The sequence below is a fragment of the Apostichopus japonicus genome, chromosome 21 (genome assembly GCF_037975245.1).
Source record: "Apostichopus japonicus isolate 1M-3 chromosome 21, ASM3797524v1, whole genome shotgun sequence".
Taxonomy (NCBI): Eukaryota; Metazoa; Echinodermata; class Holothuroidea; order Aspidochirotida; family Stichopodidae; genus Apostichopus; species Apostichopus japonicus.
Genome location: NC_092581.1, coordinates 5,042,714 through 5,184,945, shown reverse-complemented (window position 1 = coordinate 5,184,945; position 142,232 = coordinate 5,042,714). Strand labels below are relative to the sequence as shown.

Here is a 142,232-nt window from a genome sequence, read left to right as displayed (position 1 = left end):
AGACACACGTTTTAGGAAGGAACCATTGGATAGAATTGAAAGTAGGTTGCATGCATGGTTTGCAGTGGGAGTAAGCAATGTATCGAGCTTTTTTTCAAGACAATTTGGGCCCGGTAAAAATTAACAGCAATCATTCAATTAATGACATTATAAAGAGCAAAATTCTTGAAAGTTGTAACAAAAGTACAAAAAAAAGACAAAAAACAGACAATTGCTGCTAATTTGCATCCTGAAACGGGTGGGCTTTCAAAACTCTTGAATATTCAATTATTGAATATTTCAATATCTTTGAGGCATAATGAGAAATGAACATTATGAGCTCCGATGTGACAGAGTCGAAATGAAATCAAGATATAGAAAATTCGAACTTTCATGGTTACCAATATTTATTACAATAAAAACCAGGCTGTTATACAAAGAATTTGTAGATTCTATAAGACAATTTTTTTTAACACGATTAAAATACATGGATGATACAGTGGCTGGCCGGTTGTGACGAAAGGTATTGGGTGATTCGTTTGTTTAAGTTCTTAACACGGTTGCCATTACGTAACCGACAGCGCGGAGACGCACTCTTACATATTTGTACCATGTCTTGAACGATGTTTCCATATTTAATTATATCTGTTTGTATAGATCATTTAGCAATCCAAAGAGGGTCTGGGTTGAGGTTTTGGGGGGGGGGTGACCGGGCCGTCAACCGAATCCACGACGCTATTATTTTAAGGAATGCTACATGCGCAGAAAAGCATCCTAACGAAAAATTACAATAGCACTAATGCAGGTTTGTTTCTTAATTAACTTCTCCGAGATATTATGAAATGACGTAATTTATTACAATGCTTTTTTTTTGTTAAAGATAAAAATATTGCGATAACGATAGCAGCTTATATTAATATCATATTAACTCTTGTTTCAGTAATGAATAATTTATATTCATGAGAGGTTCAACTGCGTGGACAGCTTGCAAATTGCTCTAAAGATTTGGTAGTGCAAATGGTGTACGGAGATATGTAAGTCAGTACATAACAAGTGTAAAATAATATTAACATCTAACAGAGTTTGTTACTTGATTGGCTAATGTCACTTAAAAATCGACAGGCATGATCTATAAAGGCTATAAAATCGTGTGGATGTTGAGATTGCTATAAAATCTTAGTTAAAAATAAATGAGGAACAATAGAATAATAATAATAAAAATTTGGACATTGTTAGATCATGTTAGCAGAATGAAAAAGTAGATATAAAAATATGAAGCGTATATGTGGAAGTCTTTTTTTTTTAAAAACCTGCGAATTATTCGATATTAAAAACAACATACAGTTAAAAAAATGTTTTAAAAAAATGCCCGACCACAATTATTGGACGAGATATGAACCTAAGCATCAGTCGATCCCAAAACCTCTTCATCGTTATCTGCTATTGTAATCAACATACGAGGCCCTTCTTGAAGAGGGAAGGAGTTGCAAATACCGGCACTGGTGTCGTTATGAACGGGTCCGAACCAGGTCTTCTGCACGTTGACAAATTTACTTTTAAAGTAATAATCGTCTGTATCGGCTCTGATTTCAGGATGAGTGATGATAGTTTTCTGATCGTTGGATTTCTTTCGGATCATCTGGATGAAACCGAGGACAACCACAACAAATATGATGATGACGACGACGCAGATACCGACTGCTGCGATGATGTATCCAGTCATGTTCACAACAGATTCATCCGGAACCAAACCGTCGGTATTATCCTTGCGCGGTGTATCGACATCGTTCTCCTGGTCGACGGTGTCTGGTCGAGTCGGTGCCGGTGTGCGCAAGGCCGTCTCCGATAGAGTGAGGGTCGTCTCCTCGGACAGGGTGTCTTGGGAAGTCTCTACGATACACGCCACGATACTGCCGTCTAGTCGCCGCGCTACGGGGTCGATCTCGAGGATGCTGGAGATATCGCCAGACTGCACCGAGAAACTAGAGTCGGTGTAGTCGACCGGAACACCGTTTACAAGCCAAGTGAAAGAAGATCGGATCGGTGCTGATTGATGACAAACGAAGGAAGTGGATCCACCGACCTCGACGATCTCACTCAGAGGAACGAGGACGACCCGGATTTGGTCAGTGATGACGTTGTAGGGTCCCATCTGGCAGTTCCTGGTCTCGGCCCACAGGTCATGGCGACCTTCGCAACGGAACGTGGCCCCTTGATCATCTTCAGCCACGGTCCACGTGTAAGACACGCTCTCTTGGCTTTCGTCGTTATGTTGAAGCGTGTGGTAGTTTCGGTAGATGGTTATATCAGGCGATGGACGACCGCCAGGGACAGTACACGATATTTGAACAACTTCTCCGATAGCGACTGAAAGCGGGGCGTCGGAGGCGCAGTCTGGGAGGTCTGAAGTTGGTGGCGATTGAACTTCCAATTGGGCTGAAAATTAATCAAAATGAAGATGAAGTTTTCATCTTAAAATTCGATGTTCTCTTCTCAACTTTTCTTGAAAATGTTTATAACATGTTTATAAGTTAAGAATGCATCTGTTAATTTTCGAAGCTTGAAGTTCGAATTGCCAGCTGCCTAGTAGATCACTGTTCTTACTGTTTCACCGGGTTGACTTAACAAAATGGTAATTATATATTTACTAACATGTACCACAACACGTACTATACAATTATCCATTGGCCCTCGTTTAGGACACATAAAGAGGGCGACATTTCAGATTTATGCCTGCATGATGACAAACTACCAGTCATAGGCATCATCAAACTTATATGTTAATACAGGCTGCGAAGGCTTGCACCAGTGCACAGTTATGGGCATAGGATTAGTGATTTCGACTGTTTCCAGTTTATGTTTATGAGAATGACATAACAAGCGTTCAATGGATATAATTGAACAATAAAACATTACATAATCAAACAAGGTTTTCACAGTAATTTTTGGGGGCAAATTGTTAAACATAGACAGTAGTCTAGTCTAGATAAAGGTTACCGACTACTGGCGACAAACGTACCAAAAACAATATTAGGTTTTTTTTTGTTCAGGGAAAGGTGTTTCATGCGTACATGTAGCTTACCTTAAACAGGTAGCGCGCCACCTGAGTGAACCACCTATGCTAGAATATTATAGATATAGTTCAGGTTTAGCTAATTGCTCTACACTATACTCTGTTTAATCTATGGTGCCATACCGTGTGCTAATTTATCACATTTTTTTGGGCCAAGCCTCCCTCCTCCATACCCACTCCCTGTTAATTTATACCCTCCTCATACCTGGGTCGGAGATAATTCCCGCTGTTCCTGTGGTGACCACACATTTGTAGCTACCAGCGTCATAGGCCTGGAGGTCTCTGATGTGGAGGTTGTAGCTGGTTTCTCCACCGCCAATCGAGTATCTAAATATAAAGGGAAAATGGGAGATGAATGCAGTGGTTAAATATCACAACTTAGGCCAATGTTCCTTCATGTAGGGAGTTGTTATCGATAACAGCTCCGTGGTTCATCTTGAGGGTGGGGGGGGGGGGGACATTTTACGTTAAAAAATTTATGTAAAGTTTCAACAGCCACGTAGCTCAGAACAAAATATATATTGTGATAGGTTTTTCAGCTAAGTAAAGAAAAAAGCAGTCTATAACCATGAGTTTAGAGAAATATTGATTTAAGTACGAAACTATTCAGTATCACGAACATGTTTTTATGAAGATATTTTCTAGAGTTATAAGTTAGGCCTCTCAACACAAAGCGAATGTGTTAACATTACAATCTTGACTGGGTCATTGATTTAGCCTTATTTTGGAAAATGGAACTGAACGTAAAGGAATAACCCATACAATACTTTTAATTTCTGGTTTTACTATGTCGACAATTGCCTTATAGACAGAAAATTCCTATCTAATTCAGTTAGTGGTTGCGTACGAATTTGTCTGTCTGAGCAAATTATAGGTAATTATATTCACAAATAATTAATAATTGGATACCGCCCTCTTTTCACAATGACATCTCTAATATAGTATTTCGTATGCTCCACCAATATATTTGTGTTTTGCAACCGTTAGTTCAACTACACACCGTTTATATGGAGCTAAGTTTAGTTGAACTACAGAGAGTATATAGATTATGATCGAAAAACACAAATTCGATAAAGGCTACAGCTGAAGGTTATTTTGACAAAAACAGGAAATATTGGCGGATAAATGCGACCAGTGAATGGTTATGAAACAGCACTTTTAAGGGCGGCGTTTCCTGTAACCTCACTAGCATATAAAAACCACATATAAAGACTGCAGAACGTTAGCTTTAGTCTAAGAAGAATTGAATTGTGAACAAATTGTGTTACTATAATATTTCTGTATCTGTCCAACTTTAGGATAAACTTAATCAAAGGAATGCTCCTTTAAGGTTAAGTTGATGATGAAGTATAAATTAATTGCTTTATCATATTTAATAAATAATTTAACCAATAAATAAACTAGGCTTTGTCATTAATACAGCACACTGGGATGACATTCCAACACGAGATGTTGTCCTTGGCAATATAATGTGTAATCCCTTGACATGTTATTTGAGGCCATAAAAGTATGTCTTCCTGTATATGAGGTTTTGAGATTCATTATAAACGTCGCCGCTACCAGGTTTTAACTTTTACTTAACTAATTTTTCGCTTCCCGGCCTTTTGGCTAAGATCATGTGTATTATCTGTTCCCTTTCGAGGGGAATGGTGATGCACACCCGACGATGATCACACAGTGACAGTCTCGATGCAAGGGGACTGGGGTTTGAGCGGATCAGTCGTTCGGTAGTTTGGTTTTCGCGTCCAGGTTCTTTTCTGGGCGACTTTTTTCTTAAAAAGTACTTAGCTAATTTTTTATATGAAAATTCAACAGTAATAAAAAAAGCTATAGATAAACTGACGGGGAGGGGGTGGGGTAGAGATTGGGGCGCAGCGGGTAACAAAACTATGTGCGAAAGTGGCTGACTAAAGGGAACATGTTATATTCCTGAGTAGCATGTATTTGGGGTTTATAGCATATGTGAGGTTGGAACCGATTCACTTTTAATAACTGGTTATTCTGCATGTCTTAATAAGAGCGTATCTGGCATTAGCTAAATAACATTTTGTAACATCTTCAGGTCATTTTAATTGTCTCCAATACTGAACGAGTAGAAGATGTTGAATAGAATATATTGGAAACTGTTAAGGTTAGCTTTAGCTCAAAGTTTGCAGGTTAGAATGGTGCAAACCTTAATTCAAATTTGACCAATAAACGGTCAAACTCCTCTTCGTAAAATATTTAGACCATACCTGGAAGGATCCGGGAGGCTCATGATATTGTACCCCTGGCTAATGATAACGCCATCCATGATCCACATGTATCGACTACCCGGCTGATTTATGGAGCAGTAGAGGGTCACAGTTTGGCCCACACGGGCGGTGGTGTCTCGCGGTGTCGACAAAAAGAAGAGCTCTCTCGAGGCTAGGCCATTTACAGCTGAAAGTACTGCTAAGAGTAAAACAACTTGCTGTACTGTTGTCGCCATTTTGGGGGGAAATCCTTCGAAACTTTGTTCCTCTTGCAATCACCTTCCTCTTAGAAAGACTTCTTCGTAGTAGAGGAAATGAAATATCAGTAACTGTACCGTCCCAGCTCCTGTGTGATCAACACTGTGACTCCGAAGACGAATATGCCTGGCTCCACACTGCTGTGTGCATCTTCACTGTTCATATAACGTAAATCCTAAAGGGCGTACTTCTTAACGTACCCGAATTCTTGGCTCCTCTTTCCTTTATCCCCTATTGAGCCTCTAAATTTAAATAACAATAGTCTCAGTGAATGACCAGCAATATCTTTAAACTCGTCGTGCCGGATTAAATTCAAACTTCTCAAGAAAAATTACTTTTGGTGACTCTTTCCTTCGTTCCCAATCTGACGAGAGATCTAAAATATTTGTTGGATAAAATTAAATTTCTTAAAATTGATGGATTCATTTTATTCTCATTGCATTAGAAGGTGCAGAAAGTTATAAGCCATAATGTTTGCTCTTCCTTGTGGATTCCTCAGTGTAGAAATCTTTAGCCTGCACTTAACCAGTCTTTCTTCCAGTTACGTAATCAGTACAATAGATTAGTGCATGTGGAAGATCTCGAATTTGTTCAACCGTTACGAAGTAAATCGAGAATAAGAGAAACAGGGTCATGCACTCCTACACTGTCTCATGCGTGTGACCTCATTTTTCACGTACCCCGGGGTCTTCAATCTTTTGTTCATGGCTTAATTCACCGGGTTTTTTTTGTGTTTTTTTTTCTTGGCAAAGCATCTTCGATTCTTTTCAAAACCATGGCTCCGATTTATTGGCGTTTACCAATAGTCCGAGCACGAAAGAGAGAAAGAGAAGGGAGATGTTTTTGAACATGATGGGCTGATGGATCGCGAGAAGACTTAATTTGAAGGGAAATTTGTAAACAAAGATTTCTAATGAGGTTATCGGTTAATCGTGCTCTTTATGGACCGCTCCTATATCCAGTCATATCCTTCCCCATTTTGTGACCATCATCATTCCGACAAGGTATTGAGCTAGCAGCATTGTATATGAACTGGATAGTGACGTACACATGAGTTTAAAGTTGATGGAGGAGGGGGCTATACATTTACTATGTGTAAAGATAGATAAGGCCAGGACTTCCGCCAACCAGACGAGACTCAGTTGCAATTAAACATTAAAACGATGTATAGTGAGTTAGAGATGGGAGTGAAGAATAATGAAATCAATATTGTGTTTACATATTTCAGCGAAAAGCTGAGTATGACTGCATTCAAACGATCGTGTCACATTCAGCTTTTCGGGGAGGGGGGGAGGGGGAAGGGGGTTACATAGTTGTTCCTGGGCCCGAACTATATTCGACGCTCCTGCCGGTGTATTGGAGTCATAATCATAATCATATTCATATCCCTATACCAGTGTACATTATTTGAAGCCTTCGTAAATTCATGATATATTCATAGGTGTATATGAAGATTTTATTTTGCCTATTCTAACTTTCTCATCTATAAATTCAAGCAGATAACAATAGTTTATTGTTCTCTTCCTTTGAAATTGTAATTATCTTTTTCTTGCTTTTATTGTTTTTTTCTTCAGTTTAGTTGATCAAAGCTTGAAAAAGTAAAAAAAAGAAACGAATGCGAATAAATCATTTTAACAATTATTTTATTTCCCAATCAAAAGTTGTGCAATAATCAAGTGATATGTAATATATTCAATGCCATACAGTAAAGTTGTGAAACAACAAATAATTCACAATATTTATATAATATATATATATAGATGTATATATGCATATTATATTATGAACAACGTTAATGGCATGGATACATGAACACACTAAGCATAACCGAAAGACATATTATTCACATGATCTTAACTTAATTGCACATCAAACTAGAACCAGAGAGTATAACTATATGACGTGATACCACTACCCCGTGTTATCGTTACCTGCATGTTAATTTCTAAATACATTAAATAACGTATATCACTTTTAACGCTTTAACATACTATGAATATTTATTAAAATATGAGAAATATAAGAAAAAGACGCATATATATATATATATATATATATATATTTATATATATGTTGAATTCCTGATGCTATTTTCTTCAATTCATTGCTCCTTCAAGAACTTTCAGTTTTGTGATAATACCCTCAATTTCCTCATACATCTAGGTTTTTATACTTATATAGCTAACTGAAGAAAAAAACATGAAATACATAATTACAACGCTTCATATGTTGAATACGAATAAATGAAAAAACTAGTTTTTAATGCCTTATTTCAATATAAATATTTGAAATTAATTTTAATGACTTACAAAACAACCCGTTTAAATTTACCAAAATACCATATTGTTTCATACACAATGCCTTTTACAGAGATGAATTGCTATCCTGACATGGACGTAAAGATACCCGAAATACTTGCTTAAACGCCTACTTTCACCGAGCATAACAGATGTTGTCGTTACCTGCATGTTAATTTCTAAATAAATATAATACCATATATCACTTTTAACCCTTTAACTTGTTGACTATGAATATTTATTAAAAAATGAGAAATATAAGAAAAATACGCATTGAAGCGCAATATATATATATATATATATATATATATATATATATATATTGAATTCCTGATGCTATTTTTTTTTTCAATTCCTTGTTTGCAAAACAACCGGTTTAAATTTACCAAAATGCCATATTGTTTCATACACAATGCCTTTTACAATTGCTATCCTGATATGGACGTAACGGTACCCGAAATATTTGCTTTAACGCTTACTTTCACCGAGCATAAAATTTTAATGTTAATATGTGAGAATACTTTCCAGTACACGCGTGCATCATATTGATGCATATACTCTACGGTACTGAATTTTGGTATAATGCCTTACAACATGCTAAACAACATACATATTATTCATACGCGTTACTACGACCACGTGACTACCAAGGGTTGTCGTCATCATGCGTGATTATTCAAAATGGTGTCGTCTTTTTGCTTATTTCTCTCTTTTGTTTTACCCCTTGGCTTATGTCAGTGATATGTCAATCTGACAATACAAACTAAAAATAAATATATTACATTTTTTTTCTCTGTTTGCTGGTAGCACAGAATTTGAAAGTTTCTTTTCTCTCAACTTTTTCTCTGTCATCTTTCAACCGACATTTTGTCCTTTACACATCACAGGACGCCATGATATAGTAGGCTTTGTAACCTTTACATGACCGGCCATTGTATCACACATTTTCCTCTCAATCTTGATTACCATTTTGGTAAACATAGAAGCACGGTAAATGCAACCTGTTTCTCTAAAATGGCATTAATCATTTTTCCTGAATATTAGGCAACTGGCTCTTTGCTAGAAACCATTAAGGAAAAAGATTAGAACCGCTGACCAAGTGCCGGAAAATAGTACCGGAAGTTTCAACCTTAACGTAGGCTGGAACCACTTCCTTAAAAGTACTACGAACGGGGTCATTGTTACCATCAGCAATAACAGTCATATCAGAACCTTCTGGATACAAAATTTGGCCACATGCCAACTAACTGAGGACCTTGTAAACTGCCAGATAGGAAAAAGGACTTGTATCGGTGTCCAATTAAAGCAGTAACAGCCGATACCCTTTTTTTCGATACCCTTATATGGTCACGATCGTAGCGTGGGTGGGTGTTGCAATACACCTACCGTATATCATTATAGTTCATAGTATCATATATAGTTCAATTTCTTTCAAGTGAGTTTGCTCATTTGTTTCCACTATTTTCCCCCTTTTATTTCCCCAACAAATATTGCTTCCTGCCTGTACCGCGAGGTATCGTTCTCTGTGGCAACTTTTGCTAAGAATGTTATTCATAACAATACTCGGAAATTAAGGCTTAACCTTTTGTATACATACCATGCTACAAAATTATTGTATTTAATTATAACTTTAAAAAAAAATTGTACGGTAACATGTTTTACTTATAGGGCATGTGTAATATATGAGAGATTTCATATTAATATTAACATTTCATTGTTTGAAGAATAAAACAGTTATTTTTAAATTTTACCCTTATCTTATATTATGGTATAACGATTTGGCTTCATTGATCAAATAAACGATAATATTTATGAGAAAATACATTCTCATACTGATCTTTTAACAGGTAAATTTTGAAAATGAAAGTTACACAAGACAGAGTATATACTTAAATGTTAACGTTACATTAATGTGATTAGACCTACAGGAAGGATTCAACAACTGACTGTTCAACATATGAAACTATTTTAATCATATTATGCAATCTGTGAGCTAAAGAAACAAACTAATTAGCAACCTTTTCAAATTTAATTGAAAACCACATACACTTTTGTTTAAGGTCATGCCTTGTACAATAGCAATGTTATACTATTCTGTGAACATTACTTATTCTGTACATAACATTACTTGGATACTCTTCATCTGTCGAAGTAGTTTACCATACATTATTTGTCTTCCCTCAAAGGTTTCTCTTAATTACTAACACAACACACAACAATCTCTTTGCAGCAGAGCAGCCAAACAGTGATGGAGACAGTTTGTCTGCCGATAGCTCTTAATAATTTCCGTAGGTCAAAGGCTGTCTTACTTCTATCTGGAACACACTGCACATTTTTCGCTAACCACGCAGCCAATCTCTCTACCCTAGTTACAACGATACAGTTACTATACGCGCGCCTCTTCTTATTGTTTCCATTCCAACACTGATGCAAATGATTTCATCCATACAATATGACCTAAGCACACTCTGCTAAATATTACATCTAAGCATTCACTTCTCAAAAGCTTTATTTCAACCAACTTGCATACACGGTTTGTTATACTTCATTTCAAACACAATGCACTACAGAGCTTCATTACTCGAACAATACTCGTACGCGCAAACCCGCGCGCCGAACATTGATTGTAAGCCAAATTTTGCGTATTTTAGTAAACGCAGGATTTCCAACCAACTATCGAATAGATAAGACCTGTTCAGACAGGACGGTGTCCCGGATTTAGTAATGACCTGCCCTCTTGTATGTTTAATTCTTCCTCACTGCTGTTATCACTCCCTCCTATGAGAATTTTCACATTGGAGTTGCTCGAAGGAGATGGTTCATCCATGACCTTTTGGACCGGAATGTACTGTGTCCCTTGCAATACATACAATTCTTGCCCTTGGTCTCGTCGTACACCTCTCAGAGGAATGGTTTCAAAACCAGGCCCTTTTCGATCCACTTTACGTTCCTTCGGTCTATCCGTCGTCGCAGATGCGTAATTAACCTGTCCTGGATCAGCACTTGGGAATGGAACGCCATTCTGGTTCACCATGTCAAGGACTACATATCGAGGTTGTTGAACTCTTTGTTGTGATTGCGTGTTGATCAGCAATTCGGTCGATGGGACTCGCATGTAACCCGTTCCACTCGCTTGACTTGAAGACGCTGAGATATTGGATCTGCTTCTGTTGATCATGTGACCTCGATAATCCGGCTGATCACCTGGGGTGACCGGTGAGAGCAAGTGTATGGCCGAATCAAAACTTTGGTCGTCAGAAGGATTATCACTTCCGGTTCTATTGCGACGGTCCATGAGAGGGGTGTGGACGAGGATCTTGTTTCCAGAGGCTGCTGACAAGGACAATTTGCGAAGGTTATCTTCACTGTTCACATACACAATGGTCTTTGCACGTTTCCTGCCAAATACCAACACCAATAGCAAAATAAAACACAATAATACGAAAAATGCTCCGATCAACAGAGCTATCAAAAAGTTCCTCTCTACTCCAAGAATATTATCTAGGGATAAGTTGGGTTCTTGGGTCGTGTACTTAGTGCCTGGTAAGGCAGGAGGCTTGAAAGATCCTAAGGTTCTTTTGAGTGTGGTCAGGATTTTCTTCGTCGATACAGAGGGTGTAGATGTTGTGGCACGTGAAGTTGAATCGGTAGTTGTCGATGAGGGCTTTGGGGTAGCAGCTTTTGTTGACGGTTGATTGACGTTCAGAGTGAACGAACTAGTAGCTTCGCCCAAGTCGTTCTTAGCAGAGCATTCTATGACTTTTCCGTTAAGGGATTGTGTAACGTCACTAATGATCAAAAAGTTTTCATTTACAATTTTACTTTGAGGTATATCAGTTGAATTCGTCCAACTAATCCTGGAAGGTGGATTGGCGTCTGCTTCACATGTTATAGTTACCGTGCTGCCTATTTCTAAGCTCTCCTCCTCAACATTTGACGAAAGGGTAATGATAGTAGGTGGGTATTGTACATTCAACTGACCGACAACACACGAACGATCGTTGGTGAGTAATTCATGGCTAAGATCACATTCAAATGTCTTTCCGTTATCTTCTTTGGTTAATATTTTGGTAAACTCGGACACTAAAAGTGTTCCTTGAGTCGATTCTACCGCACCCAGTTCCTCTCCTCCATCACTCAGCCAAGATAACTGTACGGGGGGAACAGCAAGTTCAGAACGACATGAAAAACTCACCTGTTCCCCAACGTTGAAGGTCATTTCTTCTGATGGAGAACATTTTGGAAAGTCTTTACTTGGGGCACTTTTGTAAGAAAGCCATACGGTGGCAGAAGATTCAATTGTTTCGGTGGGATTTAAAAGTGATTGGATAGCACAGGTGTACATACCAGCGTCGAGGGTATTAACCGATGTGATGTGTAGGTTATACTCTTGCCCGACAACCCCACTCGTCAAGGAATACCTTGCACCGTCGACTTGATTGCCTACGTTGTAATCTTCAGTAATTACCCGATCGTTTTGCTTCCAAGCAACGATTGTATCGTGGTCCACATCTGATGAAACGGTACAAAAAAAGGTGACGGAATCACCAAGCGATATGGTCGTGTTGTCCGGACCAGTGACGATGCTGCGATCACAAGTTACCAAAGTCACCATCATGACATTCAGCAAGAGTTGGAAAGAGTTCCTTTTCAGAAGATCCATAACTGGAAGAGTTTTTGCTCGGTGTTTCTTCTTCAAAATATTAATGATCTTTTTTTCAATAAGTGATTTGGGTTGTTCCAGAAATTTAGTTCACTGTGAGATATAGAGATGTTGAGACAATAATGGTAAGGCTCTCAGTATAAAGTTAATAAATCAAGTTTTGATGTTGTTCGCTACACGATTTCGGTATTTCTAAAACAGATTCTTTTGACGTCAACCGTTTTAACAGAAATGATGCTTCATTCCGTTTTGTGGTAACCAAAACCATTGTAAACAAGTCATCACATGAAAGGTTAACCTTCTATTGCTCCTGCAATGAGCATCTAATAGAGTAACTGCTGACCTTACCGGATGCTGTGGAAATCGTTGTCTTGGCCACGAGAGCGCCATGCCTACCATTTCCTGGGTGATTGGTTGGCAAGAGACTGTATATAAATATTCAATGTATCATTGTTACTGGTTACACAGAGCGTTCTCGAGAAGCGTCTATTTCCATCTGTTTGTGAAATGTTGACAAGTGCTAGTGTTTAAAAATAAATGTCTTGAAAACTCAGTTTTTAAGTTCAGTAACTTCCACAAAGATTGATGCCGGGTAACATTTTCTCTACGCTTTAATTGGAATGCATTTTTATATAGCCTGCAAATTTTGAGAATAAGAAATCTGCGATACTGATAATTACAATCGATAGTGACTAATAATATCAAGATTAATAGAAGCTGAATGATTTTGTCTTTTAGTACTTTCTTCTTCTTCTTTTTAAAACAAAAACAAAACTTGGTACCAAGTCTGCCAGATTCTGTTCACGCAATATTTGTCATATAAAGTGGTTGACGGATGGTCTAACGTTGCAATTATTCGTAAATAACTTGCGGTACCACTCTTTCTCTTTGATTCTTGTTTGTTTATAGCATGTGTTTGTTTAAACCCTACATTATGCCCGGCGTATTGTGAACATCTTCAAAAGTTAAGGAATGACTGTAGTCACAAACTTAATTTTGATATTTTGAAGACTGTCAGAAAACACTGCTATCAACCCATGCAGGTTGAATCTCTGTTCCACTTTTAATTTTGGATGAACTTTAATCCGAGGGTCATCAATTGAAGTGGTTGGACTATTGAGTCAAACATACATACCATTAGGTCAGTTCTTCATCAGGTTCATCAGGTGCAACCAAAACTTGGGTGGAAAACGTAACTTACTTCTATGGTATTAAAAGAAAAACATGTTTGATATTGCATTAAAAATTTGTCACTGGCAAATTGTTTTGAATGTCATCCAATGGTGCTCTGTGTTGTTAATATGAAGTTGAAGAACATGTTGTTTTTTGGATGATAAGAATTTTATAAACAATGGATGGACATTTACATGTATAGGCCTGAACTGAGGAGCCGACGTCTTCGTCAGATAAGCACTAAAGGAGCAACCCCAGAGACATGGGTATTTTACAGCTGAATAACTTGAAAACATAAATAGCTATTGAGAACCATTTCTCCTCTATTTCATGAACTAAGACAAATCAAGACCAAATTTCTGCCAGTAAAGTGTTTTTATGTATTTTAGATCCTCTTTGCAACCAGGAACTCGCGAAGAAGCCTCATTGGCTTATCAAAGCCGCAGGCTGACCGAAGTTAGTCTCTTAGGTTCATATTTAACGTCCATGATTATGAATTGTCAATTGTCAACAACTCTGTAACTGGACGACATACATTAATCTTGGAGTGAATTGAACTCGGGACCTTATGATTGATAGGCACCGGCATTAACCACTGAGCTAACACTCCACAAAGTTATAAGCGGTATTGGAATATTAACAGGATTTTGTAGATCATGGACAGCAAGAATTTAACAACCTATTTGCTTCATTTTATGAATTTTATATAATATTGATGACATTTTTCGTTTTCATACAGTTTCGTCCTACTTGAGTTTGTGGAATAAGCGTGCATGCATGCGTGGTTGATTGTGATGCAGACGAACAGAAGAGGATGCTTGTCCGCAAGTCATCAATGCATTCGATTGATTACACAGGTGCATATAGAAAATTAGCATGTTGAAAGCTTATGCCTGCGCTTATTCGGTGGTCTGATCCTTAGTTCTCTTGGCAAGCTCTTGCCAAGAAGGTGTCTACCCTTCGTCTCCATCATTGATAGAATCTTCGTTACGATAACAATCACCATTGCAAATTGAAGTACGCCCTCAGATTTTATCTTTTCTCTGTATTTTCTTGAGACATTGCCTAGCTACGGGACGAAACAGTTGAGAAGGATGTGAGCATCATTTGACAGATGCCCTAAACACCCCTCCCCTTTCTCGCTGATGACGTCAGAAGTATCTGTTCTTGGTAATGGGGCATTCGAATGAAACTGGGTGCCAATCTCCTGCTCTTCGGAAGAAGAGATCCTTTTGTAACTTGCTTTTTGCAAGCGAAGTTCGTCTATAAATGTATTTGTTTATTTTGATCTAATAAACGTCAGATCTTTTTAGTAGCGGTTGGTTTTCCTTCCAAATCTCCGTTATGCTTGGAAACGGTCCACTAGGAACAAGTTTGGTTGATTTGCGTGCTATCATTTTTGATGATCCAAGCACAACTAAAGTTAAATAAGTACTTTGTCATCTTGTTGCGTCTGTACGGTTACGGAAGTACTGCACGATTTTAAGGAACATGGTCAGCGCAAAATTGATAATGATTTATTATTAATGATCCCAATGAGAAAAACACTAACATCATTGTACTTTAAAGGGGCTTTTCGACGGCGGATTAAGTCTGACTTATCGTTAAGAGAAACATATTTCACACTGATAGTTGAACCCAAATGTCTAGTACTTGACCCGAATGTAACATATTTTCACAAGCTAAACCCTCCCTTACTGCAAGAAGTGGGTCACAGTAACAAGGATGTCATCAAAGGGAGATGGTTTTCAACAAACTTTTTTTTTTCGTGCCATAATTTCGTTGTTGATTTATCCCTGAAATGTAATACATTTGGAATGTTTATTTTAGTTGTCAAAGGAACGTTTTCTGTACTTAATAAAAAAAGACATCAAAATGCTACCTTTTTTTTTATTGTAAAGTATTATTTCCCTCTGTAGATAAGTAATATTAAAAAATCATAAAAAAAATAAAGAAAAACTAAGACCATTTTAAGTTCAGTTACCTAGATGATGCACATTGAGTTTAAAAGTGATAGTAGACACGAAACAAATTTAAAACAGGGACCAAAGTGGTCCTCGAATGGGTAGATGCGTGGTGAAATGGGATTTATAGGCCAACGCATGTTTTCGATACAAAGTTAAAATCGGTTCCTCGTGAACGTAACACAAATGAAATTATTACTATAAGTAAACGAGAGATTATATGACGGAAGTCCACAACTTAAAAAACAGCCTTTTCATAAGTCGAAATGAAAATATAACGACAGTTTAAACTGATGCCCATGTTACGATTTGGCTAATTTGAAGAAGAAAATATAAGTAAAAATGATTTATGTATTTGTATATCGTTAGTCTATTATGATTATGATGCACATTGAAAGAAATATATTCAAGTTGGGCGGTCGTTTCGTTAAATTATACACATTTCGTGGCGTTCCATAAACATAATGGTTAGTATTTATATGGACTGATGCCGAATAATAAATGCATCGTCGTACTTTGGTGAAATTTTCGACAAGCACAGGGTACACCAAAAGGTTCACCGACTATGACAATCAAACTGAAATATCTGAACTTTCTGTAACATGATATGTAAAAAAATAAAATTTATCGTACTTCTGTCTATTTCTTTTTTTTTTCTTTTTTTTTTGGCTTTGTAGAATTTAGAAATAATAAAGGAACATGTCAGCGATATGAAGTACTGTACGTTTTCATCATAATAGAGTACCATGGCGATTTTAATGTACATTGAAATATTATATATACATTTGACTTTTTCGGCGTTCCATACACGAAATGATTTATACATGGAACGCCAAACGGGTAACAAGTAACAGAGCGTTAGCTAATACTTGTTCGAGGCGTTGGTTTAACTCAGAGCCGGCATCGTCCTATTTGGTCATAAGGCGGCGCAGAGAGGACGCAGAAAATTTCATATGATGATGTGCTGAAAGAAAAGCTGATAGGAATAGTGTCTTGTCAAAGAAATAAGAAGAACAAACCCTGACTTTGATTTCATTTGGTTGAAAGACTAACATTATACAATGACATATACTGTTTTCCTTATAAGAATTCCATCGCATATGAGTTAAGAATATCCAGGGTAATCACCGTTTGCTCCTTTTGTTGTTTGTCCCCTTCCTTTGTCAATAACTGTTTTTTTTTTTCGTATTCATTTCATGAATTCTTTGTCTCTGACTTCACCGAATTGTGTCTCAGGTGTTACCCTTGGTTTATCATCGTCGGGGAAATCTTCTTCGCCAGTGTCAAGTAAATCGGGACTATACATTTTCCTTTTAGAAACAGGAGTGAGATCTTCATAATTATGCTCACCAGAGTCACGCTTCGATGACGCATTGTCACGTGACTCTGAACGAGGACTATTTGACCTTTTCTTCGGCGACGAGTTCATGTACAAGTTTTTCTCTGCGTGATGTTCCTCATCCTCCAGTGTCACAGTGTGATTCGCATTCAGCGTCGTCATAGGGATAAGCTCGTCGGGAGTTGGCGGCAAAGGGTCACGTGAGCGATATGGAGATTGGCCATGTTTACTATCGTGAGTACTGCTACAAATAGAGCGCTCGTAATGTGAATTGTCAGAACAAGCCGAATCGATGGAATTATGTCGTGACGAAGTATGGGCGGATCGATAAAATTCTGTTCCTTCAATTTTCGCAGCCTTTTGAGGATCGCTAGGGTAATTGTCGTGATCACATTGAACCGAGTCAGAATCACGATGAGAACAGCAAGTACTCGAAGAAGCTACACTGTAGCTATCTTTCCTACCCTGGTGTATTTCAAGTAGATGTCTTTCGCTATTCGGTGTGTGGTGCAACACTATATTATGAGAGGCAGAACCGAAAACTAAGCTACCGCCACCAGACAAAGATCGTCTGCAGACTTCATCATTGACATCCAGAACGATGACAGGTTCCCGCCATTTGCGTCCTATGATCAATATGATAACAATACCAAGTAACAGGACGAATATAACTCCCATTAGGATGAACACGATGATCTGAGTGTTAGGGAAGTTCATCGGAGCAGCCGTTGGTAAATGTCCTGCTCCTCTTGTTGGTTTAGGTTGAGGAGGTTCTTGCGTCACCTTTGAGAGAATTATGATAGCAGTGCTAGTGGTACTGAATCCGCGAGAATTTGTTGCGTTGCAAATGACTATAGTACTGTTCAAACTTATAGGTGCATTACTAAAATGAATAGTAGCTCCATCACTAGTGTATGTGGTTTTACCTTTGTATCTGGGTTCTGTATACCAGGCAAAAGTGACGTCATATTCAGGGTTGACGTCAGCCGAGCATGTCAAGTCTAGATCATCACCTTCCGTGATGCTCTCTGATGATGACGAAATGATGGTTGCGTTCAATGGAGCATGGTACACGTCTAGTGGTCCTATCGTGCACTCGCTTGGTTTAGTCAATAATGGATGACGTAAGATACAGGTGAACTCCATACCTTTGTCTTCTAAGGTGATGTTTTTCTTAAACCTTAGTATTACGTAACTGTCTAACCCTGGATCTTTGTATGCGGTAGTGACGTTGTCTCCACCAACTGTTACCCATTGGAGTTCAGCGGGGGGAACCCCCAGTTGTGACACACATATGGCTTCAAGTTCGTCGCCAACTTCGACTCGTACAGTCCCTGCGCCCAGATAACATCGTAATCTATCGGCGTTTGGTGGATAATGAATCGTCAAGTATACGAAGGGCGATATGACGGTACCACTGCCGTCGGTTTTCGTGGCTTGACATTTCAATGCAGCTTCGTCGTACGGTTTGACATCGATTATCTGCAAATCGAAATCGTCGTCTGTAACTCCGATAACCGAATACCGGCCAATATCGACATTGTTAGAGATGACTCTATCAGTACTGATAATTGTATCCTCACGGATCCAATTGACAGTTAATTCAGAGGACTCTTCTGCACGGCATGAAAATCGAACAATCCCTCCCATTGCGATTGTCATGTTGGACGGTTCGATAGATAATACAGGAACAGCAGAATTACTTTGACCGAATACAGTAAATAGGCTCAAGACAAAAAGATATCGGTACCTATGGAGTTGTGAAGAGGACTTCCCTGACATCCTGAGAAAAAATAGTCAAGAAAAAAAACCGATTTAAGATGATAAATGAATATAGTATACAGGCAAACGTCTTGGATAACACACGATATGGAACACTGAATGAATCACTTTGACTTCAACTCAAGGGCGTAGGAACCGGGGGGCTGGGGGGGCGCCAGCCCCCCAGTGAAAAATGTGGAGGGGCGGAAGTATCATTCCGCCCCCCCCGCTTCGCAAGTCAGAAAACCCCTTTTTCATTTCCAAATGAGAAAAAAAATCTCATTTGGAGCACCAAATTGCATCTAAGGCCTGGTGAAAATACAAAATTAAGTTTACAAAATGGAGTGGGTTTTGAAGTGTGCTATATTGCACCAAATTGCATCTGAGGCTACCTGGAAATGAAAAAAATTCCAAAGGGGAGGGGACACCCCCTCCCCTTAGACCCCTCCCCCAGGTCGGCCATCAGTCTTCAGCCCCCCCCCCCTCCCACTCAAAAGTACCTTCCTACGTCACTGCTTCAACTTTGCAGTACTTTGTGTTCACAGGCATCACATTACAAAGGCATATACACCTTATAACTGGCTGACATTTTCATCGTAAAAAAGAAAATTTAAAAGGTTTAAGGCAGGGTTTCCCTAACTTTATCTTCCCACGAACCACCTGTGGATGTCAGAGTTGTCTACGAACCCTCAACTTTTCGAGACACGATCTGAGTCATTATTTATACTATAATACGCATAAAAGTGCTTCGTAAAAGATCAAGTTCATCGTGTAAATATTGTAATGAAAAACCAAACAGAGTTTGTCGACTTTTGTACATCACTAAATTATATGATATATCAGATTTTAGTTCAACAAAAAGTACTCTTACTAGTTTTGACTTTCAGAAACGTCTCACGCAACCCCTGGGGGTTTCATGCACCCCAGTTAGGGAACCCCTGGTTTATGGTATATACCAAAATTAAACTGACTGTTAAATACCGGTGTCAGTCACATCCAATAGCCTGGACTGTCTCTTTTCCTTTCAATATTATTCAAATATCAGTTATATTAAACACGACTGAATTAATCTTCAAACAATATTTTCACAAAGGTTTTTATCTTTACCTGTAACCGGTTGAATAGAGCGATTGTTTCGCGGAGTAGATATTAAAATGGTATAGTCCGTCCCGTCATTCGCAAATATTTTTAAACCTTGATCACCTCCAGCTCCAAACAATTTTTTGAAACGATTCTTAAACAAACCCGTTCGAATTATGTTCAAAGACTTTAACCAAAGATTCCTTCAGCTGTTAGAAGAAACAATAACATCGACATCTGCTTGTTTCAGAGGTTCACGAGATGATCAAAGTATATTTCTTGGTTGATAATTTCTCAAAGGAATATAACACTTGAACGAATAACGGCGGGTACACCCATTTATCATAATAGGTTCTGTAACGAAGCCTAACGTTACATTTAAGTCCTGTCGATATTGATTTGTACTAGCCTACTCATACTACTGTGTGTGTGTTGTTCTCATTGATTTCCACTGGTAGCCTATTTCCTGCTACCGGAAGGTATAAGACACAGCCTGTTTTATCCCTAGGACGCCCTACGTAAGGACGTGTAACACCATAGGAAATATAGGTATATCAATGGTGGTCGCAGTCATTTCCGAAACTTAAGTTCTCAAAAACATTACGTTTTGTATAAAATAATCACAGACAAAGACGTGGGGGAGGGGCGCAAGGGGGACTACCCCCCCCCCCATTTTTTCAGAGACCTTGAGTTGACTTTTTTGTACATAGAAAATTCGGTCCGTACTTTGGTTGGTTTTGCCACAGCAGTACCGACAACTCTGCGATACGTTTATACTTATTCATAATGTCATTACACAGGTTATATAAAGAGATCGACCCATCTTATCTTATTTAAATCTATTCGTTACATTTCATGTCGCTTAGGAAAATCTGACAACACTTTTATGCAGATAGCATAATTACATTTTCAAATACACAACTAGTAATTGGAAATAACCTATGATATATATATATATATATATATATATATATATATATATATATTCCACCGTATTACCACTAGAGGCTTTATAAAATACAAAAACTTCTCGGACCCCTCCCCGAGGTTTCCCCCCCCCCCTTACCCCTGCCACTTTCGAACATCAAATCCCCGCTATAGTTGAACAACAGGATCGACCAGTAAAGTAATAAAACAAATATCCCTTTAAAATGTACAAACTTGCATTTCTGTTTCAGAACTGCAGTCTGAGTAAAGTCAATCCAAGCCCTCATGGGAAAAAATGTAAGTGACTCACAAAACATGGTGATCGAGTCATTCAAGAGTGAGGTGACATTTTGTAACGAAAGTTAGTTTAAAAATGTTGCCGGAAAATAGATAAGTAAGGCAACTAACATCCATCCATGATATCTGGCTCACGTGATTATGCATTGTGATGATCTGATAAAGAATACAAACAGAGTTCGTAGAAGATAAGTTTTAATTGGATATTCCGGTGGTAGGCAATGTAAAACGTGACACATATGCTACTTGAAACACCGAACTCAATTATCTTGTCCCTAACTCCAGATAGGATTGGTTCGATGTAAACCTATGTAGACTTCAGCTCAAGCCCAGCCTAGAGTTTGTTTGTTGTTGTTTTTTTTGGGGGGGGGCAGTGACAAAGCTAGGGTTATTGGTCAAGGGGGGCGAGAATGGTCTGTAGGGGCGCTTTTGACACTATCTAAGCGGAGCGCCACCACAGGTTGGCGCGGAGCGTACAGAAATTTTTTGAGTAAAGATACTCCCTAGATCGCCGGAAAGGACCCTTTCCGGGCCTTGCTAATTTGCAGATAAACGAAGAATAAATAGGTGTCATCGCCATTTTATCAGAAAATTACACCAACAAAATGTGACAAATGTCAATAGGTATTTGAGAGCGCAATAAAAAGTCAATAATCGCGAATAAGTAAAAAGTGGTAAAAAGCTGAAAAGGGCGCCAGCGGTCCATTTGAGTCCGTCAGTGGGAGGGGGGGAGAAGGGGGCAACCGGAGTTGCCTGATGTCCGTTCTTAGGAGTGATCTAAAGGGGGGAGTGGTCCACACTTTTAACGTACATACGACTGTCCGTGTGTGTGTCATAACAATGGAAGCAACCCTCAGTATTTTGGAGAAACATTTATTTTTCATATCAAAATTAGGTGCCCAAAAATCACCCGTTGGAACTTTCCCTTGGTTGGAGGTATATCCCTTTACAACTCTCTTTATAAGCACCTTCTACGTACACATTGCGAGGTCATTCAGGGGGGTGGGGATGGGGGAGGGGTTGGGGTGTTTTGAACATTTAAATTTGTCCTGGTAGGCACAAACAGTTGAATGACTACATAGCATATGTTACAAGTTTATATTTTATTGACTGTATCTTTCATCTTATACTGATATATATATATACACATTTTAGTACAGAAATACTTCATTAGCATTCGCTGGGCAAAATATCACAAAATCGCACATGGCCTATAATAGTTTCCCTTCCTTAGCAATGAAATAATACATAATCCATCATATACCCACACATTCTTCTGTACACACACACAGACTTTTTTTCACACATCTGCATGTCCTGTGTTCATCATTCACTATTTTGTTTATTCATTCATTCATTCATTCATTCATTCATCATTCATTCATTCACACACTCACTCATATTTATTTCATTCATATTCACTCTTTCATTAAGTCATCCAATTTTTCCCACTTATTTTGTATCCATCCATTTTCAATTGCTTTATTCATTCATACTTCGTTCGTTCATTCATTCATTTAGCATTCATTCATTCATTCTTGCTTTCACTCATATTTCCATTCTTTCACTCACTCACTCATATTTCTTTCATTCATTCACTCTTTCACTTATTTATCCAATTATTTTCCTTTTTTTTATCCATCCATTTTTAATTGCTTTATTCATTCATACTTCGTTCATTCATTCATTCTTTCTTTCACTCATATTTCCATTCATTCACTCTTGCTTCATTTATCCATGCATTCACTCTTTTATTCATTCATCCACTCTTTCTTTCATATATCTTTCATCCATTCTTTCATTGCTTTATTCATTCATACTTCGTTCATTCATTCATTTAGCATTCATTCATTCTCTTCCATTCATATTTCAATTCATTCACTCTTGCTTCATTTATCCATGCATTCCACTCTTTTATTCATTCATCTCACTTTTTCTTTCATATATCTTTCATCCATTCTTTCATTGCTTTATTCATTCATACTTCTTTAATTCATTTAGCATTCATTCATTCTTTCTTTCACTCATATTTCAATTCATTCACTCTTGCTTCATTTATCCATGCATTCCACTCTTTCATTCATTCATCTCACTTTTTCTTTCATATATCGTTCATCCATTCTTTCGTTGCTTTATTCATTCATACTTTGTTCATTCATGCATTCACTTAACTGATTCATTTAATTCTTCCCAACAGCAACACAAGACCAATGTATATCACAGAAATACTTTATATGAGTTTTCGAGAAGGAAGTACAAATGCTGTTTCCCCACAATCATTAACATGAAACAACAGTCAACTTTTGTGGAACTGTATCGCAAACGTATCACCCATTAAAGGCCCTACACAGATATCTTCCACCACTGTACCTGGGGGCTGCGCAGACACATGCAGACCAATGCATGGTGTGTAAAAGCTCTTCATTCAATTCAGAACTGTGCTTGATTTAGTTAGTGTCAGCTGCATCACAGGTAAAAATCTCCATGTGTATAGCGACACGGTGTCATTACCACAACGTCATGGCAAACTCGTTCCTTTCACTCCAATATTTGAAGGATTCAGCACTTTTAAATCTCTTAATCTTCAAGTTGCTATGGACGGCAGAAATTTCCCGTAATTGTACCAGAAGACACCCGACCGATTAGCTTCCTGTAAGAGATGTAATTGTTATAATAATGGAAATATGAGTGCATGACTATTTGTACAAGGATATATATATATATATGACAAGATCACATATCAAAGCTACATAACCTGTGGTTTCCTCTAACCTATCCATATTGGTTTGCCTTAATTTCATGGTCATTTTGCTGTTAAATGCATATTGCATTTACTTCCTTGTGAAACTATTTTTGGCTCTATTTTTCAATAAATTTCATATTATATAAAAATATTATCTATAAATTTTGTATGTCAACCATAGTGAATCTTCTTTTTGCTGTTAAATGCATATTGCATTTATTTCCTTGTGAAACTATTTTTGGCTCTATTTTTCAATCAATTTCATATTCTATATAAAAATAATATATATAATTTTCATATGTAAACCATAGTGAATCTTCAGGAATGAGATCTGGGGCATCTGGGGGAGGGGGCAGAGGAGGGGAAGGGGGTCTGAGTCTTCTTAGGGTTGTCTTCGGCTCACTAATCAATCAAGGTCATAATTTGGGGGTTGGGGTTACCCTTGAGAGTTGGGGTTGTCTTGGAGTTTTCAAAGGGTTTTTGTTGGGCTCTCTAATTAATTAAGGTCGTTATTTAGGTGTTGGAGTTCTCTTTGAGGTTTGGGGCTGTCTTTCAGGGTTACCATCTTCTTTTGTTTTTCCGTGTTTTTTTTGTCAGTAAATTTAAAGTATGGTACTTTTTTTATTACAAGCCCAAAGTTGGGGGGAGGGGGAGGGGGGAGGGGGGTGTAGATGAAGGGGTTTTTGTTCTCTTCCTTGCATTCTTAAGTTATGTTTTCATGTTTTTTGTCATTGCTATATTTTCCAGCTTAAAGATCTGCTATCTTTGCTCCAATTATACCACGATGTAGCTAGGAAAGTTTTGTGATTACGTGATCGACCTGCCACGTTCGTCAATGGACCTCTGGCTGTACAATTAGCCTGCATGGTTTCTTAACACCATTAGCCTCTTTGTGTAAAAACTGTGTGGAAATATGTTCATATCTACAGTTTAGTTAATCATACAGAGTTCACACAAATACCCAGGCTCATACAAGAACAAATATGTGGCAGGAGTTGCAGACTAATTGGTACGAAGAGGTCATTTTACGACCAGGGCAGGTCGATTACGTAATCTCAAGAAACGTTTCCATGATAGCGTGCTATAGTTGGGGTCTATACAGCAGACCTTCAACATTTTCTGTGCCAGAGACTACTTCAGTTTACATAATGTAAAAACATTTCCAGTTTGTAAGCTCAGCCTTGTGTAGTCAGTCTTTTCCATATTTGTTGTTGTATTATTAACTATTGTAATTGTACCACAAAAACCTTGAGGTGGACAATTGCTAATTAATCCCATCTGTAATCATAATAATTAGGTTCATTGTACTGTGAGTAGACTTTTTTACACATTTAGCAAATCACATCACCTGAGGGTCAAAGGTAAAGTCTGTCCCTTGTAGACAGTGAAAAAGATATAACAAGGTGTTTAGAGGACTCAACCAGAATTCCGGTTCAGCGGTACATGACCAGTCCTTTCCTTTATTTTATTAATTACATTAATTACTCACTTCTACGTGGATTGGATCATAATTTCATATATGCTGATGAAACACTGTCCTTGTTTTTAGTTGCAAAGCTTTATTTAACAGTTTTACAGTTTTAGAGCTCTGAATTCATAAACAAGCAGCAGTATTAAAATATAAATGCCAAGAATGAATCATAACTCAGGGAATAATTAATCCTGTATCGAATCACAAAATGCTCCCCAAAACCGGAATCGCAAAGACATGAAGCAGTGTTTTAACACAGCAACCATAGTAGTTTACATGAGACAGAATTAGAGCCTTCAACACTGCCACGCAAAATTTGAATATTAAATTATTCCTTGGTAATTTAATAGATGTTAGTAAAAAAAACCTAGTGTCCAGGTTTTCTCACTTAAAAAGCCTAATTAATCTAACAATTTAAAAGGAGTGAAGACTCGCGCACAAGGAAACGTCTGATGCCGGTAATCTGACCTAGTTTCGAATGAGGTGTAAAAGAAGTGTTAGACACCACCATCGATCCCAGAAAATACACACACAGCTTGCTACGGTCGGTAATTAGACACTAGTGTACAGTCAATACATACAGCTACGGTCAATACCCACAACACAGTGTACATAGCAGCGATGGACATCGGCTGATCTCAGGTCCAGATAAAAGATAACAAAGTATCACGTTTCATTACTGTCTGCATTTTGTAGCGACAAGAAGAAAACTTCACTTGCAAGTAAAGGAATGTTAACTTTTTTTCAGAGTGCGGCCCGTGGTTTGGGGCGAGTCTTCAGTGCCTTTAAGAGTTTCGCTCTCAACTCAATTACAAGTTATCGTATCACCGTGTGACCAGAGAGCATATATACCGTAACATCTCTTTGTGTCAGTATGATTGTACAAATTGTTAGAGCAAACATCTCACGATCGATGATTCCCAACATGTCCACATTATAGTTGGCAACAGAATGAAACAAATGTTGGGCTTCAAAAAAATTTAGAAAAGGTCGTCCCAAACTTACCATGACGTTATTCTTTTCTATGACAGCATCCAAGGTCAGAGGAAACGGTCCAATTCTGCCAATTTCTTGGAGATGATTCGACTCCTCCTCGTACTGCTCTTGGCTGGTATCATTTGCTCTTTCATCAACTATCTCTGAAGAATCGTCTGTTTTTGTAACTGGCGTGAGCGAGCGATGGCTTTCCGATGGTCGTGACGACTGTTCGATATCCTGCACATCTATAGCGAGTTGTTTTTCTTTGTCAAATCTATATATCTGTTTGAAGCAAGCAAAGAGAACCATGATACAAAAGCATATATGACCTAAACAATTGAAATATCAAGAAACAGATTACTGCAATATTTAATATTTCATAATTAACTCAAGCATTTGGGTTCACCATAAGAAAATAAATTTAAAAAAAATTTGTTTTAAATAATTAAATGAAAGCATATACTGACCACAATTGAACTGTTGAAATATCATGAAACAGATTACTGGCAATTTTTAATATTTTGTAATTAACTCAAGCAGGTGGGTTAATCCGAGAAAAAAAAGAATTATTAAAATGAAAGCATATACTGACCACAGTTGGACAGTTGAAATATCATGGAACGGATAACTGGCAATATTTAATATTTCATAATTAACTCAAGCAGGTGGGTTAATCCGAGAAAAAAAGAATTATTAAAATGAAAGCATATACTGACCACAGTTGGACAGTTGAAATATCATGAAACAGATAACTGGCAATATTTAATATTTCGTCATTAAATCAAGCAGTTGGGTTTACCATAAAAAAAAACTAAATAAAAAATAATAATTAAATGAAAGCATATACTGACCACAGTTGAACAGTTGAAATATCATGAAATGGATTACTGGCAATATTTAACATTTCATAGTTAACTTAAGTAGGTGAGATTATCAAAGAAAAAAGACACAAAAAGAACTATTAAATGAAATCATATATACTGACCACATCAGACAAACTTGGATCCTTGAAAATGGATGACAGTTCTTCATTCTGATCCAGCATCCTGACCAAAGGAGTGATGTAAATACAAAAGTACAAATACTGCAGTATTAATGTAGTATTAACAATAATAAATAGTATTAATGGCATATGTAGTCGTGTTTGAATGGAAGAATTTATTTCTGGGGGGGAGGGGGGAGAGAAGGAGATTATAGTTATATGTTAACCATCATTAGTTTTGGATTCTTTATGTCTCTTTTAACTAACAGCATTTCTTAAAGCTTTTAGGATTGAGGGAGGGGGAGGTGGTGGGGGTAAGGTAGCATTAATGCTCAACACTACCAACCACCCTACTGAGCAAGTTTCACTTATTGTTGGTAAAATTTTAAGATCTTGCCAGTAACTTCAAGCCATATTAAAACATTGCTTCAAATAACTTGTTTGACTCTCAGGAGCGGAACCAGCTTAAAACCTTAACCTGTGGTCTAGCTACCGATATAGTTCTTGGGATGGGGACCAGCTGTTACTGTATGAATGAGTGATGTGGTGTTATTATAGCTATCGGCAGATCTCTCACTTCCATCCCTCCTAACCAGATATCTTGAACACGCTATAGATGGAATTTATTACATCAGTGCCCCCATCGAATCGAGAAGATCTCACCTCTGAGTCGCGGCTAAATGCGTCAACGACATCTCGTACATTTTGTTGAGCCGTTTGCTGGCCCGACGTCGGAGGTTAGCCCGCTGTTTGAAATCATTTCGTAATTTAGACACCTCTGGGTCTTCTTTAGGTGGCTCCAGATTAAGTGTAAAGGCAGAAAGTTTGGGAAACTCAACCTAAAGAGGGTGAAAACAGTCAATTAATCAATCAATTAATCAAAACAAGGAATTTACATACTTGCTACTATCGAAAAGTGAGAGTAACGTTCACTGTCAAAAAAGCATTCCTGAGAAACAGATTAAGTTCAAGTCTCTTTTTAAAAGTGATGTAGGTGGGATGTTATATTCCAAAGTTCGCAACTGCAACACAGAACGATCAAGTGAATGGCCATGTGAAACAATTCAGCTTCTAAACGGATCATGTGTCCTGATAGAATTTCCATCATTTGCTCAAGCAAGTGTAAAAGAAGACTACAATGATTCTGAAAGTAAGAACAATTTGTGAATCAGTTTTTCCAATATTGATAATATGAGCTTTAAGAAGGTTGAACTAGTATCCACACAGCACATAAATACTTGTCATTAAACTCTGTTGGCAGGAACAAAAACCGACTTTAATAGCTTAGACCAAAATTTTATAAAAAAGAGTTCCTGGTAATATCATAAACTTGGGAGTTTAATTATCATAACTTCGACAATGTTCAACCTATGAATCTGTGTTGTTTAATACCCTTTTCAGTAAAACAGCAATATATTGGGCTTTGATCACCAGAAATTTATTTGCAATATTAAATAATTATGTAATAACAAAAATGTCAGAGATGAAGATCAAGGTTTAGCCCACCTCACCCATGATAAGCCCACCGCACCCCAGATAAGCCCACCTCCCCCAGATAGGCCCACCTCCCTTACATAAGCCATCTTCCCTACCCCACCCCAGATAAGACAATCACCCCTACATCACCCCAGATAAGCTCACCTCCCTCCCAGATAAAACCCCACCTCACCCCAGATAAGCTCACCTCCCCTACCTCATCCCAGATAAGCCCACCTCACCCCAGATAAGTCTACCACCCACCTCACCCCAGATAAACCAGCTCCCCTACCTCACCCCAGATAAGCCAACCTCACCCCAGATAAGCCCAGCTCCCCCACCTCATCCTAGATAAGCCAACCTTATACAAAATATGCCCACCTCCCCTTCCCCACTCCAGATAGCGCACCTCTTCTACCTCATCCCAGATAAGCCCACCTTCCCTACCCCAATCCATATAAGAAAAGCTGCCTCCTTGCATATTTGTACTGTGAGACATGACATTTTATTTGATCATGTATGATCTCACCTTAATACTGTTAAACATACTTGTAGTGAATCTGTACTCAAAACTTGTATTCCAGTGTAGTTACCTTTACTTGTACTCACCTATATTGATGTTTACTCGTACTTGGAGTACATTTGGACACGTAGTACAGATACTAGTGGAAGATTAAGTACTCTTGCTCACACTTAGAGCCTTGTACTCATTATTAAACTGAGGTGAATTCTGCTTGTACTCACCCATATTGATTTGTACTCGTATTTGAAGTGATTTTGGACATCTAGAATAGATACTTACTTATCAGTGATAAAGTACTCATACTCATGTTTAACGCTGAGTACTCGTTCTCACACTGAGGTCAACCCTGCTTGTACTCCTCCTCATACTATTGTACGCTCACCACAAGTCTCCTGTTAAATAGCGAGTATGCAAGTCCACATTAACCAACTGCAGGACTGGAGATAATTAATTCTCACCTGTTTAAACTTTTGCTCAAATTCTATCACTTTTGGATGTTTCCTACGCCCTCCAGCTGCTAATGACATTTTCTGCGGAGAAACAAAAGAAGTACTTGTAAATAATTTTAAGAAATTATAACGCGGATTCCATCCATCAAAATCACAAACAAGTTCACAGTTAATCTGTGAAATCGTTAATTGCCTCTCATTGGTTATTATTGAGTAAAGGACATTCATAATGAGTCTTAGTTTTGACCAGTTGGAATCATTTTTTGGACAATACTGGTACATTGTGTAAAATTGCTGACTAAAACCAGCAATTCCTGACCCCCCTCCCCCACCAAAAAAAAAACCCTCTCTTAAAGGAGCTGGATGTCTTGTCTTGCAACCCAACTCCTGAATGTTCTACTTTTTCACAAACCATTCAGTCATGTTAAAAAAGACAATTAAACATGTCACTGTGGAAAACTACATTTAGAATGGCCATGCAATGATTGAAATTTAATCATCGGTGACCATAATACTATGAACTTTTGAGCATATTTTGGGCCAACATCGATGACTGTTCAGCTAGAACAGCAGAAAGAAAAAAAAAAATTGTGATCAGAAGAGAATCAGCATATTCAATCAGATAACAATGATCACACCTACCCCCTCCCCTCCCCTCCCCACCCTCCCAACTCCCACCCTCCCAACCCCAACCCCAACCCTTCCCAACCCTCCATTCTCTCCGATTTTCGTCATTTGATCTTGCATGTACACTTACCCTTCTTTCTTCTGTGTTGGAACTGCGCTGCCTTAAAGTAGAGACTTTACCACTAGAAGATGCTCTCAGAGCTGGTTCCGTGTCCTCTCTTATTAATCCCAGGGAGGCCGTCCCTGCCTCTCTTTCATCATCTTCCTCTTCCAAGTCTTGTTGGTAAGTAAGAGATGACACCTTAGAGGTGTATGGGACTGAGCAAGAAAAAATCCAGTTCAAAACAGTTTGTCAAAATTGTCTTGGAGGATCAATAGGTGGGAGGAGAGGGGGTGGGGGTGGGTAATGTTGCAGCAGCAAACGAACAGTTATATCTTTCACAGCAGCTGCCCCAATGGTTTGGAACAGTCTTCCAGGAAATATCCATTCTTTAACTAATCTTAATAATTTTAAAAAGGATTTGAAAACACATATTTTTAAATGTTTAATATGAACACTTTATACTTGTAATGTAATGTAAATGTTTGCTCATTATGTTTTAATTATTCCTTTATATTCTGTGTATTGCTATTTTTAGTTACCTGGTGCAATTTTTTGTATCGTTTGATATTTTTTGGGTATTTCTTTTCTGTACAGCGCTTTGAGATTTTATTGGAAAGCGCTTTATAAATAGCACATATTATTTTTATTATTATTACTTGAGATTCTGCATAAATTTTCTGAATAGGGGAGGAAGGGGGAGGGGGGGTCATATGCATGAATATGGAAATGGGAAGTAACATCATTAAAGAACCCTTACCAGGCACCTGAGATTCAGCATCAACTAACGTGCCATCTGCATCAATCAACAGAGAGTCATTTTCAGGGTTAGTGATGCAATTCCAAAATTTCTCACTATCTTCAATTGTTTTCAACTTGCCCTCATTCCAGAGTTTTCTTTCAAGAGCAGAAATCTAAAACAGAAAGAATTTTTTTTAAAAGTCACAAATAAAATAAATATAGAAAGTCTACATACTACACAAATATAGTAAGCTTTGAATGTTGTAGTAAAATTGCAGTAGATTTTGCCAGTTGTTTATGTTGCATTATTTATATGAACTTGTACAGTATTTAAATCCTTGTGAAAGCTCATCCAGGTTATCTGAGAAATTTGTACCCCTGCCACATTGTACAACATCAAGAGGATGGAGCTTCAGTGGTAGACAGGGGGTAGGAGCCGGGGGGGCACTGGGGGAACGTGCCCCCACTTTTTCCAAAAAAGCAAATGTGCCCTACTGGCAAATAAAATGTACCCCTTTGATGAAGAAATGTCTTTTGGATATCTTAAGTCTTTGTTATTTTAATATTTTATTTTAATTATTTGTTTTTAGTCTGAACATACTAAGGATTTAACCGAAGTTTCTAAAGACTTTTGTTCAAGGAATAAACGCAGGAGGAATTTTTTTGGAAAGTTCTAAATAATGGATGGACAGAAGTACAGATGTAGGTTGATAGAGTCACATGCACCATACTAGTATTGATAGCACACTAACACATCATATATATTTAAGTGATATGGCCGGTGTGTATCGGTTTATGAAATAACGAGTGGTGGTTGTGGAATGAGAAAGTGCCCCTCTGATGTTGTGCCCCCTCCCCCCACTTTTTGGAAGCTTCCTACCCCCCTGGTGGTAGACATTCCCATCTGTAGGTCAATGTCTAACGGTGGCACCCATAAAACAGAGTATATATGGACACATTTTCAAATGATATTAGCAGAATAAAAATCAAAGATTACACTGGCAGTAATACAATCAGTTTTATTACACAGAACATGAAGTAGAACACTTTTTACTTACCCTGTACATTCTGGCTTTTGGCAGAGTATCTAGAAAGGAGTTATCTTGTCGAAGAGACGATCTCGGCTTTCTCTTCTTCAGATGACGAGCTTCCTCCCTCTAGAAAATAAGAAAATAAAAAGGGTAACATAGTAACTTCAAGTAGCACATAAGAAAGAAAACAACAACATCATAAACATATAATATGGTAGTACACAACCATACAAGTGTACCCTACATCCATCAACCTTATCCCCACTCCCTAAATAATAAATAATAATAATATAAGAATTTGTAAAGCGCTTTTATCCAGTTAAAAAAAAAACTGCTCAGAAGCGCTGCAGGAGCAAAGTACCCAAAATGGACACAACAGTTATCAAACAAATGGATACGCATTCATGAATAAGAACGTCTTGAGTTCTTTCTGGAGAGTTGACACATGCTGGATTGTTTTCAGATATAAGGGGAGACTGTTCCACAGCTGTGGAGCTGATCTAGCAATGCAACCTTCCCCATAGGTGGAAGTGTGAACAGTATAAAAAGCATAACTTTTATAAATTTCAACTCAACAAAAAAGGTCTTAACCTCTCTAATCTTTTGTAGTTCAATCTGTTTCACCAGTTCCTCGGTCTGTCTTTGTATATCCTTCCTCTGCCTCTCTATCTTCTCCATCAGCCCTTCCACGTACTCCTCGTACTGGAAACTGCTCAACCTTCTCGAATCGTCCGGGTAGTCCACCGAACTCATATGTCTCTAGAAATTGGAAGAATTGTTTATATTAACAGTAATTTAACAGTAATTAACAGTAATTTAAAGGGAGTGAAGACTCGCGAACAAAGAAACGTCGGATGCCGGTAATCTGACCTAGTTTCGAATGAGGTGTAACAGAAGTGTTAGCAACACCATCGATCCCAGAAAATACACACACACAGCTTGCTATTGTCGATTATTAGACACTAGTGTACAGTCAATACATGCAGCAATGTCAATACCCACAACACGGTGTACATGGCAGCGATGGACATCTCAGGTCCAGATAAAAAGATAACAAGGTATCACTTTACTGTCTGCATTTTGTAGCAACAAGAAGAAAACTTCACTTGCAAGAAACGGAAAGTTTACTTTTTCAGAGGGCGGCACACGGTTTGGTGCGAGTCTTCAATGCCTTTAATTGAATGAACAAAATTTGCCTTCTACTATATACTTTTGACATATCTAATCTATAACTCTCTATATCATAAACAAAGAACAGTTGGTTCAATGGTTGAGTGAAAAGCAACTTCCTTGAAGAACGGAGAGTAAGAAAAATCATCTTCAGGAAGAAACATAAATAAGATACAACTGAGTAAAATGTAAACAAATAAATAAAAGCAATAAGAAAAGGAATCACAAGCAAGAAAGATGACAAACAATGTTTGGATAATCTTGAAGGCGTGCTCAGTTTGTCAGAGGGATTACAAACAAACTTTCTGAAAATATAGCCCTTTACAAAAGTATTCAGATAAATGTATTACATTTTTCTTTCTAGGTCAGGAAAATTGGTAACACTCTATCAGAACATTTGATTATTAACTTAACATTTTCACAAAATATGAGTTTGCAGTTCATATCTCAGTATTAATAAAATAGAATTACGTAGAGTCAAAGGTAAATTCTTACCAACATTAATGTCTTAAGTGAATGATGTGGATTCTCACCGCCATTTGTTCTGAGCCACTGTTGGAATAAAAATTCATGAAAATAGAAGAAAACAGTATTATAAGAAAGGGAGATTATCATACTACTATATGATTTATTTTGATTCATGTACAAATTTCAAAAATTACAATTCATCTCATAAACAATAGGAATCTTAAGTAAGCGTCTCATTCCGCATAAAAATGACAGGATTTTGAAAAAAACACATTCTGTCCTTCGGTCTTTCATCTTTTATTTTATTCATGACAGAGTTTTGAGATATAATCTTTGGTTCAACAAACCTCTTCGAGTTCCGCTTGCCTCTTCGCTTCTCTGTTTCCATCATGAATGTTTAAGCCGGCAGATTTTGAAAGTCTTTGTTTCTTCTTCGTCTTCTTCTTCTTCTTCATCCTCTCTAAATTTGTATCTATTTTATTATGCTTCTATATTTTGGAGAGAATTGAAAATACAAGTGAATCATTTTGCAAAAGACAGAAATGAAAAATGATCGGTTTTAACTTCTTTAAACTGTTTCCATTTCATTTTCATTTCACTACAACAACCCATGAAAGGCAAAAGTTAAGAGGTAACTGACCTAAAATCATAGAAAGAAAGAAGGGAATGCACTTAGCAGCTCATTAAGTATCCTTCAATACATCAAAAGTATCTCATTCTGAATTGCCCTAGTTGTAGTATATGCTAAAGTAGAATGTCAAATCAGGTTGAAATTGCAATTTACTGACAACCATCAAAAAATTTCTCTCATCTGAGGCATCTAATTGTCTTATTTTAAGTTATATTATATTCCCAATGTTCTGTGAAAGATCTGTAGATTACAACCACCTGTTGTATTGGGAATACAACCACCTGTTCTTTGGGAGTCCTTTACTTTGTTAAGCCTATGTTGGCCTTTTAGAGGACTTCCCTCCACATTTATATATTTATTATCTGTGGAAAATCAAAATAAACGTAAACAAACAAACAATAAACCTGTAAAGCCATATAAACTACTGTAGCTAAAATGTAGTGGAAATACATGTCCTTTATAGGTGAAAATAAGTTTCATACCTCAGGCTCAAAAGTGACAGTTGTGGATTTGCTGTCAGTTGCAATGTCTGGTGCAAGTAAATATTTCTTTCTCATTGTATTGGCAGAATCTTGGGATGAAGGTTGCCATTGCTGTGCATTGTCTTCCATTATTGTCTTCACTGGACTTCTTTAACTGAGATAAACTGAATGGAAATAAATGTATTCCTTATTGCATGCTTTCTGATATTATTTTAATGTAAGGCTATTTGATGGAACATGAAGGAAGATGGCAACACCGTTCATCTTGACATGTTACTCATAACATTAATGATGTATTGCCTTTAAAATTAACTTACTATACCTTGTTATTTATAGCTTGATGGTTTAAACAGTGATAGCAATACATTTTGGAACCTTGCAGGCACTTTGCAGTTTGCACAATGCTTTGTGAAATACAACAACCTGTGGCCTTAAAAATACTAGACTAACTTTAGGCCTAGAGTACCTCAAACTCATGTCTGACTGTGACTCCCAGGTCAATAAATGATAGGCCTTGTGCTAAGTTGGACATTATTCATAAACGTTCTGTAGTTTTCTTGCTTACAACTTACAAGTATTTGTGGCCTAGGTTTAACGTTAGACATGCTACGACAAGTACGAGGCTAGTAATATAACAGTTTTTCTAGAACTGGGCTAGGCCTTACTGTATGTTACTGTGTGTACTGGTAGTGGTAGCCTATCGTTAAATAGGGCCGACATAAACTATTGACACAATGTAAAAAAACATTACAAAAGAAAGAGCATATGAAACGTTGGAACTAGAAACTTAATAAATACAAATAATTTGCAAGAAATCATACGTTTATGAACTAGCAGCGTTTCTGTAAAGTAATCGAGATTTTTGCAATACATGGAAAGGGTCACAGTTGTTTATTTTGAAGCTTAGCAACCTATTGGTTGAAGTTAGCAGACAGCTAAGCGGACTAGAGTGATTAACTTCGAATCGGTGTTCCTGTTTATAAGTTCTTGCAAGGAAAAAGAATGAAACCACACAAATCATCTGCAGATTCTCTTGAATTTCTTAAGCTAAGTACCTTTAAATGTTATTTGGGTTGTATGTTGGGATGTGAGAGCCGGTGGGGATATGGTGGGGTTGGATGGGGTGGATCCTCTAAGTCTAAAGAAGACTAGACGAAAAACAAGTGTACGTATTTATGTGAAAATGAAAAGTTGGTGGAATGTAATACGTATCTATGGAAATTGGTGCAATATCTCGTTTGTTTTCTTTAAAACAGCATGTCTCCCATTGTTTATGCCATAGATACAGACTTCGTGTACACAATTAACAGTTTTATTTCATTTAGAGACGTCAATTTTCCTCTTCACTTTCCCAGGAACTATCAAAACTGCCCTATAAATGTTTTTGAAGGTATCCATGACACTTTCTACTTGGTCGATGCAATCTGCGTTTTATGAAATGTATAACAATAAGTATTGCAAAGTGCATGCTGCAATTTGCTAGTACCACAAACTTGTCAACATGGCCAGCAGTGACTGGGAAGAAGTGAAACGGCTTGCGGCAGATTTCAAGCGAGCACAGTTAACTTCGTCATCACAGAGGTATTTGTTTAGCAGAAAATGGATTCTTTAAATATATAATTGCAATACTGTGTCAGAAAATGTATCCTTACTTTATCTATTTAGGTTTTGTGGTGTTTGACATGTAGTATATCAAACATCTGTTTGCAGCCAGTGTAGTTTCGCAATACGGTTCGTGTGGTAGGCAATAATAATAGTGATAGCCTAGCCTTACCTCTATACCCTTCATCGTTGTGCTTCAGCTACAGTAGCTTGACCGTTACTGTTACCACTAGTTAGTAGCCTAGTGCTCTTTGATTGTTTACTGGGGCCTGGGCCCTATAGCCTAAGATACATTGCCATAAACTATTATTATTAGGGAGTGTTAGCTCAGTGGTTAACGCCGGTGCCTTTTCATTCATACATACATACATACATACAATTCATAAGGTCTATAGAGTTCGAGTCACTCCAAGATTAATGTATCCCATTCAGTTACAGAGTTGTTGACAATTCATAATCAGGGATGTTAAACTATGAATCTAAGAGACTGACTTCAGTCAGTGTGTGGTTTTGATAAGCCAATAATGGCTTCTTCGCAAGTTCCTGCTTGCAGGAGGATCTAAAATACATACAATACCGGTCACACTAATTAGCGTCAACTCATGACAACTCACGACAACTCAAGACAACAGGCTTAAAATAACATCAAATACCATCAAATACAATTGATGTTATCAGAGTATATCTGGAAACACGTTAGATGGCGCTCGTCGCCTTTTGCCAAGTTACCAGTGTGTGGGCACCATTCTCAATTGAAAAATTACACTTACCTGTAGTGTAATGGTTCGGTCCAATGTCATTGCGCAAGCGCAATGGCATCTTGTCGTCCAATTCAACCTTAGAAAAAAGTTGGCGATTTTTACGACAAAAACATTTTTTCCCGTGAAAGATCTGTATGCACGCTGATTCCAGTCAGTTTTAAACGTGTTTCCAGATATACTCTGATAACATCAATTGTATTTGATGGTATTTGATGTTATTTTAAACCTGTTGTCTTGAGTTGTCGTGAGTTGACGCTAATTAGTGTGACCCTACAATACATACATTATCAGTGTTGTCTTCGCAGTAGACACATCTGCATTGAACTTTAAGCACACAAACTGCAATATTTGTCCTTATTTCTGCTAACGTAGGCCTATCCTAATTCCTAGGCCTAGTCTGACATAGGCCAAACTGAGGCGTTCTAGCTAAATGCAGTACAGCATGGACTAAGATTGGCTACTGTAGTGTAAGGCAAGACCTAACCTTAGCCTGAGACAAAGCTTGGCCAAAGCCTACCATTCTCACTATCACAACATTGAGAAATTAAACTGCCTGGTGAGAGGGTGACACTACAAGTTTACAATAAGAAGTGTACACAATCGCTTTTAGTATGTTTCACCTTTCCAAAGACATGTGTTACTGAACATTACGAATAAGTAGTATTGTCAAATGTAATCAGCCATTAGACAACTTATGACAATTTTGGGGAAATTTTATCATACTAATGCAAAGTTAAAAGCCCTGTTTTTGTATTTTCATATTGTCAAACGTAACATAGTTTTTGTATGTTTTCCTTACAGTTGTATGCTATATGAACCTCAGATGCATATCACTAATTAAACTGTGCTGTAATGCATACCACAACAGCACCCATTTTGGTGAGGATATTTCTAAAGAAAAGACCCATAATTTTATCAGACATTTGTTCAAAATGTTTGAAACAACTTGCATACATAGGCCTAAATGTTGATAATGCATTGCAGAAGTTAGAGGTTTATTTTGAGCAATAAGTTGGCTAAGTCTTCATCATAAAAAAATTACTTTACTTTTTGGTGTCTGAGTTTTTTCCCTCCCCATAGGGTCCTTGATTGGGACTTGATTGTCCCTCCTGATCCTTTGTGTTCTACCTTTTTTTCCCAACCTAACTGACAAATTTCCCTCTTCAAAGAACTTACCTAAAGCTCAAAACCCTTCCCATCTTTGAGAGGAGAATCCTTTCTTCCATAGATATTTTTATTCTTTCTTTTTAGATTATCAGAAAGAAACTGTGTGGAGATACTATCCAAACTCATTGAAGAAAAACAAATTGAAGTCATTTACTCACTAGACGGCAAAGAATATGTCACACCTTCCCAGCTATTTAAAGAAATACGAGATGAACTTATAGTACATGGAGGTAGGCATACATGGTGCAAAATAATGTTACTAAAGTCTTTTGGAATTGCTATCGAAAGTTTCAGTTTTGCTTCAGTATATAATGTGGAAGAAAAAACAATGTTACCAGTAACTTGTTCAATATTAGTAAACTTCTGAAGTTACTGACATACTATCTTGAATGTTGAAAAGCTTCCCAACTGTATATGAGTCTTTGTCATTGGGGAGATCAGGTGTCTCAAATAATGACTGTTTGAATATTTCTGATTTCATCTTAAATTTATATCCTTTACTATCAAACAGGCTTGGGGTAATCGTAATCAGTAATCGTAATCGATTACAATCGATTACATTTTTTGAAGTAGTCGTAATCGTAATCGATTACTTTTGTGAAAATTACAAAGTAATCGTAATCGATTACAAGGGCAAAGTAATCGTAATCGTATTACATTTATGATTACAGTGAAATTTGAATGAGAACGGCAAAATTAGTAGAAATGATTAAAACTAATTCTTACTATTGGCTTTTAGTGTGACCAAAGAAGTGTTCCTGCTTCTAGAATTCTCTAGCACAATAAACGTAAATTACTGGGGATTTGATCGCCATATTCAAGGATTTTTATCACCTGAATTATTCTGTTAAAAAAAAAATCACTGCAAATTAAGTATTTTGGTGAATCAGAATTTGCTTTACCAGAGTTGACCATTTTTTGATGAAAATAATTTACTTTTACTTTGGCCTTCCATGTCCCATGTACTGTGGAATGCCCTATTTCAAAGCTGTTTAGTTTTATTTTGGTGTTATAATGTAAAAGAGTTTTTAGTTTTGCTGCTATGCAGAAATTATTAGTTTACAAAATATAGTGTTGCATGAAAATCTTCATTTGTTTTACTTTAGTATTTGTCTGTTTACTCTTTGTCTGTTTAAATTGTATTTTTTACTGGACTTATGGGTTACACATCTTAAACGTGTTAAGGCATAAATGTGTAATGCCTGGTAGGAATTGTAGATATACTTCCACAATTTTGTCCGTATATACTGTAAATGCCCTTCCTTTGCCCTATTTCATTGCCCTATTTCCCGGCAGAGAGTTATATTAAACAGATATGCAGAGGATTGTGCAAGTAACCACAATGTAATCATGATTGTAATCACGATTACATTACAATGTAATCGTAATTGTAATCGATTACTTCAACTTTAGGCTGTAATCGTAATCGTAATCGTAATCGTAATCATACATTCTCAAGTAATCGTAATCGATTACATTCAGATGTAATCGCCCCAAGCCTGCTATCAAATACTGTTAGTCTAGAAGTTGTATTATAATGGACATATGGCATACAGTAAAACTGGGTTGACTTAGATTCTCAGGATAACTGCTTCTTTTCCTCTCTATGATACTTTGAAACTCAAGCAACCACACCAGATGTTTTCACCAAAATGTTTTTTTTCTGAATTGACTTTCTCGAGCTTTACCATTTTCTTTTAACCTAGGAAAGAAATAAGTGCTAATTTACTACGTGTTAAAACATTTTTATTTGGAATTTTCTCAACAGGAAGAGTAAACTTGGTAGATCTTCAACAAGTAAGTGGATCAAATGATAACAAATTTCAATTTTAGTTACAATTTTTCCACCTGTATCTCTCAAATCAGGTTGAGCCATTGGACATCTCTTAGCTCCAGATGCAACTCATAATGTTACAATAGCCACCAAGCTGATGTGATTTATGTAGGGTTTTGTTTGACAAAATTTATTTCATTTATATGCAATGGTACATGTAGACCAAGATATATGAATTATCTGAACGGATCGAATGTTACAAAAACATACAGTACAAATTTGCAATTGGTACCATTGGGAGTTAATTCAAGAATAATTACTCTAAGTGATACATGTTGAATTGTTTTACATAGCGTTTGATAAATTGGGTGCATAATTTTGTGTGCTCTGTCAGAAACGAACTCTGTTCTGTACCAAGCAGACAACAGAAAACATGTATGTTAGTAGTAGTACATGTATGATTTGAGTCAAGACTAACTGTTTATAAATGCAAACAGTATATATATTATTACAGAAAACCAGAGAAATAAGATATGACTCATAATTGACAAATAAGGAGTAATGTTTTAGAAAATATATTGGAATTTTCGGTACCCCTGGGACCTTCCTCAGCAATACTTGGCAGTTGAATGAAAAGAACAAATGAAAAACACAATGAAAGTATGACGCTAGATAAGTGTAAGTTGCATTGAAGGAATTAGAACCAAATAAACCATGACTATACAGGAAGCGGATTAAGCAGCAAAGAAGGGATTACATATGTTTGTAGAACTGATAGTTGTAAATTGTAGTGAGTTGGAAAATCCAGAACAGTGAAAAAACTTCCAGGATTCGAACCCGGGCTGCCTGCTTTATATGCGGACACCCTAACCACTGGTATATTAGATATATATATTTTGATTATAAATATATATGCTGTTTGAACTCTTCTGTAGAATCAGTGTTGTCAGAATGCACACAAGGATATTTATTATTAATTTCAATATTGTCCTTGACTCCTTATTATATTACCTTAAAACCTTTTGAAGTAACTAGCACTGTCATAGCCAGCGCTAGCCTAACAGTGATTAATCAAGCTTTGACTAAACTTGTTCTCATCAATTTATTGCAATTGTTCTTAAATTTGCTTTTTTTTTTTACTCTCTTTTGCCCAGACCATTGGGATCGAGCTCTCCCAAATCGAAACCAAGGCTGCCGAGATCGTCAGGTCCGACCAGTCCGTTTCGTTAGTGTTAGGACAGCTTATAGACGAGTAAGTAAATACTTTTGGCAAAGAATTTCTAATTTTATTGGACGTTTGTCTCTCCCCCTAACCCCCACCCCACTCCCTGACTGCCATCTTCCCTGTTTGACTTTCTCTGTCAATTCATTCCTTGTCAGTTCTTACCTGGATCATCTGGCCGAAGAAATAAACGAACAGCTTCAAGAGAACGGCCAAGTTACTATTCCAGCACTTACCCAGTCGCTCGATCTTCCTGCCGACTTTTTATCAGAGGTGAGTGTTTTAATGACTCGATTTCTTTGACTCACTCTTTGACTTCTCATGGTCTTAACAGCAGAACTTCCTTTACTGAAACTGGGGTAAAAATTAAATGATTAATAAGTCATAAAAATCTCAAACAAACTGCTATGCGAGATGTAAAACCCAATTTATACTAAGTTTTTTTCTTATATATATTTTTTAATAACAGACGATATTCGGAGCCTTCAAACACTTGAAGTTATAAGTTATTCCTTGTAATTTCCATTGGATATTTCTGTACTAATACATTTCAAACAGTAGTTACATCTTTATAGATAGATACAGACCCTGTATTCATATATTCTATATATTCCCTTGGCAGGCTATTGAATCACGTATTGGTCGGTTAATCAATGGGGAGATCGATCCATACGACAGGGACGTCATCTTCACCCAGGCCTTTGTCGAGAGGAATACAGCAAAGGTCAGAGGTGTCTTCAGTGCTATAACTAGGTAAGACTATTAAAGTAGATCCCTCATCAGAGTATGTGTTACTACCCTCACCCCTCAAAGGTCAAAGGTGTCTTCAGTGCTATAACTATGTAAGACTATTAAAGTAGATCCCTCATCAGAGTATGTATTACTACCCTCACCCCTCAAAGGTCAAAGGTGTCTTCAGTGTTATCACTAGGTAAGAGTATTTAAAGTAGATCCCTCATCAGAGTATGTGTTACTACCCTCACCCCTCAAAGGTCAAAGGTGTCTTCAGTGTTATCACTAGGTAAGACTATTAAAGTAGATCCCTCATCAGAGTATGTGTTACTACCCTCACCCCTCAAAGGTCATAGGTGTCTTCAGTGCTATAACTAGGTAAGACTATTAAAGTAGATCCCTCATCAGAGTATGTATTACTACCCTCACCCCTCAAAGGTCAAAGGTGTCTTCAGTGTTATCACTAGGTAAGACTATTAAAGTAGATCCCTCATCAGAGTATGTATTACTACCCTCACCCCTCAAAGGTCAAAGGTGTCTTCAGTGTTATCACTAGGTAAGAGTATTTAAAGTAGATCCCTCGTCAGAGTATGTATAACTACCCTCACCCCACCCCTCAATGTTCTTGGGAAAACCCATATGAAAGGTGATGGCACATCAGAGAGAGTGGCTGGACTTTCAAGTTTACCACCTTTACCATAAGTACCCCTCATCATAGTATGTATTACTACCCTCACCCACCCCTCAGTGTTGTTATATAAAAGGTATATGAAAGGTTATGGTTATGGCACATTAGAGAGAGTGGCTAGACTATCAAGTTTACCACCTTTACCATAAGTACCCCTCATCAGAGTATGTATTACTACCCTCACCCACCCCTCAGTGTTGTTATATAAAAGGTATATGAAAGGTTATGGTTATGGCACATTAGAGAGAGTGGCTGGACTATCAAGTTTACCACCTTTACCATAAGTACCCCTCATCAGAGTATGTATTACTACCCTCACCCACCCCTCAGTGTTGTTATATAAAAGGTATATGAAAGGTTATGGTTATGGCACATTAGAGAGAGCGGCTGGAATATCAAGTTTACCACCTTTACCATAAGTACCCCTCATCAGAGTATGTATTACTACCCTCACCCACCCCTCAGTGTTGTTATATAAAAGGTATATGAAAGGTTATGGTTATGGCACATTAGAGAGAGCGGCTGGAATATCAAGTTTACCACCTTTACCATAAGTACCCCTCATCAGAGTATGTATTACTACCCTCACCCACCCCTCAGTGTTGTTATATAAAAGGTATATGAAAGGTTATGGTTATGGCACATTAGAGAGAGCGGCTGGACTATCCAGTTTACCACCTTTACCATAAGTACCCCTCATCAGAGTATGTATTACTACCCTTACCTCACCCCTCAGTGTTCTTGGGAAAAACCATACGAAAGGTTATGGCACATCAGAGAGAGTGACTGGACTATCAAGTTTACCACCTTTACCATAAGTACCCCTCATAAGAGTATATATTACTTCCCTCACCCTCAAAGTTGGGAAAAAACCATATGAAAGGTTATGGCACATCAGAAAGAGTGGCTGGACTAACAAGTTTACCACCATTTACCATAAGGCCTGTCTCCCCAATCAACACAGAGATCGACGGGCAGGTATTGTGGTTTCAAGTAGCATGTCCAAAAGGGAAGGTAAATTTTCATGGCAAACATGATGGTAACTTTTACATTTGCCCTCCCAGTAGTTGATGTGCATGACAGAGTTGCTTTTATCACCCTTTTCTCTTGTTTTAATACAGGCCAACATCTGTACAAAGTATCTTGAACAAGTACAAATTCCCTGAAAAACTCTTTTACAGTAAGTAATATTTTTATATTTCTTAACAGTAGTTTGACCAATACTAATGGTTAGCCAGACCTTCAAGTTCCAGTTCTGTTATTTCCTTAATGTTAAAGAACTCTTAATTTTTGTGGTAGCATCTTCGAAGGAAGTTTATAGAGTAAGTCAGATGTAAATTTCCAATGCTTTTTTATTTGCACAAAATGTGTATCTGAATATAGCACACTCAGTTTGTATTATGTTAACTCCCTCTAGCTTTTGTTACATTTTTCTTTGTTTAAAGGTGTCTTAGAAAAGCTTGTCAACTCTGGTCGCTTGAACGGTGACATCATCGGTGGCCGTCAAGACAAAGCTTCTTACGTCCCAGAGATATTTTCTAAAACGCAGAATAACTGGGTCGATTCTTTCTACAAACAAAATGGATACTTGGGTAAGTCGATTATCAAGGTGCAAACAGCTGAAACTCAACTACTACTTAGCGTAGTCTTTTATATGGCGATGTGGTCAAGCATGATTATATAAAGATGTGTTAGGAGGAGGTTAAGTGTTGGCATTTGCATAGAAACTACCAGATTTTTAATTATTAAGCACATGTTGAGACTAAATTGCAAAAAAAGCAAGAGAATACTTTAAGCTGATGTATCAGTGTGGTGGCAAGTGGTACATAGTTCAAAGTTCTTAGCAAGAGTCAGTGTTTTATCTTTCACTTCTGCTACCCATGTCTACATATTCATTTCCTCAAACAGGTCTATTTGTTTCTACATCTGCTTTCGCTGTTGTTGCAGAATATTGATTTGAACGTATGACCTTTCTGACAGACAATTATTCTTAAGTTGTAAGATACATTAATAGCTCAACTGATCATTTTTTTCTTAAAATGTGATATCTAAACCCACCATAGTTTGTATGAGAGCCCTTTTGCTTTCGGCAGAGGTCAGAGGACAAAATCTGAAAACCTTGCGAACACAAATAACTCCAAAGGAAATTGTGGATGAACTTCATACATGATTACTCAGTTTCACATAAATGCAAGGACCTTGCTCTTAACAATGGTCAAAACTTAGATAATCAGTTTATTCAGATATTTATATTAAATGTTGCCATCTAAAACTGCGGCTAGGAATCAGCAAGCTTTTTTATCTTGGATCTCTGGTTGCAGAATATGATACGTTGTCAAGACTCGGGGTGACAGACCCTAAAGGTTACATCAAGAGAAGGTTCAAGGCGGAGAAATTCATCCACCTGAAGGCTGCGTCCATCGGGAAGATACTGCAGGACCAAGTAGATGCTACCATCGATGAAGCTGTGAGAACATCGAGTTGGGTGGACGTCATGGTGAGTTTAGTCCAGCACACTTCGGAGGTGCTTACGTGAGGACTGAGCCACCTAAAGAGGGCTGTGAACCCCACTTTGAGTACCAATGATCTATCAAGCTTTTGTTAATTTTTATTCTTGTTACTTCTTTTTCTTCAATTTAGAAAGTGGGAAGGGATAAAGGCACAATTGATCAATGTTTTATTTGTGAAATGCAAAATGTGCTTGTATTGTAGCTTTTTGCATACTGCATGAAACTGAAGCAAGGTTTCTCCCCACTCCCCCCCCCCTCGCCTCACCACCCTTCCACTTCGAATGAGCAACTATCTATGCACTGCCTCTTTCAGCCTATCCTACCATCGTCCCTCTCCAGACAAGACGTGAACCAACTCATTCAAGATATTTTGAAACCGAAGAGTAAACTCGGGATTAAGGTCTTCAACGACACCATCATCTGCAGCAAAGCCTTCCTCGACGAGTGCTTGACGATCTTTGAACCGGTCATGAAGGAGAAGGCTCAAAAGGTGAGACAAAATGGATTTAACTGGTGGAAAATCAAAATAAATGTCTCTAGCTTGATAAGAATTCTCCAGAGAATAATAAGGCAATTGCAAATGAGAGACTCCTCAGTCAGTATCTCTGTTTTTTGGTTTACATAATAATAATAATAATAATAATTAACAGTTCTTATTTAGCGCAACTTACAATAAAGTCTCGCCGTGCTGTACTGAACCCTGGTCATTGGTAACATGTCACACCTACACACCTAAGTGTGCACAATTCAAACAATCTCTCCTGGGGCACCACAGCCACGTGTCTCCTGGGGGACTTCCCATAGGGTGCAGCCTCGCAAGTCCCCATTTATACACCTGGGTGAAGAGAGGCAATGGAGATAAAGTGCCTTGCCCAAGGACACAACGCAATGATCTGGCCAGGGCTCGAACCTGTAATCCTTAGATCACAAGTCCACTGCCTTAACCACTTGACCACAACGCCAATATCAGTTAGAGCAAGTTGTAATATTATCTCTTGCAACTTTAAGTGGGGGACTATATATAAAAAGTTAAAAATATAACACATTTATGGAAAAAAACAAATTTAAAGCCTCCTTTTGTGGACTAGGATTTTGTCAGAGTTAGATGTGAATGAGAGTATAAGCTTCTTGAAATTCCTGTTTAATGTTCATGTAGTGAGGATGAATTTAATTACCCAGTTACAGTATCTGTCACTCGGCTAATTCTTGGCAGCTTTGTGCATCTGATCAAAGCCTAACCAAAAGGGAATTAGGAATACGGAAGTAGCAACTTATTCCGACCCATGTATTTAAGACACGAATGACACTGAGCACCAAAATAGGTGCTCGATTTCGATGCGGATGTTTATTTTTAGAAATGTTATCAAAACATGAGTTCCTTCCTCTTCAACGGAATGACTCTGCACTAGTGATGACGGAAATGTAACAGATCATGTATTTATAGTACGGACGACTTCCTGCAGGCAGGATGCTAATCGGTGAACTCTTGAGATGGAGATGGAAGGATCGCTTGAAATATACTGAGTGTATTAGCTGGCAACATAAACACAATGTGCGGTTTATAATAGTTTAGTGTTACCCTAATCATGTATAGGTTCGAACATATTCTCTGTATTTGACTGAATTACACAGTGATATTTACTGTTGTTTTGACTCCAATGCCATAAATGGAGTATGTTTTATCTGAGAGGTTGAAATATACTGAGTGAATTAGCTGGCAACATAAACACAGTGTGCAGTTTATAGTAGTTAAGTGTTACCATAGTCATGTATAGGTTCGAACAGATTCTCTGTATTTGACTGAATGACACAGTGATATTTACTGTTTGTTTTGTACTCCAATGCCATAAATGGAGTATTGTTTATCTGACAGTTTAAAAACTATTCCCCCTTCAGTCAGGTCATTTCCACCAACGATGGCGGTTCTTCCTATTGTCTGTTCATTTATGGTAACGAGGAAGTTCGCTGATCTGGTCAGCCGATCTGGTTAACTCTGACGAATCACAGGAAATAGTTGACCTGGTTTCCTGTGATATTTAAGTGATATTTACTGGTTTCCTGGTTAATAATAAGATAAGCCCGACCTAGTCCTCTATCGCTCTCGGAATGATGTCAGCAGAACCATTGGAAAGGAATCAGTTTTGCATTTAATCATAGACTGGTATCAATCAATAAAAAATGCTGGATGGGATGAGCAATATAACCGTGAGAAAATGTCTTCCTGCAGATGAGAAGGGAAAAGTTGAAGTTGATGTCATACGAAGTTATACCCCAACTCGCCGTCTGCGCTCTAGCACCCAATCATTGCTCTCTATGCACCCTGTGTCCACTAAACCTTATGGCGAGGGATCTTTCCAGTACTCCTCAACCTCCTTTGCAATAAACTCCCACTCAAAATAAAGAATGTCGTGTCGGTGGAGATGTTCAAAACTGTTTTGAACACACACCTGTTTTCATTGTTATAATTGTTATGTTTACTCTTATTGTATATTGTGTACATATCTTTCACTTTCTTTTGTACAGCGCGGCGAGACTTTATTGTAAGTTGCGCTTTATAAGAACTGTTATTATTATTATTACTTACGATGTCTTTGGTGTGATTAAGTTATTTATATCTACCAAGGCTTGACGTTATCTCACATGTTCAGCATCTTCTTTAATCTGATGTTCATTCATACTTAGTAAAGATTCCTAAATCCTATTGGTCCATTCAGGTCAGCTGACCGTGGTTAATCCTGTGAGTAACGCACAGTAAAATTACGGCGCATCACTTTAATAAATCTTTGGTTATATGTAACCAAAAATGTTTTGTTTTATGATTTTTCCCCCACACAAATGGTAGTGTATGAATGAACGGGGTTAATCAACGGTCTAGCGTGCGTTACTCACATGATTAATGCACGCTAATTAATGGCACGCTAGACCGTTGATTAACCCCTTATTTTAGGTAGGAGGGGGAAGGGGAGGGGAGAGGGGAGGGAAAGTGGATAAGCAAGTTACAAAGGACTTTATGATTGTATTGATGTGAAAGGAAAGTCTCCTTGTCTTCTCGCTTACTCGAACTGTTGTCACTAGCCGTAAATGGTGCTAAAAATTCAACCGCACGAAACGACACAGCACGCGCATAGGTAGAGCTCACAAGATCCGTCAAAATTGTTGGCCTGGTTTCGAGAGCTCCATCTGTTGTCACGTAATCTTGAATTGTAGAAAACTGCATGCATTATGGACAAGTATATGATATTAATGTGTTGTGGTTATTTTCATTCTTGTGAGTCAAATTCAAGTTGAAGTATGGTCTCTTTGCTTGATCCAGTACAAATTTTCTGATGTTCGGAAAAGTAGCTCCAGGCAGTTCTGTACCATGCACAGGTCCACATGCAGCCTCTGACCATCTGTAGTCACTGTATACTGCCATTGGTTGTTTGAATATGATGACCATTGGCTTCAGTATGGTGAATTGCTAGGCCAAGCTAGCTCAAAGCGATTTCTGCAACTTTGATATATCGTCTCGCTTGTAAAAGTATCGCGAAATCCCAATTGATTTTGTCTATAGTTGGGTTTTACCCTGGCGACGAGACCGCATGCTACGTGTTTGCTCTCATGAATGCTCTCAACATTCATTCAATGTCCTTCAATCTCGCAGGATGCTGTGACACATCGCGACTTTTTCCTACACAAAGATAAGAAAGCGGTGGCAGCATTCAGCGGCTCGGACGGAAAACAAGACAAGAAGGATGAGAGAAGGAAAAAAGCTGCAGGTGTGATAATTTTTAAGTAAAAATTAAAAAAAAAAAAAATTATAATAAAAATAAATAACAGATGTACGTCGGGTTTAAGTCCTGAATCTCGTTCCAGCCCAAAATTTCCCCCTTTTTTTAATTTTGTTGAATTGTTTTAAATTTTTTAAGGATACTGTATATTATATTTTCATTCTCTCCCTTTGTGTGTGCTCTCTTGGTGTTTCATACTTGTACTCGTGGCAATTTGGACATTTTGAAAAAATTGTGGAAAGTCTAGCTCTACTAAATGTGCAAGATAACCCTCTCCTACTCAGGACTTATACTCCTACCAAGGTGAACCCTACTCGTATTGATACTTGTGTGTTATGTTACTCGTATTCAGAGTCAAGTGGGCACCTTTCATATTGTAGTCTTCTATGGACATTCAATCCCTATGCCGGGTGTGCTGATATACCCAATGTTGGCACTGTGCCAAGAGGTTAAATTTATACAATGCTTTCCACCAGGTGGCGGTGGCAGCAGTGGGAAATCCGGCGTTGCCAGCACAAGTCGAGAGGTCAAGACTAAGAAAGTCAAGAAGGGCCGGAACAAAGACCCGGTAGAACCGTTAGAAGAAGAATCGTCGACGAGTGAGTGCGGAGTATTTTAGGGAAACGATTTATTCTCTTAATATTCCCACGGGAGGGAGGGAGGGGTGCATTGGTGGCAGACATAAGGGTCACCATAACAACACAGAGGTGCAAAGAATTTACAGAAATAGGAACCTCTCTTAAACTACTTAATTTGAGTAAAACTATAAAAATGAAATTAGAAGAAGAATCGATGACAAATGAGTTTTCAGATCATTGATATTAGGCAACGATTCATTCTCTTAAGTTTCCCACAAGAGGGAGGGAAGGGTGCATTGGTGGCAGACATGAGGGTTACCATAACAACACAGAGGTGCGAAGAATTGTCAGAAATAGGAATTTCTCTTAAAAAAACTTGATATGAGCAACATAATAAAAATGAAATTAGAAGAAGAATCGACCAGGTGATTGCGGAGTTTTCAGATCATTGATTTTAGGAAATGATTCATTCTCTTGAGTTTCCCATGGGAGGGAGGGGTGCATTGGTGGCAGACATGAGGGTTACCATAACAACACAGAGGTGCGAAGAATTGTCAGAAATAGGAATTTCTCTTAAAAACACTTGATATGAGCAATATTATCAAATCTTGCTGATAAGATTCATTTGGTGAAAGCAACATCTAGTTTGCCTTTATAAATGGAGCAGATCGCAACAACCAGTCAATTTACCATATTTGACTTCATGTCAGTTTTTAACTGTCTAAAACAGTTAACAGTCTAGATATATACCGTATAATATACCCGCACAAAACAGTTTGGCAACCGTGTATTTTCTGTAAAATGGGGCCAGGCTGTGGAATGATTTGCCGTCTTCGGTTGCTAATCAATCCACATTTCTTTGTTTCAAAAAAGCTCTGAAGACAGTTCTCTTTAATGAGGCCTTTAAGTAAGCCTCTTTCTTCTGTCTCGTTGCTGTTTTTGTGCATTTGTACGTTTTATTTTTTCCTTGTAAAGTGCCATAGAATATCGTTTTAGTTATGGCACTATATAAATGCCATATATATTATATATATATATATATATATATATATATATTTATCTGATTGAGGGAAAGTATGATCAATGAAAACTTACACATATCTGTTAAGGAAATGAAATAATCAATTTTTGGGACCAAATCTGTATTTTCCATATATCTTTTGCTCCATGTTTCGAAGGCAGCAGAGGTCAAAGCCAGGAGTTGGAGTTCTATTCGGTGGAGAAAATAGAGGGAATATTAAAGACCAAACTACGGGATTGCCCAGAAGAGTTGCACACAGAATTAGCGGAGGATTTATTAAGGTAGAACCTCTATTATTGCTATTGTTGTTATTATTATTATTATTATGAAAAAGAAACTTCTTTGTTTTGCGATGTTGTAGGGGTGATTGCAAGATATTTTGCCTTCGATTGGAACCTTAAGCTTAATATTGCGGTCCATTCTTGTCCATTCGTTCGTCAAGTTAATGATGAGTCTTTCATTAAAAGACTTTGGTTGATATTTCCAAATCGGTCGGTATCGTTCGTTTTTTTGTATATTGAAAGTGAAATTATCATATAATGTTGAAGTGTTGTAGGACTGAATAAACGTATGCATCACCAAGATTTATTGAGATGACAAGAATCTTGTCTATAAAGTAAAAATCTGGTGTTTTTTTCAGTCATATATATCAATGAACTTACTCATACTTTTGTTAAGTATATTGTTGAATTGTTGGGCCATAAGACTAGTATACTGTGGGAGACACATACACCCACAATAATCAGAAGCCATTTACATCTTGAGTAAGCAACTGGGGCTATATATTCCTTTCCCATCCTCTTTTTTTCTCTCTTTCTTTCTTCCTTTTGGTGCCAACACATTAGCCAGACAGCAGTTAGAGACCATATCTTTTGTCAATTGGTAAGCACACATTTATATGTACCGGTGGCGTAAAAAGTTTGTTTTCTTGCGTGTCTTAATCTTACAGACCTTTGACCAGACGATATCAAGAAACAGCCAAGGAGGCTTACATGGCGTTAGCAGGCGGTTCCTCTGCGGCAGAGAGGAGAAAGACCCACGAGAATGTCCAGGAGAAGGTCAACTCACTCTGGACCAACGTCAAACTCTTTGAGAAGGGGGTTAATCAATTTACAGGTAGGAGGTCATGTGTGTGTGGGGGGTTGGGAAGGGGAGGGAGGGAAGGGGAAAGAGGGTGGAGGGGGTGAACATGGTTAAAAGGGAGGGTTTGCCAAGTAGAACTTACATGTGGGTGCAGGCTTGTGGGTAAATCAGTTAATAGGTATGAGGTCATGTGTGAGGAGAAGAGGAGGGGAAAGGGGGATAGAGGGGGAGAACATGGATAAAAAGGAGGGTTTGCCAAGTAGGACTAACAGGTGGATGCAGGCTTGGCAGTGTGATGAATCGGTCCAAGGAGAGGCCATGCCATATGCATCATTACTCATTGTCAAACTTCACCAGAAAAATGGTTTGTGGTTGCGGTACACAACCATAAGCGTATCAACATTTCAGATTTTGTAGTAGCTATTGATCAGATCTGTTTATAAATTTTTATCCTTATACAGTTGTGAAAATTTCAAAGGATTAAGTGAGCCACATTGTGCTCAATATAGAAAGGAATGGCTTGGCAAAGGATAAAGATGATTTTCCGTACATCATAAGATTGAATTTGGTGGGGTAATTCTCATTTTAAATTTTTATGGAACAGATGAAGATGTGGTCAGCCAACTGAACAAGTACCTTCTGAAAACACTCTGCACGGAAATCACAAACTGCATCTTCAGTTCGATTGCGACAGAACAGATGATGGCCCACTCCGAATCATCGGACATGACCGCAGACGTGAGTTTCTTAACTGGTTGAGGTTTGTGGGAGTTGAGGGGGTAAGGAATGGGTCAGAGAAGTTTGTAGGAGTGGGGTGAGTGATGATTTGAGGAATGGGGTGATGATGATTTGAGGGGTGGGTTGAAGATGATTTGAGGGGTGGGGTGATGATGAGTTGAGGAGTGGCGTGATGATGAATTGAGGAGAAGGTGGGGTTGGGGGGGGTGTTGGTCATGGTTGCAGGTGACAGTTGGTGATGATTGCAGGAGTGAAATGGTGGTGATTAAAGGAGGTGGGGTGGGGGGTTAGTCAAGGGTTGTAGGAGAAGTGTTAATGATCATTACAGGAGGGAGATAGATGATATCATCAGGCTATTGGTGAAGATTGCTGAGGGAAGTTAGTCAGGATTATAGGATGGTTGGTTGATTAGGATTGCGTGAAGGTGATCACAGTAGATTGACCGGGATGACAGCAGGAAGGTTTAAAGAGTGATTGCAGAATGGGGTTGATAAGGATTTACAAAATGGACCGTTCCTGATGACTAAGAAGGGTTTTATTATAATCGCATTGAGCTGACGTAATTATTCTAGTTCCTTTGTCAATGTTTGACTGTGATGAAGGTGTCTTTTGTTTCAAGCATCGATATTAGAATGACCCCCCTTAACCCCTCCCCTCTTCCCTCTTCTCTTCACACATCAAGTTTTGTTTACATTTCTCTATAATTGATTATTCTGTCCACAGGTCAGAGCCAAAATACTCTCCAAGCTGCCAGAGGATCACAGAGGGGTGTATACAAAACTGAATAGCGCCATCAATGGCAAGGTACTTTAGAAATGTCTTTCTTGTTTTGTGCTGGAGAATGGATTAGCTACAGGAAGTTGGCAGGATTTTGTTTTATATCGAGGTCAATTTTCCAGAGACAAGAAGAAACCTTGCCTTGTACACACACATCGGTCATAATGAAGATACGTAGATATCTTTTGCAAATTCTTACAAGTACAACATATTAATGGCTTGTGAAAATTTTAGATTGTGACAAAAATGAAGCCGTCTCCATGGTAATTAAGTAATTTGGTAATTAAGTAATTATCATATCTACATTAAAGTTGATATATGGAATGCTATTCTCAAATGGTTTAGAGCCACTTTAACTTTAAGTATCATTGATGTTTTCACTTGGAAGTAAACTTAATACAGCTGTCCCATGAATTAGGTATCTAAGACTTGATTTATATACTCTAGATGATATCAAGTATCCAAGACTTGAAGTGCAATTAATGATGATAACTTCACATCTTTGAATCAAGAAGTCAAGATAAAAATCTCTCAAACTTGATATCAAGTATCTAAGACTTCAATTTCACACACAGGATGATATCAAGTTATATATCAAGTATGCAAATTGCCACCAACGATGGTAACAAACACTTCTATCAAAGACACAAGATTAAAATCAAGCACCATAACCTTTGAGCGTGACATCGCATCTTCATTCCTGGGTGAATTCCCTTAACTCGTTCTCTGTTTTCACATTAACAGGATTTGGGCGACTTTTATACAAACCTGGAAGACTGTTGCAAGGATGATATTTGTGACGTCATGCTCCGGAAATTAGACAAAAAGAAAGAAAGGTTTGTTGATTTAAATTATTGCTGCTGGATAGGATTAAGCAAGATTAAGGATTTAACAACTTTTTTGCTTTTCTCCCTAAAGTATATATTTTCATAAAAAATTGCTGAACATTTTCTCTTTGTCTTGAGGGATTTTTGCTAGAAGATTTAAAATCTAACACAGCTGAGAATGATGTCATTAAAAGGAACATGATGACATATGTGAATGTTTACCTGAAATGGCTGGAAATTAGTACTGTGGCACTGCCACTACGTGTTTGTGTACCACATATTAATATCAAAACTGTTTTTGGTTTACATGGATGTAAATATCTTCATCAATTTTTTGCTATGTCCATGAAGAAGGAAAGGAGGTGGGGAGGGGGAGAGGACTTTTGATTGTTTTGTGAGAATAGTGTTGGTAAAAATATGATGTTCAAGCAGAAAACACAATGGACGGTAGGGTATCTTATACCCTCTCCCCGTCAGCAAGGAAAAGTCCCGTTAGCGTTTCCCTTTCACCACTCCCGTGTTTCGAATGGATACGCCATGTCTTGCGGTTGTTGTCTTATGACATATATTACCTTTGATTATTACAAGTAGTTGTTATTTAGGATTGCTGCCCTCTATTCTTGAGAACAATATGTTTGTTTGGGTGTGCTGTTAGTGACTGCTAACTTCTACCATATTATATTGAGATGACAACAACACGAGATAGAAAGCAGAATTATGTATTAAACATCTTTTGTAAGAAGATAAAAGATAATACTTCAGCGGTCTGTACATTCTATGACTCTCTCTCTCGTTTCTTGCCTAGGCCTCTGATATTCAATCACAAGCAAGCCTTGATCGCCCAGCTGAAGGATGAGACTGATCCAGCGCTAGCCCTCCATCTCACTGCTAGCGTTGTATTTCAGAACTGCACGCAGTGTATGCTACATGCCCCAGGAAGGTAAGCACACCTCAATTTCAATTTTCATTCTTTATTCCAGTATAAATTACAAAATTTATAAATAGGACACATAATAATGATACACTAAAATCGTAAAATGTACAATCATGAAAGCATGAACAAATAAGAAATAAGATGGAGGATTAGAATTTTTTTTTTTTTTTAGAATGAAAGAATTAAAAGGATTGAAGAGATTACAACAGAGATTCTAAGAACCCATTTTGAATATAAATGGCTGCTCTGTAGATAACTGAGTTCTTAAAAAGCATAATTTTAAAGCACCTATGCCAGAATGGTGGCATTAAACTGGTTCAAATTTTGACCTCTTTCAACCCTGAACGGTTACTTCCAACCATCGGAAAACTCTCCTCAGATTTCAAAGAAAATTGTGTGTGCTGTTAGGACATTGAAGTCAACCTCGAGAAAACATCTGTACGAAATAATCATAGGATATGGGATTGGCTAATGACAAAGTGTTTCCGACATTCTCATGTTTTCATTTACCCTCATCTTTTTCGCAGCAATTTCACTCTTGCTGCTTGACGGTCCCCGCAAGGGCAACGAAAATGAATTAAATTTGTAATGTCTCATTCTTTGAAAATCACCTATGATGTATCAGTTTTCCATATCGTGTCTGAGCTTTTAAGAAGCTTGTAAGACATTAGTTGATGACCTTCTGGTGTTGTATGTGTGAGTGTGTGTCTGTGTGTGTGTGGTACAGAGGACAAACATCATTTATCCACTCTGTGGATTTGTCTACACAAAATCATATTTTATTTCCTGACTTACTGATTTAATGTTCTCTACCAATTTTTTTTTTATCTCTAGATTGGTTCCTCACATCATCACATTCCTCGCCTCTCAGCTGACCAAGGAGCAACATAACCTACTATTACAGTACCAGGGGCTGGTACAGAAACAGATCGGTCTAGACAGAGAGGAAAATACCACCAGCGGTGAAGCCCATGACAATTCATCCGGGGTCAAAGTTGAACTGGAGGAAATGTTACCAAGGGTTAAGGATGTTGCTTTGGCCAAAAAGAATCCTTCCGTCAGCTCCGAATGACGGATTCGATCGGGCCGGAGGTTTCGGAGGGACGGTGAAACTTGAAAGCGATGAGGAATTACGATGCGACCGGAGATGATTTAAGGCGGAAGAAAACTACCTTGTCAATCAATCAGGATGGATCCTTCTTTGGTATTGAATTAAAAAGTTTTCATCGATTTGGAAAATGATGGAATAAAAACAAGAGAATCGAGAGCAGTGCAGAAAGATGTTAGAGGACACAGCCATAACAGAACACTGCCAATCGTGTTGCCCGTATTATAGCACTGATTGTTAAACATTTGACGGAAAACAATTGTAGGCACATGAAGGTTTACATTCCTCCACCCACCCCCCCCCACCCCACCCACCCGACCCCTCTCCAACAGGGAAAACTTCTTTGTTACATACCCAACTTTCCCTGTGTTTCCACCAGCTAAGCCTAACCCAGTTGTATTTTGGAATGTATTTTCTTCTTCTTCTTCTTCTTGTTTAAGTTTCCTCTGAAATGTAAGCTAGTCTCTTAAAGTGTGAATCTTATATCCTAACAATAATTGAAACAAGGTAAGAATGGTATTCTCCATGTCTTTTGGTGAAGGGATATGCCATGTGTCAAACACAATCATCCCTTTAAAGTCATCGATTCATATTCATAGAAGACAAAAGAAAGTTTTGAAAGAATTTTGTCAGTGGCTGGTTTGGCTTTTTTTAAAGGGTGTGAAGACTCGAGCAAAAAGAAACGTCTAATGTCGGTAATCTCACCTAGTTTCGAATGAGGTGTAACAGAAGTGTTAGACACCACCATCGATCCCAGAAAATACACACATGGCTTGCTACCGTCAGTAATTAGACACTAGTGTACAGTCAGTACATACAGCTGCGGTCAATACCCACAGCACAGTGTATAACGATACAGCGATGGACATCTCAGGTCCAGCTAAAGATAACCATTAAGGTATCACGTTACTGTACTGTCTGCATTTTGTAGCGACACGTACAAAACGTCACTTGCAAGCAACAGAAAGTTAACTTTTTCAGATGGCCGCACGCGGTTTGGGGCGAGTCTTTAATGCCTTTAAAACAGTGACAGAGTTTGAATCATGTACATAAAGAGACGAACATTTTCCAAGTGTAACAGCCTTTATCATTCCTATGACTAGAATTGGTTTTAAGATCTCTCAGGTCAAAGTTTAAAGGCCCTTGTGCATGTCTCGCTTCTCGGAGATATGGATGAATCTGCAAGACCTAACACGTCTGTCAAAGTGTCATATAAATTTCGTCTTTGCAAATGTCTTCTATTTTAATTATGTGGTGAAGACACAGTTGTATGGGCATTGAAGCAGTCTTGGCTTTTCATTTTGGGAATCTACGATTGCTTTTAAGCCCTCAGGTGAGGGCCAAGGCTGCCTTGGGTGAGAGGGCCCAATCTGTTATGTGTCAATATTTTTAAAGTAAGTGTCAGCTCGTTGGTCGGGCCGAAGGAGTGGTTTGGTCCATTGCCTGCCTCCAAACTCCCACTGTTTTGCTGTTTGTCTCTCCCCCCACCCCCACCCCCATTGTTGTCTTCCATATTTTGCTCTTAAATGTAAACAACTCACCAGCTGTTATGCTATATCGGTGAAAATGATATCATGCAGTAAACATGTAAAACTAGGAAATTATTATCTGATTTCAGAAATCACTGGAGAAATTTCAAATAAAACTTAACTCATCTATCCATCAAACCAGTTGTTTATTTTTTATCTGTTTGTCTACTTGGCCGGACCAACCATTTGTAATGGTTTCCCTCCGTTGACTTCAGACCCACTCATCTGATCACAACCCTTCTAAATAATATTTTATTTTTGAACACGAACGTCAACAAGCGAGTTCTTTATTTATATATTTAATGCTAGAAAGTTCTTTAGCTCATTTACATATGATGCCAATGCTATAGATAGAACTAAACATTTTTTTAAATCAAACTGACTATTGTTATGCTAACTGCATTGTTGTGATGAATATTGAGTATCAAATTGCTTCGAAAATTGATCAAAATCAACGCAAAACATTGAAAACAAGATGATTAAAGCAGATGCCACCAAAAAGCGGTTTCCCTCCACCCAAGACAAAATGCCAACAAATTCCTTTTTTGATGAATTTGTTTGTTTTTTTTCGCTTTGTTTGTTTTCCTTTGTTTTAATTGCTGTTTGTATAGATTTATCATTGTTTCTTTGAATGGTCGCAGGGTTACCCCCATCTGCATCATAATAATACCCATGATACTACTACTGTTACACCTATTCACCCCTTACTTTTATTTCTCTCCCCCTTCGGTAAGCAAACACCCCCAATGAATGACTAAGACTTCACCACGAGTTGTCACATAGTCAACTAACTCTCTCTTGGAATTTTTACGAGAAGTTCAAAACAAGTTTCCGCCCCCAAAAAAGGCGTCCTTAAAATAAATCCAATCATGGTTATGGTTGGCCTTACCTGATGTAAATAGTATCGTTTGTTAACTTCTACCCTATTCTCTATGACTCTTGTCTTTTCTTTAAAGAGTGTAAACACATCACTTGTAGAAGTGTACACCCGCACACGTAGTTGTCTCTGTTAGTCATTATTTATGAACCCTAAATGAGTACTTATGCCGAACGTCTGTGTAAACCCTACAGGCAAGCTATAGGTACACTAGAAATGCCGATAATGATGTATGCAACCCTAGGACGAAAACATAACCCTTATCTAGGCACATAGTGTTGTTGTTTTGGAAATAGCTCGGGGTATGAATGGGACATTTGTACACGGTCGGTTGGTCCTAGTAATGTTAATTGTTTACCTATGAGACTACTGTCTATCAAAGGATTAGACTCACATAAGATTTAGATAATGGTGTTTTCCTTCTCACATTTTTCGGATGTTAGTGAGGGGAGGGGGCGGCGGGAGGTTGGGTAGGCTTAATGACATAAGAACGCCCAAACATTTTGTAATGCCATCTTCCCCCTCCCCATTCTGGCCTCCTCCGTGGTCTCTCTCTCTCTCTCTAGTCAAATCGTAATTAACAAGTCCAGTGAGATCTACTGTTACAATTTTGCGTGTGGGAATTATTGTTCCAGTTATGAAAACTTCAATCATTTCTTGAAATTACAATTGCATTCCTCATTTCACAATATGCGACGGTTTTAATATTTGAAGGTTATTTCATTTTTCGTTTGGATTTTTCATCTTTTGTACACAACTTATAACATATCTTTCGTCTGCAGTATTTTTGAATTCGTCGTACTGCCCCCCACCCACTGCCCCCACCAACTTCCCCCACCCCCTTCTTCACACTTGATTGTTTAATTATGCCGTCCTATATCAGTTTGCGTCCAATTTATAGACCTACACGCCTCCTACTGATGCATACTACATTCACAGGGCTAACAACACAATTGTAACAACAACAACAAAAAACATTTAAACTACTTTTACCGTGACTTCATTGGCTTGTATGCTATGACGTCATAAACTTCAACTCTCAAAAAAAAGCGGAATTCGTTTCATGATACCGAACTTTTATTGTGTTTAAAGAAAAGTATTTGGTTTACTCTACTACGTCATAGAAAAAGTTTCCCTAAAAAAGAAACAGGCATTACCCTTCGTATAACAAGTTCTGCAAAATCCATTCTAAGTTATGTTATTTGCTTGTGGGGGAATGAATACTTGAACGCGCTTACTCACTATTTGCACATTACCGTTTTAATTAACTTAACTTTTACCTTTCGAATTCAAGTGAAGATTTTTAACGAGCCGCGCGTGTTCTTCAAAAACCCGAAATAGAAAAAGAAATGGCAACACTTTGACTGTAGTTAAGTCAAGAACTGGGCTGAAGTGGGTAAAACACCCAAATATTGCAAATTATATATATATATATATATATATATATATATATATATATATATATATATATATATATATATATATATATATATATATATACATATATATATACATATATATATATATACATACATATATATATATATATATATAAATATATATATATTTAAAAAGTGAAAGATGATGCGCGCACTCTGTATATGAAAGTGTAACTTGCTTATTATTGCCAATGTTCTTTTTCATAGTGTTACAGTATAGCGTAATGTATACTGTGAATGAATGTCGATTTGTTGACAATACTCCATGTGAATATCAAGTGTTATTCTGCACTCATTACATTTATATGATACGAAGTACAAAATTACGGTTGAAGGTACCACCAATATACTGAGCTATTTGCACTGAGATATTGAGGAAGAACCTATTGGCACTTGCATGCCTTTAGAAATGATACCAGTTTCCTCTTCTATCCCTCTCTATCTTAATCTTTACCTGCCTCTTGCTCTCATTTCATCAGTTCTCCCACCACCACTGACCAGCTCATCGAGACTGTTATATAATCCAGGTGCTTCGCCAATGTACGGTTTATTTACTCTGAGCTGTGTGTTTCCCCCTCCCCTAATTTGATCTGATTGCTAAGTAAATTCATCCTTTTCAAGGATTTTTTTCTTCAACTTTTGTTAGTCTCCACAGGTGGGCTAGAACATCCCATTCAGGATTCTCTTCCCTTGTCTCTTCAAGTGGAGAGATAGCTTTAAAAATGGGCTAACCATTAAAGCGATGTAAAACATTTTCAAAAACCCGTTGCTTTGGTTGACCTGAAATAAGAATTTAATTTACATATGAACATATCGTATGTACTACCCTTCGTCGGACTGTAACTAAATATCCAATTTCGGTACATTTGTGAACGGAAGGATAAGATATTTAGTGACATTTAATAAAATAGTTTCTTACGTTATTCCTGGAAGGAGACGGATTTTACTCCATTCGGAGGCCAAAGGGTGGAACAGGTGTTCCTGATAAGGTTGACCTGTGAATCTAAACTATTTTGGAATGGATCTGACCAGGTCTGGTGAGATGGGGTGGGGGGCAGGGGGAATACAGCTCAGGGGCCCAGGGTTAGTTAGGGTGACCAAGGAAATATGGGATAAGGAATATTATATTTTCATAATATATATACGTAATAAAACTGAAGACATAATTGGTCCAGGGACCCGACCTGAATTTGGACACCTTTGGACTTGTTATACATTTGGATAAAATAGTAATTATATTATCTTAATTGACAATATATGCCGCTGGTTGAAGCAGCTTAGTCTAAGATGATTGAACCTAGGTTCACCCTCACCCCCTCCTAAACATACACTTACCCTAGCTAGTAAGTAAACCTCCGTTGACCCTTGGTGACCGCCCTTGACCTTGACGGGATATTGTCATCCCTCTTAACATGTTCCTCAATGTAAGCTTTAAGGCACATAAGTAGGCTAGGCTCTTCATATATTGTAGCATTGGCCTTCTTTACTAACACGTAGTTTTCTATAAGTGCTTTATTCTCTCTCTCATATAAGAAACATGATTTGACAAGCTGTAACTCCTTTTCTTTTGGTGTGGGGGCTGGGGTGGGAGTGGGGGAGGTCATATAAAAGTCCAAATGGTATACCCAAAATTTATTCCAACTTGTGTATCAAGTTAGGGTTCCGTTCTTTAACGTTAATTGATAAGTTTCTCTGTTTGTGTGGTGTTATTTGTGGTTCTAAATTAAGTCAAGGCAGCAACTGTTCATTTAAATCATTCAAAACAATAGCACTCTTTTCTGAAACTGAAAAATGTTTTTTCGTAAAAGAGACTAAAAAAATTAACTCTACATGTTAAACTGCTTTAACTGTTTTCAAAACTCTTCTTCAAAAACAGCTAAGCCTAAAACGAGGAAGACCACCAAACTGCAAACATCAAGTCGCGTTTGTTCGTTGTACACAAACATATTAGTCCTTGACTGGGCTGTTGAATAGGACCCAATGTGTCGAGGTGTTGGACCGCTTCATCGTCGAAAGAGAATTAGTCTCCAGTTGTAAAAGCGTTGAATGAGCATTAAATTCCCTGGTCGAGATTTCGAAATTTTTAAACAGACGCTTTTCAAGAAGGAAAATAAAAAGAAACTCATAAAGGTGTTTTCGTGGTTCTATCATCTTGCAAGTGATAACAACTGTCTGAAATGTTCCCTAAGTTGTTTTTCTTTCAATCATAAATCTCGCTTCAGGGTATTCAAGGATACTTTAGCTAAAGCAGTCTTTTCATATTTGTATACCAAAACGTCCCCTCCCCTCCCCTCCCCACCCCCGGTCCGCTCTTGTGCCATGGTTCTCCCGGCTGTAACAGTATGTTTTATCGCCGTTTAAGCGAAGTTTTTCCTCAAATACAGCTATGCAGGTATTCTCATACCAACAGCAAAACATCTCCCTTCCCTCAGCAAATTTAACGCCCCTCCCTGTTCTAGCAAAGCATCTCAACAGCTTGTAAGCAAATAGTTACACCCCCCCCCCCCCCATCGTAGCAAAGTAGGTCAAACTTGTACTGTCGGTAGAGCACTGTGTGGGGTGGGGCAGGGTGAGGGGGAAGGGAGGAGGGTTGATAACTGACAAATGTGACAATTTGAATGGTTCATTGCTACATTTTTAAAAACTCTTTTTTCTTATATAGTTACAGTTCTGTTAAGAAAAACATTAAAATATATAGTTTGCGACGATCTTAGAATAGTTTTGTTATCCTCCACACCCACGTCGACCCCCTTAATATTATGTTCCTCCCCCCCCCCCCTCCTCCTCACTTTCTGTAACACCTATGTCGTGACGTATTGATCGTGGGTTGGTTTACACAAACTGACTTAGGCTTTTATTGTCCATTGAAACCTATAATTAGTCATTTTGTCAACATACTTAGACGTGACCTCACTAACTTCAAGGGGATTGTTCTTTTATTGTTCAATTAAATATCTGGACGTGCAACGCTTATAAACAATTATCCTAGTCTGACGGTCTGGTCTACCTTAATCCTATTTTCCCTGTAAAAAATCAACTGCTATTGTAAAACGGATTGTTCGATGCCAGGAAGAATATGTGGAATATTGTTTACAGGGTTGCACCCGATTTGTTTCCCGGTGGTAGCATACGCCCATTAAAAGCCACATTGACTTACACACTAAATCACAAAAGTAATGTGGTCTCTAAGTCTAGATAGAAGTTTTGACTAGCTAAACGCTACCCATCACCGGATAGCTGACGAATTGGCCTTTCATGGCACTATCAGTTTTCTGTACCATGACAGCGCAGATTTGTTGCTATCAGAGCCGGAAGTTTTCGCCACTTGTAAACAAACCTCTTCACTCAGTAATAAACAATTTTCGTACGCTGCTCCTGAGAAGCCTAAAGGGGTCTAAAATTGCCTCAATTGACTCAATTTTTTTACCAAATGTACTTCCATTCATGCTCTTCAACATGCACGATAACAGGGCACTTTTCCTGAAGGAGAGCAATCGGGCGGATGGATATAGACTCTAATAGGGGTATGCCACCCGATACTTGGTTTAGTTGTCAAGTAATGGATTTAGATGTCTAGTTTTCATTTTGATGAATTTATCTGGCAACACTCCAATGGGTGACGTCATCTTGGTAAATTTAACAAATAATGTTGTTAAATGTTTAAAACATACTCTTTCAAGGATTTTGAATGCTGGGCAAACATTACCACTTCTATCACGATTCGAGGACAATTTGACAGATAAATACAAACAAAAAACGAGCTTTTAGAAAAACATTTGGCACAAAAACATCAACATAGATTCCCAACCAGACAATTCTTGTCCTTGATATATTTAGGGATGTTTGATGTTTCGCCAAGATAAGTTTGATGCAAACAACTCTACTTCGGCTCGGAGCCGCAGACCAGGCTCCCTACACGGTTAATTAACTAACGTATCTACCTAATTAACTCGAGACTGAATCTTTATTTGGAAAAAAAAGTAATAAAGGGAAAAAATTGCTTCAGGTATCGTTATATTTAAATGAAGAAAAGAACATTATTCAAAAGCAAAATAAAACAAAGCAAAATGTTGTTTGTTATTAGTTATCAGTATCGCCGTCACATTTATAGCTAATTATTGATAACAGTTCTGAAAAGTACCTCCTGGTTGGAGTTACTATAGCTCTCCAAATTATCCGCAGACATTTTGGAGTGTCCAATAAGACAAATAAAATGTCTAAGAGAGGAACAAATACTCTGAAGTTAAAAAAGGGCATGTTTATGTTTCAACATTTGTGACCATTAATAAGCTTTCTAGCATATTCGGCGGGGTTTTACTGATGACCTTTAACCTTAACACACGACACTTCTACCGAGTATTTGGAAAACAACAAGTTAAGACGAAAATCTTGTTACAGTGAGCAATCAGTTGAAAGCTATAGGGTAAGCAAGAAATTAGCAAAAAGCGGATAAGTAAACGGCTTTATTAAGGCTCAATGGAAGACTTAACCCAGCAAGGTGAATGTTATAATTCCACTCAGGTGTGTTGCCTCTGGCTCGGGTATTCTTTGGCCAGTAGCTCCTTAGGTAACTTGAGAGGTTGATTGTCAGACGGTGGACTCGACCTGTAAACAATGTAGGTCGTCAGGGGCGGTGGAAAGGGGACTGGATTTCATCTATACCTATTATTTAAGTCGATTTTCAAATGGCACTAAAGTAGTCGTCGTGACTAGCTTAATAAATGTGACAGTGTAGTTATCGTATGCTGTAGAATTACACGCGCAAATGTTAATAGTGTCAAACATGTCCTGTTGGTTATATCATGCCATTCATGTGTATGTGTCTGGTCAAAAACATTGCATATTCACACCGTTCATAAAGACCACTAGTTAAAGCTCGGAATTTCATGACATGCTGTACAGCTATACACGCACAAATGTGCATAGTACGAAAACCTTCCTGCCTAATTACATGATAGTATTAACGAATGTGTGCCCGGTCAAACCATGCATTGCATAATGTCAATACATGTCAATACATGTCGTGGAAAGGAGGTATATATCTAACCTCTAACAAGTAGGAATGGCCAGTCCTCGTGGCCGTCTGATGTCACAATGTGACGTCATATCCTGTTTCTCTCCCGGACCACTGGTGGCAATCAGATGAATGGCACAGTGATTCTTTGAATAGCTTGAACATATTGATCTTAACACAAGCAAATTCATTCATTATAACACCTCTCTTTCTTCTTCTATGAAAGAGTCAAAAGTCTTTATCCTCCCCAGGGGTTATATATCTATTCCAAAATCCCCTTCTGTCAAAGACTCTTGACTGAATAACTATGTCCCACTTTCCTAATTACTGAACAAATAGGGCAACACTAAACTTGGACAAACATTAATTACCGCTGATGTTTGAGCTGTCAAGGCGGTAGCGATTGTCCAAGTCTAAGCGATGTATTCGGCTCCCGGTTGGCGTGTGTACTCAGGTGGAGTAAACCAAACCTGAGCTGAAGTTTCTTCTTCCCTAAAGAAAAATAAGAAAGTTTTTACTTATTCTTCTTCTTCTTGTAAGCCAGGAAGACGGGGATCGATAATAATAGCCTATTGTTAACCTTTGTTACTTGCTATTGTCTTTGATAATCCGGCCATCAAATAGACCGTGACCAGCCATCTTCCCAGATCGTTATCAGAAATGTTTGCTTTCAATTGACTCCCGTATAATGATACTTATAGATGTGACCAATAACACACAAGCTTGATTGGTTTATCGGAAAGCCGAAATTTTCAACCTTTCAGGGAAACAATATCCAGTTTCAATTGATAGACCCATAGGCTTGCCTCTATGTATATATATGAATCGATGCAAATTTGACGTATACCATTTCACACTATTCATAATCATTTTGTTACAATGTATCTCTTTAGATATATGCATTGAGTTTATACCCTGTGTGTTTACGAAGATTATGTGTTTTTTATTTTGAAAGCACATCGTTTCTCTATTTGAATGTTTAGTTTGACGACTTTAATATAACATCAGCAAGCTGTTAATTATCTGTTAATTAGCCGAGTGTGAAGGCTCTAATTTAATTTTCAGAATTCAGAATTAAAGCGGTGTATGCTAGTTTGAATGTAAAATACGATCTGTCGAGAAACTGGTTGTTACTGCTGGAGTATACAAAATAAACATAGGCAATTACAGAATAATTTTAAATGAATAAGTGAAAGGGCACGATTATTTTCATCAAGTTGTGATAGCTTTATGCTTTTATATTACAAATATACATTATCGGTTGCATTCAATATGCATGGTGTCAGAAGATATTATGTTGACATCTCGCCGAGTTAATTACTACTGGTGACTTCAATTTAAAATGTCATTACCCACCCATCCACCCTCTCCTCCAACCCGACCCCCTTAAAAGAAACTAAAAAATGCAGCGTTGATCATTCAAATGTTTTATTCAAACGATTTTGTTTATATCAACAAACTTTACAGTCACTATTCAACTAACTCCCATTCCTATACATTTTATCCATTTATTGATTTTGTTATCAAAATGATTCAATACTTGACAATATACATATTATTAGTACTTTTAACAGACGTTATTTAATTTTTTTTTTAGAACTTAACAATTTTGAACTTGGCAACCTCTGTTATTGGTTAGACCGAGTAGATCTTTAGCATTAAACCTGGCTTATTGACCTAGTTCCTATAATTTCAGATCATTAAGGATAAAGTAGATTATAATTTTATCATTTCTTTATAATATGCTTTTCACCGTTTTCTTCTTTTAATCCATTTTGTTTCGTTATTAGAATATTAAATATAATATTAAATGATAGATCGTTTTCCCACCCCCCCCCTTTTTTTTATCAACTGTGGGTGAACCTCATCTTCAAGATTTTTTGTATTTATGGTTATAACTTCGTTAAACCCCAGTCTTGATTCGCACACCCCAGGGGTGCGTGTATTTCAAGTTAAAAAGCCCGATGCATTACATACATTGTACTGCAAGGTGATATATACACTAAAATTATGTTATTGATAATTAAAGATGGTCTGTTATAAAACTTCGCGATATAAAAAAAAAACATGCAAAAACTGAGAAATTCTGAAAATTATTTACATTTTTGTAATTTCTTCTATATTTCACATGATTGAAAATAATATACTTTCTATTCATACCTAAGGAAATGTGGAAATCTGGTGACAATGTACAAAATATGCATTCGCATAATATAAAAAAAAGGAGGGGGAGGTGAGAAAAAACATGTTGTGGTTACATTTTTAAATCTAAAAATATTTTGTAAAAATAAAAAGGTATAAAAAATTCCTGGAAAAAATATCAGAACAGCCCCTTCTTGTAAAACCTTAAAGAATGTACAAAAAATCATAAATATCAATTTTTCATACCTTTGATGATAATCAGAGGGCGGCGAGAGACACGTTAGGCCCGGACAAGCGTGTCACCGCATCCCCTTGTTTTCTGCACTGTTCATTTTGTTCTTACGACATGATCAAAATGAGAATATGTTATTTTTATCCCATAATTTCCTATACTCGTCAACATTTCCCCGGCTCCGGGAAGATATTAATTTTGAGAACCCCTTCTGTGCAACTGTAGAGTTAGGAAAGGAATAAACTATAACGATAGAACATAACTTATACTGTTTAAAGTAACATGTATACACGCTTTGGAAGTCTGACGTCACGAGCGAGATAACCAATCACCGTTTTAAGGCTTATGTCCTGTACTAAATGGATCATGAAAGACAACGTAGCTCAACAGATTATCCCCTGCATATAAAATATTTATACAGTAAAAATCTTAACAATAAAAATATAAAAGAAAATAAAAAAGCAAAAAAAAAATATCGATTAGGTCCTTTCTATTGATATTTTTGTTCCATTTTCATGTTTTGTTTTCGAAACAAAAATAATTAAAAATGAGAACTAAACTGAGTAAAAGATGAAAAGCCAAAAAAAAAGAGGAAATTTATAGTGCCAATTTTAATTTACAAATGCATGAAAAGTAGCACGACTATATTACAAAGAAAAAAGTGACTCGTACAGCCATGATATAAATATCTTACAAGTAACATTTGGCAAAAATAGTGATAAAGCGTAATTTCTTCTACGCAAAGCTTATCATCTTTATTAGGCTACGGCTTTGACCTCTCCCCCTCCATCCCCCTCTCCACCCCTCTCCGATTCCCGCCATCACCATTGAATTTGATATGTGTCTCTCCACGTCAAGAACACACAAGGCTTATAGATGATTTCACTGTTTTAATTGAACCCCCCCCCCCCTCTACCCCCAGTGCCCACTCAACTCACCTACTCAAGCTTATAGTCGAGCAAGCAACTGGACCTGATTCAATAACATTTATTAATTAAATGTGATCCTATGTTTTATTCTTATCCTCTCCTTGATGGGAGCGACAACAAAGGTTAATTGTAGAGTAAAAAAAAAGTAAGAAAAGAAGCTTGAGTTGTAAAAGAACATTTTAGTAGCAAGAGAGTCAAACTAGAACTGAATAAAGTAACACAATTGTGTTATTCTTACAATGACTAAGGTTCGCTGTCACGTGGTGTTCAATTATAGTTTGAAAGCAACTCATTGTATTGTCAAAACATGCTACAATCGGTACTTATAATAGACTTTCTAGGATCCATTTTATGGCATTTTACATTCCATTCTACTCCTTTTACAACCTCCCGTCCTGTCCCGCCCCGTCCCGCCCCGTCCCGTCCCGCCCCATCCCGTCCCTTCACCGACATCCCCAATTTGTTAAATAACATACAGATATTAATCAAGAAAAGTTTGGCAACGTAATACTATACTTATCTCCATTCTGGTGATATAATCTCACTCCAATCGGTCAAACGACCAATGGTCACGGTTCGTCCACTGTTGTTACATATATAAACAAGAAAGTGAATCGCTTTTCCAGAGGGAAGTAAGTCTAGGTAAATATTTATGCTGATTTTTTCCATATATTTTATTTGGGTATTATTGTCTTTGTTTGCAAATTTCTTTCATTAGTCATGTGTTTGGCACCTTTTTTCTTCTTCTTGAACACACAGCTTATTATAATCCAGCAGATAAAAATTGTATTCATTTCTCCACCGAATCCCGCCGAAGGAAAATATATTTTACATAATGAGATCGCTTCGCTGTGGTCTTTGAGAAACAGTCGTTTTACACCGATGGCGAAGATATAGGTAACCAACTTGGTTTATTAGTCGGGGCCTGTTGTGATGACATCCCTAATGAACTATATCCGCAAGAATCATATAACGTGCCGACTTGAGTGTCGGTTGGGTAGGTTTCTTGGAACGCCGAACAGCTCGAGGCGGTGGTGGAGACGCCATGATGGGATTCAGATACTGGTAGATGATGGCTAGATGAATCGACGGGCGCTGACGGTGGACTGTGTGAGACACCCGCCCCTTGATTCATCGAAGAGGTACTATGCGATGATGAGGAACTTGGATATTGGGGGCAAATGAAACTTGAGAATGGATTGGTAGAAGATACCGAAGGATATGAGGAATTACTGATCGGAGGCCAAACTGGAGAATACTGGGAACATGAAGAGGACATCGGGGGTGCTGACGAGGTTAAGCTGGGCCAGTTCTCGTGGGGTAGTAAAGAAAGTCCTGCAGGTGTACTGTCTGTGGAGTAGCCCGAGTGGTAACCTGATGGTTAATAATAATATATAGCAAAAGTGTAATTTATTAACTATATATGAAATATCGATATATATGTACAAATATTCACATATACAAAATATATGTAATTATATACATTTGCACTTTTTGGCGGCGTCATATTATAACGAGGTTTTATGCGACATCTCAATATTGGGTCAAATACGTGAAATTAAAGTTTTATCTGTAAGGTTAACAAGTTAACTTTCAAATATGTAATGGCAATACAACTTCTGATACTGCAAGTTTGTTTCGGCAAGATTTGAGGTAAATTTTGTTATAGTGCCTTCAGATCAAATCCATAAGTCCCACTGTCCCTTCGAATAAGTAACCCACCACATCCCCTCCCCACACCCAGATTCAATCCAGTCTTTCGCCGTCACTGTGCAGTAATCATAAATTATATAAACTAACGCTATTTAAAGCATTTTGATCACAACCTGCGGATTCTGAGACAACCTTCACTAACACTAATTCATTAATATAACTACAATACCGTTTCCGAAACCTTTTGTCTTTAAATTCACCCGATACACATAGAGAACACAGTTACTACTGTAAATCTTAAAGTTTTGTACCACAGTAAAAACTGGATCGTGCTGTAAATCGGTAGCATGTGCTATTAGGATTACAGTAAGAACTGAGGATACGTGGAAATTCCAACAAATCCAGTTGCTTTGATTTGTTGAAATTACAAATATCCGCAAATATCAGGAGCGGGAAGACGAATGTAGGGTGTAGAGTTAAGATATTCATAAAAAAATGTATAAATATATAAGTATTGTGTGCTTCCTTCGACACACGATTTATAACATAAACCTCCTTGAGCAAACACACACACACACACATACACCCACATACATTTATGTTTATTAGGTTATTAACTATCAATTTATATCTTCATAATTCACACAATTATGGTATAATTTGACGCAACATAAAAAATAAGAAAAAAAAACAGCAATAACACATTTGTAAAAAATAAGAACAAAACGTGAAGTGAAGTATAAAAATAAGACATTTTTGTTTACAACGCCCAGGAAATTTTTTATAAACATAATCACAAATCCTGCTCTGAATAATTCCTATCAAGGTCAGAATTCATATTATTAATTAATTAGTTGCATTTTTCATTTTATTTTAATTTAGCGTAAAATGACTACAATATCATGATTCTATTTGAAAATTTGTGATACAATATTTAACAAACAAAGTTGTAAATTGAGTGACTTTTCTTTGAGGTTAAATTCTTATCTTAAATAACAAAAATTAAAGTTTATCTTCCATAAACCCGTTCCAAGTTTTGTGGTTCCTCAAACATTTTATATAGATTCAATTTTACGACTAATGGAATGATTTGATTCCGTTTTCGTGAGATGAAATTAAAGTAAAATTTACAAAATAAAAAAACCTCCGGAAAAGGATTTTCGATATAAAATAGGGGCAGAATTTCCACTCTGAAAAGAAGGTTGACCCTCCCTCGGTGGTCTGGTGTGTTTTGTTACCAATAAAATTAACAAATAAGGTATCAATTCGCCCAATTTAATCTTAATTCTTCTCGTTTTAAGAATAGACACCTTATTGTCGGCGAAAGATCAAAGGGAAAAAGGACAATAGAGTCACGTCAAAGAAGGCTTAATGGTACATGAAATAGAAAAGCATTTTATTGCTTAAACAAACACTACTAAACAAACCTCGGAACCCGCTATACTGCCTTACACATAGGTTATCTATCGCGACAGACCAAAACAGACCATTTGGAGTTAAGAGGCGTGGGATCAAAATGGTCATAAAGTTCGAGAAAAGGGGGGGAAGTCAACGTCACCCAGTAACCCAGCAGGTTTCGTTGAGATTTAATTAGTCGTGTGGATACTCAGTCCGTAAATAAAATGGATGAAAACACTTTGTACAAGTTGTTTATTTTGGCTGACTCATATAATATATACGAGTGTCCTGATTTGCATAAACAGGAAGTTGTTACAGGGGGAGGGGGGGGGGGTGTGTTCCTTGCAGCCCAGTAATTCCAAAAGGTGAACTTTTACTTCTTCGATGTAACATGTCTTAACCTGTGATGTGTGTTCAACATCGCGTAAGCAAACCTTGTTACTGTGTCACTTAACAGAGAAAACGGTTTAACTTAGCATTCTAAATATTCGTAAACCTAAAAAAAAATTAAAAACCTAAAGAAAAAAATATTTAATAATTGTTACTTCTCTGTGGCAAAAGTTTAATACTTTAGTGCGGAATACATTCACTATGTCAGCAAAAGAACGCTAACATTTTCAGCGATTTGTCTATTTTTAACGCGCTTTGAAACTGCATTTTCTCATTGAGGCATGGTTAAAAAGAACGGTTAAGAAGCAAGGGTGGCGGAGGAGCGTTCAACCAACGAGGGGGGGGGGGTGCGGGTGGGTGGGAGAGAACTGTAACATGTGATTTTCATTTGAGAGGGCAAGACAAAATGGCTCCGCTTGCATACCGTATAACAAATTTCATCTATTTGAATATTTTTCAACAAAATGGGAATTTTTTCCCTAACTTTTCTTCTACAGTTATAACTTTTCTTTAATTTCTCAGCAAGTCGGCACTTTTTAAGTAAAAGAAAATGGTACCTACTAATTAAGAAAAATGTTTGTCTTCACAAAATAAGTGCCCGGACCCTTTCCCCTTATACCCCCTCCCCGTGTCTCCCCTCTATTAAAAGTTATATAATTAATCAATTTACATACCATTTGAATATTTCTGGTGATATGAAGACGGTGACGGGTACGGTGCTGACCGGTGACGACTTAAACCAGAGAGCCGATCGCAACCCGTGTGTGACTGAAGACCAAATGACTGGGCAAACTGATGGGGAGAGGGTCCACACATCGCACTAGCACCGGGGAGAAACCAGCCTCCCACTGTAGAAAAAAAAAAGAATACAAAACACGATAAAAAAAGATACGTTAATGATTAGATTGTACAAAAATTTAAGAAGTTTGGGAGGGGGGGGAGAGATGACGGAGAGGGGTAAATTCTTTCTGATTTTACAACCATATAGTGATTTGCAGAACTGGAATAATTTCTTGATGAAAAAGGGAAATCAGTTTGAATTGTTCACGTATACAGGGAGAGTGAATATTAACGGTATATCTGTTTATATAGTGTTTAACTTAATTCTTTGGTTAAGTCATCCCCAATGGTTAAGCTATAGTACGATAAAATTATAATGCGCATGCAATGAGGCAGATGAGTAACCCTACAGGGCGTGTAGTAAAACATGAGGTAGGGGGTTGGTTTATAAATAAAATGCCTTAATTTTTTTTTAGTTGAGGGGAAATGCTTGTTCTTGAAAGTATAAGTGCTTTGAATTTCTGAACGGGAATGAAACCAATGTCTCTAGGAATACCAGTTAAGTATGTACAATTTATATATAAATATAGATACATATATATATATATATATATATATATATATATATATATAGCTGTAAAAACGTTCACCTGTTGATTACATTACCAATTTATCTGTCTACAGAGAAGTACATACTTCTTCATCAAGACCATTAAGTTGTACGTAAGGCATAAATCTTACAACTTTTTTTGTGTGTTTATTTTTTTGGGTATCTTCATTTGCTAACGTTTAACATTAATGTTGTAGATAAAACAAAGACACGCAAAAAAATTAAGAAAACTGCATTTCTACTTACGTTGTGGATATCTGCTCTGTTGTGGATCATCAAAGATATCGAATCCGTCACCTCTGAAATAAACAGAAAAGCAATGCCTTTGTTAAGAAAGATAAATAGTTTAAAAACCTTGTACTGATTTTTTTTTAATTATAATATCTTAAAATACTCATTTCAAATACTATCTTTCGTTTTAACTACAGACCGGCATTTGTGGGTTTGCATTTCAATTTTTTTTCGTTTCTGCTTGCTTGTTTGTTCCTGCTTGCTTGTTCGTTTCTGCTTACTTGCTTGTTTGGTGATTGTATCGCTCCTGGTACAAGTTTGGCGGCCTACCATAAAAGATTATGCTTTTTTAGATAGGTCTATGCCTCCTTTTTACATTTCAAACCAGAATTGACTATAAATATTCGGCACAAATTAGTTTTCTATTTTAACTATTGCGTGATGCACGCTACTGGCCTACTTAATGCGCCAACCTTTGATAGTTAGAATATGCTATTTGTATGGACTTTTGTATTAATTTTGCCATGCGTTTTAGGTACAATTATATACTATCTACTTCATTAAAAAAAATCCTGATAACATCTTTTAAAAAAGAATGTTTTTTTGTCGTCTGATGTGTAACAAAAAGTACAGAAACCCATTTCAACTTCAGTCGCTACGACTGTTTTCTATTTACTTATATCTGTAACCATAGCGATCACGTTTCATGGATCATAAAACTATATTACTTTTGAATTTATTGCATTTCTTTCCATTGATTCGTGTAAAGTTAGTTAAAGGTATAACTATAAAACCGTATCTTTTGTTGGTGTTTTCCTAGGAAAGAAATGTATGGTTAAAGTTTCTTTTTTTCTTTTTCTTACAGTTGGTTAAACTTGATAAGTTTAAAGTCAGTCTATGTACAAAACAGTTGCAGCCACATCAAACACTATTTCGGCAAACGACTTACATATAAAGGATACGATGAATAAAAACCCCAACACAATACAATTTTCACGTGAAAAAGAAGTGGGTCACATAAAATATGAATAATTCTGTGGTATCAATTGTGCGAACAAATTGTTTACTTAGATGCCTTTGGCTATAAGGTATAAGAGGTCGTTACACTCAAAGGGCCCTATACATGTCTGTCGTGTTGAAACGGCAAATCTAATTTTTACTCAGAGTTGACTCTGCTGTTCTGTGGTACATACAATGGCAAATCAATAGCACATATACACGTGAAAGAGCAGGGCCAACACTGGATACCTTTATACTTCAAACGCCATTTGCGTCATTGCGCAACTGACTGTGGTTTGTGTTAACTTGTTTCCGTAAAAACGCAAAAAGGAGGTGAATAACACGTATTGTTATTGCCTTGTGGTTTAGTCACGTGTCATAATAAATACGTCACATCCGCTTAGAGAAAAATCAGATTTCTCATTATGGGAAAGATCAATATAAAGATTTGCATAACAAATTTAGTCTAAGTGTATATTTTACTTTTTGTCATAGATGACGTCAGGTACCTATAGCTTACACTATTGGGGGTAGGGGGAGGGAAGAGACTTTAATCATGGAAAATTACTTGAATAAACGCGTACAAGTCGAAATGTAAGCGGAAATAAAGTGCTCGAAGTTTGTATATTTATGGTATATAAACGTTTTTATTATGTAAGGTAGACCCTATACTCCTAATTCCAGACGGTGAGAACTCACGCTTTGAGAGAGTTCAATATTATCACTAGTCACTCTTACCAAAGAGTGGTCTCGTATCCATTCCACTCTAAAAACGATTGTGAGTGTTGTCACTCTATTAGAGTTAAACTTGTTTGAAACAACTCTACAGGAGAAGATTGAAAGTCACTCCTCGAAAAATGGTGATCACTTTTAGACACTCTGAAAGAGTGAATTTTCGCATTTCGGTATTAAGAGTCTTAGCGCTAATACATTATGCTTACTCTTTTAATCAGTATAGATACAATTGTGCATATAACATATACTCACTTTTCTTTAACATCCAAAAATGCTTTTGCGAAAGGATTGTATTTGATTTTCAGTTGAGTTATCTGTTGGATGGAAAAAAGAAGAAGAATATTTAACACCTTTCTCGCTCACATTGACATATATGTGTTTATTCTAAGACAATCATTCGGATAAAATTATATTTAAACGTGACATGCATATATATGTTTTGTAGGCTGTACCGTCATGTTACAGTTAAATTTATGAAATTTATCGTTAGTCGTATTATACTGCATATTCATAAGATGACGTAATATATATACTTACATCTTCGTTTTGGTATGCAGTAACAGCGATGAATCGCGTTTCTTGGAATGAAAACGTTCCAACTAATTTTTGCTTCTCTCGACCGCCAACGCGAATGATATGAACCCTTGGCTCATACTTGTGTAAGGAATTTAGCATGACCTGAAAATGAAATATGTTTATTTTTTTTTTATTTCATTATGTTAAAATACATTTTATTATAGAGCCTCTATTTCACTTATACTATAAATGATGCCCCAAAAATAAAAGACAAAATAGAAAATTATTAAGTCAAAGTTTATGTTATATGCAGATCATATCCCAAGTATAGGATTTTAAGATGGCAAGAATTTTTCATCTTTCCAACTTCTTCTTTTAAATGGTACCCATACAATTTAATAACTATCAATATGCTATTTTTTACTTTATGTTTGTTTTATTTCGCATTTATACATTGTCCTTGTTAGTTTTGCAATAAATTAGATCTATTTTAAATATCAATTCAGTATCAAAGTTAAACACTGAAAATATTAAATAATTTAAAGGAATTTGAATTATTGTAATGCAACAGTTAAAAGAAATATTAAAATATAATAAAATAATGATAAAGCTATACTAATAGGAGAGGATCATATTACACATTAATTTAAAGATATCTCTTCAAAATGTTTTTGTTTTCGATGAATTTGGTATTTTTGGTAATATCTTTAATCCCACGCGACACTAAGATATATAATGGATTTCGTTAGCTTAATAAGTCAAATTTTATTTCTAATGATGAAAAAAAGGAAAATATTTGACAATTTCAGTCTCTTTTTAATTTTCGTATTCGATTATTATTTATTTTAAGGAAGTTTCTGAATGTTGATTTTGTTGAATATTAATTTAATTTGAAGATTTAATATTGGGCATCTACTTGGTAAAACTATTGAGATCCATGCCTTAATTTGACCAATTAAAATCTTATTTTAAGCAATACTTGATTAAAATCGGTGAAATTGCTGGAAATTGCTGACCAAAAGCAAAACTTTTCTTTAAAAAAAAGAAAGAAGAAAGAAAAGAAAAGAAAATGTGCTCCGAAACATATCACAAACGTGCCAGCAAATTGTTTCTGGCGTTTTATACTAAAACCGATTCTTGTTTTATATTTCATTGAACTTTTTACAGAGTATTTATCGATTTTTATGAAATTTGATTTTTTTTTGGCAAGGGTAAATTCATGAAGAGTTTTCTCGTTAATAACAAAACGTTTTACTTTTTAATTATTTAACGAGTGCACGAAGCAATCTCATATGCACAAATTAGATGGTTTATTGTAATAAATATCCTAACTTTCCTTTCTCTTTTCTCGTTTGGGGAAACAAAGTGGAGAGAAAAGGGGTAATTGCAGAGTATAAGTGGTAGATGGTTTCCGGTGGGGTGGGGTGGGGGTGGGAGTGGGAGTGGGAGTGGGTCGGGGTCACTTTCTGAAAGGGTATCAGTTCAGATAAGCTATCTTACCTGTCCTGATCCATTGAGCTTGTTTGATAGCTTGACTTTGCTGAAGCTCACTGGTTGCTTCATCCAATGTGCACCAAAGTTTGGAGAGTCCGGGTGAACATAAGCGGAAGACGGCGGTGCATTTTCAGGTTTACCGCCAGGTACCCACTCTCCGTTCACATATTTCCATCGGTGATCGTCGGTGGCCGAGAAATCGAGAAGAATCGAGTACATGGCATCGGGATCAAGCCCCGAGAGGGAAGTTGACATCACAGGAAACATTCGTCTGCAAAACGAACGAACTTTTGTCAGTTTTTTTTTAGAGAAACTTCGGTAAAAGTGGTCAAAATAGTAGTCAACACATATAATACATATAATTCAATACGTTTCGGAGGACAGTTTGTCCGTGTGGTAACTTGAAAATATCGAGGGGAGGTGAAATGGGGGTGGTCTAGGTGACGAATTTACCGGGTGACGTTGGCGCGAAGCGTACAAGAAAATTTTGGCCAAAAATGCTTCCCAGATCCCATGCAGGCCTTGTAAGTTGCATCTAAGCATTTTCTATTTTGAAATTACTAGCGATATCATATAAAAAAATATGCTCAAGGGGCGGGGTGGTCGCCCCTTCGCCGCCCCCCCCCTTGGCTACGCGCCTGCCCGGTGAAACTCCCTCCCTGTCCCTCCCTTTCCCTGGTCACGCAACAAATGTAGGCCTAAATAGGCCTATTTGATTAATTCTATATAAGAATTTCGCGAAAGTTATCCAACTTTTTGCCTCTCCTCAGCCCATGCACCCCGTTCACAACTTGGCGGGAAGCTTTGGTAATGCCAACCGTGTATTCCGATGAAATTAAATTCCATAACAAAATTAATATTTTCGGAATAAAGTTGGAAACAGTAAATACAAGTACTATAATTTTTGCTCAATGTCATTCTTCCGAAGAATTTTTGTAATAATAATAATAAAAGTAATACAGATAACAATGCAAGGTATCAATTTTGGTGCCTCTGTGACAACTAATATTTATGAAGCCACAAGATGAGTATGTAAAAACAAACTCTATAAATCGAATATTAGACAGAATCATTAGTTGATACAGTTAATCTAAGAAATAATTTAACATAATTGTAACACATAACTTATATGGTTATGATATGTACCATATACATAGTTTTCAAAATAAATAATATAACCAATATTAAAATTGTATAATTAATCACAATAAAAACAAAGTTGAAGATTATAATTTACCGAATCTATTTCACAATTAGATGATGTATTTTTCTTAAATTATAAGAATGGTGAAAAAGTTGACCATGTGCCCCAAAATGAGGCGTCTAATAGCAGTAGTGGCCTGTAACACCATCAACATTATCATCAATAATATCACGGTATATCACCAGTGAACACGAAATAATTTAAAACAAAAGGAGTACTTCCGGTCCCTTTGTTTTATCAAACGAACTCTGCAGCTCTGGTGTAAGTTTATTTGTGCTTTAATTTGCTTGTATATACAATTCGTCAACATGTCACCTCTCTATATTAAGATAGTTTAAATGTAAGTTTGAAATGATCTTGAGCTGTATTTATGTTCTATAAACTTCCACCAAATAGAATCGAAATTTTTACAAAATCCAACGCAAACAACTAATTACCGAATTGATACACAGTTTTTAAAACAAAAGCACCAAAAAAATGGAAAAAAAGAAAGATGGCGGAAGGTATAAATGCTGTTTTTTCTTATAAACAGAAGAAAAGTATACAAAATTGCAATTATAAGATGGGCCTACCTTCCTGTTTTGGTGACTATCATTTCATTGGTACATTTATGAAACCTTTTCCAAAGGTCAGAATCCTCCAGTTTTACTTTGATCCCTTTCGCAAGAGAATGTTCACCTTTTGCGTTACTCGTCGCCACAGAATTTGCTTGAAGACTTTCTACCAGCTGTGCCATACCGCGTGCTCCCCCACCCCCTCCCCCGGGACTGGCAGACGAATGCAATCCTTGGTTACGCATAGAACCTTTTGTGTCCGTCATAGCTTTCTGACAAAGATGAGATGCTCTTGTGAAATTTGGTTCAATATTTTCGGGCATAGTTTTCAATGCAAAAGTAAGAGGTAAAGCAAAGTAAAAAAATCACCACAAAAAATGTTATTTTCAATCACGAAAACTTTTTTAACAACGCTTTTTTATAATTATGGTCGTTTTGATTATATTTTTGGTAAAATATTCATTTAAATGATCAATTTTCTTCCGATGTTCATAATATTAATCATTCCTGTGTGAAAATATCCATAAAAAAAAAGTTGCTCCAAAACAGTTATTTCCACAAAGAGGTAATTAAAAATTCCCCTCAAAAATGTATTTCTTAAAAATCCTCAACAATTTATAAATATCAACTGATTGGTCTGGAAAAGTAATATTCTGCACGGTTCTTGCAGAAACCAATCAAACTTAGAAAAACCAAAAATCAAGAAATGAACTTTTCTTCTCCCAATGTTGATAAAAATTCCAAATGAAGAAGTCAATAGCTTCACTTCATTTATTTTGAAGAGGTACACTATATCTCGAGTTAACAACTCAACCCACACTCTCAAAGGACTTTACTCTAAGTGAGTAACACACTCCAAACGGAATCTTCTTTTCTGGTAGCCCCTTCGCATAACACTTCAATTTATTTACTCATTCTCACTACCACCCCGATCCTGTTAACCACACACCGTTGTTGTCCCGTAAGCCTGTCCCATAACACAAATGCAGTCGCTCGTCTTCCTGTAACAGGTTGTGATATCGGCAAACTTCAAAGGCTTTTCGGACCATTTAGTCGTTTTTTTATGACTCTTTTGTACACCTCATGAATATGGAAATACCCTTTGTCAAATACCGATCGACTTTCATACAGGGGTTTAACCAAAAAAACCCGAAGCGTTAAACACAATCTGATATTTGCTTTGGCATGAATAGCCTAAATTGGATCCCCTTTTATACGTCATAACGTCAAATCACTGCTTCGGTATTTTTTTTTTATCCGTAAAAGGATACAAACTTTTGATTGTCCTGAGGTATCGTCATAAACCGAAAAGAAACTTTAAGAACAACTTTTGTAACGTAATCATAGTTAACGTTTTTTGTTATATTTATGTAGGCCTAGACAAGAGACAATACTGCAGTTTCATATGCAGGTGGTGTATATTAAATTCTTATTGTTATGTAAATGAGACCATAAATTCTTTATTAATTTCCGGTTCAAAGTCTCAAGTGAAATATATCAATTTACATGGAACGATCCCAGTATATATATATATATATATATATATATCATGTATTAGAACTTTCAAATATATCGTTTGGTGTTATCATTGATGCATGAAGATATATCACGACACTGATATTATATTTTATTACATGCACAGAGTGGCGTCGACAGCCACGTTGGCCACTGCCCTAGTGACAATTTTGTCACCGGCCCCCCCCCCTTTTTTGGGATTCATAATTTGTTCGTATGCTATAAAGATGCGGAATGCCTAATTCTTTATTGATCGACCGGAAGAAATTAAGAACCTTGGTAGTGCCATTAAGATTTTCATTTTGTTTGTTTCAATGGTAACTTACTCTCATGAGCTTTTCTTAAATGTTCACATATTTTTTGGCTCAGTTGATGTTTTTGTCAGTCGATAACTTCATACTGACATTATTGGACAGTATACACTGTTTCAAGTGTTTGTTGACGGCAACTGAAGCAATCCCTTATTTAAAGTCCTAGTGACCACACGTAGCAGCCGACCAGTAGCCTAAGCTGTGGCCAATGTATACTTACCGCAGATCCACGAAGAGTATGATCCTAATTGTGATTAAATGAACGAATTGATCGGGAATTAACGGTTATACTGTTAATCAGAGCATACAAAGGAAAATGTAATTATACAGAAGGATAGACGATCAGATGTCAGACATTTTAATTTGACTACTTAGTCAAGGATAATTGGGAGCAAAAAGGAAAAACCCCATCAAAGTATTGGGCGGGAATTTATGTCACCTATTTTTAATCTGTTTTAGCCTCTGAAGAAGATCCTGCTAGGATCGAAACGTCAGGCCAACTTACTTTTACATACTCTATTACGCAGGCTCTCTATAGTGGATAAGCAGTTTGCTAACAACTTGATTGATTTTGATTTTCTATTTTTAATCTGTATGCAGTACTTCACTGAAGTTAATACCATAACGAATTATATTCCCGTGTTGTTACGAAACCGATTACGGGACAGGGAGGAAAGTCAGTTACGAGAATGTTTCGGAAGGTCAAGGGAGAGGGGAGGGGAGGGCGTTGATGCGACAGCCTGGCTGTGTATACCAATAGTAATTTGCGGAGGCCCCGAGAGAGCCACGTCGGGAAATATGGGATAAAGAATCGTATATTCTGATTTTCAGTGACATCATTTTTGTTGCGGAGGTACGGTCAGGCATGATGTGAAAGTGTGTATGTATGGGGGGGGGGGGGTTACACCCGAAAGCTTTCCATCCGCAAGCACAAAACTTAATTAAAAGTAGATCTAGTTGTTACCGCATATTTACGTGTTGACCTAACTAAAGAGTAAAGACTTAAAGTATATAGGACTTAATATGCCACAAAATGTACCAGTTAACTGGTAAAATGTTGGGAGGCACAACACTAGATCACCCAAATGGTAGTCGGGTTCAACGCCATCAGGACCTCCTTTTATTTACAAAACCCTGGATCCCTTCCCTGGCACTTTTTTCCTTTAGCATATTGCTTAATACATCTTATGGTCACACAACATTAACATTTTTGCTGCCGAAATTAAAATTTCCCCGACTCGATCTGAATGAAAGAATAAAGGTTTAGTTTAGTTCGGGTTACTATCAACTTACTCTCCATATGGTTGTCGTTTGAGTCTAATGGAGAGGAAACCATTTGTGACATGTAAGACAATGCCTGTGTAATATTTCACCTACTGTTAACTAGTCTAAGCTAGTCTTGCCTAACAATAACACAGTAACACTAATACTACAGTAAAACAGTTCGTACAGGTTAGGCCTAATAACAGTAGCAGATACACTAGCCTACACAACTCCTGCACTGTTCATTGCTATCTCATTAGGCGTAAGGTAGGGACTATCCTACTCCTAGGCCTGACTATAAGACCTAACATTCATGTTTTCAGTAACTTTGTATTCTGGCAGTCCAACTGACCTAGTTCTACAACTTGTCAGTGTCATGTAATAAATGATCAACTTAAGGAGGCCTAGACTGTGTTACTGTTAGGCAATTATATTTATTGCTTATTTCCATTAGTATAGGGCCAATAGACCTACAGGTAAGAGAGCTAAATATTAACATAAAGTTTACAAGGCTGACTGTACATAAAAGAAAAGGCAAGAAGCTCAAAGTGCCTATGCTAATGTAAAGCCTCCCTACCCTCCCCCCCTCCACTCCCCATCCCCTCCCCATCCCCCTCCTGAGTGTAATGCATTATTTATTATTGTTCCAGTCACTACAGAGGGTTCATATTTCTTAAAATTTAAAGGGTTTTTGGTGTTATTTTCTTTTATAAGTTAATTCACATCTTTGTATAGTATGTACAAATTTGTTGCAAATTATACACCCACAGATCATGTACAGTAGGCCTAATTTATTGTACTCGATGTATGTACAAAAGTCTTCATGACAAGTCTTAATTAAATCCTTTATTTGTCTTTCTTTTACAGACCATGGAGAGCCCGAGCAGTTTAATGCAATACAAGTGGAGTTACTCCAATCATTGCCAAGGGAGAAAGTGGAATGGAAAAGGTTAATATTGAAACGTACTTAACTTGTTAAATAATCATATAGACTGTATGCGTTATAGTTAAAAACTGTGGTACTAATTTAGAATCCGTACCATTCCTAACCCCTAACCCTACTTCCTAACCCTAATTCCTAACCCCTATTCCCTACTTCCTAACCCTAATTCCTAACCCCTATTCCCTACTTCCTAACCCTACTTCCTAACCCTATTCCCTACTTCCTAACCCTAATTCCTAGCCCCTAGTAAGCTTTCCCATTCATATGGTACGGATTCTAAAGTTAGGCCTAAACTGTCTAAGAAGTGTAGACTTGATTTGTGTCTGGTGCTTGTTAGTTTTTTGTATATAATTATACTGAATATATCATCCAAGAACTGTATACGTATGTTAACCTGTTGTTAACTGTTACATAATGTATACATATCAAATTAGAGATTACATATATATCTCTGTGCCATTATGAGCAGTACCCATGAGTTTATTATAAATGCAGACTGAAAGCTAATTTTTTTTAATGCAAAAAAGTAGAGTGATAGCTGATAGGTTATGTACTCTCGCATTTATCAAGAAGACATATTAAGTGTATTTATCCAAATAGTTTGCTTTATTGAGGAAAAATAAATTGAAAAAAAAATGATTTTACTACAAAGTCCAAAACAATGATCCCACCCATCAGCGTAAACAAGTTGAATCTTCGAGAAAATTTACAACGATAAATTTTTTTTCTTTGTCCTCCAGATCATCTGATAGAGTCAAGATGATCCAAGTTGATGTTAATTTTGTGCCGTTTAACGCCGATCTTCTTCCTCATTACGATGATTTGGAACACGCTAAAATGCTGCTACAGCTGCCGATGCTGCACGTCTACTTCACGGACTGTCCGGTAAGAACTTGTGGAATAGCCATTGAGCTTGAAGCTAGCTTAATAACAAAAATGAGAACAGTTAAATATGCTATCGAATGATATATAACAAAGAAGAAAAAAACAAAAATTTTGAAGAAAAAAAATATGAATTTAAAAAAAAAAAACAAGGGGATTCTTTCTACAACCCTTTTGATCTTCCAACAGGACACAGACGCCTACAGGATCGTCACCAAGGAAAAGATAGCTGGGTGGCTAAATCTGCTGAAGGAAAGAAAGATTGCCGATTGGATGATCGTCTTGGTCGAGCCGGCCAACCCCAGAAGGAGTAAATCAAAGCTTCTGCCCAAATTTTCAGTCGTTGATAAAATCAAGAATGATTTCTGTGGACGGCAGACTGAAAGGTAAGTAGTACATCTGTTTTGCTCTCTCTTTACTTGTTTCTTCATGCGGAGGCAGTATTGTTTAATATGCACAGTGTATTTGTGATTGATGTCTCTTGAGGGAGGTGGTTGCCCAAAGATGACAGGAATACCCTCCTATGTAGTAGTAGTAGTAGTTTAGTGCATCTCATATCGTGGCCCAAAGTCCAAATTACATCAGAGTAACAGGGAAAAAAGAAAGAAAAAATCAAAAATAAAGGAATATAATAGTAACTCAATAACACTGAAGGTAGCAGAACAAATGACACACAAATCAATAAAAAGTAAAGACAACCTATAAAATTACAAGGAAAATTCAGTAGGAATACCACCCTCCCGCCACCCCCTTGCTCAAAAGCTTAAACAATACGACTAACCAGGTACACACACACCAAAATCATTCGTTTATAAGTCTATGCAAAAAAGGTATTGCACTATTTCCGTAATTTCCTGCTAGGGTGTGGGGTTTCTTTAGGACATGCCATGCGTGTTATGGGTAGCAGGGAACAGCTCGGCATATCTATCAGACTTAGTACATCCTATGGGGAAATTGGTACAAAGTTCAACTCGCCTATTTGCCAGCGACTGGAGATCGGTGAGTTCCAAGGCCTTGGTGTACGATATTTCTGGAGATACCTTCATACTGGATCGAGTCTCTGTCAGTTATCAGCTTGTACTGTAGCTCCAAGAAGGAACTTACAAACATCTTGAGAGTTTGCAGTATCGATCTTTGGTTTGATATCTTTTGATGAAATTCTCCTGCAGATTAATCGTTCTCCACGAGCCGAACAACCCAGTCCCGAATAACAAGACTATGGAGTCGTGGGCTGGATTTGTAGGCCGTCTGCGGCAGCTCTTTGTCACCGCTTACAACCGGACTTTCACCAAATACGAAGACGTCGTACGAGCCGAGAGGGAGAGGCGGGTGGCACAGGATTGGTATTTCTGCAACTACTTTCTATTGCAGGTAAGAATGAGAACAGACGGGAAGGCCTGTAATAATAAAAAAATAATGTTTGCTTTTAATATAGTGCTTTATACCAGCGAAAGGTCTCAAAGCGCTTAACAGACGTTATATTACCCCTGGTCAATGATAACCTGTCCCAGAGACGATCCCTCCAGTCGGCAGCAGTTATATACTGCGCCCAATGACAAGTTACCTCACATGTACCCATTTAACCCCTGGGTGGAGAGAGGCAAGTGAAATAAAGCATCTTGCCCAAGGACACAACGTAATGAACTATGCAGGAATCGAACGAAAACATTTCTGTTTGTCAAAAAAGGTGTGCTGATGTGTTCTGGGTTGGTGAATGCCTTCAGATAAAGTCGTTTCTGCTCAGAAAGTCAAAAATGTTAGTGATATATTCTAAAACCCAAAGTTTGCTTACCCCTCCCCTCTGGATATGCTCACAACTTCAATAGCAAGTTCTCTGGATACTGAAACTCACAACATTTTGCCTTTCCTTATGCTGTAAGATAAAGTCTAATATTGGTTCACCATCTGTCCGCAGGAAGAGCTCGCTCTGGCATATGAATCAATGGGGATATACAAAGAAGCTCTGGTGCAATACGATGAGCTGGATGCTCTATTCTCACAGTTTATTATCAACTCCCAAGCTGGAGGTTTGTTTATTTATCAATTTGTTTATTTGCTTGCTTATAGTTAGAAGGTCGAGGTGGTCCACAGGGCCGCCACGGTCTGTCAGCGATAACCCTAACTTTGGATTTGGAATTGAAGTGAAATAGGACATATAAACTTTGGAAGGAAAAAAGAAATCATATTTGCTTTTAACGATTGGATATTTTGAAGTACCTTCTCATAGACCATAGACAGCAGAGCCTGGGCTGGATGGTGGGGGGTAGGGTTAGCTCTTGCCTTCTTTAGTTTATTGGTAGTTTTATTCAAGTTTGATTAGACGACAGTTTTTGACAAGTTTCTTCATTCATGTGATCAGACCGGTGAAACTTGAGGAATAAAGTACTTATAGCAAGATGTTTAGTGTTTGTTGTGAAGGCCTATAGCTAGGAGTTCTGAGATGGAGGGGCACCAACAAATTAAGGAGGGGCACCAACAATTTAAGGAGGGGCCCCAACAATTTAAGGAGGGGCACCAACAATTTAAGGAGGGGCACCAACAATTTAAGGAGGGGCACCAACAATTTAAGGAGGGGCACCAACAATTTTAAGGAGGTGCACCAACAGTGTAAGGAGGTGCACCAACAATTTAAGGAGGGGCACCAACGATTTAAGGAGGGGCACAATACTTGTGTGTGTACACACGATGCTGGTTCAGATGGAAACCTTGGTTCCGACGCTGGATAATTCTGTGCTTCAAAGGAACCACCACTTTTTCAATTTTGTTTTGTATCATTTATTCTTTTTCTCTTTCTGAAATCAGAAAAGGTTAGCTGGTTGTCAAACTTCACTGATTCTTGTAACTGCTGGGACGGACTGAATCTTTCGGACCCGATCAACAAGAACGCTAGAGAGATCATCCAACACGGGAAGCCTTCCCTCCTGGACCTCCGGAATTACCTCTTCGGAAGACAGTGTGCCCTCCTCTTCAAGATGAGGAAGCCCTCGGATGTCGCCGGCAAATCTTACGAGTTCATGCTCAATTGTGTTCAAGAACTGACCATGTTAGATGTGAGCGGATGCATTCTGAGATTAACATTAATTAATAAAAAATGATATTATTAGACATCAGAAAAAGAATTAAATGCAGTAGTGGATCAAATGTAACATTCTGATAATACATCTTTCATAATTTTTGAAATATAGAAATTTTTTTAAAACATTTTCATTAAATTTATGATTCATATTTCAAGGTACCAATGCCACCAGGCAGTGTTGCATGCTGGGTATTTCTAACCTGTGTGGAAGTTCTCCAGAAGTATGAACGAATGAGTGTCCTGTACAAGCTGGAGACGCACTCTCACTTCACAGCCAATTTATGGGCCTATGCACAGAAGAAGGTAATGGCAATGTGACTTGTGTTGACGCAGTGGTGTTGTATACCGATACCAACTGGAGATGCACTGTGTTATGACGTATGGCATTATTACACACTAATTGTGTTGATGCAGTGGTGTCGTATACCGATACCAACTGGAGATGCACTGTGTTATGATGTATGTTATTATTACACACTCACTGTGTTGATGCAGTTGTATTGTATACCGATACCAATTGGAGATGCACTGTGTTATGATGTATGTTATTATTACACACTCACTGTGTTGATGCAGTTGTATTGTATACCGATACCAATTGGAGATGCACTGTGTTATGATGTATGGTATTATTACACATTGAATGATGTAACTTACAGTAACTTCATGATACAGTATTATGTTATACTGGACGCTTTAACAACATATGTTATATTACACACTTTATTGATGCGTGTTATATTAGAGTAGCAACTTGTATTTCTCCTGGAAGTATCTGATTGTGTTTCTAATGAAATATTTAAATGTCCTGTAAAATAAAACTGAGCCCAAGATTTATTGTTGGTATAATTGCAATGCATTTATGCCACAACAGATGTTGTAAGACCTCAAGCTAGGATTGTAGTTTGCAGAATAAAACAAATACAACCCTTTCATAGCAGATATTATATAACATAGCCTATTCTGCAAAAGGCTGGGTAGAGGTTGTTTCATCAGCTGCTAATGTAAATTACCGGCTAAATGCACCTTTTTATATATATGAGGAGAGGAAAGCCTTCATTGCAGTCATTAAGTTTGCTGTATCACTCTCTTCTGTGAAGTGAAATCAAGTTATGTAATTTATTAAAAAAACTGTATTAATCAATGGCTGTAATCCATTTTTTCCCTTCATTAATTTCATTCATCTTTTTTCGTTGAAAGCTTGCTGAGCTTGGAAACCTCTGTGGGCTAATGCCCAACCAGAATTCACCATCCTCGGACCAGCTGAACACGGTAGTTAACCTCCTGTCGGGGATGGGCAAGTCGTCACCGGCCACTCAGGTCGAAAACAGCCCGAACCAGAAACTGAGAGAGGCCCTGAGTTCAACTGCTGCATTCAACAGGCATTACTTGGTACTTATTCCTGTCGGCTTTTTTCTTGCCAGTCTCTCTCCGTGGGTTATGTATCCTTCCTTCTGGAAATGAAGACATTTACAGCAGTCTTGGACCGACTGAAAGAAACCGGTGACGATCCCCTTTCAGAGGGCGGGGTAGATCCAGAGATTAAATCGTCAGAACATGTATTTGTTTGTATGTATTTTAGATTCTCCTGCAAGCAGGAACTCGCGAAGAAGCCTCATTGGCAATACCAAAGCCGCAAGCTGACAGAAGTCAGTCTCTTCGATTCATATTTAATGTCCATGATTATGAATTGTCAATTGTCAACAACTCTGTAACTAGACGACATACATTAATCTTGGAGTGGCTCTAACCGGGGACCATATTATTGGAAGGCACCGGTGTTAACCACTGAGCTAACACTCCTTCAGAACATGTCGTACTGTTTCACATCGATCAATGTTTAACTAAAAATACGGTAATTGAAGTCACTGAAGTGTGATGTTTAGAACAAAAGAAGCAGAGGTTTAACTAATCAGATATGACAAAAGTGAAGATTTTTCCGGTCCAACCTGGTATCTCAATTGCCTCTTTCTCATCTCTTGTTTTTCAGGAACTGTCTGAACTAGCCATGGGCAACTACAAGCACATAGGAAGGTTACGTTCTGTGGCTTTGATAGGAAGAGAGCTGGCCAAATTTTATCAGTAAGCAAGCTGACATTTTTAAAACAATACAACGTTATTATAGCCAGCACCGTGGGCATTGATTTAGGGGGTGGGGGGGGAGGGGGAAATGTACAGATAAGTATTAATTACTTTGGGACTCATCTTCAACTAGTGAAAGAAATATTGGTACGTTTGAACCTTCCGTTTGTTGTAAACATAACAGCTCCATGCCTTTGTATATCATCTTCCACAATCTTTAGGGTGATAAGGCTAATCCTGTTTGGGCGGATTTTTGAAGTTCAGAATATATTTAGATATTGTCTATTAATAAGCAGTACTTGATTTAGATTTAAGTCTTCTTTTTTTTTTCCATTCCCATTTTTAAAGTTCAGAATATATTTAGATTATTTAGATATTTTCTATTACTAAGCACTACTTGATTTAGATTTAAAGTCTGCTTGTTATTTTCCATTCCAGAATGAAGGGAGACCATCAGAAAGCAGAGATGTTTCTGGAGGATGCCCTGAGGTTATACGAGAAAGAAGGATGGAGGACTCTCATCTGCGACACCAGGCAAGAGCTCGCGGAAAGCCAAAAAGAATTAACAGATCTAGAGAAATATCCTTTGAAGAGTTAAAACAATAAGTGATAAAAAATTTTCTGGTGGGGTGGAAAAGGAATCTCCTATAGTGAGTTAAAAGGGGTATCGTCAAGTTTTGGTTTAGCGGGAAAGTGTTTCTCCTAGTGCCAATAATCGACTCTTTCTAGCTTGTAGTCGAGTAATCGCAACTTAGGTTTTGATTGCGATTAATCAAACTTCCAAAGTGTAATCGCGACTACTGGCGAAATAATCGATTACGACTATCAGCACTAGTTTCTTCACAACCTGCATTTGTATCCTAGGAATCAGAATCTGGTCAGAATTAAGATTCTAATTACGGATGATTTACGGTTTGCAAACCAGGAAATGATACCTGTCACTACTCGTCCTTCGTTGGTTTTGAAAAAAGAAAATGATTTGTGATGCTGACCCTTGACCTTGCCAGGGCTTTTGAGAAAATCATCTGGTGCCAGGTTATAATCTCATCTGTATGGTAGGGTCTTTTTGCTTTTTAAGCGGAAGTTTTGTTAGTTCGGATTGAAGCAACGACGGACCAGCCTGCATGTTAAATAGACAGGCCTTCACGCTCTTCGGGATTGGTGATTTGAATTGCCAGTGACTCAAAACTAAACCACTCGTGAACTTAGATCGAGTCTCCTGAACTGTTTATAAACTCGTCTTGTACACTGTAGTGAACCCGATCTTCTGAATTTGTCCGTTATGTCAAGCAATTCTTGTGAGTGTGTTTATGTACGATAAAAGTATTCCTGTCGGATTTTAATGCTGCGTTTATATCGGCTGGTGTCTCCTAAAACTTTCCAGGCATCCTCTTGTGAAGTTGGGACAAGTTGGGAGGTCCTGTGATGCTGTTCCTACACCCCCATCCCCATCCCCCCACCTCACCCAACTTTTCTCACAATTTAGTCAGATGTAGGGCATGCTTTCATGCCACGATGCCGACATCATGAAACTAGACTCTCTGACTCTGTTTATATGATCAAATTTTATCATCGTTTTGCAATCGTTAAACTCTCTGCTTAAACCTGCATCTTTTGTTTACCTTAATAACCTGTTCATCACATATATTCAAACCTGCTGTTTCCTAATGGGAGATCCCCTCCTTGAGGAGGAAAAGAAAAGTCACTATTCCGAACAAGTTACTAAAACGGCCAAGGAAATCTCGGCAAATTTCCTCAGCGGTGAGAATTTTTTGCTACCAATATAAGTCTTAACTTGTAGGAAGGGAAACACAGTTTTGGTTTTGCTCAAAAGTTTTAGAAAGCTTTCTCATTTGCATATAATCCCCCCCCCCCAAAAAAAAACAAACTTTTAGTACATTTTGAAATTGTTTGCTTGCACTTTCACTGTATCATTTCGTTTTTGTACCATTTTCTTGTTGTCTTTGCCTGATTCGGTAGCGAACAGGACTTGTAATGGGGGTAATTGGGGAGGTCATGGGTGTTCTCTCTTGAGGCCACCAGAATCCTCTTCTAGCCAATAATCTTGTTGCTCTCTTTAATGTTTTTGAACAAAATTCTTTGCATCAACTTCTCACGCAGTTTTCTGCTGATAATTTGCGTACATGTTTTCTCTTTTGACAGGTGACGACGAGAGTGAAGTATGGATTCCATTTCAAAGTAGCTTTGGTCTTATGGGGATTACGATCGTGGATAAGACGATGTCCTGCTCTCGAAACGATGAGGTCAGACTCAAAGTTGAACTATTCAGTAGACTTTCATCACCAATCACTCTTAAGACGATCAGCCTATGCTTCCAAGACGAGACGCCTAACGATCCCGGAAGCCCCGCGTCGAGTCACTCCCTCACAGGCCTGTCTCTGAGCTCCTTGGAAAGACAGAAATCCCAAGACTCGCTCGACTTTTACGTCGTCAAGGACTTGAGCTGGTCCAACCAGAGGGAGATCGTCCCGGACGTCCAGGCGGAGGTGAGAACCGCAGAAGGTACGAAGAAGCAGATAGCTCTCGTGACGTGTAGAAACCTGTCTGCTATCTTGAGACGTCAGGACAGCTCGACGTCCTGGGGTAAAGCGAAAGGCCACATAACGAGGGACGCATGCTCCGAAGCGGCCGTGTTGAACAACGTCACACTCAATCCCGGTCGTCGTAGTTTGGAATTTATATTCAAAGTGAGTTTTTGAAAGAGAGATTTACTTGTTACAATGTCTTGCTCGAAAGGAAGACACTGGCATGGTCCTTTTTAGGATAATGTTTTGAAAATGCCACAGATCATAATCCAAAAGATATTTGACTTATATTCCAGTACATTATGAGTAACATTCTGTTTACATTGAATTATCTTTGTTTTATAGTCCTGTCTTGGTTTTGTTAAGTTTTATTTGTTGAGTTTAGTTTCGGGTAACTTCTTCTGGTTTTCATTTCAGTTGGTTTGGTTTTAACTTCATTCAGAAAAAAAAGGAGTTCAATTTGTATTGGATCACAACAGTTAAAGAAAACAATTTAATTTTTTTATTGTACTAGTTGAATAATAATTTGCAACTTCTGGCGATTTATAGAAAGAAACCAAATATAAAATTCTGACCGTTGTCATCGTTAAACATGATAAGCTTACTATATGGTACAAATGCTTTACAGTTTCATGTTATGTTTTGTTGCTATGCAACCTGTAATATTCACACATAATCTAACTAAATGGTCTTTTAGGTAACAACCACTGAGCTGTCACTGGTGTGTGACTCGATAATCATTCCAGCCAATCCAGAAACTGTTGTAACCCACAAAATTAACATTTTGCATGACGTTCCTTGGCTAATCTTTGTAATTTATTTTTCCCGCCTAAATTTCATTACCTTGGCAAAAGTTTGGTGAACTACAGTGATGGAACATGTGGCCAGGTGCATTATTTTTGTCCTTAAACTAATCTGTCTGTTACCACAACCAAGTTGTAGCAAAGCAGATGCCAAGTGAAGCTCTAACCAACGATAACACATCTTCTGATTAATAGATGAAATGATTGATTGATGGCATTATTCTTTTTATTTTTTAAAATTTTATCTGTCTTACCCGACAGTCTGATGAGAACGGTCAATACAGAGCCAACCAGTTAGTGTTAGAGCTGATGGACGGAGTGTCATATCTCCTTAACTTGGACACCGTGAGACCCATGGTGATTGAGGTATTCAGTCCCGAGCCTCAACTGACCGTCGACATCCCCGATGGTAGGTATATATTTTTTTTCAGACTATATTCAAATAGCCTTCAAAATTTCAAACAATGCACTACTCCTATCTGAGTAGTGCATTTTGTAACTCATTTTGTAACTCATTATTTCCTAAATCTCCACCAAAAAAAAGAAAAAAAAAAGCTTTTCTCTCTTTCTTCTTCTTTCATGGTCCAAGCAGAACTGTATGCTGGCATTCCACAAGAGATTAATCTCACTATCACCACCGGTCATCAGATCCTCACCAGAGGCGATTCGCTGCCTCTCAAATCCTCCGAGGGTCTCTACATCCTCCCGACGGAGCACGAGACGTACGCCGTGAGGACAGAGGGCGGCAGATGCCACCTGCAATTCCTAGAGGATGTAGACTGTAACAAGGACATGGTGTATCCTGTCATGGTGCTCTCCACGATCGGTATCCATTTAGAAGATGGTGGCGACGACGAAACCATAAACCACATTGGACAAGAATTGGAGGTGAATTATCTAACAATTTTTCAGTCACTTTTGTGGAGCATAAGTTACTCTGTTCATCATTTCTGAAGTGTAGTTTCCCCATTCAACCATAGGGGGACTATATCCCACACCCATCCCCTCTCCCATTCTCCTCTCCCTCCCGGAGATTCAAAATCTTTACTTGGCATGTACGGTACAACATGGTGACTACAGCTTAGCGACAGAAAGATCATCTCTGACAATGAAGGTTTGAAAGTGAATCAGATTGTTATACAACAGATATCGTAGGAAGACTACAAAAGTGCCACCACCTTCTCATTATAGGTACTAGGTAAAGGTACTTATCTTTTAAACCCAGAAGAATTTCCCATCGTGGTCCCATCAACTTTCAAAGTCGGTCCATTGCCAGTGTCTGTCACCATGTCATAGAGTAGAGCCTCCATGGTAATTCCTATTTGGACAGCTATATGCCTGTATGACTTTTCTGCTCTTGGGATTGGGAAGAATCTGGAAGGTCTGTACTCACAACGTTTATCCACAGTCACAGTGTAGTTGTACTACATCTGTATATCCTTATAGTTTATATTATGTTTAGTATCTATTGGTTTCTATGGAAGAGTCTGGGAGGTCTGGACCCACAACGTTTATCCACAGTCACAGTGTAGTTGTACTACATCTGTATATCCTTATAGTTTATATTATGTTTAGTATCTATTGGTTTCTATGGAAGAGTCTGGGAGGTCTGGACCCACAATGTTTATCCACAGTCACAGTGTAGTTGTACTACATCTGTATATCCTTATAGTTTATATTATGTTTAGTATCTATTGGTTTCTATGGAAGAGTCTGAGAGGTCTGGACCCACAACGTTTATCCACAGTCACAGTGTAGTTGTACTACATCTGTATTTCCTCATAGTTTGTATTATGTTTAGTATCTATTGGTTTCAATGGGAGGTCTGGACCCACAACATTTATCCACAGTGTAGTTGTACTACATCTGTATTTCCTCATAGTTTGTATTATGTTTAGTTTCTATTGGTCTCTACTTCCTATCCCTCTCTTTAATTTGGATTATCGTTTTCTTCCTCAATCTGATGACTTTCAGCTGGAAGTACCGTGTCCGTGGCATGAGACAGTGACGAGGGCGCTGCACTTCAATTATCCGTTCACGGTTACTCACAGATGCAGAACTATCAAGACCAAGTGAGTTCAACTTGACAACAGTTTTCTGGCTTTATAAGTTTAATATGTAGTATGTTATTTGTTGAACATGGAGTCTGAAGTTGGTCGTTGTGTTGAATAAAGATTACGATTTTCAAGCTATTCCATTTGTGAATATCGTTCATGCTCATTTAAGAATACTACAAACATTCAAGAGTTGACTCAGTTTCATTCAGTTTGTCTCCTGGATGGGTTAGGTTGAATTGCCTGGTGTAAGTCAATGAAAATCTGAGGCACAATGTAATGTAAATAAAATCTTATATAGCGCACTACGCGCGATGCATCTGTGCGCTTTACAAACAATCTAGAAAATACAATGACATAAAACAATAAATACAAAAAACAGTAAATACATTTACCAATGGAACATTCGTGTATTTAAAAAGAGATTGCCTGGTGTAAGTCAGTGCAAATCTTCTGGGGCACAATGGAAGATCTGTGTATTTAAAATGAGATAAATGGTACAATATGAGTGAATATCAACATTTGGGATAGAGTTTGCAAGTGACAATTTGAACCTTAATGGCAGCTGTTAAAATTGATGACATCTTTGAAGTGAATGGCATCTGATAACTTGTTCTAAACCTTTCTCTTTTCAAAAGTTGCTTTAGTGAGTGTTTTCTCATGTTCATTTTATCCTTTACTCAGAAATAAATTAAACTTGAGACAATCTGATGATGAAGTCTTGAAAGAATTATTGTTTCTTGGCCAGGTATTACCACCCTGACCGAGCCAAAGATTCCTTTGTTTTCCTCATAAAAGTGATGTTTTTCTGTCTGTTTTCAGGAAGTTTATTCAGATATCGGTAACCAATATATCAGATGCAATCATCCAACTCTCTTCCGTGGACCTAGAAGTAGAAGATGTATCGTCTGAAGAGCTGGAACAGATCCAGCAACCAGCACCACAGGTACAAACGGTTATGGTCCAGCCTCTCAAGAGTAGATGCAAAAGTTATCTCGGGCAAATATTAAAACAACCATTAAACAGCTATCTATTGGTGTGATGAAAATAGTTCATGCCATCCCAGTCAGTTTTTAGCTATGCAAATTAATTTCCTTCAGAGAAGTATCCATTTACCTGAGTATGGCAATAAGTGTTATCCCTTTCTAGATTTGCTTCTCAGCAGTTGCCTTTGCAACAATTATCTTGGCTTTAGATTTTTTGTTTTTGAGAGAGTAGAGTCATTGAGGGCCGAACATTTATCCTATGGCATCATTGATTCTTGTAAACTTGATCTATAATGCATTTTCGATTGGGTAGATGTATCCTTGTCTGTTTTATTCTTTTACAGATTGTCGGACCGAAGCAAACACATTCCTTCGTCTGGTCTCTTCTCGACTTGAGCAACTCGAGCTGTAAGAGCTGTCTGTTTGAATTCTCGTTCACCTTGCGGACTTGCCCCTCCTCGTCTTCTGGACCGCCTCCAGAAGGCAGAGTACAGTATGTCTTCGGTATTGCAGACCTTAAAGTGAGAAAACACAACTCATCGCTAGTGGCAGATGAAGGGTGAGGGGTGGGGGGGTAGTGGTCTTTCCCATCCTCGATCAGGTTGGGTATGTGTCAGGGGCGTACCGTAGGTGGTACGGACCCTTGGACAAAAGTTGTCATTGTACCCCTTCCACCAGTGTCGAGATTTATGATACATCTTAATATATAATCTGTATCTTATATGGATATGGTCCACAGTATTGGGACAAAAGCTGTTTTCACAATGGTACTTTTTTAGGTGAGTATATTTTTTGCTGTGGACCCTCGGGCAGAGCCCAATTTGCCCGACTGGTCAGATTGACCTAGGCTATGTTATCCTAACAACATCCATCCCAACCTAACCCTAGGATCACTCAGTACTGGTATCATTTCACTGTTAGTAGTACCACCTCTCCTACAGACTCGCAACTAATATGATCAGGCTGTTAGGTAAGGAAAAGCCGTGCAGAGTTAATCAACATCCAGATATTTTTGCATATAAATGCCCAGGTATCATCTCTAGAGCATCATGTGCAAGTATGTCTCGGGTATCGCTGACATGAAGGAGACATCTGACGAGAACAACGTAACATTTTGGAGACAGACTTAAAAATTTGGTATAGGTAATAGTGTCCAAAGAAAAATTGAACGGAATATCCAAACTGGAATCATACTTCAAAAGCTTGTGACTCGGTTTTCCCTCTTCGACAGTTTCGGATGGTAAAGAGAGGATGGGACTTTGTTTCTTATGTTCATTCTGTCGTTTGTTTCAACAGACAAAATATATCGTATCGTCCTGCGTGACACCCGCCGATGGGAAGGAGATCTGTTCGACGGGGGCGCTATGCAACTTCACCATGAACATCGAGAGCGTGGACGAACCGACCGCCGATCGGAGGTCGTTACTGTACGAGATACAGACGCTGGGCCTGTGGGTCATGTGCGGCAAGAATAAAGGCAACGTCGTCGTGACGGCAGATTCGAAGGTGACGACAGTGGCGTTGGAGATGTTGCCGCTGGTATCCGGGTTCCTCCCACTGCCCGACGTGAAGTTCAGCGAATACCCCGAAGGTATCACATGTTTTGAGTACCTTTCTCGTATTAGTTTTGGCAAATATTTAATAGTCTCATAGCAGTGCACGTCTTCAACTGTTTTAACAAGTGTTGTTCACATGTCATTTACTAACAATACCGTGGCAACTAGTAAGAGAAAAAGCATGCTGTCATGGTGCTTCTATGTACAACTAGCAAAAGGGAATTTCAAAGAGGAAATAGGCAATGATCTGCTTATGTATCTCCTTTTCATTTTATTCCATTTTTTGCCGCTGGTTGTCTCTCATAACAATGTTTCACTTTTCCCCACATTCAAGTTTAGGAAAAAAAAGGAATTCTTTCTATTCAAGAACTTGCCATTATTTAATTTAATGCATAGCAGTGACTAACACTTCAGCTTAAAGTTTTATGCAAAGTGTGCTAGCCATTTCTGCTTTGAAACAGTGGTATAAGTAAATAAAAACAGCTGCAGAATTTCTCAAGATTTTAGACTAAACTGTCGGGGTAGTGTTTTGTCTTTATGACATCAACAATAACTGCACTGTTTTATTTTACCATGACAATAGCAGTAACTTTTAATACTGTTTGGTTTTAACAACAATTACGACTTCGTCGGTTTTGACAGACTACCAACCCGAGACTGCTTCTACCAATCCACAAGAAGGTTCTGGAGACAGTAGTACCGAATTTGACGCAGAACAAATGAAAATAACCAAGATCGGCCACAGACGGACTCCATCGGAAATGGCATTACTCCCGCTGGATTCAAATCAAGTCTACTACAAGAGCAGGGCGACGCAAGTCCACGTCTTCCCGGAGTTTAACGCAAGTACCGTCGAAGTGTCTTTATCTTAGTAACATCCCCTTGGAGACTCAAGATAACACTATAAATATATCATTTTATATCCCAGGTGTTACCCAAAAAATTATTCCACCAACATCTTAAAGTGTTTTTATATTTATGTTATCTCTACCAAACCCTTTTAACAGTAGATTTTGGACATTAATAAAAGGAAACTTGATATCAGCATTTTCTATCTTTGAAAAACAGAGGCTTAGTCTCCTAACCTTGTCATGAATGTAAGAATGTTGTGTAAAAGTAAGTTGGCCTGACGTTTCGACTCCAGCAGGATCTTTTTCAGAGGCTAAATCTTTAGCCTTTGAAGAAGATCCTGTTAGGATCGAAACTTCAGGCCAACTTACTTTTACACATTCTATTACACAGGCTCTCTAGTGGATAAGCAGTTTTCTAACAGTTTTATTTTATTTTAAGAATTTGGTTAGAATGTGTATCATTCTCTTCTAATACCCACCATGAAGCCGAGTCTTAATCGCCATAAATTTGTGACAGGAATTGCACAAATCTGCCGCAAGAAACATAATAATATTGAGGATTTATAAAGACTCGCCTGTTACCAACAATGAACTTATCAAGGGCTGTTTTGTAGGTAAGAATGCCGTTCTATAAGTTCATGTTGTTTTATATCTTGATGCTCTTCGAAGAGATCCTCTGTCCACGAAAGGTGCATGGAGAGTTATCCTCTCATCGTGTTTCATCCTCTTCTTCACCGCTTCATTATCGGCCTTCGTTTTTATCGTGTCTAAATACCCGCTATTTGCCAATTATCAGTCATCAAATAAATGTTAAATTTTTATAAAGTGATTTAAGAATTGCTGAAAATCTTTATAAAGTCATTAAACTATCCATAAGCCATCGTCAATATTGATTGGCTGCAGCATATTGTGATTCTGTGTAAAGTTAATGTAAACCAGTGATGATTAGATCGTTCTTCTGTGTGCGTGTAGAATATCGATATCTCAAACTGGGTACAGTAACAAACCCCATTCCGGGAGGAATGTATTTATTATTATCAATTGTGTTATCAGTAGGCCGTATACAGCACTTGCTGTAATGGAAAAGAAAATGATTCTGTAAATGTCTGACAAGAGAGGGGTTAGGCCGTTAGGGTATAACCCTGCAGTCAAGGGGGTATAACCCTGTGGTCAGTTATGGGAGTATATCCCTGTAGTCAGCTAGGGGTTATAACCCTGTGGTCAGTTAGGGGGTATAACCATGTGGTCAGTTAGGGGGTATAACCCTGTCGTCAGTAAGGGGGGTATAACCCTGTGGTCAGCTGGGGGGGGGGGGTATAACTCTGTAGTCAGTTAGGGAGCTATAACCCTGTGGTCTGCTAGGGGGTATAACCCTGTGGTCAGTTAGGGGTGTATAACCCTGTGGTCAGTTAGGGGAGTATAACCCTGTGGTCAGTTAGGGAGCTATAACCCTGTGGTCTGCTAGGAGGTATAACCCTGTGGTCAGTTAGGGGGGTATAACCCTGTCGTCAGTTACGGGGTATAACCCTGTGGTCAGTTAGGGGGGTATATAACCCTGTGGTCAGTTAGGGGGGTATATAACCCTGTGGTCAGTTAGGGGGGTATATAACCCTGTGGTCAGTTAGGGGGGTATATAACCCTGTGGTCAGCTAGAGGGGGTACAACCCTGTGGTCAGCTACAGGGGGTATAACCCTGTGGTCAGTATCAGGTAGGGGTATACCCCTGTGGTCAGCTAGGGGGACCTAACCCTGCAGTCAGGTAGGGGTTTAACCCTGTGATCAGCTAGGGGTATAACCCTGTGGTCAGGTAGGGGTATAACCCTGTGGTCAGCTAGGGGGTATAACCCTGTGGTCAGTTAGGGGGTTATAACCCTGTGGTCAGTTAGGGGGTATAACCCTCTCATCAGTTAGGGGGTTATAACCCTGTGTAATCCAACAGGACACTCATATAAGATCCTGAAGGGGGAAAATTTGACCCCTGATAGGGAAACATCATTCTACATACAGTTTTATATTAGCTGTTATTGATCTTGGCAAAACCTTGTGGACGTAACAGCTAACAAGCTTTATAAATGTATCAGTGAGTATCCTAGATAACCTATTAGCAAAAATTGTAACAAATTATGGCTTTTAACATGTGCAATAAATTATAAATTAAACAAAGGTTTTTGCCTACTATGTGTTGGAGTGAAAGGAGTAACATTGGAAACAGTGCCACTTTAATTTCTGTTAAAGAGGGTCTATTGTTTCTTATATTCAGCAAATGTTTGAGTGTCCAGGTAGTCAGTGCCTGTGGAAGGATGCGGGGTTTGGGGGGGGGGGGGGTGGATAATGAGAACAATTAAAGTGTCTGCCACAACAACCCGATTTAATACCTGTATATACTACACGTTTTTTTCGATTAATATCCATTGCTTCAATTTATAATCACCATTTGTGTAATTGGAAGGGGGTGGGCGAGGGGAGTGGGAAGGGCCCCCCAAAAAATACAGCAGACAATACCAAACCGAATGACTATCTTTCTTCCACAACATTGCTTTACAATTTCCATAAAGAGAATAATGTCACATGACAAACTTTATACAATTGTGCTACCTCATGTTTTACACCTTAAAGAGAATCTCTTTCCAAATCCATTTATGAGGAAAAGAAATACCAATAAAATCTGATTACTGTACTTTTAACCTTTAAACTATTTCCCCCTAACTAACATTACTGGTTTCCATCTTAGCCCCCCCCCCCCTTCAACCCCATCCTACCTAAATGAATTTGAAAAATAAAACAGTACAGAACAATGCTACCACAAATGTTCCAATCTCTGAATCGGAAAGAAAAGTCAGATTTTCATGATATTTTATTCACAAGGTACCACTTTGTATGTATGTAAGAGTGTATGCGTGTTTGTATGTATGTATATATGTATAACCATATATTAATATAGAGGTACATGGGATAAATTGATCGTAATTATGCAACCATTCTAGTAAATTTCTATAATAATTTCAGCTAAAAGTAAGATGATTTTATGATACAAATAATAAAACAGTGTCACATCAAGAATTCATGATAGCATTTATGTGTAAGAAGCAGAATTTAGGAGAACCTTTTCCAAGCCACGACATTTAGACAGCTATCCTGAAACAGGTACTCAGACTGTCTCAACGTGACTAAGTATCAACATTTTAACAACCCCGAAGAGGGGTACATTGTCCTTCGTCAACAATTCGAAATATTAAAAAATATTAAAAAAAGAAAAACAACAAAATCAAACTTGCACCAAAAGGGTTGCATTTCTTATTCGACATCGGAGCAGAGTTATTTACGAATTGGCTTTAAGCAGATGTAATCAAACTTGACCAAATCAATTCACGTCCATAACCCAATATTAATATTCCAGAAATTAAGTATGCACCAAATTAATTATGCAATCACAGAAATCGAGAAAAAAGAAGGGAGAAATAATAATTTCTTTATTGAATACCATAAAAAAAAATTTAAATGAAAGTAATTCATGATCCTATTTCTTTTAAAACAAAACAAACACAATCAAGAGAAACACCTTTAATTACCTGACCGATTTCAAAATATGTTTGGCAACCGATTTTAAGATGACAAAAAGGTAAACGGTCACCTTGAATGCATTACAGAATCAAGACTAAAGCTATAAACTGTCATAAATGGATTTTTGTTAATATCTCACAAAAAGTGCTATTAGCTCCATAGAAGGCATGACATTAACATAAATAATGTATGTAAGTTATGAATATGAATAAATGTCTTTATTTTCATGAAATAGAAAATTCTTAGTTCTTACACATCGTATTTTACGATTGTACTAACAAAATAAAAGCAAAACTATCAAGATAGAATCCTAAATATATAATAAACTAACATTGTACTAAAGTATTAAGCAAATGACTGTCATTATATAAAAGCTAGCTATGACTATAACAAAATAAAATGGTTGAGCTTTTGTTTTCTACGTACTCTGCTCAAGTAGCACACAAATTTAATAGGGGAAAGAGAATGACATCATATAAAAGCTAGGCTCTCTGGAAAGCCATTTTACAAGATGAAGCTGACATGAACGTAATTACAAAATAGCTAGGATCGGCAGATTATATACGACGCAACAAATAACTTAGGCTCTCTTGACAGACGGCACCTTGTAAAGATCACACTGATGGGGGGGGGGGGGGGGGTTAAGGTAAAAATAATAAAGAAAGGAACATATTAAAGGGTGAGGGGGAGGGAAAGGACATTAGAAATGAGAAAAAATGGAAGAAAACATGAAACATCACCTGGGCAAGGAATAAGTACAATCCTATTAATAGCATAAGAAATGTTCAGCACATGTTGTCACTATCGTCTGCATACCAAGAAATGAAATGACTTTTTGTTTAAAAGCAGTATTATAGTTGAGCCAGATACTATTAAAGAAAAATAAGAAGAAAGCTGCAAAAGAGAGCCCAGGCAGGATTGTTGCATTCTGATGAAATTTTAAATACAGAAAATAGTGAATTTATTCCAACGTCCCAAATGTATTGGGTTGCAAGGATAAATAAATCAACAAGAAGATTACAAGAGCCCTGCGTAGAACTTAGTTCAATAATGCCTAGGACGATGCCATCACAGACCAACCAGTACCGTCATCCAAGAATATGCAAGAATATACCATTATCCAAGAATGTGCAAGAATAATTTATTCAGTATCGCATCGCAAAATGGAAACACAAAATGGTTAAGTTGATATAAAAGTGTATAAGATATAGGCCTATAGCAGGTATTGTTGTTGTTGTACTGTGGAACTATACTATTCAACGAGAGAAAGAATTGAGAGCCTTTTCGACAATGCTACACAAAATTTGAACGCTCAATGATTCCTTGCAAAATGAGTTATAGTTGTACAGATTCCACAGAGTCTTGTTGGAACTTATTACTGTTGTGTTGGTTTCGTCATGCAAACATCTCGTCAGCAGTGTTTTACGCACAAGGAAAACCGTAAGTATGAAGGGACTTGAATGTCTTGAAATAAATATTACTTTCTTTCTCTCCTTTTTGTATTATTTGGCTTTTTTTATACTTTCGTTTTTTGAACTATTCAAAGCAAATGTAATGATAGGAAAGCTTAGGCTTATCAAACTCAACTTTTTCTACATTTAAAAAAAAATACACTGTTTTTCTTTTATATTAAGGTCTATTTTTTCGTAGGAAAACACATACATACATACACAAAGGAAAACAAAAATAAATAGAAATCTTTTGAAAGGACAAACAATTTAAGCAAAAGGGCCTTTAACTGAACAATTTTCCAAACTCTTCCTCCCCTTTGTTGGATGGGGGGAGGGGTGGAGGATGCACAGGACCCATTTATGGTACTATTCATAGTTTGTGCTACCCTTCTATTGATATGTTTTTTCAGCAATTTAAATTTAAGCCAAAACAAATTTTGCTGGCATTCTAACTTTGTGTTCTTATTCATCTTCCATTTAATAGGAGGATACAAGCAAATATACTTGCAAAAATAATTCTAATGGACAGGGTCTGATTGGTTGATACTTGAAATCACATTTCTACTGGACCATGTTTGGTAACAATTGTTAAAAATACAATGAAAAGCAGGGAAGTAAAACGAAAGGAAAAGATAAAATATATCTACTGTGTATAAATAAATAAAAATATACTAGAAGCTACATTGAATTCCCCCTCCCCTCCCAACCCAAAAAAATTGCTATGTGGAAATAAAACTAAAGAATCAACAAACCCTGACATAGCTTATCTTTGGCTTGTTCAACGCAGCTTGCTCTATGTTAAATTCTGACCGACGCATTTCTATGATATGAAGTTAACGGTCTTTCTACTTTCAAAGCAATACAAGCTTAAACTGCATCTACGGCCTCAAGAAACCATGTCTACAAGAATTCCATCTAGCAAATTGGCTACAGATGATCACAGAGTATATGGTTGAAATGATATAAATCTATATAATATCTGGAAAGCCTCATGTGTTGGAGAAATTGTTTTAAATGTTTATTGAAAAATAGTTATGGAACTTTTATGACCATTTTTGAAGTACTTCTAGCATAGTGTGGGCTAGAGGATGATATAGAAAGTACCACTGAGACTTAAGCAATAATCTAATGAATAGCTAGGTCGAGATATATTATTAGCAGGCATGAGCTTTTTCCGCGAATTCGCGGAATATCCGAGATTTCTTTTCCACCTCGGGGACAAAAACTGATCCTAACACACTGTAGCATACACAAATTGGAGCCTATACCGCAATTTTTGCAAAGTTCCGTGATATTTTAATTTTACCCCAGGCTCAGCCCTGTATTAGCAGTACGACTTTTGAGAGCCAAACGTGTAGCGACTTAATTTACCCTCTTCGCATTCCAAAGGTCTACTTGCTGTTCATGTCCAAGACTGCTCATTTGCATGAAAAGTTTTGACATTCCACGATCGTATGAAGAGCTTGGCCGGAAAGAGTTGTTGTGTACATATGTAATGGCTTGTGATACATATTTAGATTCCCACATAGCTCAGTTGGTTAACGCATCGGACTGTGGTGAGGTCTCCTTTTGTTTTATAAGTGATTTGTATTAGTTGTATTTAGCGCCAGATACCTCTGGTATATTCGGAGGAACAGTTGTTAGTTATTAAGTGTCCACCACCGTTTACCTTGGTAAGAATTTATGACTTTATACCAAGGCTACCAAAACTTTACAATTGGGTGCGTGTTTAATGCTCAATATTGTTAGTTGTGTGTACTTTTCACGCTAGCGCCAGTGTTAGTTGTATTGCCTAACGTTAGTATATAGTTGCGTTGCCAGCTGTTAGGTTTATCGTCTGCCCAGGGCTGGCTGTATTAACACAGCAACCCAGGGTCGCGCCTCATCCGACACAACAGCGAATGACTGTCAAGTTGGAGGCCTACCGGAGCAAGCCAAGGAAACCTAGTGTAAGTGAACCTGATATCATAATTACACCTTAAAAACGTGACAAAATATGTGCTTTTTAAGTTTGCAGAGATATTACCACCTAACTTCTCCAAACCTTTCATCTTCTCCTCTTTAACCTTTCCACGACAAAGGGATAAAAGGTGACCAGAGTAAATCCAAAGTCTTAGTTTGCAAACATTCAAACAGCATATATTATTAACATATATTAACATGTATTATTGATATAATGTTGAATTAACATACAAAGCAACACTGATGCCAGCTGCTACACAGTTCACATCCATCTACATTGAAACACTTCGCTAAGTAAGCTTTTCATGAAATGCACTATACAGATAATCAATAATACTTTCCTCTTTGCCTGAATCTGACATGACCTTTATCCTTGTCCGACGAACAGACAGACACCAAGTCGTCACTTTCTTACACCCGACGTTTACGTACGTAAGGTAACCCTCGAGTGCCATATATCTCCGTCCACTGAATTTTTAAGTAAAAGAAAGACCGGGTGTTTTTTGTTGTTGTCTCAATTGTTTTCTTCTGAGTCTGATGATCGAGTCAATCGTCGTATTCGTTTAAGATGAACTGATACATAAACGATGCTTTCTTTCGCGACCTCTGTTGACCTACTGTCCTCCGTGTCGATGTCGCCATTTGAGTCTCCTTCTCCCTCTCTGCTGGTGGCGCTCGTAAAAATAGCTCTCCGAAATGAGTGGCTGAAATTTCGGATTGAAAAGTAAATCACTAACTCACATAAAATTTCCATTTTCGACAGGTAATGTCAGTTTCACAAATCTTTCAAATAAATCTTCGTTGGTGTTTCTAATAATAATAATAAAAAATGCCTTTCATTCCCTGTTTGTTATCCTGAAATATAATGTTGCCAGGGTTACCATATTGAATCTGAAGGAAGGGATGACAAGATGTCACAACCTGGTGTAGGGGTCTCATTTGAGGGTAGAGAGGGAAAGGGGGGGGGCAGGGGCTACACTTTGTGGGGCAAAACAATTACTTTAAAGAACTGGCAAAAATGGTACAAAACAAAATTGTTCAAAAACAATATGCCTTGTAGGATCCAAATGGTTGAAAGAATGTTTCCATTGGACATGCTCAAATTGGAGACTCTGAATGGACAATGGCTGCAAAGACACTTTTAAAACTGCATTTATTACCACTTTGTCACAGCCAGGTAAAAGTCAGAAGTAAAAACAATTTTTTTGTTACAAATCCACCTGGACACTCACATGAGAAAAATAGAAAAAGAGGACACACTCGGTAAAATACCGATATGGTAACCGTTAAACATAGCACCAAGATTGTTTTTTTGAATTGTTTTTTGTAAGCACCTTGATGTTGCATGTTGGGTAAATCGTTTGCATATTAGAATGAGTAATGTCAGAATTATTTATAGAAAGAAGTACAAAGCAAGTCATATCTAGTTTGCAATGATACAATCATATTAGGAAGGGATTGTTTGCTTAATAGTGATGAATTTAATATTTCCCAAGAATATTTTGAAACAGTTTCAGTACTGTTACCACACAAATACTTTATTACTATGGACTGAAGGTGACAGACTCTGGACAACGATTCTGCACTTTTTTCTTTGATTGGATTTCTGAAACCTTTCCTTTTCATATTTGAAGGTTAAAAACTTTCACCAGCAGTTCTCAAGGTAGAAGACAATTCTTGTGCCCTGGCTTGTTCTTCAATTTACTAATTTTAGAACATTGAGATATTATTCATAGATCTAAACCTACCCCTTTAACCACGGATCGAAACAAAAAGAAATGAAATAACATGTGATCGTATCGTAATGTGGCAACCTTAACAAAATCAGACAGATTCATAATTGTTTCGTCATACCGTATAAGAAATATTTCTGCAACTACTTTAAACGTTCCCGCCACCCGCACAAAACAGTTTGGCAACTGTATTTTCTGTAACTGGGGCCAGGCTGTTGAACGATTTGCTGTCTTCGGTTGCTGATCGATCCACATTTCTTTCTTTCAAAAAAGCTCTGAAGACAGTTCTCTTTAATGAGGCCTTTAAGTAATCCTCTTTTTTTCTGTCTTGTTGCTGTTGATTTTGTATGTTTTATTTTTTCTTTGTAAAGCACCATAGAATATTGTTTTAGTTATGGCGCTATATAAATGCCTTATATATGTATCTATATATGATGAGATTATTACCGAGTGTTTTGGGGTCCATCTTGTTATCATCGTTGTGAAGCAGAAGCTCCCTGATGAAGGCCGCTAAGTACTTGAAGACATTCCGATGGCTCCTCGGAATTTTCTTCAGGACCTGTCGAAGAAGAGACCGATCATCACTTTTGGTTGAGATGGCACTTAAACAGTCTAAAGACTTTACAGACATGTGGGACAACGAGACAGAAATCAAACCACGAAGGATGTGAAATTTCTAATAAAATAGGCCTTGATATGGTATCAGGTTCAGACACTTTACTTTTAGAGGAAAGAACCAAAAAATATTGGAAAGACAAACTATCATAAGTGCCGGAAGATGGTTCAATCTGGCGACGAGGTGGAAGGGTTGGTTTAGCACAATATTTGAGGGGGGGGGGGGGGGGTGGAGGGTTTGGCACAATCAAATGAGAAGTTGTGTGACTCTTATTGCAGGGGTCAAAGCACAAAAACTTCTAACTGGATTCCGCTGTACATTTCTCAACCACAAAGTCCAGTATTTGGTTTGTTTGAAAAAACAAAGAATGGTTATTAAATTTCTTAACAAACTTTGAAGTAAAAAGGGCACAATTACAAATTTGGGCACAGCAAATTGATGAAAAGGGGCATGTTTGAGGTTTAGCACAATCCTGGTGGGGCACTAACAAGCCCTTCGTGTCTCCCTCATGGCTCTGCCGCCCCTTCAAACAACCTAAAAAAGAAAGAAAATAAAATACTAAGAGGTACAACTCACCTGTTTGCAGAGGGTAAAATTATTGCTGGCCTCCAGGCATTTATGGTAATATGCAAACGGTATGACAGGGTCTCTCAGAGACTCCAAGAATAGCATAAGAGCCTCTCCTATGGAGTATATACTCCCAGCTGGTGGTATATAACATTAAGGACAAAACAAATGAAATTTAGCAGAAATCAAATAGGTATGTGACTGTTACTTTATATTTTTGGCTTGAACCTAGAAATATATTCCCTAAAGTAATTCCATTACATATAGTCTTCTTTAATTTAAGCCAATCAAACTCTCGAATTAGTATCGAGAATCAAAATTGGTTGCAGCTTAAATCACGGTGTGCTCAGAACTTCCTTGCGATAAACAATGAAAGAACAAGAAATGTCTGAGCGGAAAAACAATTGTAATTGTTGAAGAGAATGGTTAATTATTTTACCACTTAGCTATGAAAATGTGGTAGGGGTACCAAAAGTTTGAAAAGGTTGCCGCGGTAGTAACGCCATTATGTGACACTTTGTAGAAAATGTATGGAGTTAATACTAAGTTTAGCCAAGCTTGACTACGACTCCTTTACCACAGATTTTCTTCACCATCAAATTTATATCTAGGTTTTATTTGTAACTCTGACTGCAAGGATACGAAGACTTTCTGGGGTTCCCGTGTCTAATGAGTCTCTTATCTGTAGTAGCTCTGTATGAATACCGCCTCTGCTAAACAACTCCTCCTGTAAACGGAATCGAAATAATAAATCAACCAACAACGAACAAATGACTGGGAAAATCATCAACATACTGGAGAGGAGCCATGTTTTGGCTAGAATGATATTCAAACCAGTGACTGCATGGTCACAACTTACAAACCCAGGGATGAGCCTGGGTGAAATAAAAATCACAAAACTTTGCAAAAATTGTGGTATAGGCTCCAGTTTGCATATGCTGCAGTGTGTTAGGATAATAGCTTTTGTCCCCGAGGTAGAAAAGAAATCACGGATATTCCGCGAATTCGCTGAAAAAGCTCATGCCTGCAAACCCAGCACCCTACCACCTGAGCTATCCAGTCCTTAGTTGCTGGTGATCCCTAAATAGCTAAGTAACTTCTGATTATTATTATTATCCCTAAATAGCTGCCATTTCTTTGCTTGGGGCACCAGTCAGAAGTCACAGTACCTTGAACACTATTCAACCAGGGATCACATCCCAACTTACTGCGCAGTTTCCAAAATAAAAACCAAGAGCTCAACAGGCACTATGGTTCCTTGCTTAGTGGAATATGAAAGTGTTGTATGTATTCACCCACTATATCATAATATTTATGTTAACCTGTGACGGCTATTAACCAACAACTGTATTCCAAAGTTGGATATAATCTGATTTAAGGTTGTGGAATTATTGCAAATTTAAAATATTGGTCCTTCCCACAGAAATTTGGGCCCGATAAAATTTTGTGCATAAAATGGTCCCAATAAAATGTTTTGCCCATGCAAAGTGGCTCAAGAATATATTTGCCCCCAAATATTGACACCCCCCCCCCCGAAAAAAGAAAAATGTGGGCCCAAATTGTCCAAAAATCATTTAACATTAAGAGCCAGTAACTCATTCCATGACTGGCTTTCACTGCTGAGGCTAAATATCAACGATTTGAGCCATTTCTAGATAATGTTCCAATAACTTGGAATGGAACTGGTGAGAAGTGGAGTATAGTCATGGGGTAGGGGAGGGGGAACCACCACCACAAAGTTATATATTCAATTAAAATTTATTTCAATGGGACACTCTGTCCCGGTAGTTGTAACCTTATACAAATATCATGCTTTCTCTACAAAAGAAAGAAACAAAACCCAACATTGCTCACCGTGTTAAGGCCGTGTCTAAATAGATGGTCCACCATCATCCAGATTTCTTTGGGAATGTCAAACTTCTCGGAGGAGTGGTTTGCATCTGATTCTTCAGACCAGTCCGTTTTTTCCTAGAAAAAAAGAAAGTCTATTAACATCCAGGATTAACATTAGGGGTAGGAGAAGGGTGTGTCATTTAGTTGTGCAGTCCCTTTGTTATGGCAAGTAACCCCAACCCTCTTCAAGAGATGTTGGCATTTAAAATAATTTGAAGCCACTCTAAGTCCTCTGGGAAAGTATGCACTCCCATCAAATGCTACATACTTAAGAGCAGGGGTTCCCTAACTGGGGTGCATGAACCCCCAGGGGGTGGTGAGTCCATCCCAGGGGGTTCGTGCGATGTTTCTGAAAGTCAAAACTAGAGTACTTTTTGTTTTTAACTAAAATCTGATATATCATATAATTTAGTAATGTACAAAAGTCGTACATATAGACAAACTCTTTTTGTTTTTTTCATTACAATATTACAACTATGAACTTGATCTTTTACATGTTATGCGTATTATAGTATAATGACTCAGATCGTGTCTCGAAAATTGGTTGTGGACAACTCTGACATCCACAAGGGGGTTCATGGGGGGATAAAGTAGGGAAACCCTGACTTAGAGGATGGTGGAACACACTGAAGCAACATATTGAATGGCATCAAGGCTTCCATGATGCCTCTGAACAGAACACCAAGAGAAATATATGCAGTTTGTGAGCGACTTGCAGAAAATAACACGAGATGACAGGATATTCAGGGACACTGAAAAATTAGTGACAATATTGTCATGGCAACAAACCACATTCAACATACCATATCTACCACCGTTTTGAAGGTATGCTCTCTCATTGGTTCCAGCAATCTCACCAAAGTCTCGATGGACGCACCAAAACAGCTCGGTTGGTAGTTCCCGCTCAAAGTAATGTGTTCATTGAGTTAAAGAAATGATTTACAAAACTTAACCAATATTATCAATTATTTATCTGTGTGTATATAAAACTGTCAACAGTATTATTTGATAATAAACTGTATTACCCTTCAAAATTCTACAATCCATGTGACACACATTCCACAAGCTAAATTGGTTTGTTTCTTCTACAAATATAACTACTTCATTCAGGACTATAAGTTACTACCTCTTGCCCGTATAGGTTCATACGTAATTAATTAGCATTAATAGGGTACTTAGTAATTTACATAATCATAATAATAACAATAATATTCCACTTTTATATAGCACTTTATATCAGCAATAGGTCTCAAAGCGCTTTACAGACGATATGTTACCCCTGGTCATTGATAACCTGCCCCAGAGAAAATCCCTCCAGGCAGCTGCAGTTATATACTGCCCCCAATGACAAGTTACCTCACAGGTACCCATTTAACCCCTGGGTGGAGAGAGGCAACTGAGATAAAGCATCTTGCCCAAGGACAAGGACGTAGTGAACTAGGCAGGAGTTGAACCAGCAATCCTTGGATCACAAGTTCGACGCCTTAGCCAATCGTCCACCAAGCCCACATAGTGAAGAACTGACCTAAAGTTGACAAGCAGCCCAGCCAAATTAGATAAAGCCTAGCTGCAAGATCCCCTGCAGCTAGGCTGAATCAAATATCAAACAAAAGAAGATTATCTCGGCTGACCAGCAGTGCATACTGTGTGTAACTGCAGTGTCTGTTGTGTGAGACTGGGCAGCACGTAAAGACTACATCGTTTACACCCTGGCTGCAGTATGCTGCAGCCCAATCAGCATTCTCTTTTGGACAGTGCCTTAACTGATGAGACTCGGATGTTTAAACGGTCATTTTTCACAAATTACGAGTGATATAAAATTTGAACTGTCCGACTCATCAGAATGTTTTCTCTAATATAAAATGTTAAATAAACAACAGGAAACTGATGAGGAAATTATAGAAAAAAATGCTGGAAAAGAAGAAAGAAGTGTTTGTATATACCGGGATTCAAGCCTCTAACATGTCTTTTTCCTTATTTTACACAACATTTTACATTAAAGAAAAAGATTTGCCATATTTTACAAAAGACAAGGTTATCTGAATTGATAGTGAAATCAAGGGGGTTATCCAGGAGGGAAGGAGCCGGGGACACTCGGGACATGTGCCCCCTCCCCCCACTTTTTTCCAGAATAGCAAATTTGCCCTACTGGCGAATAAAATGTGCCCCTTTCATGAAGAACTGTCTTTTGGATATCTTAAGCCTTTGTTAATTGTAATATTTTATTTAATTATTAATTTTTAGTCTGTACATGCTATTTTTAAAATGGCGCTCCATATCTTTTTGTAGCACGGTTCACAATAAACAATCTCAATAAAATAGTATTGGTAGCATACTAACACATCATATATATTAAAGTGATATGGCCGGTGTGTATCGGTTTATAGCATAACGAGTGGTGATTGTGGAATGAGAAAGTGCCCCTATGATGTTGTGGCCCCCACTTTTTGGAAGCTTCCTATCCCCTGGGGTTATCTGTCAATAATTTTCCAAAAGAATACTAAAAGTATAATTTTTCAAAGGATATATAATAATCTTTCCCATTCTCAAGGTGGAGGACTAATATATCTTCCAGGATATCCTTGCCAGAATTGAGGGCGCCAGCCGTCTCTTTGGTCACTTCCACGTGAACTTTTATCTCCATCGACTCGCCTGTCAGTGAAATGAAAAAAACAAAACAAATACAGTATCAACAATTTTAACAGCAGAGGCTGTGTTTTCTTATGAATGTTTGTAAGCTGTAACCTTAGAACAACATGTATTTTTTCTTGATTTCCTTTTAAGACCTTGTTTTGGTTCGATGAGGTTACCATATATATCATAAGGTTATCAATGGGTGCATGTAACTGTTAACATAACTAAATTGTACTGCATACGACATCAAATTAAATCCATCCAGTTTGCAGGCAAATGAACTACCACTACCTGGTACCAACCACAATTGATGGAGGGCAGGAGTCTGTTGACAGTATATTTTCCAAAGATTGTGGAAGTGCTTAAACATAGAGACCCAGGGAAAAATTGATCCTATCAGTAAATCTCCTACATCTGACATTGAAGGCCCCCATACGTCGACCTCACGAACAACACCCTCACCCCCCCCTCCTTTCTTGAGTTGCAAATTAAACTACAAAATAAGTCGTGGTACTTTACCTATATCCAAGTAGCCCTTTGCAGGTTCTATTTTGACCCAGGGCTTACAAAAGGTCTTGTCCTCGAGTTTATTGACAAATGAAAAGCCAGTTTGGACCTGTCCGACGTTGGCCACATCCAGCGTGAAGCGTCTCTTCTCCATGAAACAAATGGTCCCCAGTTTGATCTTGAAAAGAAAGAAAGCAAACAAAGAGATAAAAAAAGCATAAGATTGGAAACTTTGCACAAAACATAACCTAGAGATGGACTTCATATTTGCTTTGGTCAACTATTTATTGTAGAGAGGCAACAGCTGTAGCTTGGGTTCAACTTTTAACTCTCACATGGCACAGAGGGGGGGGGGGGGCAATGGGAGGGAGGTTAGAGAGAGGGGAGAAGTTGCCAGTTGGAGTGAAACCCCTCTCAATTTTGGGTATCAGATGGTTATGTAAGCTGTTCTTTTACCAACTTTATGACGTTCTAACATGGCTAGAAATCAAGATCTATATATCCAGCCCTGCTTATGGGCATATCATGGCCTACTTATGGGCATATCATGGCCTACTTATGGGCTTGTCAATACGAGTCTCGTCCAATCGGTACTTCTTGAACAGTTTTATGGAGACTTACGTCGTTAGTACTGATGGAAAGTTGTGGCAATGCGTCGTTCTCTATCCTGTCCACTCTTCGGATTTCTTCTTCCATCACCTTACGGAATTTGAATTCGTCGACCACTTTGACCTGTAAGAGGGAATCAAATTGAAATTTTTAAAAACTTAAGTCTTACATATAGTTAGATGTTTGTCAAAAAAATGAACCAGATGTTAGGATACTGTATCTACTAGTAACATAACACAGCTACATCACGTTATTAACAATCATCAGTAGTGGTGTAGTGTTTGTAAAATTGCAAAGAGAAAAAAAATCATTGGACCATAACTGTGCGCTAATGGTGTTAAGTGGACCCTTAAGGCCTTATGCAATACTATCCTGAACTTTGCAAGAATGGAACAGTAGTTCCTTTCTCGAATGACAATCTATTTTGTTAAAATATGAAATTTCAAATTTTTCCAAATTGATGAAATGTGTGTTGAAAGTTAGGAAAGATTTAAAAAAAAAAACAGACACACACACACACACAAAAACCCATTCAAACCCCTACCTGAACTTCAAAGAGACTGCTAACAGGTTTATGGTCACTTAATCTTAATGAATTATGACTCCTGTAAACAAGCTGCTTGCAGATTTGGCCAAGGTAGAGGATTCTGTCGCACCAAGCAGGAACTCTTTGTTTCTCACTGAAGGAAGGAAAGGAAGATCTCGTTACCAGACAACTAATTTAAAAGCGACATTTCGCTGCGATCAATTCTGTTGAATAACATTTTTGAATAATCTGTAACACTCAATCTTTTCTGGATCTCAACATTTCAGTTTGGTTGGACGGTTGGTGTATACTTGAAAATAACAAATAGCAGTTCTACCATCCTCAAAGCTCTAAGATAACCTCCCATCATACTTTGGCGGTCAAAAATGCAAGACATTTATTGAGAACGCAGATTTCCTTTCGAGACAAAATATTCAAGCAGACTACAACCGAAATATGCCAATTTTTTTGGGCCCCAGCTTTCTTTTTTAAGACTGAAATAAATCCTCCCCTACCGAAGTTAATCACTGGCTTGGGATTTTTGCAAACTCATCATTTGAACAAATCGAACAATTAAATTTCGGAACAATTAAAGCTTCGTTGTTTTTACCTGGTATCGTAGTGGTCAGATCCAGGATCAAATTTGTAAGTAGGTTTGAAACCGATGACGCCCTCTACATAATTATGAAATATTCTCCCAAGCTCCATTTGTTTATTCAACTGCCAAAGAAGAAAGAAAGAGGATAATATTAGGGGATGAGAAAGAGCAGGAGCAAGAGAAAGAGAGGGAGCAAGGAACTGAGAGGAGAAAAAGAGGGAGAAAAAGAGGGGCAAGGAGAGGGAAGAGGAGAGGGCAATATCTGAGACGGGAACATGATATCTGTGTTACATAAATCTGTTAAAATAGTAAAAATATGTAAAAATCTCATCACATAAGTCTGCCCCAAAACGTCTCAGTAGATACAGCCATGAAAGGCTTCTCTTGTTAACTACAGCTATTCAAGCATTTGCAAGGCATAAATGGCATCCCATGCGTTAAAGTTACGGAAGATAGTACTTAGCAACATTGACAAATAATAATGACATCTACCAGAAAGGTCGTTATTTTTATGAGCCACAAATAAATACTAAATGGTTTGTTTGCCTAACACCTCCAGATCCAATGAAGAAATAGGGGGCGCTGTTTCAGTTCTAACTTTGTGTTTTTTCTTTTTTAACCATTTACAGAAGAATAGAAGAGCGAGTGTAACACCAACCTGATCGTATTTCAGTAAAGCCCCAAATCGACTATTCTTGACCTTCTCCACGACTTCGTCAACGGACAGGTCAGAGATTCGATAATTTAAATCTCCCATCCAGATGACCAGACTGGGAAATAGAAAAGTTACTCCTTTACTTAATAATATTTTTTTCAAAAATGGAATGAATTTCATCGCACAAGTATGGGTTCCTCCACACATTTTGTATTTGTTTTATTATATAGATAACAGAACTGCAGTGACAACCTTGTTCATTGTCCAACATGAGAAAATGCGAGCAGTAATATATGCTTGTGATAACACTCAATTTAGCAAGGACATTTATTCAACTTTATTCGGATATTCCATAGTTACAAGTTATTCATGTAGCCATTTGGGACGATTTTCTAATGCTAGTAAAAACTCTTTTATGGTACCTCTTATAACAAACTTCAAAGCACTTGTACTGACATTACAAAAGGTTAGCAACCTCTCAAAACAGGACATTGATACTGATCACAATGCCAGTTTCAAGTTCTCTCTGAAGTATGACATGAGGCTGCAGTTAATTTAAATATGTCCCAACTGGGTGTACTCATTCATACAAGTCATGAATATTCACGAAAGTCACATAAATTTATGCAAGCTTTGTTAAGGCATTGGTTCTCACAAACACAGCAACAAGAATGGTCATCACCAAAATGAATATTCATAAGGTTACATACATTGTCATTCATGAATATTTATAGGTTACATATCAACAAGGATTGTCATCACCACAAGTAATGAATATTCATAGGGTTACATATATTACCATTCATAAATCCCCATTCATGAATATTTATAAGTTATATGCATGTAATTATGAAAGCATACATTTGGTATTAAGGTGTTCGTTCTTTGTATAATATATGAAGGGGATTCTCGGACTGTAGTGACTGGTTGCCTATAATGTTATTTTGAGTCGTGTATACTTAACACAAAAATTACATAAATGAACTTTTCAATGCAAGTGGTATATGAACATTTAAATTCTTTCAAAGATGTAACAGGGTTGGCCAAAGATGACTTCTGTTGCATGAAAGGTGTCATGAAATATTTATTATGTTATATTTTAAGGAATATTTTCAAATAAACACAGTAACGTGTGTTTTCTTACAAACACAAATAAATGTAGAAACAGTCAAAGCTAGTGATTGCTCGTTCGCTAGACGCAAAATCTAATTCTTTGTTCCCTTGTATGCTGCATTATCAATCCTCAGTGTACAGTAAAAACCAGCAGGTCCACAAATGTAAAAAAAAAATGGGAAAAAAAACAGTTTACCAGTAAACGCTAGTAATGGATGTAAAAACAAACTAAATATTTCTCCACTCTGCTGCAAAGAATAATATCTAAGTACGATAATTAGCTAATCTGTATCTGCCTGTTTAGAGCAATTCACGACTACATTAATAACAGATTATGGCAAGCAAAAGATGTCATTCTGCTTGTTTAGTCCTGGTTCTGACCGATTCTCTGAAATCTAAACTTACTCGTGAGACCTGATCATATAGGACGTGCCGTCTTCCTTGTCGAAGTTCATCCTCAAACAAATGTCGTTGTAATCCTGTTGCAAAAAGTTAAAGACAGGCAAGGTTAAAACTGGTTCTCATTCAACAAAAAAACTAACACAATCAAGAATGTGTCCAGGATTTCCTGAGTGCCGGGCATACTGATCGCCGTCCTGGGGGAGGGGTCTAAGGGGAGGGGTGACATTTTTCGATAATTGAGGTTGTATACAGAGCTAGTGTAGTGTGAAACTGCATGCTGCAGCTTAAAGCCACGCCTACTCCATATCTCCGCACCTGTGTTTACGTGAATTTGACAAATGGGGGGGGAAACGAGGATACATGTGGCCCAGTTTATGTTGAATATAATGTTACGAAGGTCGGGATGTTAGATGATAATATTGCTGGGCGGGATTCACAATTTTTAAGACAGTGCTGGGCGGTAATTTTTAGTGCTGGGCGGGGCTGCTCAGTGCCGTCCAGCATGGGCACATCCCTGCACAATCATACTGAAAACCTCTAAACATTTTGCTTTTGAGCTTATGCAGTGGGTGGGGGGGGGTGGCAGTCGGGGTTGGAGGAGAGGAGGGGGTAGGAAGAGGGGGATATACTATTTTAGCAGTTTCACAAATAGCACTGTGGGGGTAAATTTGAGCAAGAGAATTTTGTGCGTATCAAATCACACAGGTTCAGTAAATTTCAATTTGCTTTTCTGCCCGAAGGATTTGTTGTTTTTTAAAAGTCAGTCTGTGATATGAAGTCGATATTAACCAGCCCGATCATTGCTTGCTCAAATCAAAAAAGCTTACACTCTGGTGACACTGTAAGAATATCTTGATGGTCACTAAAGAGGTGAACGATATAAATTGCCGTACAACAGTTTGTGAATAAGAAGCAATTTAACATTTTACACTCTTTCGGTTTACCGGATAGGGACTTTGGAATGCTTTTAGCAGATATCCTGCTGTGGGACGGTGCTGGGTACCCTTCTTGACTTGGTCATGCATGGTAACTTAAAACTAATCATATTTAAAACTGCTCAGTTTCAGAAAAACGAAAGTTCCGGTTTGAATGTTTGGAAGAGAGCTGGACGGAATATGTGAGAGTCGATTTACCGTACCTGGTTTCTCCTTTCGTATTCTTCTAGGTGAGCGGCCAGATGTGAATTGATGAAACAGAACGTAGTATTATGAAATTTAAGTCTCACTCCGACACCACCTTTGTTACCCTAAAGAAAAGCGGGAAAAAAAAACGAATGGAAACAACTCATTTATATTTAAACCCAAAAAGTGTTTTGTAATTCAGAGATGTTATTTAATTTTTGCAGGAGAGAAAAAAAGGAAATCACAGAATGAGTAAAAGTAATTTTCACTCTATTGTAAACCACCGCCCAGATAAAAACTTGTCGTTATTCCTGTATTACACTTCGGAAACTACCAAAAGTGTCTCCTGTTCTTCTAACAGTTGCAGCAAATGAGTCATTTTGCGACAATTTTTAGATACGTTTCTCAGAGAAAGATTGACATGATCGTTTATGCCGTCTTGATTTTTGCATTAAATTACGATTTTGATAGGAAGTGCCATCCCGGGTAAATTCAAACGGGAAAGCATTTTATTTTGATGTTTGTACTTACCATTTTACCCATGATACCTGTACCAACAGTTTCACAGATGACTTCTCGAACAAACTTTTGGTGACATTCTCTCACGTAGACTAGCAGCATCATGCCAACCAATCTAACCAACTTGATCTACAGAAATCACAAAAAAAAAACAAAAAAAAAATGACACAATTTTTATGATTATTTTAGGTTTACATTTCTTGTTTCAGGGCCAAGGCCCTCTCACACGACTTCACAACTTAACCCTGGTCATTGGTAACTTGTCACACCTACACACCAAAGTGTGCACAATTCAATCAATCTCTCCTGGGGCACCACAGTGCACCACAACCACGTGTCCCCCGGGGGACTTCCCATAGGGTGCAGCCACAAAGCGGCGCATGCAACTATATTTACAAGTTACTTCGCAAGTCCACATTTATACACCTGGGTGAAGAGAGGCAATGGAGATAGAGTGCCTTGCCCAAGGACACAACGCAATGATCTGGCCAGGGCTCGAACCTGTAATCCTTAGATCACAAGTCCACTGCCTTAACCACTTGACCAAAACGCCCTCACATGGAAGATGGAGAGCCATAAATCGTTGAAATTTTCCCATAATGTCATTATTCTAATGTAACAAATTATATTGATAAACATGTCTGATCGAGTTTTCACATTATGGCCGATTGAGCGGAAAGAGGGCGGGATGAAAACTTTAAAAGAGTTCCAAAAAAATTCTTGCAAATATTCTGCCTTTTCAAAGCAAAGCCTGCTTTGGGGCCTTCATTGTGGTAGGCAAGAATGTTGACAAGATGTGTCATTCATTGATTGGTTGATGCTGAAGACTATATCACTGATAATTACAACAAAGGCTGACTTTGCTGAGAATAGAAAAGTCATCAAAGTATGACAAATTTCCTATAACGGAATATTCAGTTACAGTACAGAGAAAGATTGACTTTGGTAAAGACATGGTGGCTTATCGTCACTGTAGTTTCGTGTTACCGTTATATCCTTACAGACAGGTACAAATGGGGTAACTTTCTGGGAAGGTGACGGGACGGTGAGTGGCGGCACAGGTGAAAGAGTGTTTTTTTTTGTGTCATCTTCTGGCATTACGCATGTTCACCTTACAAAATCCCAACTTAACATTTTTTTTACACCATAAACGGTGATACTCTCTGAGAGGGGGACAGGGGGAGGGGAGGCCATTTAACCAAGGCTTACCTACTGACTTATAGATTCATTCTACACGAGCAGTGATTGGTGATTGATATAAACATGTCTCCATAATATCAGAGTTGCATTAAGAACCTTTGCCTCCCTTCATTGTCAAAAAAACCAAATGAAGACATATCGACCGCTAAAGTTCCATAAGACGTTTTTTTTTGTATTCACTCCAGAATTTTCCTTTCAAATAAATGGCATTCTTCACAGCCCCATCACATCTTCTACACAACTTATATCTAAAGACTTACAAGTTTGTACTTTGCGTCCTGATGGAGGGCGCCCTCTACCGCCAACCGCCACTCCTCCTCCCTTGTGGAGTCGTTGAATAAAAACGCCTCTTTGCTGAGGTCCAGCTCCTGAAAGCCGATCGCGTACATGTCCGGCGCCGAGGCGTCGCTGTACAACCAATCGGTGAGCGACTCTGCCGCATTCTGACCGTTAACATTCCAAGTACCTATGAATAACCTGCGGAATGTCGGAATTGCCGATTTAACAACAAAGAAAACAACAACAACAACAGCATCTTTATCCAGTTTTACAGTCTTCACTCTTGCATACTTATCATCACACCGCTACAAGGTGTCACATCTATTCATTGTTAGCACGTTTGCTTTTATTTAGTGCTAGTAGTTGTAGTAGCCTTGTAGATTCATTCGAAAGTTTTTGATTAACCATGAAGGATATTAAGAAATGTTTTAGATTGAAAGTTGTTCACAGTTTCTGTTTGGATGTTAGATGTTTTAAGGTGATTTAGACACCACACATTAAGACACGGAAGAACAAATAAAGACAGTGCACCATCGAGAAAGATTTGTTTTGACTGTATTTCTGCGATGTAAAAGTGACAGTGATGATGTCATAACTGGTACCGAGTAATCGCAATACTCGCGAGAAGAGATATGCGATTCATCGACTACAAAGGTAAGAGTTGATTAGCAGCTGGTTAGCATGCATCAGAAGACGTAGCTAGTAGCTTGCTTAATAAACGATAATTTGCCGATGTAAAAATCTGGAGCTGAAGTCATTGTCAATCTGAGGCCAAATGGAGAGGTGGCTAGCTGGCGAGGCTATTAAAACTATCAGATAATTGAATGTGCTCGTCTACTATATTTCATACGCCCCACAGGGACTGGCCAATCGGAGAGTAGTCTGAGAAAATGTTCTGATAACGTTAATCATGGATATGAACGGAAATCATCAGACATTAAAGGGTGTGAAGACTCACGCAAAAAGAAACGTCTCATGCCAGTATTCTGACCTAGTATCGAATGAGGTGTAACAGAAGTGTTAGACAACCCATCGATCCCAGAAAATACACACACAGCTTGCTACCGTGGGTAATTAGACACTAGTGTAGAATCAGTACATACAGCTGCGGTCAATACCCACAGCACAGTGTACAAACAATACAGCGATGGACATCTCAGGTCCAGCTAAAAATAACAAGGTATCACGTTTCATTACTGTCTGCATTTTGTAGCGACAAGAGAAAACCTTCACTTGCAAGCAACGGAAAGTTAACATTTTAAAGATGGCGGCACGCTGTTTGGGGCGAGTCTTTAATGCCTTTAAAGATATGCTATATAGGAAGAATACCAAGGAGGGTGGAGGAGGTATTAGCAATCCTTGGAAGCTGGGACAGATAATATTTCTGGTCAAATTGTTTCATTACCTGAATGGTTCTAGGTAGGTGTAGTCCTTCTCTCGCTTCTTCAGGACCTCCTCCCTGATTCCGGCAGGAGTAACAATTCCTGTATACGCAGTGACTTCAGAGTACTCCTCTCCAGGGTTACTGTCAGGGAAAGTAAAGAGAACGTTAAAGATGATAACGTTCCACGATTGTGGACAAGACGGGTCAAAGTGGAACTAACACTTACGATTAAAATATGCCGGCGCTCGGTGTTCAAACAATTTAAAGCAGCTGGCTCCTATTATGCAAGTATATGCAAATGTTTGGCAAATATTGCCATGCAACACATACAGATAGCTTTGTGCACTACTATCGGAATAAGTGTAAACCTTGACCTCTGTTACTTTTCAGTGTTAGATTCATTCAAAAGTCAGATGAAGCGATTGCCTAGAATGGACAGGATCCACAGACAATGAAACTGTTATAGGAATTTTCACTTCGATTAATGTCGATTCCATTTTCAACACTAGCTGGTTGCATTCCAAGCATTGATCATAGTGAAGGATCTAATGGATTGGTTAAGTCCTCATGCACGTTCCCGGGACGTGGCCTTAAAACCTTTGAACACCGTTCCAAAATACTCAAAAGTTGTCACAGCATTTCTGATGAGTTGAACAGTTTTGATATTGTGATATCAATTTAACTTAACATATTGAGCAATTTTGAAAGTCACAATGTAGTCCCTTTCATACTTGTAAACCTACTTGGATCAATTCAAACGAACTGCATAAAAACTTATTTTACATATTGTACATGTCAACAGATTAGGAGCAAAATAAAAACAAAACAAGAAACAAAACAAACAAACATCCAAAGAAACAAAAACAGAGACTGAAATGTCTATGTCAGAAGTAATAAATCGGGTAAGCTATTACTTACAGGTCATCAACATTGTACCCAAATATGCTAGAAATTCAGATAAATGGTCATCCATGACCAATTTATAACAAGCGGTTTTACTGCCAGTCAAAGCATACGTGCAGACACAGAGACACCTAATTGTCTAACTTTACCATTCCTGAATGTCTGTGAAAAATGCTGAAGAAAACAGAACCCCCAGGGAAGTACTTTTGGAAAACTTGTAGTAACTTTGTAGCATGCTAAATTCTGGGAAGGGGGGTGGGAGGGGGGGGCAATACCGTGGCCTTAAACATTCAAACTTTAGTGTACTTATTGTTCACAAGTTATGTTAACAACAGACTCTCATACAATTTTGTGCTTACTTGCATGCATGCTTACTACACGACTTATCATTTTTCATACTACAATTATGTTAAAATACTTACTCATCTGCGATCTGATCTATGTAAAACTTGCTGCTGGGCGGCTTCTGAGGGCGGGGTGGTGGCAGTTTGGGGGGCTGGCTGTTTGGTTTGTAGTAACCGTCGTCAAACCTGATGGCATCTTTGCCTTTGTCCAGCCTGTCGTCATCTAAGATGATAAAATGACATAGAGATGCACTACATTTCTTCAACTTCCAAAAATAAGTGCAACTTTTTTTGGAACAAAACACAAAAAACACACAATTGAATAAACCAGAGAATTCTACCATCAACCCGTCCCTCCAAAGACCCATCCCTCCCTCCAAAGACCCTCCCCCCCCTCCCACCCTTTTGAAAAAAGATCTTACCTATGCTCAGTTTATAAAATGGTTTAGAAAATCAATTGCTAGTTTTAGGAAGGGTATTTTAATAAATGAGGAATAATGGCTACAAAAGTTTTCCAAAATAATTATACTGAGAAGTCACATCCCAGTGACTGATCAAACTGTTGCAAGCTATCTACAAAAATAGCTGAAAAATATAACAAACTAATAAGTCTTAAAAATCTGTGAATATCTTAAAGATAATAGCCGACTGCAAAGACTGTATGTCACCCAACCTGATCCAACCATCGTAAAAATGAAAATCTTGGATAGGCTTGCAACGTGCATGTGTTAGGCTACCACTGATCAACATCTTCGCATAGAGACTTTAGTGTATATTTGCCCCTTATAAGAACTGTGTATTATTATTATTTTTATCGTCGGTCAGCAACATGGCACATGTAGCATTTCGGCGATAGACAGTTGGCAGTGTTTGGCAAATTTTGAACTACGAATTCCCAAATTTCATCGAATGTTACTAACCACGAGTAAGTAATTTTGCATTTGACTTTTAATAAATGAGGGAGGTCTGGGGTCATTCAGATTGATGGGATCAGTCGATAGACGATGGTTCTCGATCAGCATCGAAAACTAGATCAAGAGGGTCGAGTCGAGTAGGGTCGTGTTGGGTCACGGCAGTGTGCGGCAAGCTTAGCGGTAATTAGAAAGCAGAAAAAGAAAAATGCAAAGAGGAGGAGACGACGTTCCTCTACCTGAAGATGATGATGATGATGAGGATGAAGAAGAAGAGGAAGATGACTGGCGCAGAGGATGACCTAAAAAAAAAAACAGAATTTGACGAGGACCGTTAGGATTGCAAATCGAAACGATAGAAAAAAGACTTTTTAAGAAAAGTTGCACATTTATTACACATATATGCATTTTTATCAAGTTTTATGGCAATAACAAAACTCATATAACATAAGCACATATCTGGATAAAGACTTTTTCAGAGAAGTTGCACATTTATTACAGATATATGCATGCATTTTTATCAACTTTTATCGCAATAACAAAACTCATATAACATAAGCACATATCTGGATATGGTTACATCTGAGGAAGTAACATATTTGGTTACATCAACAATATTTTGGCTGCTCTTCCATTTCCAAATTTTTTAATCCAATATAGAAAAATATGTTTCACACAATGTTGATGTATTGTTCTATTCCATCACTGGCAGCAAAGCTTAATTTTTATTTTTTACTAAATTTCATCCTTTTTAGTGTGGTACGGGTTGACTGAATACCGGTTTGTTTTCAAGTAAATTTAATTTTTCCTGAATGGCTGATTACTGTACCCTAACACTCGGGCAAATTCAGTGCAAAATGCTGCTTCATTGTTTTTGACGACAAGATTTAAACATTAGCTAAGACTACTGCTTTTTAATGATGACATTAGGAAAGAGAAATAATCACAGAGGTTTTTCCTGACTTCTAATTGGTAATTTATGCAGAATAAAGACAATAGGGATATTCTTTGATGCAAATTCAAATACAATTATCAATCCACTTTGCACTAAGTGCACAACAGCCTCCCCAAATATATATGTACCAGTGTTACTTCAGAATATCTCAACAGTTTTGAACAGGTACTAAATTAACATACTGTACTAGTTACCAAACCTAAAAAAAATGCAACAATTTACCAGAGCCATAGCAAAATCCCCTAAAGACCGCTACGGGTAACTTTTCATTTATTTTGTCTGAAAGCGGGCAGCACAAACACAAATTCACACAGACTGTAAAGACAGACAGACAGACATATAGACAGAGAGAACAAAATCAATCAATCAAGAAACAAACAAACTTTCTAGCTTCCTTGAGTAATCTAACCGACATATATGAAACGGCAACACGCTTCCAAATATCTTTACATTCACGATTTCCTTCAACGTGGGAAAGAACCGAAGATAAACCAAAGCCCACTATAACGTGCTGACAACTGACAACAATCATTTTGTCGAAGAGACGAAAGAATATTTGCGAGGAAAAGAGAGCGACAAACGATACATCCAAAAAAAGGATTATAAACCAGAGCAGACAAACGACATGCTTCAACACGGACAGGGTGCAGCAAGAAAGCTTCTTTTTTTGTTTTTAAGAACTAAAACTATAATCAAAGTTAAGTCGAACAGTAGGGATAATGATAGTTCTAACAAAGAAGTCACTGTGACTGGCACAAAGTTGAAGAATTAAAGTTGGAAATTACTTTCAAAATTCAATGAAATCCTTGACAATATGTTAATAGCATTCATAATCTAAATTGATGTTATTTGAGGCAAATGAAACTTGCCTACAGTTTGATACTCAAAAAGTGTTTTTAAAAAAAAAAAAAAAAATGATGCACTGATCCTTGCTAGCTTTGTGGAATATTTCCTCTCAAATGACCTTTGACGAGTGAAAAAAGTGAAACTGTATCTTTCTTAACAATTTTGTTAACCGAGTCCATGGAATAGGCTGCCATACAGTAGGTTGTAATTTATACCGAATTATGTCCGATCATACATATAATCACATTTTGATGAAATTCTAGACACAGAAAAAAAGTCGACGGGTTTGGACTGAAACATGTCAAATGTATTTGAGGGTAAATCAGCAAAACGATTTATAATACAACAGTAAAAATTTGGAAGAACATCTCCCATGACCACATCACAGACTACCTAATGGTGGTCTAAGCCAATCAAATAGGTTTAACATGTGCAGTCAAATCTGAACCTGATCTTGATTTAGGGACAAGATAACCAAGACAAGCTTTTTCAAGTAACGATGTGAAAATATCTTTCTCTTAAAGATAAATTGTTAGATTATCTGCCAGTGAATATCGCTTTAGCCATTTAGGTCCCCCTGGTATTCAAACTTTTTTGGCTTGTTGACCCCAATTTTTGCCTTCAACTATTTGAGACCCTCTAGTTGTGGACTGGGGAAGGGGGTTAAAATGAGACAAAAGTTTCCCCATTCCTATCTGAGAAATTCTCATATGATAAATGGTACTTAATTGAAAATTTGTGTTATATTTCGCAACTTTCTGAAGTAGTTTATTTTAACGGAAAACATTGGCAGTTTTTATTGGCAACTTCCAAATTTTTGGGGCGACCATTCATATATTTCTTTTTGCGAACCTAGAAAGGTAAGCCCCCCCCCCCCCACTTTGAATAGCAGGTCTCTACGTTATACAGTAGCCACTTGGACGGGTATCAACATGTCCAGCAAATTAGCCTTTTAAAACCTCGCAGTGTATTAAAAATTTTAAGGCGACTAATAATGGGACTTTGTCAACCAAAAAATTACAATGAATTTTGGTATTTGATCGGCGCAAATCCTCAGTTGTGTCTTTGGAAACGGTATTTAGATTTCTTACTTGAGGTGACTTGTCTCGGCTTGGGAGGCGTCGGGTGAATGTACTCCGAGAAGTCTTGACGAGGAGCCGAGGAGTTCTTTGGTGGACTAGCCGCGAGGTTTGCGTAGGGGTTGCTCTCCACGGAGGCGTCCCTAGGGGGCGAAGATCCCTCTCTGGTCATGGTAGCATAGTCCGATTCGGGCATGGCGGCGTAAGTGTCGAAGAATCCCCCATCCATGGCGGCCGCCGTGAGGTTGATGAAGTCCCGATGAATTTCGCCGGGGCTGATGGCTGATTGACTCCGGGGCTGTGGCGGCCTCGGTGCGGGCCTGAGAGGGATGAGGTGGGTGGTCGCCACCGTCTGCCGGTTCTTCCTGGGTTCTTCAAGGCTCGCGTTAAATGATGTCATTCCAAATGGGTCGGTGGGCTCCTTGACTTGCTTTGCCGGTTGCATTCTGGACTGGTACACTTTTATCCAACCGAACTGCGGTGAAATACCTCGCTTTATTTTTTCAAAATTAGCTGGCAAATGCGGCGAGAAAATGGGAAATGAAAGAATGAATATGTCAGGACTGACATAGCTGACAATGTGAATATATATTTATGTGTATATATGGCAGGTTATATGAAAAAGCATGGTAAGTACTGTAATGTTGTCCTCGAAATGGGCGTTTTGGTTGCGTGTATAGTACTGAGATATGATTATTATAATACATGAGTGTATCTTTTTCTTCGAGTGGAAACAGCCATAGGTGAAAGAGATATAAAACTGTCAGTTAAGAGAGAAGCAACAACCAAAAATAAACTCCCCAGACTCTTATCAAATAGTAAAACTGTATCAAGGGCAGTACCACTAGCTATAACATCTACCGTACACCTCATGTGCAGTATATTAAATGTCAGGGGAAGGGGGAACAAGGTGGGGGTAGACCTATATAAATCTAGACGCTTGTGAGGAAAGAGAGTAGAATTTGCCACTTCACACTAATATGGCACACATGGTGGTCTGCATATTACTGTAAGGGAGAGGAGAGATGGTTTTATTTGAGGAACTAGACAGAAATGATAGTTACTCTGTACAGTATGACTGGGCATCCTACTGTGGCATAGTACTCTTGTAGAAATGCAATATCCAGGCTCTCAAATAAAATTATGACCATTGCTTTTGTTTTCAAAGAGTATGTGAAGCATGCTACGATCACAAGTATTCTTTTATAATAGTTAACAATTAGGCAGTAAATGGATCTATCAATATATTGACGCAGTTCCTTCTATTACTTCCCATACATACATACAAACATAAATGAAGCATCATATAAAATAATAAAATGAAAAGACACTTCAGATTGCTGTGTGCAGCACAGGTATGTACTTGGAACATATCCAAACTAAACTTCATACTGAAAAAACGTTATAATGTACCTAATGGGCCATGCATATGATATTAATTTGTTTCGACTACAGTACTGATTTCGCTTAACTCCCGTTGAAAAAAAATCAACGATCGATAAAAAACGTTGAAAATCGATAAAAAAAGTTGAAAATCGGTTAAAAACGAATAATTTCGTTGACAAGATTTAGACTACTGCGGGCACGGGTTGTCAACGAAGTTTCAACGAAAATTCCACGAAAGTTATCGCGATCAAAAACCGCAAAGGCTATTCTAGACATATCAAGGTTGTGACTTGCGTTGAATCCTTAGTTTAACTACAGCCGTTTTCAGACTCTACCAGAAGTTGTAGAGGAATATTACAAATGTTACAAAAGTTTGATTGTAGATAGAGTAAGTTCTTTACTAGGTGTTTGAAAAATGATTTGGCTAGGATAATAAAAACTAGTCTTGATCGATCGTAATAAGCACATTCTACGACTCTTAAGTTATAGGCTAGTATTAAACTAAGATAAGTTTAGGTTAGCTCACCAAGGAACGCAGCGTCAGAAAAACTAGAAATAAAAAAAATATCCACAATGAAACAGTCGTAGCTGGATATCAAAGAGATCTTTATTTCCAATAAATTCCTGTGTTACTTGACGTACTACAGTACCGTTTACTACAGAACATCACTCACTAAACAAACTTTTCTGAGAGCGCATTCCGTACAAAAAATCTCCCCCAGCTTCAATGCACGCAAAAATAAAAAAACATCCTGTTATTTTCCCCCTAACCTTGTTACTGTAAGTTGCCCGCGAATGCAGATGGACTGCCCTGGTATTTAGGTCGCAGCCTGGGTCTGGGCCACCTGCAGTTTGCTGCTAACATGTGTATTCCCTACCCTGGATATCCCCACCACCAAACTTTCTTTGAGAGGCTTAGTCCAATCATAAACCTGGCTTTGTCAAATTCACGCCTACCATCTGTTAATTAGCATAGTATTTATCTGAACCTTTGGCTGGCTGCCTCTAGAAGCAAACATTATTTTACCCCTACTGTTCGTAATGGAATGGATGTTACCTGAAAACCAAATATTCATTCATATTATAAGTAGAACAATCCAGCAGGGATAGAAAGTTTATCTTGAATGAACCAATCAGAAGTCGTGCTATTAATAAAACTTGAAACACCTGGCCAGCAAGAGAGTTGCAAACAATTGTATCCATGACTACTAAGAAAATAAAGCAGTGACTTGGGGCCCACGTTGGGTAGAAATCTGTGGAAAATGAATATATTTTCATTGCTTATTTGAGTATTGTATATTGGGAAGAGCTGATCAAACATTAGTAGGGAGGGCTTTCAACTGGCCTGACGGCTTTCAACTGGCCTGACGGCATGTACATTTAATTTAATGAGAAGGGGGAGTTTTTATGAGTCTCCCGGTATGCGTCACATGAGAAGTAAATGTTTTTGTTTTTCGGTTTTATCATCGTTTTTCAAGTGGAACAGCTCATAAAATCATATCAAATGAAAATAATACATATTTGAATATCCTTCCTTAGTTTTACTAATCAGGAATGTTTAATAAAGCATGCAATGCATCGTTCGAAAAAGGTAATTTTAAAGTAGAATTGAAAATGAACGACATAAAACAATATCTGTGAAGCGTGTGGAGCACAACTTTGAATATTCGTTGTGAAAGAAAACATAGCGAACGATGCTTATTGCGTACAGTAAATAAATTTCGCGGAACTGGTATAGAGAAATTACGTACTGCAGCTTACGTCAGAGAAGCTCATAAATGACACAGGTGGATAGAGCGCATCAAAATTCGGTTTAGGAAATCCCTATACAGCCGACAAAAGTCGATATCTCCTTCCGTTTTCGAGTTATATGCGATTTTGTGTTTTTGCGATATGGTTTTTAGTATATTTTCATTCAATAAGGTCGTTTTTGTGTGTGTTTAAGTAAGGGTGTGACCCAACAGATATTTCGCTAACCGTTTCACCGTATCGCCTGCCGGTCGATTTAACGTTTAAACGCCGTTTCCCGATCGCGGTTTTTTTCGACGCACGGTCACTCGACTTTTAATGAAAATAGGACATAATGAGTACAATAATTAAGGTTTTTTCCCCAGCAGGTAGCAATTCAGGCAACAAGACACTCGATCAATGTATGTTAATTACTAATTAGGCCCAATAATATTGCGAACCTTTCGTGTAATAATTGCTGAAAAGAATAACACACATGATCAGTATTCGTGGTGTTCATAAGTTCAGATCACTGAATTTATATCACTCGGCCTTCGGCAACATCGTAACTTTTGAAGAAAAAAACAATATATTTGTCTATCTATCACAAGATTTTTAACAAAAACTCGCCTAAATTAGTAAACTTACCCACCTTTCCTGCTTACTTATTAAAAGTCATGTTAAGAAAACAAATTACGCACGCACGTGTTGTGCGATGGGTTGTAAAAATCAAGTTGAAACTGGTTTGAGCAGCCTCCGATTTCATTTTCTTTCTCTTGTGTCACATACATGATACAGTACCTTACATTAGATACAAAAGTTAATTCAACAACAGCCAAAATTTGTGTCGCAATAGGTTAAGTTTTAATCGCGCTGCGCAGTACCATTCATAATTTGCATATAACATCAAAATTTACACTCGGCGTCCAGATGGCGGGAGATGTAACATCATGTTCAATCTGTTGTGTTGTTCCCATGGTGCGATGAACTTGGGCAAAGTTCAATGACCTACTTATGTTCTGTGACCAACGTCAGTGGGAATTATGTGTGTAAAATCTCGGGTTTTTCCATGTGTTATATATATAGAAGTTTTACGTAAGCGGAGCGAATTTTAAGGCGGCTCGTTGATTGTGAGGAAGCACTTATCTAAGCATCAATATTTGTGAAAAATATCGTAAGTTTTTCATTTTCATTCATTTTCTTTTATGTTTGCCGCAATCCCGCCCGCAATGCATGCACAGCATAATACCATGTGTGAAAAAATGGCTGTACACGTGCAGACCTGAGAGAGCAAACTGGCCTTGTGTTGTTAATGTTATGACGGTACTTTCTAGAACGACCATTTGCGTCTTTTGGGGTCAACATATTTTCACACGGGATTTCAACATGCCATTGATCGATGTACACGGGTGATATATGTCACAAATATTAACTGGGAAAACGAATTGACGACACTATCATGAGCTTATGACTATTGGCCTACTACTTGAGTTATATTGAACACATTATTCATGCCTAAAACATCGTTTTTCTGTTTTTTTATAGATAGTTTGCAGTACATTACTAAGTTCTTCACATATTTTAAAATAATTTTCATGTTTAAAATGTAAACAAAATAGAAAAAATAAAAAGAGAAAACGCCTTTTTGAAAAATGGAAGCGTCCTCGCAGAATGGGCGGGGCATCTTTATTTTGCTTCAAGTAACATGTTTTCGCTCGGAAACAAAGTTTCATACTTCAACTCTCATAAAAAAACAAATTTACATCTCTTAGAAATAACTATTTTTCGTATTCTGCAAGTAAACCAAGTTTATATGTCCATTCACTGTTATTTAAATGGTTAAACAGAACTTCAACTTATTTGGAAGGGTGCCTCGTGGTACATAGCTTTGACTGCAACCTCTCTAAAAGCCTGGCGAAGTTAAGACTTATGTCACTGTGTTTGGGGTTCACAGTCAGAAAACGTCCCCCGTCAGTTTAATTACACGTTTCTTTGAGTGTTACTACTCATATAAGCATGAGAATGCTTTCGAAAATATTCCCTCTTTCAAACGACTGAACTAAAGTCTAACTGATATTAATAAACGAAGTTACGCGTTTTCCGACGTTTCGTGTAACCACAAATTGACCTTCTATTTCGTTTAAAAAAGAATTTCAACGTACCGTTGAAAATTCCACGAAGGAAATGACTGAGATAACCAATCGATAAAATTCGATAAAAAACGATAAAAATCGATAAAAATCGCCGAATTTCGATGAAAAACGAAGAATTTCGGTTATTTTTCTTTCAACGAATTTTAACGGGAGTTAAGCGAAATCAGTACTGTAAATGGATATTCCACCGGCTGGAACAAAAATTGGTTGTTTTAAATAACCACGTTGCTCTTTGGTCAAAACTACATCCTAACTGAAGTCTAAATCGTGGAGACATAATTTTATAAAAACTTGGTGAAGTTTTATGAACCAATGTGCAAAGACAATGTCCTCCCCCATCTTCATAATGTACAGATAATTTATGCAACAGCATAATTAATAAGAACAATGTCCTTCCCCCATCTTCATCTTCATAATATACAGATACAGTAGTTTATGCAACAGCATAATTAATAAAGAAAATGTCCTCCCTCGTCTTCATAATGTACAGATAACTTATGCAACAGCATAATTACTAAAGACAATGTCCTCCCCCATCTTCATAATGTACAGATAATTTATGCAACAGCATTATTAATAAGGACAATATCATCCCTTGTATTCATATGTACAGATAATTTATCCGCTGAGGACGACAGTTTTTTTTAACAACTACTTGAAAGTTGATGATATTCTAAAATGGAGAGAACGTTGACAAAGAAGCACACATTCCATATTATGTACTACCTTATATCATGTCGCCAAAACCAAAACATGATAATTTAGCAAACTAATTAATGAAAAGGTCTTGATTAATATCTCCCATTATGACATCACAGATCACTGACTAATCTCGTTTACTACCCACTTCCTGTCCTTAGGAAGGTCTTAAAATCTGGTCAGAAGAAATATTCAGTTAATATTCAAACCAACCGTACCATTAACTGTATAGTTTGTACAAGATACCAGTTGAGATATCTGTACATTATGAAGATGGGGGAGGACATTGTCTTTAGTAATTATGCTGTTGCATAAATTATCTGTACATTATGAAGACAAGGGAGCACATTGTCTTTAGTAATTGTGCTGAGGTTTGCAACTCCCGATTGGTGAATATACAGTTGACACTTCCATATAGGTATACACACTGCAAGCGACTCACTGTTCATTGCCAGGGGAACATCTGCTATGGTGACTGAATATAATTTTTCACTTTTCTTAGGATTTTATTTTATAACATACGAAACATGCACCATATTAAATTGAAAAGGTACCTTGATCAGTCGTCCTACTGTAGTTTGGTGTTTTAATTCCGAAAAATCAACAGCTTAATGAATGAGAACATCGATGTGCAAAATCATGAACTCTTAAAAACAATGGTACAGCATTGCTGTATCAGTTCAATTGATGCAAAAATGATAAATGATCTACTTTAAATCAAACGGAAAAGGACAACCTTTGCTTCATGTCTGAAGAATTTGGACTGATAAGAGCATCGTACAACAGGTCAAAAATTATGTATTATAATCCAATGTGTTGAACTCAGTACTGTACATCACAAGTGTATAGTTCACCCAATACACCCATTGTACCACGCAACGTTGTGATATCTTAGCAATATAAACTAAAGTCTAACATGAAAATAAACAAATAAAAAATAAGGTTAAGTATTAAACAGTTACTGAATATTACAATCTCTAGGGGTTAAATATCATAAGGACACTTACCCAGGACTCTGAGAGTAACAAATCAAATCAATTCCCCTTTAAAAAAGTACTCTTTCACATTGAGAAGCAATTGTACGTTATCCTGTTTGGATGTTGTACGTGACTTCAAACACAGCTCCTTACAATTCAAGTTTCACTGCAGTAGTACACATGAATTATATTGACTGAAATTCTAGTAAAAGTGAAAGTCACTCAATGAGAAGGTAAAAAAGTACAAGTTCCCCAAATAAACAAGGAATCAAAATTTATCCGACAGAAATTTAATCCCAAGGTCCTTCCGCGTTTCTGAGAAAAAGCTTTAAGTTCTGTCGTCTTCTCGCACCAAACATCTCAATGTACTTCTTCGGGATTCACTGAAACTACACATGAGCACGACGAGCTGGCTGAGACACTGGCTCGTTAAACAAACCTAATTAAACCTGACAATCGAATAAGACGATTCGATAATCAAATGAAATGCAGATGACAGAGCTTGGCTATTTAAAAAGATTATATAAAACATGAAACGGTTCCCCACCTGAGATGCATTCCTGCACATTGGAAAAGAAATGTGAAGCTCTCTTATCGTTCTCGACATCGACTTCAAGTTTCTTGACACTTGTGGACATGGTCACTCTCTGTACTAAGACGCGAGATCCATTGCCATCGGGCGGTGCTGACGGAAGTAACGGGGAAACAAAATACTGAAATAACAACGCCTTGGAGGAAAAAGACATGTTTTGATTGGCTTCAAGCCAATTGTTGTAGACACTAATAAACAACATTTGTGCGAGTTGAATATACAGAACATTGCAAATGCTAGTATGCAAAATTGCACAGGGTACTGTATATACATATATATATTATAGGTACAAGGCAATTCAAGGCATACACTAATAAACATGCTAAACATGCTATGTACAGTCTACATAGTCCTAATCTACAAAGCACACACTGACTTTTAAATAGTGTGGATTTTTGAATTTTTGGTGTTTGTTTTCATATTCTAAGATCATTTTGAATTCAATTGAGTAAATATTGTAGTTCATTATTGATTTTTTTTACCCACAAAATTTTTATAGAATTTTTATGTGTGACTTTGTGTGTGACTTTGATTAAAACATCATACACTGGTTGTCTTAAAAAAAAGAGCACTATTATCAAACCTTGCATATATATTTTCAATTAGTAAACGTTACTAACGGACTCGTTATCACGACTGTGAACCAAGAGACTACAAAATAATTCATACTAACCAAATATTAATCCGTACAGTATGCAGTAAGAAATTTCTTTCAACAGACTTGAATCAATCCAGAATTAAAAGCAATATCACATATACTGTATGTATGTACGTATTCAGAAGAGAAGGCTAATAGCTTCACCGATCTTCCAAACACTGCTGAACCTGTTCGGTATTACTGTTTACATACTTTATCCTGCTCAGAAAATCATGCAAATGTACAGTTGCTGACACTAAGTCGACCATAAAATCAAATTATTATTCAACTGTGACATTGGCAATTCAACAACCTATATTTTTTGTTTTTTTGTTAATGACATTCACTGCCATTAAAGGTACTTTTACTTTCAATGCATCAAATGTCAGTGTGCAATGACGTATGGCAACCCACAGTTCTACTTAACAGTTTGAAAGGATTTCTGCGAAAGCAACCCTTTGTACTGACTTTACTCTCGTTTTTTTATATTTTTTTATTAAACATGCGTGAGGCAATTCATTTGTAATGTTATACACTGAATCACAACAATTCTTCATACTTTGGTAAAGATTTACAAAACTTAGTCAAAACTGAAACCACATGGTAATATATTTTAATTGGTTGAATAGACGACTTTCAATTTGAGATAATGATAATTTTTTTCCACATTTGCAAAATTGCTAGCAATCTGTTAATGTGATTTGACAAATTACTTTCCTTTGTTTCAACAAATTTGACATAGTACTCACTCAAGTAGAGCTTTATAAATGTACTCATGCCACAGGCAATGGTACTTATAATAATAATAATAATCAGCAGTTACTTTTACAATGCTTAAGCGACCACAAATGTGGGAGAAACCCGCAAGGGCTTATGGAGTACAACTTACACGTCGGGTGGCTTCCAATCCAACATTTTAACTCAAATTTGGAATCTTTGCAATTTAGAAAGTCATTTCAGATGGAAAAACCAAAGATTGCTCTTGGATTGAAAACCAACATTACTATGACTCGGCCGGGAATAAAACCCGGAACCTCCTAATTGCTCAGCCTCAAGTCATTTTCAAATGCCACCGCCTATTATCCACTTGGCTACAGCACTTGTATTCATGCTACAGTGAATTGTACTTGTATTCATGCTATAGGGATTATACTTGTCTTCCTGCCACAGGGAATTGTACTCATAATCATTCCACACAGAACTGTACTTGTACTCATGTCAAACAGAATTGTTCATATTCATGCCACAGGGAATAGTACTTGTATTTATGCAACACAGAATTGTTTACATGCATGCCACAGAATTATAATAAATTGTACTCAATTTCATGAAACAGGAATTGTACTCATTTTCATGCCACACAGAATGGTACTCATATCCATGCTACAGGGAATTGTACTGGTATACATGCCCTATAGAATTGTACTCATATTCATGCCACAGGGAATATTACTTGTTTATATGTCATAGGGAATAGTACTGTACTTGTATTTATGCCACACAGTTTTGAACTCATATTCATACCACATAGAATTTTACTCATATTCATGCCACATGGAATTGAACTCATATTCATGCCACATAGAATTGTACTCATATACATGCCACAGGGAATAGTACTTGTATTAATGCCACAGGGATAGTACTTTCCCATGCTATCATACCATTATGTGTACATTAGTCAACCCTTTCAATTGAACCCTGTTTGTGTTGGCTGTCTTTCTGCAACTACTTAAACAAACAGGAACTCTATAATTGATGTTTTCCACAGCAAATCAAACCTTATTAAAAAGCTGATATTTTCATCCTATCATGAAGGAAACGGACAATGTCCCATTCAAAAGCAGCTTGCAATACATCCCGTAAACGTTTTGTGTTCAGAGTTTTGTAACCGTTCATTTATTTATCTGCTCAGAGTCCAAGATCACAACTTATTTGCTAGCAAGGTTGCTGTTATGGTATTTCACTACTGGTATTATCACCCATCGGTAAATTATTTACATATTTTGTTGAACTAATGTGGCGTCAAAACAGATCATTAATACTTCAATCTGATGGTCAAGAATGCCCACAACAATATTAAATTAAAAGTGGACACAATCCTTCCCTGCTCTTGCACGTTTAGAATTTCCAAAAGTCAGAGAAAAAACCCAAATGCAACATTCAATCTGAATGTGCATGTATGCTTACCTGTCCTGCATGCAAAAGAAAAGATTGAACTCTTAATTTCTTAACGGAAATATTTATGTGAAATGTTTCTATTTTCTGCACATTTGACAGACAGACACACCGAGACAGCCACAACCGGATTGCCCCAGTGCCATGCAGACAAAGAGACGGACACACCCAGACAGACCCACCCAGACAGCCACAACCAGATAGCCCCACTGCCAGGCGGACAAACAGACAGACACACACCGACAGACCCACCCAGACAGCCACAACTGGATAGCCCCACTGCCAGACAGCCACAACTGGATAGCCCCACTGCCAGACAGACAGACATACCCTGACAGACCCACCCAGAAAGCCACAACCGGATAGCCCCACTGCCAGACAGCCACAACCGGATAGCCCCACTACCAGATAGACAGACACACCCCGACAGACTCACCCAGACAGCCACAACTGGATAGCCCCACTGCCAGACAGACAGACAGACATACCCCGACAGACCCACCCAGACAGCCACAACCAGATGCCCCACTGCCAGACAGCCACAACCGGATAGCCCCACTACCAGACAGACAGACACACCTCGACAGACACACCCAGACAGACACACCCCGACAGACCCACCCAGACAGCCACAACCGGATTGCCCCACTGCCATGTCCAACCCCAAACGAAAACTTTACGATACTCACATTTTCTGTATTTAAAATCTCCTTTAATAGGTAGCACTGTTTCTACCATTAGTTGATCTGCTGAGGTCAGAGGCTCGGCAACATATTTGTACAAGAACAGTCTAAAATCATAGAAAAAAGTCAAAATTATCAGCAAAGATGAAATATATATAGTGTTAAATAGAATGAGGTACCTACGATATTTTTCTTACCATATTTTTCTTACCATATGTTTCTTACCATATTTTCTTACCCACTATATACTAGTGCAGGATAAGGTACTTGTACCCACTATATACTAGTGCAAGATAACAGGTACTTTGTACTCACACTTCCAAGCCTTGTACTCATACTCCTACCCAGTTGAAATTCTACTCATGCCAGTACCCATATTGGTACCCAGTGTACTCGTAGTCATATTGTTGTATATGTACCATGATTTGCCACAGTAAATTGAAAATGCCTGGCTTATCACCATAAGTCGCTCTTAGGCAACTTGTATGTTTAAACTAGCAAACCAATGTTTGCTTTCATTTTTACAATGACATCTTCACCAGCTTCCCCTTTGAAAGAGAAAGTCCCCTCGGAAGTCCCCTCGCAATGTTATTTAGCATTTCATGTTTGTTGCCACTTTGCAACTTTGTCGTGAACAGAATGAATATATTGTTATGAAAAGAAATATGACAAATCATAAATGGCTGATCGTGGGTTACTTATTAATCTGACAGGATTTTCCCCTGGCATTGTGTACATTTATAAATACTGAGTGACAAAGTTCAATTTTGAATAATGCGAAAAGTTTATACAACTCACCCCTGCTCAGCCTCAATCGACGCCCCTGAGCTGACAAGGGCAAGAACGTGGTGACCTCTCGTCCCAGAATTAACAACCTTACATTTGATACAGTAATGGTCAAAGGTCAAGGAAAGCGAATTGGTGAAAGGCAAAACATATAAAACAAAGACGCTGTGCACACTGAAAGTTACAAAGCAAACGTTTGTAACAAAATTGACACAGAATTACAGAGCTTGTGATTCCCTTTTTTCCCTTTTTTTTTGTCCCCTATATTCAAGACATCTCATTAGCATAAATCATAAATTGAAAGCGCATCGACCAACTTTTGTTGGAGTCTGCGCTATATAAGACTAGTTAATATTATTATTACATACGTCATGCATGCAAAGTTTTATACAAAGCAAAAACTTCACACTTTATGCTATGCTAAACTTTCCTATATTGTCATTAAATTCACATTTGCCCCCCCCCCCCCAAAAATGGGAACATAATATTGGGGGTCCGCTGGGAGGTGGGACATGAGCAAGAGTTTTTTTAGTGGCATTTTCCCTGTTACGATCAAATTCATGATATTTCCAGATCATTTAAAGTACCTAGTTATGTGTTCCCACAACTTAGCACAAAAGCCAGTCCAATGGGTCATAAATTTTGACTTGAAGCCTTGTAAAGAAGTTAAGCAAGATCTTGTAGTATCCTGTGAGAAATGTCACCTTATTTTACAGTCTGAAACACATGTACCATGCAGGTAAAGTCGTACAACCTTTTACCAAGAAATAGAATGCTAGAGCACACGTCAGCAAATTTAATGAACTTCATCTCGTGGTACACACAACTTCACCATGTACACACAAAAATGCCACCAAGTCCAGGAGTTTGCGACTCCCAAAATTGTCTAGAAATAAATTTTGCCGAGATCTTGTTCTATCCTGTGAGACATTGACTTAATGTTAAGCAAGACACACATATTTTTTAATGACAGAAAAATCGACAAAGGGACAGGAAATGCAATGCTAGAACAGCAAAATGTGGGTTTCAACTGCCTGCATAGAGTGTTGAAATCTATTGTTTGCAGGACCTTGTTTACAGACAGGACAACACAAACTATGCAAGTATTTGTGATCAAGCTACTGTTATAACCGGAAAGTTAGTCTCAATACATTTTCAACTGACACTAAAAGCTTTCATTCACAGGCAGCCAAGACCTACAAGAAACATCATTGTAACTTTCTTTGTCATCCAAATTACATTCTTCTTTGAAGCTAGTTTTGTTTCTGTTCCCCTAGTGAGGGACTTGACTTGTATGCAAGATTTATTTATTTGTTTTTCCACAAAAGCACAAAGTGGAGGGAAGTCTTCCATAAAGCTTAAAAGCTTAACAGTGTGGAAGACTCCCTGAAGAAAGAAAAGATAAAGAAAAAGTATATAAACACATATACAGTACATAAATATAAATACAAATTAAATTTTCATTACATATATAGTAATTACATACAGGTATAATTTGGTAGTAGTCAGTAACTAGCTATTATTTCCTTACATAACCACTTCTTAAAGGATGTGACTGACTTTTTACTCTTTAAATTGTTTGTTAGTAGATTCCAAGTTTTTGTTGAATGGTTTTGTAGGCTTTAAGTTCCAATGGTGGTATTGTAGAGATTATAGTGGGCATGATTAGCATGCCTCGTTGATAAAAGAAGTTAAAGATAAAAGAAGTTAAAGGATATGTCTGTGCAGAGTTCGTTCCCATTGTACTTCAGCAGAGATTCTTGAATAGCTGCCTTGGGCTCCATGGTTGCCACGGTGATGTCTCGGATGGTTGGTTCATCAAACAAACAATCATCAACTTCTTACATACCTCATGACTATAACTCTTGGTGTCTTGAAAAGCTAAACAAAATATATAAAACAATTACTCTTGACTTCAAGTTACTCCAACTTCACAAAGAAATATATCTAAAACAATTTGCTGAGTAATATATATGTATTTATAAATATTAATCATAATTTATCAAGGTGCAAAAAATGGAGTTACATTGTATGTATTTAATGTACTGTAAATGATGACAGGCTTGAAGATTGGGAGAAGAAAGAGCTCTAAGTGAAGAAATATTTGTAATTAAGAGAATGTACTGCACTGTAATCACTTTGATAAAACTGAAATAGTGCTGAGAGATGAAAGTGAACTTTGTTACTGGCTGAAATGAGAATTTAATGCTGATTAATGTTCATTCAAATGTCTTGTTTTAAGACGACAGTCCACAAACTGTGGGAAACGACTCAAAAGTGGGTTTTCCAGACCATGGCAAGGTGTTAAGTATTTGTTTTCAGACCACCACTAACAGTATATATAGAAAGATGTTATTTTGAACAGTATGGTAAAAATGAGAGTAAAATCTTTGTACAGAGACAGGTCAGTGTTAGTTAATGACAGTACACGCACGGTAAATAAGGTAAGGATGCTCAGGTAAGTATTGCCTGTAGGTGATGATGATGATCATGTTAACTTTAAGTGCACCAATTCAAAACTCTGGGAGCATATCAGTAGGTTAAATATCAGGTGCAGCGAACATCAACATTTTAACGTGTATATATTCTAATTTCTAGGAAATATGACACTGCATTGCACAGATTGAAACTTAGATAAAAATTCAGATGCTTTTTCTGGAACAGTTACAATAGATTTTTTGGTGCATTATCATGCCATGAAACTGATGTGAGAAATTTCTCACAAAAAATTGGGAGTCACAACCACAAATGAGCAGGATTTGTTACTCGAGTCCTATCGTAACTAGGCTAGGCCTTTGTTGCAGCAGTCGCTACTCCAAAGTCCAAGTATAGTACTAGTAGTAGGCCTAGTTAGTACTATGTATTACTTGCCCAAGCCTAATCATGTCTCCAGAAGTCTGAAACAACCGTTGTCATCCTTGTAAGGACACGGTACAATATCATCGAAATTTCACCTAAGGACTGTACTGTAGCGTATTGACAATTCTGTAGCTCATACTTAGCACAGTGTATACATAGGCTAAATTAGTAAATGTATCGTATGGCTACACTGTAAGTGTAACGTTAGGCTACACTGTACGCTCACCTGTTGTGTGAGTAGCCAGATATGACTAAGCTGTGTGGGAAGCCAGATGCTCCTCCAAGATTAGCTATTTAACAACATATTATTCATAAAAACTAACATTTATCATTCGAACATATTCGTTATTATCTACATGAAAGACAACGTACCGAAATAACATATGGTAGTTTTAAACTATGACAGAAGCTCGTCCAGCGGAAGTACTGAGTAAAACTATCCACAAACTCTGTATCATCGTGCAACTGATACATATGCGGGTATTTACTCTAATATTATGGTACGCCATTTGCACCAATAATGCCGACTTTTAGCATAGAAACATGATATAATAGTTCGTCTATGATGTATGTAATTAATTTGTATCATCAACGAATTTGGTCGATCTCTACACAGAATGCCTAAACTAATTAAGTCATTTTAAGGATAAACTCAATTATAAGCAATGATAGACAGTACGATAGGAACATTTTTTGTAGGCCTACTTCAAAAATACGTTGAATGGCATTCTTAATGCTATTGATCATATAATGAAATTGATTCAATTGTATAGAAATATGGAAGAACTTGAAACTGAACTTGAAAATGACTGACATCATTATGCCAATAAGCAGATTATCTTCCGTAAATGTTCATTTTATATTTGATGATATCATAAGCGGAGTAGGCCCCCCGTCCAACCAAATATTTTTGTGAAAATTCGGGCAATATGCTGAGAATTTTCGGGCACCTATTGAAAGAAAAATAAATTGCAATGTGTTTTTCAATGGTTAAACTTATAATATTATTATCAATATGGTAACGAATTCCCCAAAATTGATAACAATATGGTAAGGTGACCATATTTGCCTGACTGGAATCAGGGACATTTATTGCGTGACTGATATGAGGAAGGGGGCAAGGGGGGTGTCCCCCTCCCGTTTGGAAAATTTGCCTAAGGTGCTTAGATGTAAAATGGTGATACTGAGAAGCACTTTTTAAATCAATTTTATTTTCAATAATGTAGCTTTTTCGTAGATGAAATTTACTTACTTTACGAAAGAGTGCTAGGCTTGATCGATCTAGCATATTTTTAACAGTGTTTCCACATTACACTGGCCCACCTGAAATACTGGTTAGATCCGTTCTGCGACTGCACACGTGACTAAATTTTGTTTTTACAA

The 142,232-nt window shown here is 37.7% G+C and overlaps 7 protein-coding genes and 1 long non-coding RNA gene across 9 annotated transcripts; 3 read left to right on the top strand and 5 right to left on the bottom strand.

Moving 5' to 3' along the window:
• Positions 1-1,294: 1,294 nt before the first annotated feature.
• Positions 1,295-5,716, bottom strand: LOC139962927 (limbic system-associated membrane protein-like). Its single transcript, XM_071963338.1, has 3 exons — positions 5,287-5,716; positions 3,258-3,379; positions 1,295-2,415 (listed from the first exon to the last, which is right to left on the bottom strand). Exons 1-3 carry the CDS (start codon positions 5,520-5,522, stop codon positions 1,379-1,381), a joined length of 1,395 nt encoding a protein of 464 aa, XP_071819439.1. The 5' UTR covers positions 5,523-5,716; the 3' UTR covers positions 1,295-1,378.
• Positions 5,717-7,170: 1,454 nt separating this feature from the next.
• Positions 7,171-20,236, bottom strand: LOC139963152 (uncharacterized). The gene is made up of 3 exons (XM_071963698.1): positions 19,849-20,236; positions 16,833-18,763; positions 7,171-12,587 (listed from the first exon to the last, which is right to left on the bottom strand). Exons 2-3 carry the CDS (start codon positions 18,760-18,762, stop codon positions 10,537-10,539), a joined length of 3,981 nt encoding a protein of 1,326 aa, XP_071819799.1. The 5' UTR covers position 18,763; positions 19,849-20,236; the 3' UTR covers positions 7,171-10,536.
• Positions 20,237-22,129: 1,893 nt separating this feature from the next.
• Positions 22,130-35,855, bottom strand: LOC139962971 (uncharacterized). Its single transcript, XM_071963396.1, has 13 exons — positions 35,739-35,855; positions 34,918-35,081; positions 34,152-34,292; positions 33,832-33,888; positions 32,758-32,925; positions 32,194-32,292; positions 31,155-31,308; positions 30,425-30,612; positions 29,677-29,748; positions 27,883-28,058; positions 27,223-27,283; positions 26,265-26,519; positions 22,130-23,695 (listed from the first exon to the last, which is right to left on the bottom strand). The coding sequence occupies exons 2-13, from the start codon at positions 35,044-35,046 to the stop codon at positions 23,630-23,632; spliced, it is 1,566 nt and encodes a 521-aa protein (XP_071819497.1). The 5' UTR covers positions 35,047-35,081; positions 35,739-35,855; the 3' UTR covers positions 22,130-23,629.
• Positions 35,856-36,341: 486 nt separating this feature from the next.
• LOC139962882 (E3 UFM1-protein ligase 1-like) lies at positions 36,342-57,867 on the top strand. Of its 2 annotated transcripts, none has more exons than XM_071963267.1 (19): positions 36,342-36,498; positions 38,532-38,677; positions 40,216-40,244; positions 41,376-41,473; positions 41,602-41,716; positions 42,066-42,196; positions 43,985-44,043; positions 44,309-44,455; positions 45,185-45,360; positions 45,687-45,863; positions 49,017-49,131; positions 49,620-49,742; positions 50,900-51,023; positions 51,692-51,858; positions 52,430-52,563; positions 53,287-53,367; positions 54,085-54,176; positions 54,973-55,107; positions 55,936-57,867. In XM_071963267.1, the coding sequence occupies exons 1-19, from the start codon at positions 36,419-36,421 to the stop codon at positions 56,171-56,173; spliced, it is 2,367 nt and encodes a 788-aa protein (XP_071819368.1). In that variant the 5' UTR covers positions 36,342-36,418; the 3' UTR covers positions 56,174-57,867. The 2 variants fall into 2 exon arrangements, with proteins under 2 accessions (XP_071819368.1, XP_071819369.1); XM_071963268.1 differs by lacking the exon at positions 36,342-36,498 and adding an exon at positions 38,118-38,159 and having other exon boundaries at positions 38,509-38,677.
• A 10,944-nt stretch (positions 57,868-68,811) lies between these two features.
• Positions 68,812-80,014, bottom strand: LOC139963076 (T-box transcription factor T homolog). Its single transcript, XM_071963580.1, has 7 exons — positions 78,954-80,014; positions 77,184-77,448; positions 75,705-75,845; positions 75,420-75,481; positions 73,449-73,501; positions 72,487-72,660; positions 68,812-69,745 (listed from the first exon to the last, which is right to left on the bottom strand). Exons 1-7 carry the CDS (start codon positions 79,256-79,258, stop codon positions 69,246-69,248), a joined length of 1,500 nt encoding a protein of 499 aa, XP_071819681.1. The 5' UTR covers positions 79,259-80,014; the 3' UTR covers positions 68,812-69,245.
• Positions 80,015-81,951: 1,937 nt separating this feature from the next.
• Positions 81,952-99,058, top strand: LOC139962878 (trafficking protein particle complex subunit 10-like). Its single transcript, XM_071963261.1, has 20 exons — positions 81,952-82,106; positions 82,892-82,973; positions 83,708-83,852; positions 84,039-84,235; positions 85,019-85,220; positions 85,765-85,876; positions 86,652-86,899; positions 87,082-87,228; positions 88,126-88,317; positions 88,916-89,007; positions 89,446-89,590; positions 90,654-90,768; positions 91,171-91,715; positions 92,618-92,765; positions 92,949-93,244; positions 94,331-94,428; positions 95,233-95,356; positions 95,741-95,917; positions 96,693-96,987; positions 97,595-99,058. The coding sequence occupies exons 1-20, from the start codon at positions 82,082-82,084 to the stop codon at positions 97,822-97,824; spliced, it is 3,615 nt and encodes a 1,204-aa protein (XP_071819362.1). The 5' UTR covers positions 81,952-82,081; the 3' UTR covers positions 97,825-99,058.
• A 9-nt stretch (positions 99,059-99,067) lies between these two features.
• Positions 99,068-104,032, top strand: LOC139962887 (uncharacterized). The gene is made up of 2 exons (XR_011791391.1): positions 99,068-99,220; positions 99,272-104,032. It is a non-coding gene; the product is annotated as an uncharacterized lncRNA (long non-coding RNA).
• Positions 100,689-141,373, bottom strand: LOC139962885 (inositol polyphosphate 5-phosphatase OCRL-like). The gene is made up of 25 exons (XM_071963274.1): positions 141,222-141,373; positions 139,711-139,871; positions 138,003-138,096; positions 137,211-137,311; positions 133,662-133,799; positions 126,184-126,684; positions 123,531-123,593; positions 122,459-122,603; positions 121,155-121,274; positions 119,731-119,947; positions 118,283-118,399; positions 117,769-117,876; positions 116,634-116,707; positions 115,119-115,230; positions 114,473-114,582; positions 113,881-114,016; positions 113,349-113,459; positions 112,740-112,905; positions 112,116-112,238; positions 110,390-110,502; positions 109,548-109,661; positions 108,336-108,420; positions 107,703-107,830; positions 106,958-107,069; positions 100,689-105,481 (listed from the first exon to the last, which is right to left on the bottom strand). Exons 2-25 carry the CDS (start codon positions 139,772-139,774, stop codon positions 105,324-105,326), a joined length of 3,210 nt encoding a protein of 1,069 aa, XP_071819375.1. The 5' UTR covers positions 139,775-139,871; positions 141,222-141,373; the 3' UTR covers positions 100,689-105,323.
• Between the last annotated feature and the right edge of the window lie 859 nt (positions 141,374-142,232).

Excerpts from the sequence above, each read along its gene's own strand:
- LOC139962878 (XM_071963261.1), top strand. The coding sequence starts at position 82,082 with ATGGAGAGGAAACCATTTGTGACAT. Across the intron at positions 84,236-85,018 it reads TGTGGACGGCAGACTGAAAG|ATTAATCGTTCTCCACGAGC; the intron begins GTAAGTAGTACA and ends ATTCTCCTGCAG. Across the intron at positions 88,318-88,915 it reads CATTCAACAGGCATTACTTG|GAACTGTCTGAACTAGCCAT; the intron begins GTACTTATTCCT and ends CTTGTTTTTCAG.
- LOC139962885 (XM_071963274.1), bottom strand. The coding sequence starts at position 139,774 with ATGGAGCCCAAGGCAGCTATTCAAGAATCTCTGCTGAAGTACAATGGG. Across the intron at positions 138,097-139,710 it reads TGGGAACGAACTCTGCACAG|ACTGTATCAAATGTAAGGTT; the intron begins ACATATCCTTTA and ends CCTTTGACCATT. Across the intron at positions 116,708-117,768 it reads AATACGAAAGGAGAAACCAG|GATTACAACGACATTTGTTT; the intron begins GTACGGTAAATC and ends TTTTTGCAACAG.
- LOC139963076 (XM_071963580.1), bottom strand. The coding sequence starts at position 79,258 with ATGCCCGAAAATATTGAACCAAATTTCACAAGAGCATCTCATCTTTGT. Across the intron at positions 77,449-78,953 it reads ATAGTCACCAAAACAGGAAG|ACGAATGTTTCCTGTGATGT; the intron begins GTAGGCCCATCT and ends TTCGTTTTGCAG. Across the intron at positions 75,846-77,183 it reads AGCTCAATGGATCAGGACAG|GTCATGCTAAATTCCTTACA; the intron begins GTAAGATAGCTT and ends TTTCATTTTCAG.
- LOC139962971 (XM_071963396.1), bottom strand. The coding sequence starts at position 35,046 with ATGGAAGACAATGCACAGCAATGGCAACCTTCATCCCAAGATTCTGCC. Across the intron at positions 29,749-30,424 it reads CCAACACAGAAGAAAGAAGG|AAAATGTCATTAGCAGCTGG; the intron begins GTAAGTGTACAT and ends GTTTCTCCGCAG. Across the intron at positions 23,696-26,264 it reads TAGAAAAGAATAACGTCATG|GAAGCTAATCGGTCGGGTGT; the intron begins GTAAGTTTGGGA and ends CATCTCTTACAG.
- LOC139963152 (XM_071963698.1), bottom strand. The coding sequence starts at position 18,762 with ATGTCAGGGAAGTCCTCTTCACAACTCCATAGGTACCGATATCTTTTT. Across the intron at positions 12,588-16,832 it reads AGACAAAGAATTCATGAAAT|TTCTGGAACAACCCAAATCA; the intron begins GAATACGAAAAA and ends AGTGAACTAAAT.
- LOC139962882 (XM_071963267.1), top strand. The coding sequence starts at position 36,419 with ATGGCCAGCAGTGACTGGGAAGAAGTGAAACGGCTTGCGGCAGATTTC. Across the intron at positions 41,474-41,601 it reads TTAGGACAGCTTATAGACGA|TTCTTACCTGGATCATCTGG; the intron begins GTAAGTAAATAC and ends ATTCCTTGTCAG. Across the intron at positions 49,743-50,899 it reads AGAAGAAGAATCGTCGACGA|GCAGCAGAGGTCAAAGCCAG; the intron begins GTGAGTGCGGAG and ends CATGTTTCGAAG.
- LOC139962927 (XM_071963338.1), bottom strand. The coding sequence starts at position 5,522 with ATGGCGACAACAGTACAGCAAGTTGTTTTACTCTTAGCAGTACTTTCA. Across the intron at positions 3,380-5,286 it reads AGCCTCCCGGATCCTTCCAG|ATACTCGATTGGCGGTGGAG; the intron begins GTATGGTCTAAA and ends CTTTATATTTAG. Across the intron at positions 2,416-3,257 it reads GGGAATTATCTCCGACCCAG|CCCAATTGGAAGTTCAATCG; the intron begins GTATGAGGAGGG and ends ATTAATTTTCAG.